Here is a 144,179-nt window from a genome sequence, read left to right as displayed (position 1 = left end):
CACACACACACACACACACACACTGTCACCATCATCAAAATAATAGGAACTGACAATCACCAATATTTCTAAATAACAATGGGCTCAATTCACCAATAGAAAAACACAGGCTAACAGAATTGATGTGAAAACAAGATCCATCCTTCTACTGCATACAACAAACACAACTCACAATCAAAGATAGACATTTCCTCAGAGTAAAGAAGCAAAATGCAAGCTAATATAGCTATTATGATATCTACTGAAATAGACTACAAACAAAATTAATCAAAAGAGATGGAGGGCATTTCATACTTATCAAAGGAAAAATCCACCAAGTTGACATATTAATTCTTACCATTTACGCATCAAATGCAAGGACACACACATTTTTAAAAATAAGCTTAAACCACAAATCACCCCTCATACTTCATAGTGTGACACTTCGGTAACCCACTCTTACCAATGGATGGGTCACCCAAACATAGATAGAAAAATAATGGCGCTAACAAGCATTATGAACCAAATGGACCTAACAGATAATTACAGAACATTTCAGGCAAACACAAAAGAATATATCACTGTTGCCCTGTAGTACAGCTTGAGATCAGGGATGGAGATACCTCCAAATGATCTGTTGTTGTACAGGATCGTTTTGGAGATTCTTGGTTTTTTGTTTCTCCATATGAAGCTGAGAATCTTTTTTTTTTTTTCAAGGTCTGTAAAGAATTCAGTTGGTATTTTGATGAGAATTGCATTGAATCTGTAGATTGCTTTTGGCAGGATGGCCATTTTCACAATGTTAATCCTACCAATCCATGAGCATGGGAGATCTTTCCATCTTCTGATATCTTCTTCGATTTCTTTCTTCAGAGACTTGAAGTTTTTCTCAAACAGGTCTTTCACTTGTTTAGTTAGAGTCACACCAAGGTACTTTACGTTATTAGTGGCTATTGTGAAGGGTGTTGTTTCCCTAATTTCTTTCTCAGCCTTTTGGTCTTTGGTATACAGGAGGGCTTCTGATTTTTTTGAGTTGATTTTGTATCCTGCCACTTTGTTGAAGGTGTTTATCAGCTGAAGGAGTTCTCTGGTTGAATTTTTGGGGTCGCTCATGTACACTATCATATCATCTGCACATAGTGACACTTTGACCTCTTAAAGACAAACATGGTATATACTCGCTTATATAGACCTACAAGATATGATAAACATAATGAAATCTACACACCTACAGAAGATAATCAAGAGAGCGGACATGGGCTAAGATGATCAATCCTCATTTAGAAAGACAAATGGGATGTGCATTGAACGTATGACAGGAGTCTAACGCAAAAGGCATCTGAAAGACTCTACCTAGCAGTGTTTCAAAGCAGACACTAAGACTCATAACCAAACCCTCAGCAGAGTTCAGGGAATCATATGAAAGAAGGGGAGTTAGTATGATATGGAAAGGATAGGAGCTCTACAAGGACCAAATATGTCTGGTCACAGGGTCTTTTCTGAGACTGACACTCAACCAAGGACCATCTATGGATATAACCTAGAACTTCTGCTCAGATGTGGCCCGTGGTAGCTCAATAACCAAGTAGTTTTCCAAAGTAAGTGGAACAAGGACTATTTCTAACAGGATCTCAAGGGCAGGCTCTTTGACCTCCCCACCGCTCCCCAGGGGAGGAGCAGTCCTGTTAGGCCACAGAGGAGGACTTTGCAGCCAGCCCTGAAGATACCTGATAAAACAGGGTCAAATGAAAGGGGAGGACCTGTGGATGTGGAAAGGGGCAGGGAAGAGACCAGGGAGGGAGTGTGGGTTTGGGGAGGGAATGAGGGAGTAGGATACAGCTGGGACACAGAGTTAACAAAATGTAACTAAAAAGAAAAATTAAATTTAAAAAAAAGAATATATCTTCTTCTCATCACATTATGGAACATTCTCCAAAACTGACCACATATTCAGTAACAAAGCAAATCTCAACAGATACAAGAAAATTGAAATAACCCCTTTAATCCAATGAGATCATCAGGGATTAAAGCTGGATTTCAACAATGACTTAAACAATAGAAAGCCTATGAATTCACAGAAACTGAACAACTCTATACTGAATGACTACTGGGTCAAGAAAAAAATAGACTTCCTAGAACTCAATGAAAATGAATGCACAATATAGCCAAATTTACAGGATATGATGAAAGCTGTGCTAAGAGAAAAGTTTATAGCACTGGGTGCCTCCATAAAAAATTGGAGAGATTTCATACTAACAAATTAACAGTATACCTGGGAACTCTAGAACAAAAGAAGCAAACATACCTAAGAGAAGTAGACATTAGTAAATATTGATTTCAACTAAACAAAGAACAAAATAAAGAATCAATCAAACAAGGAGATGTTTTTGAGAAAATTAACAAAATAATCAAACCCTTATCCAAACAAACTAAAAGAAAGAGAATGAATAACCAAATTAATGTCAAAAGAAATAAACATGAAAAGATAATAAATCACTCCAAGGATATGCAGAGAATCATCATTTAAGTCATATTCTAAAAAACATGTACTTCACAAAACTGGAACATCTAAAAGAATTGAACAATTATCTCAATAAATGTCATATACCAAAGTTATATCAAAATCAGATAACAACTTAAATAAACCTTTAATTCCCAAGGAACTAGAAACAGTCATTTCCAAAGTGGCTGGATACAAGATTAACAAACATATAGATAAATAACCTTAAATATATATATATGACAAATGGACTGATGAGGAAATTTGGGAAATAACACCCTTCACAATAGCCAAAATAATATAAATTATCTTGGGATAATTTTAACCAAGCTAGTGAAAGACCTGTATGATAAAAACTTCAAGTGTCTGAAGAAAACTGATAGAGATATCTGAAGACAGAAATATCTTGCTTATGGTTTGATATTTTTAACATAGTAAGTAAATTACCAAAATCAATCTACAGATTCAATTCAATATCTATCAAAATTCCAACACAATTCTTTACAGAGCTTGAAAGAACAGTTCTCAACTTCATATGTATAAAACAACAACAACCACCCCCCAAAACAAACAAACAAACAAACAAACAAACAAAAAACAAAATAAAACAAGAGCGCTGGTAAGCTAAAGCAATCCTATACAATAATAGAACTTTTGGCTCCCATCCTGTTTCCTGTTTTCCACTGCTTCTGGTGTCTATCCTGTTTGCCTTTGAAAGGCTCCTCCCAACAGGGGATTGAAGCAGATGCTGAGACACACAGACAAATTTTGGGAAGAGGACAGGGAGTCTTATGGAAGAAGAGGAGTGGGGATATAAAGACACGGAAGGAACAGGAGCTTCACAAGGAAACTAAGAAAGTTAAAAATCTGAGCCCATGGAGTCCTGAAGAGTTTGATATATCAACCAAGGACCATGAGTAGAGAAGACCTAGATCCCCTTAATAGATGTAGTTGATGGGCAGCTCAGTGTCTATGTAGATTTCTAAGTAAGAGGAGCAGGTGCTGTCTCTGTCATGAACTCTGATGTTTGCTCTTTGATCATTTGCTTCTGGTCGTGCAGCCTTACAAGGCCACAGAGGAAGAAGATCCAGGCAGTCCTGATGAGGCTTGACAAGCTATGGGCAGAGGGCAAAGGGGGAGAACTCCTCCTTTCAGTGAACTAGAGGAAGAGAATGGGGGATGGAGATGGAGGGAGGGAGAATTGGGACTTCAATTAGAAATATAACAAATAAATTGTGAAAAAATTAAAATAAAAAATAACTTCTGGAGGTATTATAATCCTTGTTCTAAAGGGGTACTACAGATCTGTAGTAATAAAAACTGCCTGGTATTGGCATAAAAACAGACAGGAGGATAAATGGAATACAACTGAATTCCCAGACATAAATACACATACCTAAGGACAACTGAATTTTTGATAAAGAAGCCAGAAATATACACTGGAAAACAAAACTTCAACAAATGGTTCTTGTATAACTGGATGGCAGCATGTAGAAGAATTGCAGATAGACCTATATATAGCATCCTGCACAAAACTCAAGTCCAAGTGGATCAAAGAACTCTACGTAAAACCAGATACATTGAACCTAAGAAAATGGGGTATAATCTTGAATGCTCTGTCACAGCTTACCGCCTCCTAAACAGAACACAATATCACAGACACTGAGATTAAAAATTAACAAATGAGACCTCATGAAACTGAAAAGCTTCTGTAGGGCAAAAGACACCTTCAAAAGAATAAAATGGCAGTTTACAGAATTAGAAAAGATGTTCACCAATTTTACATCAGACAGAGGAATGATATCCAAAATACATAAAGAACTCAAGAAACCAGACCTCAACAAATTAAATAGCACAATTAAAAATGGGGTGCAGATATAAGCAGAATTCTTGACAGGGGAATATCTAATGACTGAATATCACTTAAAGAACTGTTTAACATCCTGTGTCATCAGAGAAATGCAAATCAAAACAATTTTGAGATTCCATATTGCACCTGTCTTAATGGCTAAGATCAAAAGCATAAGTGACAGCTCATGTAGAGCAAAGAGAACACTCCTCCATTACTGGTGAGAGCACAAACTTCTACAGCCACATTGGAAATCAATATGATGTTTGTTTGTTTTTTTTTCCAGAAACTCATAGATGTACCAGCTATTCTACTCCTGGGCATATGCCCAAGGGATGTTCTATCAAACCACAAGGACATTTGCTCAACAATGTTCATAGCAGCTTTATTTTTAATACTTCTACGGAACATGTCCCTCAACTGAAGAAAAGATAAATTAAATGTGGTACACTTACAAAAATAGAGCATTGTTCAGCCATTAGAAACAATAGCAACATAAAATTTGGAGGCAAATGGATGGAACTAGGAAGATAAAATCATCCCAAATGTGGTAACCCAGACCTAGAAAGACTAACATGTTATATAATCACTCATAAGTGGATAGTTGCTCTAAAGTAAAAGACAATCAACATACAGTCACAGACCCAGAGAGACTAAGTAACAGGAGGGCTTAAGGTGGAATGCAAGTTATCTCCCTGGGCAGGGAAAAATCAATAGATTTCATAGGTGAACTGCATGTGTGTGGGGTTGGGAACAGGAGTGATCAGTTTGGTGGAGGTAGGAAAGGAGAATATACTTGGAAAGCATATGAAATTAGGCTGCATTTTGGAGCCAGGTGGAAACATAGTACAATGGAAACTGCATGGAATCTACAAGAGTCACACTACCAAAGACTCCTAGTAATGTTGTACACAAGGACTGAACTGGCCAAGGCCTCAAGGGGAGGGTTTGGAACACCAATCCAGCCACAAAACCTTCAACCTACACTTTTTCTTGCCTGCAAAGGTGTGCTGGGACAAGAACCCAGGAAAACTGTTATTAAAGATACCAGAGATAGTTCATGGAGCAACTGATGGGAGCAGATGCAGAGTTCCACTGACAAACATTTGGGACAGCTCATGGAGTCCTGTAGAAAAGTGAGGAAAAGAATCAAAGGAAGCAGTGGGGTAAGGGATACCATGAGAACAGGGTCCACATACTCTACTAACCAAGACTCATGGAGGCTTACAGAGATCATGGAGGCTGTAGTGGTCTTGACCTAAGTCCTCTACATATATGTTATGGCTGAGCAGGTTGGTGTTCTTGTGGGAATCCTAAGAGTGGGAACAGGGCCTGTCCCTGAATCTTTTGCCTTTTGTGGAATCTTTTTCTTTGTGGAATCAAGGCCTTTTTTCAGCCTTGATGAGATTGCATGTGCCTGACCTTATTGTAGCTTATTATGCTATATTTGATTGATATCCCTGGGAGGTCTGCTTTTTTTTTTCTGTGGGAGAGGGGAGATGGGAAGAGAGTATGGGGGAAGGAGGAAGGGGAAACTGCAGTTAGAATCAATATGAGATAAGAGTAAATAAAAGAAAAAAAACAAATAATAATTTTAAATATTTTGATCTAAGATACTTTTGTTGACAAAATAAAAATGAATGCATAAACAGTGAACTTAAAATTCAAAAAGATTTTTTATACTTAGAATCTGGAGGGTAATATTGCTGCTCAAATTGAATAAAATTGCATGAAAATTTGGGCTATACATCTAAACATGATAAATTTTACATTGTGGTTTAAAGATGTATGGTGGATACTTTTACTGAACATAATATCTTATAATAGACATGATAAAAAAAAGATATTGTTTCAATAATTTAGACTATACCTCTTTGAAAATGAAGAGAAGTTATAAAAAGTGAATTTTGATTAAAATGCCTATTACACAGATGTAGTGAAGTAGAATCTGTCAAAATTTACATGTTATAATATTTAAATTAAACCCTCTTACCACAGACAGTGATTCAAAATATTTGCTTCTGGATTTAGTTTTGTTTTATTTCCCACAACCGAGTCTGAGAAAAACATTAATCATGTTACTACAGTATGCAAAAGAGAACCTATTCAGCAATCTTGCTTTGAAAGTGTCAATATGTAGTTATACAGGCTTTGAGTCTGTAATTCTGTGTCAGCTTACCTCAGAGGAAGAGGGACCACTCTTAATGCAGAGGCTAGAAGGAGTATGAACTCTGGAGAAACTAGAAGCTCTAGGTTAAGAGGACTGTCTTCCAAATAAGGAACTCAACCTGAAATAGAAGGGGAGCAGAAGAGGGAGGACCCAAAAGGTCAGCCCAAGGGGAAGAGCAAGAAGAAGCAAATGTTCAGTCTATAACACCTCCTGACTAACAGAACTCCTTCTGCCACATACTGGTGGTTCTCTCAACAGTAGAGGCATTGGTGAGCAGAGCCAGGATCTTGGGCTTGTGGAGGGTAGTTGAAAGTTGGAACAAAACAGGTCCTTCCTGTGCACAGCACAATCAATGCAAGCTGGTATTTCTGGGACTACATTTTGTGAGTGAATAGGCCCAGATTACCATGGTACCAGGCTCTGTCCAAGTGTTTGTTTAACAGATATGTGGACAGAGCTGAACCACACACTGCTTAAATTCTGAGTAACTATAGCTCAGTGGGGTTATTGTAAACCTGCCCTCAAAGGAGAAGGTAGTCACTTAAAGCAGTGGCTAGATCCCAGACATAAGACTTCAATTGTCAGTCACTGAAATCCTGTCAGTTTCCTCCACTCAATTGCAACAACCAGTCCTCTGCCCTCCATTCAACCCCAAATTTAGTAATTAAAACTAGTAAGACAAGACACATTCTCTTTTCCTGGGTTATAAGCTGCTAGAAGTTCACATTCTGGTCAGGCTACATGAATGCTCTCCTGTTGTCACAGTGCATCTTTCCTTGCACCCTAAATCTTCCTTGTTGAAAGTTTAAAATTCAGAGGTTCTTTGTGGAAGGCTCCTGTCCTGTTACTTGTCTTCTCCTACTTCCAATGTGTATCCACCAAGCTATCAAAGGAGACAGTCAGACTCATAGCCAAATTTTGGGCAGAGTGCAGGAAAACTTATTGAAAGAGAGGGAGATAGAAAGACTTGGAGGGGACAGGGACTCCACAAGGACAACAAGAGCCAAAACTCCTGTGCCCAGGGGGGACCTGCAGAGAACAATACTCCAACAAAGGATCTTATATGGAAAGGACTTAGAGCCCCTGTTCAGAGGAAGGACATAGGCTGCTCAATTTCCAAGTGGTTTACTTAGTAAGGGGTACAGGGGCTATTTCTGACATAAACTTAGTGGCTGGCTCTTTGATCAACTCTGCCTGAAGGGTGCAGCCTTGATATGCCACAGAGGAAAGTGATGCAGCCAGCCTTGATGAGACCTGATAGGCTAGGGTCAGATAAAAGGGGAGGAGGTCCTCCCTTATCAGGGAACTAGGGAAAAGTTATAGGGGGAAAAGAGGATAGGTGGGTGGGAATGGGAGAAGACAAGGGAGTGGGCTGCAGCAGGGATGCAAATTGAATAAATTATAATAAATAAATAAATATGAAATTTTTTACTTGGTTCTCAATGTGAATAGATCTTCCTTTCAGCACTTATCCTAGGGGGCACGAAGATGTCACAATCCAAGATTCATTCTTTTCATGAAGCACTTGAAAGACAAGTTTCAGTTCTTGCTATCTTTTTTCCCCAGGAACACGAAGTAGAGAGAGACCAAAAGCAATTTATAAAGGGAGCTTTTGCTGGGAATGATATCATCAAAGAGTTTTCAAAAGAGAAGAGGGAAGATATCCAGACCAATAAGCCAAAGGACGTGATTCTGACCTTGCCTGGCTGGGGAGAGTGGGGCAGAATGGACCTGAAGCCCTGTGCCAAGAAAAGACTCAAGTAAGTTGTGGGATCTGTCAGAAGAGAACATATATTCTCCAATTCACCCTGAAGTGTATCTCACTCTCCGTGCCTTGAGTGGTGCCCCATCAACTTTTGACTAAATCCTGAATATTTATTTTACTCTTTGGCTTTCCAGGTTTCTCATTAAAGACCCTGAAGGTCCCCCAAGAAAAGATAAGAATTTGCCCCATATATTTATCAATAAGAAGCACAACATACATGCTGCAGCTCAACACGTGAGGTTTAGAGAGCTCTCTACTGTTCTGAGTTCCATGGCTTCTCTTGCTTGAGAGAACTACTTTAGTATCAGTGGTCAGCACCAAATCCTTGATGCTGGGCATGACCCACATTTCTAATCCTTGATCACAGCACCTCTTAAAAATCTGTATGCTGCTATACCAGCCTGGGAAGTGTGGTGATGACCAATGGATAGAATTTGCTTTTTTCACTGACAGGCCGTTAAGAGTATCAAAGGCAGGCAGGCTGTGTTGTTCTAACTACTGACCAGGTTTAGTCTGAAGAGAGACATTTTACAAGCAAGAGCAAAGCCTCCAAGTCAGTTTCTTTCTTTCTTTCTTTCTTTCTTTCTTTCTTTCTTTCTTTCTTTCTTTCTTTCTTTCTTTCTTTCTTTCTTTCTTTCTTTCTTTCTTTCTTTCTTTCCTTTTTAAAATTTTATTACAATTTATTAACTTTGTATCCCAGCTGTAGCCCCCTCCCTCATGCCCTTCCAATCAGGCCCTTCCTCCCTCTTCTCCTCCCATGCGCATTGCACAGTCCACCAATAGGGGAGGTGCTCCTGCCTTTTCATCTGACCATAGCCTATTAGGTCTCATCAGGACTGGCTGCATTGTCTTTCTCTGTGGCCTAGTAAGTGTGATCACAACCCCCCCCACACACACCCCGCTCAGTGGTAGGTGATCAAAGAGCCAGCCACTGAGATTATGTCAGAGACATTCTCTTTTGCCCTTACTAGCATACCCACTTGGAGAATGAGATGCTAAGGGCTACATCTGTGAAGGGGTTCAAGTTATCTCTATAAATGGTACTTGGTTGGAATATCAGTCTCAGAAAAGACCCCTGGGACCATAATTTTTGGTTCTGTTGCTCTCTTTGTGGAGCTCCAATCCCCTCTAAGTCTTTCTATCTCCCCGTTCTTTCATAAGATTCCCTGCACTCTGCCCAAAGTTTGGCTATAAGTCACAGCATCTGCTTTGATACCCTGCTGGGTGGAGTCTTTCAGAGGCCCTCTATAGTAGGCTCCTCTCTTGTTCCTTGTTTTTGCTCTCTTCCAATTTTAATCCCATTAGCCTTTTTTTTTTTTCAATGCAGTTTATTCAGGAACCTTGAACAATCATCGGACCCTGGGGAAAGCCAGCCCACAGCTTAAATAGCATCTGGGTAGCCAACCCCAGCGTGCCACGTGGGCAATGCAGATAGGTCCACATACATGGAAGCAAGCCAGATCCTCAGCCTTAGCCAAATGTGGAGTTGTTTGTGACAGAGAGCACTCACCATCGGGAAGGTGGAAGGCAGAAACCAGCTCCATCTTTCAGGCGCAGCATTACACAGCTCTCTTCAGTTCCCCCTTTTTGTTTTGGACGCATCAGGCAAGAGTAGAGGTCTGATCTCTGATATTAGAAATAAATTGGGACTTTGTACTGATGTTCATTTAGGTGTCATCCACCCAAAGAGCATCAGACCTGTCTGATACCTTTTTCTCAGAGGCGGGACCTGGGGCATCAACCCGCATGCTATCAGACATGCTCTTCTCTGGGTCGAAAGCGGCTGACCCTGAGTGCAGTGCTTAGCCTCACATCCTGAGCATAACATTTTAGCTTTTTATGGTAGCCAACCATGCTTGGGGAGACTGTCTTGCTTCAATGGCTGTAAAGGCCTGAATGGTCATAGCTGCATTACGCTGTTGTGAGACTCTAATCTTGCATATACACCACAGGCAAACCAAGGAGACCAACACCAGAAGGCCTGCTAACGCTCCCATGCCCGCCCATTCCTTCAAATGATTCATGGTTGCAGCAATCCATGGTGATAATCCTGTGGCTAGTCCTGCGTCCACTCTGGTAGAATTTACTGTGATAATGGCCACTCTCAGCTGCTCCATCGTAGTATCAAATTCTCCAGTCCAATTACCTAAAATATAGCTAGACAATTGTTTAGAATTAGTCAATTTACATGGAGCATGTCTCGCCCCTGGGGGCAATGGTCTCCTGAACCTACTCAGACCTCGGACACCACTACTGCTAGTTCTAGAACTGATGCAAGATGTTCCAACGAGGGGGTTAAGGCTTCTCATAATATTTCCTATAAGCCCACACCTGTTTGTTTATATCCCCCATTTTTATTCATTATTAGCCAGATAGAGCCAAGTAATTGTGGTGATGATACTTGCTTTTTTGCCCAATACTGCAATGCTAGTAAATTTAGGTATGCCCTGGTTACTCGCATGCCTCGCTGGGTGCCTGTGCCCGTTGATGCCCCTCACGCTATGACTCTCTTCAGACAGAAAAGGGATCTTGGAACTATAGCCGCCACTGTTACTGCCATCTCATTGGCGGCTGTTGGAGCTACCACCGTGGCATTAGCTATGAGTCATACTGTGCAGACTGCTCAGACCCTGAATAATCTTTTAGCCAATGTAGCTCATGCCTTAGATGTACAAAAAGGAATTAATGCTCAACTAAAAGGAGGCTTGATGGTGTTCAATCAGAGGATTGACCTCGTGCAGGAGCAAATTGATACCCTATGGCAATTGGCTCAACCGGGCTGTCAATGAAAGTATGCTGGACTTTGTGTCACTAGCATACAACATGAGAATTTTTCCCATCAGCCTTTCTGAATGAAGTTGGAGCATGTTACCCAGGGTCCTTCTTCTTGCTTAGCTTCTTTAGGTACACAGATTTTAGGATGATTTTTCCTATATTATATGTTTAATATCTAATTATAAATTAATATATACTATGTGTGTCCTTCTGCTTTTGGGATACCTCATTCAGCATGATCTTTTCTAGCTCTCACTATATGCATGCAAATTTCATGTTTTTAATTGCTGAGTAGTATTCCATTGTGCAAATCTACCACAATTTCTATATCCATTACTCAAATAAGTGACATATGGGTTGTTCCCAGATTCTAGCTCTTACAAATAAAACTACTACAAAATGGTTGAGCAAATGTCCTTATTATATACTTGAGCATATTTTGTATGTATGCCTAGGAGTGCTTTAGCTGGATCTTGAGGTAGCACTATTCCTAATGTTTGAGAAAGCACCAGATTGATTTCCAATGTGGTTGCACATGTTTACATTCCCACCAACCAAGGAGGAGGGTTCCTCTTTCTCCACATACTCTCCAGCATGTGCAATCACTTGAGCTTTTGATCTTAGCCCTTCTGCTGACAGTATGATGAAATCAGAGCATCATTTTTATTTGCATTTCACTGTTGGCTAAGGATGTTGAACATTTCTTTAAGTGTTTCTGTCATAAAACATTCCTCTATGGAGAATTCTCTTTATAACTCTGCACTCCATTTTTGAATTGGTTTACTTGATTTGTTGCTGTTTAACTTTGTTAGTTCTTTATATAATCTGGATATCAGCCTTCTATCTCATACAGGGTTGGTAAAGATACCTTTCCCAATCTGAGGTTGTCATTTTGTTCTGCTGACAGTGTCCTTTGCTTTACAGAAGCTATTCAGTTTCATGAGGTACCATTTATTGATTGTTACCTGTGCTGTTTGTGTTCTGTTCAGGAAGTTGTCTCCTGTGCCAATGAGTTCTTGGCTCTTCCCCACTTTTTCTTCTAATCGACTTAGTGTATCTGGTTTTATGTTGAGGTCTTTGATCCACTTGGACTTTAGTTTTGTGCAGAGTGATGAGTATGGATCTATTTGCATTTTTCTACATGTAAGCATCCAGTTAAACCAGCACCATTTGTTGAAGATGCTATCTTTTTTCCATTATATGGTTTTGGCATCTTTGTCAAAAATCAGGTTTCCATAAGTGTGTGAGTTTATTTCTGTGTCTTCTATTCAATTCCATTGATCAACCAGCCCGTTTCCATGCTAGTACCTTGGATTCTCAATTGCTACCTCAGATCATTATGGCCTAAATGACTCTTACGAATTTAAAAATTATCCATTCTGCTGTAGGCTTGTATTTTTGGACCAGAAGGTTTGAGCCATATCACAAGAAAAGTGATAACAAACCAGTATCTGTTCACAAAATATGAAGTGATTTTAGCTTTAATCATATGTTATTAAGCAAAGGATGATCTGGGGTGTGGTGGCACCCACCTTTAACCCCAGCAGAGGCAGCTGGATCTCTGATCTATAAAGTAGGTTCTAGGCCATCCATAGCTATACAGCAAGACCCTGTCTCAAAAAGCAAATATTAATAGTAAACAAATGATATTTGCTCTATAGAAAGAAATTAGAGCATTATCATGGTCCCTAGAAATTCACAGGCTATTCAGAACACTGTTGGGTAAAGTTATATAAAGTAGAGAGGTTAGAAAATAGGCAAAAAATCCAGAAAGTGGGCTGCTCTAGGGTTGAGCATGTGACACAAATGTCATTGAACTCTATAACCTATATGTTCCCTTGAGTACTGAGGTTTGCCCTTCACAAGTACAATATTGAAATGAGTTATACTTGCCATTCTGAAACAGGAATTAACTGTGTAATGGGTACAGCACAGAGATAATTGCTGGGGATGTAGGTCAGTTGCTACAGAATGCCTGTCTAGCATGCACAATGCTGCAGGCTCAGTTACCACCATTTATACACTGATCTGCACCCAGTGTCGGCTTCAGGAACACTTAGATTTCTTGGGAATACCATTCCTGTGTTGTCTCCAAGCTCCAACCCACTATAGCATATGGAAATTTTTGTCAAACTAATAGCCCTCCAAATCAGTTCCCAAGAACTTAGGTTTCAAAATAGCCAGTTCAAACATATGTATCTTTATTTTATAAGTAAAGTTTTAAACAATATTGATATAGCCACCATTCCACAATGAAGTAGGGGGACAACTTTCATTTATCCATTGTCAAATATAGAGACGTTATATTTCATTAATATTCAAAGAACCCAAATATTTTTTTACTATTATTATGTATATTTTATCAGGAAAGAAATACATAATGAAGCAAATGTGGTACTAACATCACAATATTTACATGTGATTGTGTTCATTTATGTTGTTTAAGGATGACTAAATTACTTTAAATCTCAGGATCATCATTTCTTTAGAAATAGCAGACTACCATACTTCAAGCAGCAATATATTTTAGTGAAGATGTTGCTACCTAATGTAAAATATTACTATGAAGTTAGGTTTTGGAAAGCCTGTAAGTAGAAATAACTCTTAAATTTCAATTCAAACACAATATAAACTTACATGATTATTTTTCTTTTATTAATTATGGTACTAAAATAATGCATTTTTAGAATACTTTGTGATTCTGTTTAATTAAATGTTTCTCTTCCTCTTGAATAGATGGTGTCAGACTTATTTTTAATTCATTTAAAAATAATTTATTAATTATAATTTTTTCACTTTGTATCTCTGCTATAGCCCCTCCCTCATCTCCTCCTTGTCCCATCCACCCTCTCTCTTCTACCCCATGCCCCTCCACTAGTCCACTGATTGGGGAGGTCCTCCTCTCCTTCCATCTGACCCTAGCGTATCACGTCTCATCAAGACTGGCTGCATTATCTTCCACTGAGGCCTGGCAAAGCTATATTCCCCAGAGGGAGGTGATCAAAGAGCTAGCTACTGAGTTCATGCCAGGGACAATCCCTGCTCCCCTTACTAGAAAATCCACATGGAGACTGAGCTGCCTATTGTTGCATCTGAACAGGGGATCTAAGTCTTCTCCGTGCATTTTCTTTGATTGGAGTATCAATCTCTGCAGAGCCCCCTGGGCCCAGAATTTTTGGCTTTCTTGGTCTCCTTGTGAATCTCCTCTCCCATCTATCTTTCTATCTCCCCATTCTTCCATAAGATTCTCTGCACTCTGCACAAGTTTGGCTGGGTGTCTCAGCCTCTGCTTTGATGTGCTGATTATTTAAGTCTAACAGAGGCCCCCTGTAGAAGGCTCCTTTCGTGTTCACTGTATTCTACTTAAGATGTTTATCCTGTTTGCCCTTTAGAATGAGGATTAAGCCTCTTCTTTAGGGTCCTCCTTCATGCTTAGCTTCTTTAGGTATACGGATTTTAATATACTTATCCTACGTTGTATGTCTAATATCCACTTATAAATGAGTATATCCCATGTATATCTTTCTGATTTTGGGTTACCTCGCAGGATGATATTTTCTAGTTCCATTCATTTGCATGCAAATTTCATGATTTCCTTGTATTTTAATTACTGAGTAGTATTCCATTGTGTAAATGTACCACAATTTCTGTATTCATTCTTCATTTCAGGGAAATCTAGGTTGTTTCCAGATTCTGACTATTACAAATAAATCCGCCACAAACATGGTTGAGCAAATGTCCTTGTTGTATAGTTGAGCATATTTTAGATATATGCATACACATGATTAGGTTTATGTGTTTGCACATACATAAATATGAATATATGATTTAGGATATTAGCTTATGGAAGCTGTGAAGTCACAGTCTACAGTCTGATGCCTGGGACTGGTAAGAAATATAGATAAGAAAATTTAAATGTATGTATATTGTATAAAGAAATGAGTATTTGTGTGTTTGGATATGGAAATACATACATGGAGGAAATATTTCCTTAAAGGGAGTAAATCACAAAATTATGATAGTTAAAAAGTGTTATGTTTACTGTCATATAAAAACTAAAATTTCAGGAAAACAAGTGATATATTTACAATTTGTGTCTGAAGACCTGAGAAGTAAATTATATTCAATCTTGACAACATTGAGATACAGGAGCAGCTTATATTTCAGTTTCATATCCCAGACAAGAAACTTGCTAAGATCCCAGACCAAAGACATTAAAACAGGAGGAATATGATCTTATTCAATCAAGAGGTAATGTTTTTGCTCAAGTTAGTCCCACAACAAATTGGATTAAATATATCTCACTAACAAGGAAGTCTATTTTTTACGCATATTGGCTCAAATGATAATCTCATCTGGAAATAAACTCAAAGTCACACCTAGAAAAATATGTATGCATAGAAATATAAAAATATATCTATATATTACATATTCATTATGGTTAGCCAAAAACTATTCAAAATAGCCTTCTAAGTGAAATTTTACAATGCTATCAGCTAATGGCTAAGTAAATGAAAGAAAACTGGTATTACTATACAATGAATTATAACTCAGCTTTAAGAATGAACTAACTATTCAGTGGATGCTGTACTGCATGAGTAAATTTGAAAATAGCCAATTTTGAAATCTTCATATTTGTTTAAAATATTCAGAATTTAAAGGAGGTTGATATCATTTTGAACTCAGCCTGCAAAAAGGGATTTTTCCATTTGAGCTAATAAGGATTTTACTGGATGATGGAAATATATAGAAATTGGATTGAGTCAACGGATTAAAAAATCTGAAAATTTACCAAGTTATTAATTTTAATCTTAAGTTGTTAATGTAAATAGTGTTATACATTCATATGAAATGTTTTTATATTTATGTGTTTGTACCTTTGCTACCAGTTAATGGGCATATTATAAGGAACAAATTTTAAAATGAATAAAGTGCAATTAATAAAAGTTAAATAAAAAATTAAAAAAGAAATGCCATGTTGCTGAATTAAAATTATTCTACTTATAATGAATAATTAGAGACAAAAATTTGATAATCATTTATAACTAAAAGGTATCATGATATGCAAAATAAAATAGACATGAAAAGTCAGCTATTGTATATTTTCTTTTTTGTTTTGTTTTTTTTAATTTTATTTTTCTTTTTAGTTACATTTTGTTAACTCTGTGTCCCAGCTGTATCCCATTCCCTCATTCCCTCCCAATCCCATCCTCCCTCCCTCATCTCCACCCTGCCCCTTTCCAAGTCCACTGATAGGGGAGGACCTCCTCCCCTTTCATTTGACCCTGTTTTATCAGGTATCTTCAGGGCTGGCTGCAAAGTCCTCCTCTGTGGCCTAACAGTACTGTTCCTCCCCTGGGGAGTGGGGAGGTCAAAGAGCCTGCCCTTGAGATCCTGTTAGAAATAGTCCTTGTTCTCCTTACTTTGGAAAACTACTTGGTTATTGAGCTACCACGGGCCACATCTGAGCAGAAGTTCTAGGTTATATCCATAGATGGTCCTTGGTTGAGTGTCAGTCTCAGAAAAGACCCTGTGCCCGGACATATTTGGTCCTTGTAAAGCTCCTATCCTTTCCATATCATACTAACTCCCCTTCTTTCATATGATTCCCTGAACTCTGCCGAGGGTTTGGTTATGAGTGTTAGTGTCTGCTTTGAAACACTACTTGTTAGAGTCTTTCAGATGCCTTTTGCGTTAGACTCCTGTCATACGTTAAATGCACATCCCATTTGTCTTTCTAAATGAGGATTGATCATCTTAGCCCATGTCCGCTCTCTTGATTATCTTCTTTAGGTGTGTAGATTTCATTATGTTTATCATATCTTGTAGGTCTATATAAGTGAGTATATACCATGTTTGTCTTTCTCCTTCTGGGATACTTCACTCAGAATGATCTTTTCTAGATCCCATTTGCCTGCAAATTTCATGATTTCCTCCTTTATTGATTCCTGAGTAGTATTCCATTGTGTAAAATTACCACAATTTCTGTATCCATTCCTCCGTTGATGGATATCTGGGTTGTTTCCAGGTTCTGGCTATTTTATTCCATATAAAAAAACCAGAGAAACAGATGACTAGAAAACAGACAATGGATTCTTGTGGAATAGGAATGAATTTGGATCATTTCTCGGACTTTTGGCTAAGATCAAATGTAGGAATGAATTTGGAGAAAAAAGACAGGCAGTATAAGTAATAGGAGAAAGGAGGATTGGCCTCAGTCATTAAAAACATATAGTTGTATGTGAATATCAAGGTGCCATTTACTAAGTTATACAAGTAAATGATTGAAATCACATGCTGATTTAATATGTATGATAAAATAAATTAAAATGTTAGCATAGTTTATTTGCTTTTCATCATGAATGTATAAAGTACTATATATATTTAAATATAAAATACTTATGTACTAGTGGTAGTTTCCTGATATATTAAAAAGAATAGGAATCCTACTAAAAGTCACATATTCCAGCTGGTAGTTAATCTAATTAACCTCTTGAAATGTGATATAAGTCACTTGATTTTCATGAAATTGATTTTTTCATAATTAGCTTAATGATGTTAAAACAAAAGTCGTTGTTTTATGTTATACTACCATCTACACTGTATTTGATCTCTTAGTGGTAGATTTATTCAATGCCTTTAATCTTTCTGTTTCCTGTTAAAGTTTGAACTAAGGGTTAGCTTAAGTTACAAGATGCTATCATCTATTCTTTATGTGATTCTTAATTAAAAATTTAAATTAATAATTTTTTTTCAATTTTTTTGAGTGGGAATTGTTATAAACAAGACACTGGGTATAATGAGAAATATTGTTTTTTGATAAACAACACATTTTCTCGATGACAAAATTTTGACAGGGAATTTAACATCTCTAGATTTTTGAAGCCAGTATTCTGAATTTCATTTTTCTGAATATGAATTAATCTTCTTTCCTCAAGTGAGATCCCTAGTAAGGGGGCCAGGGGCTATCTATGACAGGAACTAAGTGGCAGGATTTTTTATCATATCCCTTTGGGAGTGGTGCAGCCTTGCCAGGTTACAGAGGAAGACGATTCAGCCATCCCTGATGAGATTTGATAGGTCAGCATCAAGATAGAAGGGGAGGAGGCCTCCCCTATCTGTGGACTAGGAGAGCAGCCAAGGGGGAGAAGAGAGAGGGTGGCTGGGACTGGGAGAAGATGGAGGAGGCTACAGCCAGCATATATAGTGAATAAATTGTAATAAATAAATATAAAATAAACTATTATAGCTATAAAAGTTTATTTATATATAATAGTTTATATATATAGCTATAATAGTTTAATATATATAATATATATGTATGTATACATACATACATATAGAACAGTGGTGCTAAAATGTTGAATCAGCTGTAAAAATGTTATGAGTATTACTGCTCCTGTACCCATGTAACTCACAACCAGGTATAACTCCATTTTAAAACCCTCTAAGGATATCACATTACCTTTTAGCTGCCAAGAGCCTTACAGATTCATATAGTACATATGCATCAATAAAGCAAAACACACGCATAACACACATATATGCATATATATAACAAAATAAAGCATTTAAAATGACTTAATTTTCAAGATTTTTAAAGATTTATTTACTTTTATTTTAAATGTATTTGTTTTGTTTCATGTATAGTTCCTGTATAGTGTATACTTATTTCAACAGAGGAAGAAAAAGGCACACAAAACTTGTAGAATTAGAATTATAGCTAGCTGTGAGCTACCAGGGCATTGGTGGGAGCCAAACATGGGTCCTCTGCAAGAGCAGTACAAATGTTTCTTTTATTTGCCAGATTCAATTTTTGTTTCAGAGGCCTACTCCTGAATAATCTCTCCCATTCCCATCTCTTTCAGAACTCTAGCTGGCTTTTTCATCTCAGCTCTTCTGTCTCAAAGCCCTCTCCAAGTTGCTTAACTCAATCTAGCTTCTCTTGGCTTCTCAGTGAATTGCTCTGCTTGGTTTTATACTAATTATTGCAATCTGTTCTAATCTTCTGTATTTTCTTATTCTCTGGCTATTTTGTCTTCACCCATGCCCAACTCATTCTCCCCACAACTTGTCTCTGGCAAAACTAGTTCCTTCCTCCCTCTCTCTCTACACTTCTTTCTTAAGTTGCCTCTCTTTCTTCCCTGTAATTGTGAGAGTTGGGCATATTCTGTCTCTGAATCATTCTGTCAAATCTTTCTCTGATTTCTCACTTTTCTGCCTCTCACTTAGAAATTACTTTCAAACATGGCTGCTTCCTTCTACAAACAAATTTTATCCACATTGTTTGGGATTAAAGATGTGTATTAAGCCCGCATGCAATCAGACATGCTCTTCTCTGGGTCGAAAGCAGCTGACCCTGAGTGCAGTGCTTAGCCTCGCATCCTGAGCATAACATTTTAGCTTTTTATGGTAGCCAACCATGCTTGGGGAGATTGTCCTGCTTCAATGGCTGTAAAGGCCTGAATGTAATTAATAAAAGTTAAATAAAAAATTTAAAAAAAGATGTGTATTAAGGGCATATCTCTGTTCTAGACATCACAAAGACATAGGTCTTTGGATGTCTTCAGAGTATCCATGTTGCTGGATGAAAATTCCTCTGCATCTTCCCCCTCTCTGTTTAAGTTAAAAAGCATATACCGTTTAACTATTACAGCATAAACAATAATCAGTCCCATAAATTTAACACCCTAAATGCTTTTATGAATATCTTTTGGTGCAATGAATCTTCATAGCTACAGTCCTTATTAACTGTCCTCAGCAACAGTTCATTTCATCCTCAAGGTTTTCCAATCTTCCAGTATGATGAAATATCAGTCCTTCTTCAGCTGGTTTGTTGAGATATCTCCATGAATGGGTAGAATCAGTTTTCCCTGTAGTCTGCATTGCTGTCTTTCTGTCTCTCTACCTTCCTTGAATCATGCTTTTCATATGGAAGCTTCTATTGCTCAGATCAGATCTGTATCGATTTATATATATATATATATATATATATATATATATAATCATCTGTAGAAATATAGGCAAAACTTCTTCCCAAACACAACACATTCCATGACTTTGATTCTGATGTTAAAGTATCTTTAAAGTATACAGGTTTATTTAATTCACCAGTTTTTTCTACACTCCAGTGTTTTTTTTTTAGCTAATATCTTATTACACCTTTCTTTTTTATAAATGTTCATTTATATCTTCATGAATGCACACATGACCTAGACATTAAGGCACTTGCATTTCATCCTGAGCTCCACATCAGTGAGCTGGGCACTTAGACATTTTAACTGAGACATTATCTTGATACTCTATTTAATTAGGCACTATAGGTTCAAAGTTAAGCACCTCCTGTTCTATTTTCTCTATCTCCTGTCTCTCAGGTGTCTGTATTATCAAAGCTACTTTTTTCTTGTTGAACAGATATTCTTTCTTGTGGTGCAATATTTTTTCAACACTTTTTTTGAGAGGAAATATATAAAGATTGCATTTAGGCGATATATATGGTGTCTAGTGGAAAAAGGATAAAAGGACCTAGAGGTGATAAGAGCTTCACAAGAAGACCAACAGAGACAACTAATCAGGTCCCAGAGGGATTTGTGGAGTCAGGAGCACAAACTAATTACCATGCACGGAGTGGACATAGGTCCTCTACATATATGTAGTCAATGAGCAGCTCAGGCTTTATGTGGGTCCACTAGTAAAGTGAGTGTGGACTGTCTTTGACATGGATTCTGTTACCTGATTTTTGATCACTTTCCATTAATGGGACTTCCTTACCAGGCCACAGGGGAAGAGGACAAACTCAGACATCATGTGACTTGATGAGCTTGCATGAGTGGGTAGGAGAGGGGATTGGAGAAGGGGACTGAGAATGGGAGGGGAGAAGAGAAGGATGTAAAGTGAAGAAATTAATTAATTATTATTAAAAACTTATAAAAGAAAATAGGGAAGAAATTACTCTGGTGGTAACAATGGCAATAATTATTGCAATATTTTTTGTTTTTTACAGTAACATTTCTATCCCCTCAACTTCTATCCTTGCGCTTAAGGGATCTAAAATGAAGTTTCCCATTTTTGATGTAGGAAAAATTTTGGCTATTATCAAAATTGTTTTTCATGACAGCTTAATGTGATTCATTGTCTCAGAGGCTTCTGTGGCTAGGGAGTATTCTGAGTCTCTTGGGTGTCCAGCCAAACTCTGAGAACTCATGCTTCCTCTGTAGACAATCACAGGCAAATTTCTCTACTATGGTTTTTTGTCGGATGATTCTTGTCTTCTGCAATGTTTCTATCAGATTTTTTCTGATTCCTGAAATTGTTTCTGGGCATCCTTTTTCACTAATCAAATTGGGCATAGATGTAAAAATAACATTTTATTTGTCACATATCTCCTATCATCTTGGAAATTTACTGCTGAGTAATCTCAAACTTTCCAGGTCTCTCTGAATTCTGCCAGACTTGTTCAAATCACCTGTTCTGTCTCAATCTGCCCTTCATGATTTCCTTGTTTTTAATTGCTGAGTAGTATTCCACTGTGTAAATGTACCACAATTTTTGTATCTATTCCTTATCATACTAAAATCTATAAAACTAATCAAGAAGGAGGATCCTGAGTAAGAGGCTCAATCTTCATGCAGAAAGGCAAATGAGATGGACATCAGATAGGGAAAAAACAGAAAACAGGACAGGAGCCTACCATAGAGGGTCTCTGAAAGCCTCTACCCAGTAGGGTATTAAAGCAGATGCTGAGACTCATAGCCAAAATTTTGGCAGACTGCAGGAAATCTCATGAAAGAAGGGGGGAATAGGAAGATCTGGAAGGGATAAGAACTCCACAAAGAGATCAACAGAACCAAAAATCTGGACCCAGCACTCTTTTATGAGACTGATACTACAAATAAGGACCATGCATGGAGATAACCTAGGACCCCTACATAGATGTAGCACATGGTTCTCTAGTAATGGGAACAGCTACTGTATCAGACATGAACTCAGGAGCTGGCTCTTTGATCACCTCCTGATGAGTGAGGAGCAGCTTTACTATGCCAGTCCTGATGAGACCTGACAGACTATGGTTAGATGGAAGGGGAGGAGGATCTCCACTATCACTGGACTGGGGGAGGGTCATAGGAGAAGAAGAGGGAGGAAAGAAGGGATTGGGAGGGGATGAGGGAGGGGGCTACAGCTGGGATACAAAGTGTAATTAATAAAAATTAATTAACTTATTACTTAATTAATGTGAAAAAACACACCACCAATTGTGTTTCTGAGGTGAGAGGAAACCCCAAGGTGTGGGAAACAATCTGGTCCATTCTCAGGTCACCAAACTAAACCCAGGAAGAGTTCCTCCATTCCTGAAGGGACTAGGTAGCCAGCCCAGAGCCACAAGCCTGTGTGCTCTGATCAACATCCCAGACTGGACTGTGGGCCCCACAACAACACAGACAGGGATTTCCAGTCAAGAGAAAACCCTAAGGTGAAGGAAACAATCTGGATCGAACTCAGGTCAACCAGACAATCCCTGGAAAAGGTCCCAGGCTCTGGCAGGCACTCAGCCACCAGCACAGAGACTTGCCTCCACACCAAATCACCATCCCAGACTGAACTGTGGGACCCAGGACACCAGAGAATGGGTTTCTCTTTTGGGAGGAAACCCTATGGAAAGAGAAATAGCAGGTCTGACCTCAGAGCACTCAACCAAATACTCCACCCCCAAAATAGTTCTCTGGAAAAGTTCCTGAGTTCCTACAGGCTCCCAGTCATCAGCGCCAAGCTACATGCCTGTGCCTGCTTGCTCTACTCATCATCCCAGACTGAACTGTGGAACATAAAACATCACAGACTTGATTTCCCTGTCATGAAGAACCCCCATGGTGGGGGAAACATTAGGTCCTACCTCAGGACACCCAGCTCAGGAAAGTTTCTTGGGTCCCACAGGCTCCATGCTCTAGCCTCTGGCTGCATGAATGAGGGTTACACTCACCTCACAGTGATTACCACTTGGACACTGGGACACAGAGCTCCAACCTCAGACCTACGGAAGCCTGGGATCCACGGTATCAGCCCCAGAGGCTGTTTCAAAGTGCAACCTGTTTCAGTAGCTAAACTGAACAAACTGCTGTGCTCCACACTTCTTCAAGAGGGCTATGCCCAGCAAACACAATGTAAGAGCAGCACCAGTAGTCCACTAAATTCAGAGCAAGTAACCTACCAGGAGGGCAGCTGTCTCTAAGACTTCTCCTGAAGAGAGGAGATCCTCCCTGACTAACAATGACTAGAGTTATCATACAGGTTTATATGCCTGGTGTGAGATATGGAAATTCCTGAGAAGCCCTGGCCATTCAGTGACCATACCCAAAAAACAAAGGAGGCCTCCTTCAGGAAAAATCATATTCTCGCCAATGAATTTCCCTCCACCCCAGGATTGCAAGAGGTAATAGAAAATAATAAGCCAACACCTGAGACAGCCAGATGGGGAGAAGCCAGTGTAAAAGTACAACCAACAAATGACAAAGCAATATGGCATCTCTAGAACCTAGCTATCCAGGGGCAAGCAACCCTGGACACTGTACCAAAAGTGAAATCCAAGAAGATGACCTTATATCTAAGCTTATGGAGAGGATAATAGAGGAAACAAGTAAAATGCATAAAGAATTAGAGGATGATAAGGTCAGAGTATTGCCATCCATAAAGAAATACAGGAAGATGCAGCCAGACAGTTGTGGCCTTCATAAAGGAAATAATTAAATCACCGAAAGAAATAAAAGAAACAGAGAAAGCAAGCCTTAACAGATACAAGAATATTGAAATTATTACTTATATTCTATCTGATCACCATGGACTAAAGCTGGACCTCAACAAGAGAAATAGCAAAAAGCCTACTCTCACATAGAAACTGAATAATTCTCTACTCAATGACAGCTGAGTCAGGGAAGAAATAAAGAAAAAAATTAAAGACTTCCTAAAATTCAATGAAAATGAAGGCCCCCCATACCCAAACTTATAGGACATAATGAAAGGAATACTAAGATAAAAGTTCATAGCAGTAATTGCCTTCAAGAAGAAATTCAAAACATCTCATAAAAGTAACTTAGTGCCTCACCTGAAAGCACTAGGGCAAACAAAGGAACAAACAAACAAAAAAAAAAAAAAAAAAAAAAAAACAAGCAGACATACCCAAGAGGTGTAGAAGACTCGAAATAATCAGACTTACAGATGAAATCAATTAATTAGAAAGAAATAAAACGATTCAAAGAATCAATGAAAGAAAGAGCTAGTTATTTGAGAGAAACAAACCCTTAGCCAAAGTAACTACAAGGTAAAAACGGGCTTTCTGAATCAACAAAATCAGAAATGAAAACTGACACATAACAACAGACGCTGAAGAAATCCAAATATTCATTAGGTCTTACTTCAAAAGCCTATATGCCAAAAAATTTGAAAATGTAATAAAATGGACAATTTTCTTGATTGAGTCCACTGACCAAGGCTGAATCATGACCAGGTAAATAAAATTGTCCTCTATCCCCTAAGGAAATAGAAGCAGTTGTTAAAATAAAGCCCAGGGCCAGATGGCTTCAGTACAGAAATCTACCAGACCTTCAAAGAATAGCTAACACTAATACTCTTGAAACAATTCCACAAAATAGAAAGAGAAGGAACATTACCAAACTCATTGTATGAAACCACAGTCACCTTGATACTTAAACTTCCAAAGACCCAACAATGAAAGAGAATTTCAGGCAAATCTCCCTATGAACAATGATGTAAAAATACTCCACAAAAAAAAAATACTCTCAAAATGAATCCAAGAACACATCAAATATATCAACAATATGACTCAGGAATGCAGGAGTGGTTCAATATAAGGAAATCCATCAATGTAATCCACCATATAAACAAATTGAAAGAAACAAAAAAACACATGACACTCTCCTTAGAAGCTGAAAAAGCATTTGATAAACTCTAACATTTGTTTACATTTTTAAATTTCTGAAGAGATCAGAGATATAAGGCACTTACCTAGCCATAGTAAAGACAGTATACAACAAGCCTATAGCTAACATCAAACTAAATAGAGAGAAACTTAAATCAATCCCACTGTAATCATGGACAAGGCAAGGCTGTCCACTCTCTCCATATCTCTTCAACATAGTAGTTGAAGTCCTAGCTAGACCAATAAGACAACTAAGGAGATCAAGGGAATACACATTGGAAAGGAAGAAGTCAAAGTGTCACTATTTGCAGATGATATGAGAGTATACATGCATGAGCACAAAAAGTCTACCAGGGAACCCCTACAACTGATATACATCTTCAGCAAACTGCCTGTATAAAATATTAACTCCAAAAAAATCAATAGCCCTCCTGTATAAGGAAGATAAATGGGCTACGAAAGAAATTTCAGAAACAGCTCCCTTCACATTAGCCACAATAGACATAAAAGTACCTTGGTGTAACTCTAACCAAGCCAGTCAAAGACTTGCATTTAAATAACTTCCAGTTTCTGAAGAAAGGAATAGAAGAAGATATCAGAAGATGGATAGATAACCCATACTCATGTCCAGACAGTATTAGCATAGTTAAAATGGCCTTCTTACCAAAAGCAATCTACAAATTCAATGCAATACCCATCAAATTATCAAGAAAATTCTTTACAGATCTTGAAAGAAAAATTCTCAACCTTATATGAAATAACAAGAAGCCCAGAATATCTAAAACAATCCTCTACAATAAAAAAGCAACAATCAATAAATAAGAAATTATGAAATTGAAAAGTTCCTGTAATGAAAAGGACACTGTCATCAGAACAAAACAATACCCTAAGGATAGAGAAAGGATCTTCACTAACCCATATCTGACAGAGGGCTAATATCTAGAATATACAAAGGACTCAAAAGTTAAACAGCAACAAATCAAGTAATCCAATTAAAAATGGGGTACAGAAATAAACAAAAAATCCTCATTAGAGGAATATTGAAAGACAGACAAACACTTAAATGCTCAACAACCTTAGTCATCAGTGATACTCTGATTTCACCTTACACCAATGAGAATGGATAAGATAAAAATCTCAAGTGATAACACATCCTGGAGATGATGTGGAGAACGGGGAACCCTCCTTCATTGCTGATGAGTATGTAAACTTGTACAACCTCAGTAGAAATCAATCTGGCCCTTTCTCAGACAAGTAAGAGTATTGCTACATCAAGATCCAACTATACCCCTCTTAGACATAAATCCAAAATATGCTCAAGTATACAACAAGAATATTTGCTCAACTGTGTTAGTAGCAGTTTTTTTTTTTATAATAGCCATAATCTGGAAACAACCCAGATATTCCTCAATTGAAGAATGGATATAGAAATTGTGCTATATTTACACAATGGTATACTACTCATCAGTTAAAAACAAGGAAATCATGAAATTTGGAGTCAAATGGTGGGGACTAGAAATGATCATCCTGAGTGAGTTATACCAGAAGCAGAAAGACACACATGGTATGTAATCACTTATAAGTGTATATTAGACATATACTATATGATAATCATATAAAATCTGTACACCTAAATAAGCTATGCAAGGGAGAGGACCCTGGGTAACATGCTTTATCCGCATTCAGAAAAGCAAATAGGATAGGCATCAGAAGAAGATGAAAATGAGGAACAAGACAGGATTCTATCACAAACGGCCTCTAAAAGATTTTACCCAGGAGGGTATTAAAGCAGAATCTGAGACTCACAGCCAAACTTTGGACAGAGTGCAGGGAATCTTATGAAATAAATGGGAAATAGTAAGACCTGGAGAGGACAGGAACTCCACAAGCATAGCAACAGAATCAAAAAATTGGGGCACAAGGGTCTTTTCTGAGACGGATACTCCAACCTAGGACCATTGATGGGGATAACGTAGAAACCCTGCACAGAAGTACCCTGTGGCAGCTTAGTCTCCAAATGGTTTCCTTAGTAAATGGTATATGAATGGTCTCTTAGATGAAGTCAATGGCCGGCTCTTTGATCACCTCCCCCTGAGGTGCGGAGCCTTACCAGGCCACAGAGGAAGACTGTGAAAGACAGTCCTGATGAGACCTGATAGGCTAGGGTAAGATGGACTCTGAAAGGGGAATCAGAGAGGATTAGGGACCGAGGGAGGGAAGGATTGGGAGGGTATGAGGGTGGAGTCTACAGCTGGGCTACAAAGTGAGTAGATTATAATTAATGAAATTTATATTACAAAAGAAAAGTCTTTGCTGCATATTATTAATATATTCTAATAAAATTTAAAGCATCTTTGAACAGTTAAAATTTAAATTATTACTATATTTTTAAACAGGCATTAATAACAATATTAGGAATAAATTCAAAGCAAACACATATAGTTGATATTTGACCTGTTACTTATTAAATGTTTATGGTTGAGTCATTTATCCATTTTAGTTCTTATATTTTTCTTTCTGTAAAATTATAACAGTAATTTCTATTAGGCAATATTTTTGTTTTTAATACTGTTTTTAATTTAATACAACTACATCACCTTATTCCCTCCCTTTCCTCTCTTCATCAAACCTCCCTCAAACTTTTCCCATTGCAAGGACTCTCTTGATAGTTTTTTTTTTTACCTTATTATTGCTACACATATATGTATGTGTGCATGTGTACACACACAAATATGTATTCAACATGCTGAATCCATTTTGTTATTTTCATGTATATGATTTCAAGTTTAACTACTCTGATAGTCTGCATTTAATAACAAATAAGGAGCTCATCCCTGGGGAAGAGTAAATCTTTTTCATTAGTTGCCTATAGTTTGATGTCTAGGGAATAAGACTGCAGAGAATCTTCCCCATCCCACATTATCATGTTTATTGTTATTAACATTGTTCTATTCTTGGTTATGTAGCAATTTCTAGAAGAGACTGTTTCACATCAGGCTTCCTAGTATAGGACACAGGATTTTAATAATTCAAGCTGGATATTATTATGAAAGACTTATTTTCTGAAATCAAGCTTCCCTGGTTCCAGGAAATACTATGCAAGCTGCCATGAATGCATAACAAACTGTCTGACACAGTTTCAATCCCATCAACCAAGACAATGAACAGCATGACAAGACATGCAGAGAGGCCCATTCACAAGCTGGAGTCCAGCAACAGATGTATTATCTGCATTAAGGCCTACTCAACAAGAAGGAAATTGTGCCTGATCCTCAAAACTTAGCCAGATTCCCCCAGCTAGTGAGGTCATAGACTTTAGAAAAGAGTTTAATATTATCACATAACTAAACCAAGGTAAATCCTTATTATACTCTAACAATCATCTGAGTGTAGTTACCATATATCATCAAAGAAGTCTCTTTTTAAAGCAAATGAAGCAAAGCAAACCACACTGGACACAATTTAGAGAAAAAGAAATCATGTATACATCTGCACTACAGATCCTTCTTCTGTTGCTCGGGGAACATTACATAAGAGGGTGTGGAAAGTCTTTTAGTTTAGTTTTCAAACACTAAAACATCAAACCATGTATCCAGTATGTATTTAGGTATTGAAAATTTTCAGTTTACCTTTATATATCTGATATGTATAAATAACACTGTATGGCTAAATTGTATTTCATTTTACCTTATTGTATCATAGCATTCCATTAAAGTCATTATAACCTTCAGGAAGTAAACAATCTATTATTGAATGAACTATAAATAAAATTATGTACTTGTAAATATAAAGCCTTATTGTCACTATTATAGCCCTAACTATATTTGTATTTCTTATTGGCATTAACACACTAACATTATCTTCATGTAGTAAAATTGTATTGAGTGACAAAAAAAAAATATTTTTTTTCATTTCTTTTCCTTTTTTTTTGATTTTATTATTATTTTTTTATCAGTTACATTTTATTAACTCTGTATCCCAGCCGTGTCCCGATCCCTCATTCCCTCCCAGTCCCTCCCTCCCTCATCTCCACCGTGCCCCTTTCCAAGTCCACTGATAGGGGGGACCTCCTCCTCATTCATCTGATCCTGTTTTATCAGGTATCTTCAGGACTGGCTGCAAAGCCCTCCTCTGTGGCCTAACAGGACTGCTCCTCCCTTGGGAGGTGGGGAGGCCAAAGAGCCAGTCATTGAGTTCCTGTTAGAAATAGTCCTTGTTCCCCTCATTTTGGGAAACCAATTGGTTACTGAGCTACCACAGGCTACATCTGAGTGGAGGTTCTAGGTTATATCCATACATGGTCCTTGGTTGAATGTCAGTCTCAGAAAAGACCCTGTGCCCAGATATATTTGGTCCTTGTGGAGCTCCTATCCTTTCCCCATCAGACTAACTCCCCTTCTTTCTTATGATTCCCTGTACTCTGCCAAAGGTTTGGTCATGAGTCTTTGCTTTGAAAACACTGCTAGTTAGAGTCTTTCAGAGCGCTCAGTAGACTCCTGTCATACGTTCAATGCACATCCCATCTGTCTTTCTAAACGAGGATTGATCATCTTACCCCATGTCCACTCAATTGATTATCTTTTTTAGGTGTATAGATATTTTAATCATACTTAGTAGAGAACTTATAGGGATAAGGTACATAAATACTATAGAACAACACATAATTGTTGTATACCTTCTTTCTTCCTTAAACTATACACAGTAATAATCTCTACCCACTGGAAACAAAACATCTGTATTTTATAATCTAATAAATAGTTCCTAAAGTATTATTATTACTGTCATTTAAAATAGAATTAAAAAAACATTTAAAGTCTTTCCAAAATTTTTAAATTATTTTCAATTTTTTTTCAGTCTAAACATATAAGGAATTTTTCAAAACAAAGGGGTTTATATTACTGGAAAATTTTCATAAAAGAGAGAGAAAGTATAATCATACCAACGGAAATACATTTTAAAGTGCTCAAATCATCACTTTCATATGAAAAATAATTTTGAACATTATAAATTAATTTTAGGGTATCATTAATGTGTTATGTACAATAAAGTAGTCACTACAATATAACTACAGGCCTCTTGCTACCTGAGCTCATGTAATCATCAATTACGTTGAGAAGAAATATCATATACATTTCCTAGATTGAAGGTGTTTAAAATTTGAGGTTAGAATACAGTTCAGAGGACTTGTCAAACACGTAAAAGCTCTATGTTCATATCTCAATACTGCAAAAATATTTGAAACCTATAGGAATGCTAGCAAAATTTAAACAATATGGTATATAAATAAACATTAGGTTAGTGACTCAGAACTATGTACTTTGAATTTAAAATGTTGCACTGCTTGTGATGAAAAAGAAATAATTTTCAAAATAACCAAGCAGAATGTTAAATTTGACTTCGACTTTGTTAAAAATGTGGCATTCTCTTCTATAACAGTACCATGAAGTGCAAAAGTTTATCATACTGACTACATTCATAGGGTTTCTCTGGAGCATGACTTTTTCTCATGATTTCAAAGACAACTACATGAAAAGGATTTACCACATTGATTAACCATAGGGTCTTAATGAAGTATGTGTTCTTCTGTGTATGGGGAGATAACTGCATTAAGAAAAGGGTTTATCACATTGATTACATGTGTAAGGTTTCTCTCTACTATTTGTTCTTTTACAGAATGGAAATTGACTTTGGTATGCAAAACATGCAAAATTAATTTGAATATCAGAACATGCTAAAAAATACTCTTATGTATTGCTTCTTAGATATCAGCCTCCACTAAATTTTAGGGTGAACCTAAATTTAAGTTCATAGTCCCTAGGACAGTTGTAGACTTCCTAATAGCTTACAAACTTTCATTTTTGTTTCCCAAAACATGACTGTCCCATACCATGTCTTTTGTTCCCCTAACATAGAGACTGTACCAAACCAAAGATTTTCTTCTGTACAACATAAAACCTTTTCCTAACCACAAACAAACAAACAAACAAACAGATATGATTGTTTGTACTGTAAAACCTAAATTTTGCATCAGGTGACTTCCTCAATGACATAAACTAATCCCATATCCCTAAATCCTGACTTATTAAAAAAATTACTTGTAAAACAGCACATATGTTATGATTTTCAAGCTCAGAACCTCTGTAACTTTCTGGCTCACTTAGTGGGTATGTACCAGAGTTCAGTTCCCAACACTGATATGTGGCCCTAACCATTCAATTCTGGTGACAACAAATTTTTGTTATTTGCATTGACCTCGTGTTTGAGTTATTTTGGATTTAGCAGACTGAAGACTCTAAAGGCCTTACCATATTTCTTATATTCTCAGAATTTCTCTCCAGTATAAACTTTTATGATAATGAAGAATGTAGATATGTGCAAAGGCCTCACATTTTAACACATTTATAATGTTTCTCTTCAGTAGGAATTCTTTCATGATGATGAAGACTATACAAATGTGGAATAGCTTCACCATATTAAAAACACTCATAGCTTTGGTGTGTGAGCAACTTCTTAAAGCCTTTGCATGTCACAGTAGTCTTTGAGAACCTGAAAGAACTCATTCTCAAGGAAATCTGTTAGGATGAAAGATTTAAGGTCTTTGACCAACTAACTTCCATTCAATTACAGGAGATTCTTTGGGAGGAAAATTCTAACAAGTGTCAACAATGTATTCTTGCATTATGACATCCATCCTTATTTTGTTTCCAACTAAAAGTCAATATTGACAAAAGGCCTAGGAATTTAAACCATAAGGTAACCTTCTTAAATTTCTCAATTCTCTTCAATAGCATGAAATAAATCACCCAGTTGTAAAATTCATGTTTGTGTAGTACTGCCTTTTTTGTAACAAAACACAATGCCTGTCAACTTCTAAATGTGTTTGTTTTGCCGTACGGTTCCAGAAGGATATGGGATCTCTATGAATGGGCATAACAAGTTTCATACATTGTGGATAAAGTAGGAAGCTTGGAGCTCACATCCTCAACCTACAGCATGAAGCAAAGTGTGAATTACAGATGCTATGCAGTTGAAAACTATCAAGCCCACCCCAAGTAACATACTCCCTCCAAGAGTGCTGCATTTCATAAACATTCACAAATGATACCACCAACTGAGAAGGAGTGATTTCTTTGAATTCAAAACTACATGTTTTATTTCTGTTACATGAAGGAATTCATGATGAAGAAAAACTCTGTAGATAAGCCTGTAGATGCCTCAACACCTGAGTTACAGGAATGAATACTTACACAATTAAAACATTCATGAGTAAACATATTAGTTTAAGAAATTGTTTTAATTTCCATTATGTGATCTCAGTGTGTCTTTTCGTGTTTATGTGCCTGTCCATTCATTGTTTCCATGAAGAACAGACCTTTTGATCTTCTCGAACCAGGAATTGTAGAATGTTGTAAAAAACCTGACCTAGGTCCTGGGAATGAACTTAACTGCAAAGCCATGTCTCTAGTACTGTAAATATCTTAAATCTTTATATATCATCTTAAGATCGAGAAGTAGAAAAGAATTCATAGGAGAGAGCAACCCTATTTGTATATATGATTTGATGATTTTGGACATAGTAAATGTATTAAATTTCAAGAAAAGAAGCTTTTAAATCTGTTTTTTATCATAGCCTTGGAGGAAGTAAATGATTTAATATGTTCACTTAAATGTAATGGAGGAGATCACCAACTTTGATTGTGGTCAGTATTTTGAGACATTGGAGTAGGTATTGAAGCTTTCTGTATGTGTAGCAAATCCATTCACAGAAGTTTATTAGGTTGTTCTAATATTCTTTCTGTGGCGGTTGTTCATGTGCTAATGCATTTCCACTTCGTGATAGTGATAGTATTTTTCTGCTGGAATGTATAGAATGGGATCCCTGTCATCTATGTGGTCCATTGCTTATTTATGTCAGGTAGTATGTGATCATAGTTTTCAGGGAAGGGTCTCTGAGAAAGCGTGGTACTTTTTTTTTGTTTTCACAAATTCCTTAAGATGTTTGCTTTCAGCCTTGCTTGAATGTCAGTAATTAGTTAATGTTAAAATGTTCAATAGTATGTTTTTATGTATGTATATATTGTATGAAGTTCCATGTTTCTTCATGTTCCCATATTTAGTATGTGTCACATCATCTTGAAGAACTGCCTTCTAAGAGAATTATCTAGAGATATTAGATAATATAACAGGAATGAGATTTATTTCAAAAAAGCATGTTATGTGTCTGTAATGTAAGTAAGGGATCTTAGGTCATGGCAGATATATGAAGGGTGTGTGACACTTTCTGGGGTTTATTTTTGTCATTGTTATATGATCTTCAAGGTTACGTTGCCAGTTTTACATACCACAAACTTTACCCCCTGAGCTCATTGATATTCAAATAAACTTAGTTGAAACAGTATATCCATACAATATTGTCTTCTATTCAGATTATAAACAAATTGTCATCTGAGGATGGAAGAAAATGATGTGATTTGAATAATAAATGCTCTCAGCAAATGAAAATGAAAAAAAAAGTGGCATTCTAATAGACAAAGGGCAATGAAGCACTTATATACAAAACCCACAAGTATTGAAGAAGCAATCATTACCAGACAAATGAACATAGTGCAACAGTGTGGAAGGAAACAAAAGAAACATGTCAGTGAAAATTCAAGCTATAGAATGGATTAGAATATATTTAAACAAAGGAACATAGGCAGAACAGTTAGATTTGATATCTGTTATGTGACACTATTCTATGGAATTCATGGATAAATGTATTCTCATTTTAGATAGTGAACCAATCGCAGAACAAAGTAAGGATGTCACCAAAGAGCAATAAGTTTATTAGTACTGGGCTATGTGTTACTTACAGACAGCTCTATGAGGAAAGTCCTTCGCAATATGAAAGCTTGAAACCTGTAGCATACCATATAGCTTGCAGGCAACTCAAAAAGTATCCTCTTCAGACAGTTCTGCTGTTCTGAACTTTTTTCAGGAAGTTCTTCTGGGCTCTGCTTCTTCCACTAAGCTCTTCTGGTCTCTTCTAGTGAGTTGTGCTGATCTCTCTTTCTTTCATGCACTTTAGTTTGTCTAACTGTCTTTTAAGCAGGCAAGGTTATCTGATAGTGTCTCTAAGCAGTCCTTACTGCTTTTATAAGTTTGGGGATGGAGAAGTCTAGTGAATCTGTATGGTTCCAGGCATCCACATTTTGTGGTGTTAACTTCCTGAGTTTATGGAGCTTTTATGCAGAATGTGATATTTTACCTCCATTTAGGACATCTCTTAATTAACTTTCTACCAAGATGGACGGTTTTATCTCATAGGAAATTGCCTCACATCATGACTTACGAAACAGCATAGAATGAGGGACATAACCCAAAATTTTTGCAATAATTCACATTTCTCTTGAAAGTATAACATACTTTCATTTATTTGAGTCAACTATAGATACTATTTCAGACAAAATATTTGACATTAAAATATTTTTTGTTTTTTATATTTATTCATTTTGTGCCTGTGCATATGCAATGTGACATGTGTCACTCTGTATGTGTGGAGGCCAGAGGGTAGCTTGCTTGATATGAGTTTTTCCTTGAACTCAGAATTTCAGACACAATTTTAAATACCCTTAAATGCTGAGTCAAAATAACTTCCCCTTTGGCTTTTTTTTTTAATTTATTTTTATTTTGTGTATGTATGGACTATCTGCATTGCCCACGTGGCATGCCTGGTTTGGCTACCCAGAGGCTATTTAAGCTGTGGGCTGGCTTTCCCCAGGGTCCGAGGATTGTTCAAGGTTCCTGAATAAACTGCATTGAAAAAAAAAAAAAAAAGAGATTCAATGGGAAAAGAAGGGATAAGTTTGGGTAGCAGGTGATTTTTATATTCCCAATATACAAACTTATCCAAAATTAAAATAAAAATTATTTAAAAAAATATTTTAAAACTCACATTTTTATAAGAAATATTTAGTAAGAGTAAATTGATAGAATGAAATGATTTCATCTTATTTTCAGTTGTTCCTTTTTGTGTATCCAGTGGTCATAACACATAACAATACCATTTTTGTTTATATACATTTAATATTACTAGACCTACTGAAACAATAGGGGAAATATGAAATCAAATGATGTGATCATATATGCTTCAGAAAAAACACTCCAGTTATATTGTGATATGTAGCTAGGTGTAGATGTGAGATACTGTTTCTTTAACACTTTATCATTCATGACATTTTAATTTCCCAATGAGCATGATTCATACTACTTGGAAAGAGTTTATCATTATCACTAATTCACATGGCAGCTCATCTCTAAAAATCAGTTGGCAGTGATGTCCTACCAAATTAAAGCATTTACATCTACTGTCATTAATACCACGATTATCCTTGTTGACAGGTATCACATTTCCTAGTTTTCAAGTGTGTGTCCCTTCTAGTTCAAAGATATCTTAGTTTTTAGAAATATAAGTTATGATAGTCTGCAGAGCAGAGCCTTTCAGAGGCCCTCTCTGGCAGGTGCCTAACTTGTTTGCTGTTTTCTCCTTCTTCTGATGTCCATCTTCTTTGCCTTTCTGGATGGGGATTGAGCATTTTAGCCAGAGTCCTCCCTCTTGATTAGTTTTTTTAGGTGTACAGGTTTTAGTAGGTTTAACCTATATTGTATGTCTATATGAGTGAGTATATACCATGTGTGTCTTTCTGCTTCTGGGATAGCTCACTCAGGATCATCTTTTACAGTTCCCACCATTTACCTGCAAATTTCATGATTTCCTTGTTTTTTATTGCTGAGTAGTATTCCATTGTGTAGATGTACCACAATTTCTGTATCTATTCTTTAGTTGGGGGTTATCTGGGTTGTTTTCAAGTTCTGGCTATTACAAATAAAGCTGCCACAAAGTTGAGCAAATATCCTTAATGTGTACTTGAGCCTCTTTTGGATATAAGCCTAAAAGTGGTATAGCTGGATCTTGATGAAGAGCTATTCCTAATTGTCTGAGAAAGCACCAGATTGATTTCCAGAGTGGTCATACAAGTTTACATTCCCACCAGCAGTGGAGGAAGGTTCCCCTTTCTCCACAACCTCTCCAGCATGTGCTGTCCCTTGCGTTTTTGATCTTGGCCATTCTGATAGGTGTAAGGTGAAATCTCAGGGTCGTTTTGATTTTCATTTCCCTGACGACTAATGACAGTGAGCATTTATGTAAGAGTTTTGCGGCCATTTGATATTCTTCTAGCGAGAATTCTCTGTTTAGTTCGGTTCCCCATTTTTTAATTTGATTACTTAATTTGTTGCTTTTAACTTCTTTAGTTCTTTATATATATTGGAGACTTATGGCGAAACTTTGGGCAGAATGCAGGGAATCTTATGGAAGAAGTGGGAAATAGTAAGATCTGGAGAGGACAGGTGCCCCACAAGGAGAGCAACAGAAACAAAAAATTTGAACACAGGGGTCTTCCCTGAGACTGATACTCCAACCAAGAATCATGCATGGAGATAACCTAGAATCTCTGCACAGATGTAGTCCATGACAGTTCAGTCTCCAAGTGGGTTCCATAGTAATGGGAACAATGACTGTCTCTGACATGAACTGATTGGCCTGCTCTTTGATCACCTCACCTTGAGGAGGAAGCAGCCTTACCTGGCCACAGAGGAAGACGATGCAGCCACTCCTGATGAGACCTAACAGACAAGGACCAGAAGGAAGGAAAAGAAACCCTTCCTTACCAGTAGACTTGTGGAGGGGCATGCATGGAGAAGAGGGAGGAAGGGAGGGATTAGGAGGGGAGGAAGGAGGGAACTAGAGGGGGTATACAAAGTAAATAAAGTGTAATTAATAAAATAAATTTTAAAAAGGAAGTGGAAAGGATATAAATTATACCTCAGGTACACAAAATATATATGTAAAACGTGAAAAAAAAAAGAAATATAAACTATCTGAAAGCAACGGCCTGATGCATACAGCTTTTTCTTGTCTATGTGTTTAAAGTAATCAGTAGCTAGAGTGATGTTTGTTCTACTATGAAAGGATTAATAAGGTGAATCATGTGGTATGGCAAAAAGGAAGCCTCTTTGTTTTTATTTCCTATTAAATTTGGTTTGAATTTTCAGTGATAATAAATGTAGGTTATTTATACAAGCAGAAAAAAAATCATTAGCCAAGATATACATTATGTACATGATTTGAATATGTCATGTTGCTTTTTCATGAAAAAGAAACATTTCTACTGGCTTTTACCCACAGGTTAGTATTTTTTTTTTCTAAACCAATATATAGAATAAATTGCTTTCTTACATAAGACAAAAGGCTCTTTCTGAATGCATTTTTTTTCCAAAAAATATTTGTTTGTGCCACATGCAGTACGAACAGAAAAATATAGGCAAAAATTTTATGTTACAGAAACAAAAGGAGCAAACTGAACAAAATTCTGAGATTTTCCCAGTTTCTTCTTTATGTTGCCTTTATTTGTATTCTTTCTTTTTTGTCTACAAATGCATAAGTCATTCATAAGAGACTGATCCTAGTGATGAATCCATAAAATATGTCATGAAGAATTTGACTCTGTAATCTACAAATATTTCCATATATCAGTATTCAATATAGAGTCAGTATAAAGAATTATGAGCACTAGTTGTTTTCTACTCTCATAGTAATTCCAACAAGTTCTGGAAATGGCCATTAAATGTTTTTTTATGTTACTAACTTTTTTTTTTCCTGAAAATACAAAGGCAAGCACATGAGTCTCTGATCACTAGGAATTATCTAAATCTTTACAAGACAGCTAATCATGGTATGAGTAAACTTGTGATTAAGTTAATATCTTAGTATGGGATATAAAATTAATGATCTTTTCCCAGTCAAACATGAATGTCCTCCTAGACATATACAGTTGTCAAATGCAATTTTCTATGCTACAATAATTCATCATATGAAGGGTTCTGAGAAAGAAATCCAGTTATTGTCAGGTTGCAAGTTGTTATTGTTGCTGGTTTTTAACCTGAGATTTATTCAACACCACCTGAAGAAAATAGTAATTGGATTAGAATTTCCAGGGTGTGACTTTGAATTTGTGATGTAAGAACTGAGTTGAAACATGAAGAGATGTGATGTGATTCCAAATTAAGTATATTGAAACATTGGGAAAATTCACCATAAACAATGCTGGGTATAGCTTGTGGTTATTGGAAGGAAATATTTGATGAGGGGGACCTGATATATATTTGGTAATATTTATTTAATTTTAAGTTTGTGTTCAGACAGTCCCTAAACGCTAAAGATTATACTATTTTTGAAAGTGATTGCTGGAATTGGACAAATTTATCTTTTCTAGTAAGTGTTACTGGTTCTTTTCTCCTCGTGATCTCTAAAATAAAACATACATAAAATAATTACATATCATTCGTTTAGGACCTTTCTCTTCTCTGATAGGTATAACATATACCGATTCTAATCTCCAAATATACCCCATTGACATACAGAAAACTATAAAGCCCATACAGGTCATGCGTCCTATGTTAGTTTGTTAAGAAATAGTAGGAGTAGAATTAGAGATGAGATTAGAGTAACAAAGAATCACATATTGTTTAAATTCTTCCTTTATTTATTTATTTGTTTGTTTATTTTATTTATTTATTATTGTTTGTGAGAGGATCCCAGCCTTGGCTAGACTTGAATAGACTGGTTTCAAACTTTATAAGAACCATCTTACCTTTATCTAGCTCCAGAATATTAAATTAAAGGCATGTCCTCTCATACTAGGCTACCAAGGTATAACTAAAGTGATTGTGAGATGATAGAAAATTTTCCAGTTCCATAAATGTTGAAGAAATGTGAGAATTTTATCTTTCTGTGTATTTCTAATGTCACTATTCATCATTTTCATTTCTTGGCAAAATATAATGTGTGAAATAGTAAGAATTACTACCATAAATCATTGTGTATTGTGATTTGGGAGAAAAGATGGACATAGATCAGTGTAGGAAAAAAACAATCTCCTAGTGATGTTCATGTTTTTGTCTCTGGAACCTGTTAGCGTTACTTCCAATGAAAATGTTAATGCTGTGATTGTAGGTTATATTAAATTGACATATACATTCTATTCTTAATTACTATAAAATATAATTAAATGATTCCATAAAAATGAAAGGTTCAAAAAAGGAATAGATGGAGCTCAACAAGGAGAACAACAGAACCAAAAAATCTGGGCACAGGGGTCTTTTCTGAGACTGATATTCCAACTAATAACTGTGTATGGCGATAACTAGAACCCTACAAACATGTAGCAAATGCCAGCTCAGTCTCCAAGTTGGTTCTCTAATAAGGGGAACAGGCCTGTCTCTGACATGAAATCGGTGACTGGCTCTTTGATCACTTACCCTGAAGTGGAGAGCAGCCTTATCAGGCCACAGAGGAAGACAATGCAGCCAGTCCTGATGAGATCTGATAGACTAGGGTCAGATGAAAGGGGAGGAGGACCTCTCCTATCAGCAAACTGGGAGAGGGGCCTGAAAGGAGAAGAGGGAGGGAGGGAGAGAGGGAGAGAGGACAGGATTGTGAGGGGCCGAGGGAAGGGGCTACAGCTGGGATACAAAGTGGATAAAATATAACAAAATATAATAAACAAACAAATTTTTAAAAAACAATTAGAAGCAAAAGGTGTGAAATAATGAATACAAAAAATGAAGCTGAAGGGTGGGGAGGGTGGGAGCAGGAGGGGAGGAGGGAGGGGCTTATGGGGGATACAAAATGAATAAAATGTAATTAATAAAAGTTAAATAAAAAATTAAAAAAAATAAAAACAAAAAAAAATGAAACTGTTGTTTCTGAAGATGTGGGAAGGATGTTAAGAGTAAGGCAAAGACAGTTGTCAAATATTCTAACTACCAAAGACAGGCTTCCATTTCATGGTGCAAACAACCAAAAGGAAAATAAATGACTAGACAGATTTTAACCATAAAGTCCCCATAAGATTCATAATAAAAAAATATCCTACAGAGCTATAAGATAATGATGTATTATTATAGGTTTCTACAATGTGATAATTCTAATTTGGTTGGTAGTTTAAAACTAAATGAATGCTTATTTTTTAAAGACTTGCTGATCTACTTTAGCACACATACTCATACACAGAGTTTTTCCTATATAGTTACTGAGTTACAATGAATACTATAAAGACTTTATTCATACTGTCAATAAGACTTAAACTATATCTATTCCTATTTTCTCTCCCTTTTCTCATTTTTATTTTCTTTTCCAATATGATTTTCAGAATCCTTATTAGTTGTTTCCTAAAATTTTCACAATTTTTGTAAATGTACCAGTGTCTGTAAGTATGATCTCCCATATTAGGGACATTCTACTTGTAATAAACTTGTATCATTTTTTGAGTTATTTTGTATACATAAAAGTATTTTGAATCTACAAATATACTCAAGGTGCCATGACAAGGAAGGTCACAGGCCCTAATGGAGAGCTGACAAGTATTGCTTAGTAAAATTGACAAAGCTAGAAATTTTTTCTTAATATTTATATTTATACAAATAGACAATTACAACTCTCAGACTTAATCAGGGCATCTCTTGTCAGCAACTGTAGGTGAATGTGGAAACTCTTAGATGCAGACATTGTTGAGAATAAGTGATAGATAAGTGATCAGACTGAAGATATTTATACAATACTTATAATACTTATGACACATTGTGGAAGAAGAGGGTGGGAAGAATTAAAACCTCTAAAGAGAAGTGCAAAAGATAGGGACGAAAGCTAGCCAGATAATTCACAAAAGATTAAATACTAATTACTAAAAAACACTTGAAAACTATCTAACATTCTTAGAAGCCAGGAATGCACAAAGTAAAACCATTTTGAGATTTTTATCTTACCTCTGTCATAATGGTTATTATTTCAAAAAAGAATAAAAAATCTACAACAAATCTTGGCATGGATATGGGGAAAGATGAACACGTCTTCACTGTTAATGAGATTACAGACAGTTTCAGCCACTCTGGAAACCAGTGTGCAGTTTTTGTTGATTTCTTGATGTAGTAAGAATTAATACCTTTAATATGCACACTGCAATCAGGCAAAGTTCTGCATTATTTATTGAAACAGCTAAAATTATGGTGGAAGCAAATATTCTTTTTTTTTTTTTTTTTTCAATGCAGTTTATTCAGGAACATTGAACAATCCTCGGACCCCAGGGAAAGCCAGCCCACAGCTTAAATAGCCTCTGGGTAGCCAACCCAGGCGTGCCACAGGGGCAATGCAGATAGGTCCACATACATGGAAGCAAGCCAGATCCTCAGCCTTAGCCAAATGTGGAGTTGTTCGTGACAGAGAGCACTCACCATCGGGAAGGTGGAAGGCGGAAACCAGCTCCATCTTTAAGGCATAGCATTCCGCAGCTCTCTACAGTTCCCCCTTTTTGTTTTAGACGCCTCAGGCAAGAGTAGAGGTCTGATCTCTGATATTAGAAATAAATTGGGACTTTGTACCGATGTTCATTTAGGTGTCATCCACCCAAAGAGCATCAGACCCGTCCGATACCTTTTTCTCAGAGGCGGGACCTGGGGCATCAACCCGCATGCAATCAGACATGCTCTTCTCTGGGTCCAAAGCGGCTGACCCTGAGTGCAGGGAAGCAAATATTCTTACTACTATCATTTTCTGAAGGAAGAAATTGAGACTCTATTTGTCTAATAGTGCCAGTAAGCTGGTAAGCTGTGGTTTGTACTTGACCTCCATCATACCAAAATGATATATCTTTTAATGCCAGCTAAACTGCACTAATTGGATAGTATCATAGCAACAGATACTCTTGAAACATTTATGTCAATCATAATATTCACACAAAAAGGCAATGATTTAGGACAATATAAATGTTAAGTTGGTAATGAAAGTCATAATACATTATAAGTACTTGGTACATATTTGGTTTTACTAATAGAATATTATATAGATTAAAAATAAATAAGATGCTATTTGGGCACAAATTACATGTATTTAATGAATATTCAATACCCTTTCAACTACAAATGAGATATAAGTAATATAAGTAGTACAAGTGATTCCAATACTCAAAATATATCTTATTGTCAGCTCTGCATCAGCATCCCAGGAAAACATTCTTTTATTACCTCTCCTTGCCTCTTCACATAAATGAAATACCATGATGTCATAAATGAAAATATACTGTAAATAATATTTATAATGACTCTCTTTAACATAACACAATTATTTGGAAATCTACGTAGTTTTACCCTTTTATTGCTTTTTTGTGAGTCACATTATTATAGGGATACCACAATTTTTATCATTCATTCACTTATTCAGACCCAATTAATTCAGTTTTTGGCCATAAACATTTGCTCTATATAATTATTATGTTTATATAAAGACTTGCTAACTAAAATTTCATGATCAATAGAAAAGAATGTGTCTAGTACTTTTCAGCACTGTGTCATTCATAGTCTTCATTGAAACAATCTAATATCTGCATTCCCACCTAAAAACTTCTTTTCCCTGTTTATGATAGATCTTTTGCACATATTCACTACTTCATTCTTCAAATCCATATCATAAAATCCTTGTTTACATATCTATGACAGTTAAAGATTTTGATGCATAGACAGATTAGGTAATGCTAACTACCTAACATAATACAAATGTTGAGTGTGACAGAGCTAGGATTTGTCATGGAAAGTCTGATTCAAGTTCCCAGGCTCCAGGCTCTCAATTACTTCTATGATCTACATTCAGTAGATTTTTACTTGAGTTCTTTTATGTTCATCATTTTATTTTCTTCTTTTAGTTGTGAATTCATGTTCATCATATACTTTGTTCTCTTGAAATTATAGATTTTGTTTGGATTTGATATAAATCTTTATAAAACTAATATATTGGTTCCTTTTCTCATGTTTGTTTCACAGCTTTTTGAGCTTTTTTTTGATTTCTTTGTACTCAGTTCAAAGAAATTTTATTACAAAAACACTTTATTTAATGTCAAAACTGGTTTAATACTTGAAATTTTATTAAAATTTTATTATTTTAAGGTCATTTAAATAATCGTTCATATTTTAAACTTTGTCTATTTTAAAATATATTTGATTCATGGCTGCAGCAATCCATGAGGATAATCCTGTGGCTAGTCCTGCGTCCACTCTGGTAGAATTTACTGTGACAATGGCCACTCTCAGCTGCTCCATCGTAGTATCGAATTCTCCAGTCCAATTACCTAAAATATAGCTCGACAATTGTTTAGACAGATTTGCAGCACAGGAAAAATTCTCATGTTATATGCTAGTGACTCAAAGTCCAGCATATTTTCATTAGCAGGCCTTCTGGTGTTGGTCTCCTTGGTTTGCCTGTGGTATATGTGCAAGATTAGAGTCTCACAACAGTGTGATGCAGCCTTGATCATTCAGGCCTTTACAGCCATTGAAGCAGGACATTCTCCCCAAGCATGGTTGGATACCATAAAAAGCTAAAATGTTACGCTCAGGATGCGAGGCTAAGCACTGCACTCAGGGTCAGCCGCTTTGGACCCAGAGAAGAGCATGTCTGGTTGCATGCGGGTTGATGCCCCAAGTCCCGCCTCTGAGAAAAAGGTATCGGACCGGTCTGATGCTCTTTGGGTGGATGACACCTAAACGAACATCGGTACAAAGTCCCAATTTATTTCTAATATCAGAGATCAGACCTCTACTCTTGCCTGATGCATCTAAAACAAAAAGGGGGAACTGTAGAGAGCTGCGGAATGCTATGCCTTAAAGATGGAGCTGGTTTCTGCCTTCCACCTTCCCGATGGTGAGTGCTCTCTGTCACGAACAATTCCACATTTGGCTAAGGCTGAGGATCTGGCTTGCTTCCTTGTATGTGGACCTATCTGCATTGCCCCTGTGGCACGCCTGGGTTGGCTACCCAGAGGCTATTTAAGCTGTGGGCTGGCTTTCCCCAGGGTCCGAGGATTGTTCAAGGTTTCTGAATAAACTGCATTGAAAAAATATATATATATATTTGAATATATAATGCTTTAATACAATTATTTTATTAAAATATTTAATTCACCTTCACCATAACAAGTACATATATAAAGAGGGATTTAAATTCATTTTCCCTTTGTACTGATTATATAACAAATTGCCACAAAAATAATTGGCTTAACAGTATATAATTGTGTTCTCCAATTAATGCAAGAGTCAAAAGCCTGAAATGAGTCTCACTGGGTTAAAATCAAGGCATGGAAATAGTGCTACATTTCTTCTAAAAGTTGTAGAAGGAGATTTCTTCCCCTTTCTTGTAAATGTACTGGAAGCTGTTGAAGATTCTTTTCTTCCCTCACCAAGCATCCTCAAAGCTCCTAATAGATTATGTGTTCTTTCTTACATCCCACCCTGAGTCCTTTCTTACATTTCTACACTGAAAGACTGTTGGTATCATATATGATTCATCTTTTTAACACAGGATAATCTATTTGAAGAAAATTATTGCACAAACTTAATTACCCATTTCTGAGTAAAGTATAACCTATATGCATTATTTATTTAGAGATTAAGATGTTCATTTTCCAAGAACGTTGAACAATACTTTGTTTATTTTATAGGTCCATTTGTAATAAGAAATATTTCCATTTTAGTTGATAGTTGTTTTAGTTATTTTATATTTCTTATTTTGACAAATTTAAGTGAGAATAGATTTTTGATATAATCACAAAATTTGCTTGCACTAAATTTAAAACATATTCAAACATTATATAATGCATATATGAATGTACATGTACATATTTTGAGTGAATGGTTTTTTTGTTTGTTTTTTATTAATTTTTTTATCAGTTACATTTTATTAACTCTGTATCCCAGCCGTGTCCTGATGCCTCATTCCCTCCCAGTCCCTCCCTCCCTCCCTCATCTCCACCGTGCCCCTTTCCAAGTCCACTGATAGGGGGGGACCTCCTCCCCATTCATCTGATCCTGTTTTATCAGGTATCTTCAGGACTGGCTGCAAAGCCCTCCTCTGTGGCCTAACAGGACTGCTCCTCCCTTCGGGGGTGGGGAGACCAAAGAGCCAGTCATTGAGTTCCTGTTAGAAATAGTCCCTGTTCCCCTCACTTTGGGAAACCAATTGGTTACTGAGCTACCACAGGCTACATCTGAGCGGAGGTTCTAGGTTATATCCATACATGGTCCTTGGTTGAATGTCAGTCTCAGAAAAGACCCTGTGCCCAGATATATTTGGTCCTTGTGGAGCTCCTATCCTTTCCCCATCAGACTAACTCCCCTTCTTTCTTATGATTCCCTGTACTCTGCCAAAGGTTTGGTCATGAGTCTTTGCTTTGAAAACACTGCTAGTTAGAGTCTTTCAGATGCGCTCAGTAGACTTCTGTCATAAGTTCAATGCACATCTCATCTGTCTTTCTAAATGAGGATTGATCATCTTACCCCATGTCCGCTCAATTGATTATCTTTTTTAGGTGTATAGATTTCATTATGTTTATCATATCTTATAGGTCTATATGAGTGAGTATATCCCATGTTTGTCCTTCTCCTTCTGGGATATTTCACTCAGAATGATCTTTTCTAGATCCCACCATTTGCCTGCAAATTTCATGATTTCCTCCTTTTTGATTGCTGAGTAGTATTCCATTGTGTAAAAATACCACAATTTCTGTATTCATTCCTCCACTGATGGACATCTGGGTTGTTTCCAGGTTCTGGCTATTACAAATAAAGCTTCTATAAACATGGTTGAGCAAATATCCCTTTTGTGTACTTGAACGAACTTTGGGTATATACTTAGCAGTGGTATAGCTGGGTCTTGAGGACTATTCCTAATTGTCTTAGAAAGCGCTAGATAGCTTTCCAGAGTGGTTGTACCAGTTTACATTCCCACCAGCAGTGGAGGAGGGTTCCCCTTTCTCCACAACCTCTCCAGCATGTGTTGTCGCTTGAGTTTTTCATCTTGGCCATTCTGATGGGTGTAAGGTGATATCTCAGGGTTGTTTTTAAAGGCCTAGTTTCATTATTATTTGTAATTTTAGAGAGATTACAGATACATAAGCTTTTTAAATAAAAATGAAGAAACAACCTATTCAAGTATAAAATTATAGTCACAAATTTAGACAAAAAGTCCTAAAAATTAAATAACTTTTAAGTTAAGGTGCTTGGGTTCTAAGAATTCTTGAATCTTGTAAAATTATACCATTCAATAAAGCTGTTATTATCCAAGAAGGAATACTGACCTTTATGCATCAATGGAATAACTCAGAGGAGCAATCTCAACTCTCTTATGAAGTGTTAGTTTAGCTTTTGTTAATTAGTAAAGTTCCTGAAAGGAAAATACTGACATTTTAACCATGGATGTTTTATTTGAAGCCATTTTTTTTAAAGTATTACATAGTACAATATTAGAATATTGATCTGAGTAAATCTAAGGAACTTACCATTATTTATATAAGAACTTTAATTTTGTGTAATATCCACGTGTAAGTGAATATATAGCATGTGTGTCTTTCTGCTTATGGGATACCTTACTCAGGATGATCTTTTCTGGTTCCATACATTTGCCTGCAAATTCCTTGATTTTAATTAGTGAGCAGTATTCCACAGTAGAAATGTACTACAATATCTCTCTCTATATATATACCTCAGTTGAGGGACATCTGAGTTGTTTCTGAATTTTGGCTATTATGAATAAAACTGCTGTAAGCATAGTTAAGCAGATGTCCTCATATACTTGAGCATCTTTTGGATATATGCCTATGAGTGGGATAGCTGGATCTTGAGGTAAAACTAATGTAATATAGGATAAACTTTCTAAAATCTGTACACCTAACGAAGTTAAGCAAGAAGGAGGACCTTGGGTAAGATGCTCAATTCTCATTCATAATGGCAAATGGGATAGACATCAGAAGAGGGAGAAAACAGGGAACAGGACCGGAGCTTACCACAGACAGCCTCTGAAAGACTCTACCCAGCAGGGTATGAAAGCAGATGCTGAAACTCATAGCCAAAATTTGGGTAGAGTGCAGGGAATCTTATGAAAGAAGGAGGAAATGGAAAGGCCTGGAGGGGCCAGGAGCTCCACAAAGAGAGCAACAAAACCAAAAAATCTGGACACAGGGGTCTTTTCTGAGACTGATGGACCAACCAAGGACCATTAGTGGAGATAACTTAGAACACCTGCATAATGTAGCCTATGGCAGTTCATTCTTCAAGTGGGTTCCCTTGTAATGGGAAAAGAGACCTTCTCTGACATGAACTCAGTGGCTGGCTCTTTGATCACTTCCCCCTGAGGGGGGAGCAGTTTTACCAGAACACAGAGGAAGACAATGTAGCCAGTCCTGATGAGACTTGAGAGGCTAGGGTCAGATGGAAAGGGAGTAGGACCTCCTCTCTCAATGGACTGGGGGAGGGGTATGGATAGAAAAAAGGGAGGGAGGGTGCGATTGGGAGGGGATGCAGAAGGGGACTACAGCTGGGATGCAAAATGAATAAACCAAAATTAATGAAAATAAATAAATAAGAAAAAAGAAGAAATATATATATTTTTAAATTTGAAGAGAACTCTTATTATACTGTAATTTTACAGTGTGCAAGAAAACTTCCATGATATTTAATATTTATCAGGATATATTAGTCAAAGGTACTTGCTTTGACAGAAATCTATAATTATTGTATTCCATAAATATATGAAATTTAATAACAGAAATAGAAGTGACTGAGGAAATGGAAATGCAGTAATATACACACTTTGAAAAGCATACTCAAGAGAAATCTGCATAGATATTGAAAATATTATTTTTAAGCTCTAACTAATTCCATTTGTGGAACACGCACACACACACACATACACACAAAAACACACACAGTTCATCTACCTAATCCTTTGGGAAATTGTCAACATTTCTCCTAAGTTCCATTTTTACAAATGAATTTCAGTGATATCTCATTATTGGAAGGCAATATTTATTATCATATCTCTTATATGTAACATTGCCATTTACCCATGTTCAAATTTATCAATAAGTTTATCTTAGTATCCTCTTTAAGTTTAATGTGCCAAATTAATGAGATTTGCCTTTCTATTCTCATAGCCATGGCTTTTTAAGATATTTGACCCTTTATTAATCCAGACCATTATGTTATATAATTGTTCAGATGAAGGACTTGAAAATGTTTATTTTTGTAGGGACTTGGGTACTGTAAAGCATTTTCTGGTATGTTTGGGACAAATAATCATTTTATCAGTTTCTCCATCAGAAACCCAGACTGCAAAGCCCATAAACTTTACAATCCCTGCTCATTTCAGGGGACATTTATAGACCCCTACATAATTCATATAGACTCTAATGACTGTCATGTACTTTTAAATTAAAACAGAACTTGTGAAACTTGCTATTTTATGTCATGTATAAATAGTTCTAATATACTCCATGTAAGTCATACAACAGTTGGCTCAGACTGAGTGAAATTATTACAGATAATAATCTATGCCCACAGAGTCTAAAGACATGAATTTAAATATTAGATTACATGTAACAAAAGTAAAATTAGCATTTGTCAATTGAAAGAATTACTAATACAATCTGTAAATAGTGAAATTATTTTGTGCTTTCCTGTGTTTGTTGTTATTTTTAACAATAAGGATACATTTACTGTCATTTCTTTTATATAGGTACAATATCTTATATTTGATTTGTAAATGTGCTCTTCCTAGGAGTGTGTTGACATTGATTTTTACCTTACAGTGTGTGAACACAAGAAGTAAGCTATATTATTTTGAAATAAGCTCAGGGAGAAGTCACCATCTTCCCAGAGGTTAACTTCTACTTCTCTATTTCGGCTTACTTAAATAGGAAAACAGTATATTTAGACTCTGGTGTTATATTCAAAAGATGCAGGCATAAAACAAGCAGATTGATAGGATTATTTGATCACATTTGTATTATATTTCAGAGAATAAGAATTATCTTTATTCTAAAATCACAACAGAAAAAAGAGTGAATTACAGAAAAAAACAGGGAGAAGTAACTCACTTTTTAGTCACATATTTATGTATATTCTGTTGTGACCTATGGTGAGAAATTATTTTAATTATTTTAATGAATTAATTAACAAGTATTTAGGAATCTGTTCATTACTAAGTTTCATAAAACATTGAAATAAATACATCTTCAATAATGAAAGGAAAGGGTATAAATGTGATGTTTTCCATAGATTTTTAAACTTTTATTTACTTTTTTTTATATATTTCTTTCTCCCTCCTGTACCGCATTCCCTTCCAAAACACCAACACAAGGTAGGAAAGAGAAAGTATTAGTGTGAGAAAGAGTGTAGTTGTCTCAGCTGTTTCCTGCTGGTTGGGTCCTGGGTTCCTTGTAACAAGTCCAATACTCACTTCAAGAGATCTCTCACTTCTTTTTTATATTAATTTTTATTTTTTATATTAATCACAGGTTATTTACTTTGTATTCCAGCTGTAGCCCTATTTCCCATTTCCTCACAATCCCACCATCCTTCCATCATCTCCTCCCTGCCATTTTCCAAGTCCACTGATAGGGGAGGACGTCTTCCCCTTCCATCTGACCTTAGCTCATCAGTTTTCATCAGGGCTGTCTGCAGTGTCCTCTTCTGTGACCTAGCGAGCCTGTTCCTCCCTCAGGGGAGTAGGGTCGAAGAGCCAGCCATTGAGTTCCTGTCAGAAATAGTTTCTGTTCCCCTTACTAGGATACCCACTTGGATACTGAGCTACCATGGGCTATATCTGAGCAGGGTTTTAGGTTATTTCCATACATGGTCCTTGGTTGGAGAAATACTCTCATAAAAGATACCTGTGCCCTAATATATTTGGTCCTTGTGGAGCTCCAGTCCTCTCCAGGTCTTACTAACTCCCTCTTAATTCATATGATTCCCTGCACTCTGCCCAAGCTTTGGTTATGAGTCTTAATATCTGCTTTGATACACTGCTAGATAGAGTCTTTCAGAGGCCCTCTGTGGTAGGCTCCTGTCCTGTTGTTTTCTCCTACATCCAATGTCTATCTCATTTGTCTTTCTTGTCCCACCAACAGCGATCTCTCACTTCTTGTCTCACTATAACACCAGCAACCTGGAGCCAAATGGGGGAAGCAGAAGCAGCCTTTCCTTCTCAGAGCTCTCTAACAATCTCTAGTCTCTGGCATTTATTCTCTCTTCAGAATAATTAGATTGAAACTAAGCAGGCAAAAAGCTCTTCTCAGAGTCCACATGAGGGAAAAAGGTTGCTGCTGTGAAATATCAGAATCAGTCCCATATCCCACACCTGGGATTAAAACAAAAGCATGTCTATATCCAAAACATTTTCTCTCTTTCCATTAATAAAACAGAGTGAGGGAGTTTTTCTTTTGATATAAACTGACCTTTGCTTTCTGAAAAGCAGTCAGGAGATATTCAAGGAATCAAACTTATTTTGGATCAAAAATTTCCTGAAGATTCCCAGCTGTTCTTGTCTGGATGGGGTCGTACATTTTTGCATTGAGCCTCAAGCTAGGATCTTAACAGTCAGAAGTTTACCTAAACAATATTGAGGAGGACCCAATACTGCCAGAAACAGATCATTTGCTTCTCTGGCAGAACGTACCATATTTCTCATGGTTAACTTTATTAAACCCTACATACAGAAAGCCCCTGGATTAAAGGTGTGTGCTAGGGCTGAGTGAGTAGAGCATAATGTCCAGTTAACAATAAACAGAAAGTTCTTCAATTTTCAGGGAATCTTATGTAAGAAGTGCGAAACAGTAAGATCTGGAGAGGACAGGAAACCCACAAAGAGAGCAACAGAACCAGAAAATTTGAACACAGGGTTTTTCCTAGAGATTCGTACTCCAACCAAGTACCAGGCATGGAGATAACCTAGAACCACTGCACAGATATAACCCATGGCAGTTCAGTGTCCAAGTGGGTTCCATAGTAATGGGAAGAGGGACTGCCTCTGACAAAATCTGATTGGCTTGCTCTTTGATCACCTCCCCCTGAGGGGGGAGCAGCCTTACCAGGCCACAGAAGATGCCAATGCAGCCACTTCTGATGAGAACTGATAGACTAAGATCAGAAAGAAGGAGAGGAGGACCTCCCCTATCAGTGGACTTGGGGAGAGGCATGCATGCAGGAAAGGGAGGGAAGGTGGGGTCGGGAGAGGGGAGGAGGGAGGGGCTTATGGGGGGATACAAAATGAATAAAGTGTAATTAATAAAAGTTAAATAAAAATTAAAAAAAGAATAAGGAAATCTTGAAATTTGCAAGCAAATGGTGGGATCTAGAAAAGATCATCCTGAGTGAGGAATCCCAGAAGTAGAAAGACACACATGGTATATACCCACATATAAGTATATAATACACATATAAAATAGGATAAACATGCTAAAATCTGTACACCTAAAGAAGCTAAGCAAGAAGGAGGACCCTGAGTAAGATGATCAAACCTCAGAAAGACAAAGGTGATGGGCACTGAAAGATGCTCAATCTTCATTCAGAAAGGCAAATGGTATGGACATCGGATACGGAAAAAATACAGGAAACAGGACAGGAGCCTACCACACAGGGCATCTGAAAGTCTCTACCCAGCAGTGTATAAAAACAGATGCTGGGCAGAATGCAGGGAATCTTATGAAAGTAGCAGGAGATAGAAAGACCTGGATGTTACAGGAGTTCCCACAATATGAGCAACAGAACCAAGAAATTTAGGCTGATACTCCAACCAAGGACCACAATGTACCACAATTTTATTATCTGTTTTTTGGCTGAGGGACATCCGAGTTATTCCCAGTTTCTGGCAATTATGAATAAAGCTGCTGTGAACATAGTTGAGCAAATGTCCTTGTTGTAAAGTGGAACATCATTTTGGTTTTATGGCCAGAAGAGGAATAGCTGGGTCTTGAGGTAGGGCTATTCCCAATTATTGAGACACTGATAGCTTTATTTCCAAAGTGGTTGTATACCTTTTTACTCCTACCAGCAATGGAGGAGTGTTCCTCTATCTCCACATCCTCCCCTGCATGTGTGTCACTTGAGATTTGGATCTTGCTGGAAACAAAAAACAGGGTATGCTTATGGGAGGATATATGTGTGACTATAACTGAGAATCCTAGTAGCAGGGATCATGTAGATTGAAAAGAACACCTTCAAACTAGACAGGATTCCTCTTTCGAGGTATGGGAAAACCAACTCACCCACAAACCTCAATCCCAAATTAACCCTGCATACAAGATATATAGGGATAAAAATAGAGCAGAGATTGAGGAAATGCCCAACCAATGCCTAGCACAACCTGAGATGACCCCATGGGAGAGAGCTAACTCCTGATACTATTAACAAAATTCTGCTGTGCTTACAGACAGGTGGTTAGTATAGTTTTCCACTGAGAGGCTCCAAAACACAGCAAATTGAAACAGATGTTGTGTGAGACTCACAGCCATGCTTTGGGCAAAGTGAAGGGAGTCTTGAGTAAAAATGGGAAAAAGATAAAGGGGCCTGGAGGTGACAGAAGTTCTACAAGAAGACCAACAAAACCAAATAACCATGGTCCAAAGAGGATTATGGAGACTGAAACACCAACCAAGGACCATGCATTGATACTGGACCTAGGTCTCCTAAAAGATGCAGCACATGTGCAGCTCAGGGTTTATGTGGATTCTCTAGTAAGGGGAGCCTGGGATGACTCTGGCATAAACACTCTTTCTTGCTTTTTGATCCATGGAGAGACTGCCTCAACATGCCTTAGGGGAAGAGGACATGCTCAATCCTAATGCGGCTTGATGAGCTGGGGTAGTTGAGTACAGGGGCTCCCTTTTTGTAAAGAATAGGATAGGAGGGGTGGAGAATGAGGGAGAGAGTGTTGGACTGGGAGGAGAGGAGGGAGGAGGCTAAGATTGGGATGTAGAGTGAATTAATTAATTAATTAATTGAAAAGAAACAAAGAAACTCTTGTTTTTCTCTTACAAATGCCACTAAGCATGTGAAAAAGCAATCCACAGAATTATTAAAAATGTATTTGTTTATGAGCAAAGATTATGCTGTGCATTCCTGGCTAAAGTGTTCATGATCCTCCTACTGTTGTCTATGGGTGCATGTATTATAGGTAAATGCCAGTATGCTAACTTGGCAAGAATATTCTCTTCCCCTTCCATCTGACCCTATCTTATCACATCTCTTCAGTAGTGGCTGCAATGTCCTCCTCTGTGCCCACCCCCATCAGTAGACTTAGAGAAGGGCAGGGAGGAGTTGAGGGAGGATGGGGTTGGGAGGGAATGTGGGAGGGGGCTACACCTGGGATAAATAAACTGTAATTAATATTTAAAAAGGAAGAGAAAGAAAGAGAGAGAGAGAGAGAGAGAGAGAAAGAAAGAAAGAAAGAAAGAAAGAAAGAAAGAAAGAAAGAAAGAAAGAAAGAAAATTATCAAATCACATATATGAGAGGTTCTATAATCCATTGTATGATAGATTAAGGTAAGTGTAACTATTTTGGAAAATATTTTGTCAACTGTTCAAAAGTTAATGTTACCATAAGATACAGCAAATCAACTTCTAATCGTATACTCAGTGAAACGATAATTTGTTAACATAAAATTATGCACATGAATGCTCATAGAAACATTCTTACGAATAGCCAAAAAAAGTATAAAGGCTCATTAAATGGTGAACATCATAAAATGAAATAAATTTATCTAGAAAACTCATACTTATTCACAGAAATCAATGAAATGTTGAGGCATATTATGAGGATGAGCATTGAAAATATCACATTAAAAGGAAGACAGATATAAAAAGCCTTTTAAAATATTGTTCTATGAATATAAGTTGTTCAGAATGGGCAATTTTATCAAAAGACAAAATATGTTAGTTTTTGTAGGCAGCTAAGGAGAAAAATGCTTAGATATGAAGTTTTCAGTGGAATAATAAAAATATTCTTTTGTTATATAATGATGATTACAGAGGAATATGTGAATATATCTTTAAAACTACAGTTATACAATTTAAATAGTAGATATAATAATATTTGGAAGAATTCAGTAAAACATTGAAATAATTTTGAATTACATTGATGTGTGCACAGTTTATAAGCAGAAAATAGATGCACAACACATTTGTGAGAAATTAAAGCAACACACATGGAATACTGAGGTAATATGAAAATTACTATTAATTGTAATAATCATACTATATTTAAGTGTTTCTGCACAAAGCAATATGTTTAGAAATACAATATGTATACTAAGAAGTTTACTGAGGTTTGGTTGTTATATACTGAGCAGAATTAAGTTACATTTATTAAGCAAAATAAATCAAGAGAAATTGCTGTACATTAAATATATATTTCTTATTTAAGATTATAAAAATGAATAATCCATTTGATAAGTTGGCCAATAAAATTAACAGATACTTCTCAAAGAAAGAAGTACGGATGGCCAATAGATGTATGAATATGTTCAATGAATTTATTCACAGGCAAATTCAAATCAAAACTGCACTGAGATTCCATTTTGACCATGAGATAATGGCTAATACTAAAATAGAAACAGCAAAAATGGTGTTGAGAATGGGGGTTACTTAGGAATTTTTATATATTTTATAATGGGTATATAAAGTAGTGCAGCTGCTATGGAAGTTAGAATGGAAGTTCATAAAATAATATAACCTACCATATATTCTAGTTATACCTCTCCTGGGAATATGCCCAAATGAATCAATGCCAATGTACTAAAATGATATCTGTTCATCCATGATTATTTTGGCACTCTTAACAGGAACCAAGCTATAGAATTATCCTCTATGTCTATTAACAGAAGAATGAAAAAAGGTTCTATATAGTCACACAGGAGTTTTATAGACTATTAATGACGAACAAAATCACATTCGCAAGAAAATGAATTGGAGATCATCATACTAAGCACAATAAAACAGACTCAGAAATTAAATGTGTTTTTTTCTCCTATTTAGAACGTAAAAATCACTTACTTATGCACACACATAAGGTAAAGACAGAAACAGAAGTTAGTACACTTGGGAATAGCAAAGAAACTATTAGGAACATGAAGGGAGTAGAACAGGACCATGGTGAGTGGATATGGTCAACAAACATGATATATTTGAAAAAAAAAACAAACAAACTCATTTTAAAATTCATACTGAGACAGATATAGAAAAATGCTTCCATCTCATGATTTTATTGAAAACTATTTGTTAGCAACACAATCATTAAACAGAATATTCAAAATATTTAGAATTTATATCCCCAAGTGTATGTTTTTATTACTATTTTACAGACTCTCCTTGCAATAATAAAGACAAAAAAGTATGTAAACATTAAATTAGCTGTAAATCATAAAATCGTTAGTCTGGATGAAATGAGGAAGACAAACTCAAGAATCATATCTATGCTGTATTTTGAAATACGCTTTTAAAATAATTATAACTAAAATGGTGCTAATCTCTGTTTCATCAGTAATGGTATTGCAACTTCATATTGCTCCTCAAGGAAACCTAGATATTCTCTATTTGAGATGATGCTAGTTATGTAAATATGTTTATTATATTTATATGTTCATCAAGGTGTATGGCTTTCCCTCTTTGTTTGTTTGTTTGTTTCTTTTTTCTTCTGTTTTTTAAATGTCTTCTCCTGGTTTGGGTTATTGCAGTAATAGAAGACATTTGGAAGCTCTTTTCTTTTCTCTTTTTTTTTTTTCTGATTTAAGAACTATACTTTGAAAATAGCTTCTTGGTTAGGCCTTGTGTCCGTTTACCCTTCTCAATGGTGGGAGTTTTTTCTGGATTAAACTTTTGCAGGTCTTATTGTGTTGTCACAGACTCTGTGAGTTCATCTGTGTATTAATCCTGTCATGGCAGTTTCCATGTATTTCTTTACCACTTCAGATTCTAATTTCTTGCTTAGATCCTCAGGATTTCAGGGTAGGACTTTGATAGAGAAACCCAGATTGGGAGATTTTCATTTATTTATTTATGAATATACATATATATATATATGCACTTTAAAAAATTAATGATAAAAGCCATGAAGTATAAAGGAAGCAATGAAAGGTATATAGCAGAATTTGGATGGAGGAATTGAAAGGAGAAATGATACCATTTTCACCTAAAGAAATAGAATAAATTTCAGTGGGGTTGATTTAAGTTTCTCTCCATTTAGTTTGAGGATGGCTATAGGGTTGTTGTATATTGCCTTTACTATATTTAGGTATGTGCCTTGTATCCCTGATCTCTCCAAAACTTTAAACATGAATGAGTGTTAGATTCGTCAAATGCTTTTTTGGCATCTAAGGAGATGATCATTTGTTATTTGTTTTGTTGTTGTTGTTGGTTTTTGTTTTACTTTGTTTTTCCTTCTGTTTGTTTATGTTTTGGATTACATTTATGGATTTCCATATAATGAACCACCCCTGCATGCTTGGGAAGAAGCCTAATTGGTCAAGGTAGATGTTACCTTTTATGTGCTCTTGGATTTGGTTTGCAAGTATTTTATTGGGTATAATTGTATCAGTGTTCATAAGAGAGATAGGTCTGAAGTCCTCTTTTTTTGTTGGGTCTTTGTGAGGATTAGGTGTTAAGGTGACCGTGGCATCATAGAATGGGTTTGGAAATGTTCCTTCTGTTTCTATTTTGTGGATAGTTTGAAGAATATTGGTGTCAGCTCTTCTTTGAAGGTCTGGTAGAATTATGTGCTGAAACCATCAGAACCTGGGCTTTTTATGGAAGTGAAACTTTTGAGGACTGCTTCTATTTTCTTGCGGGATACAGGACTGTTTAATCTATTTACCTGATATAGGTTTAGCTTTGGTAAATGGAATTGATCATGAAAATTGTCCATTTCATTTAGATTTTCAATTTTTGGGTCATATAGGCTTTTGAAGTAAGAGCTAATAAGTCTTCAAATTTCCTCAGTGTCTGTCATTGTGTCCCCCTTTTGTTTCTGATTTTGCTGATTTCGATAGTTTCTCTTTGCCTTTTATTTAGGTTGGCTAAAGGTTTGTCAAACTTGTTGATTTTCACAATCAGCTCATAGTTTCATTGATTCTTTGAATTGTTTTATTTAATTCTAATTTATTTCATCCCTGAGTTTGATTATTTCCAACTGTCTACTCCTCTTGGGTGTGTTTGCTTCTTTGCATGCTGGAAAGGATGTGGAGAAAGGGGAACACTTCTCCATTAGTGTTGGAAGTGTAAACTTGTACAACTTTGGAAATCAATCTTGTGCTTTCACAGAAAATTAGGAATAGTGTTATCTAAAGAACCAGCTATAACACTCCTAGTCATATATCCAAAATATGATTAACTATACAACAAGGACATTTGATCAGCCATGTACATAGCAGCTCTATTCATAATAGCCACGATCTGGGAACAACCTAGATAGCCGTCTATGGAGTAATGGATACAGAAATTGTGGTATATTTACACAATGGAATACTACTCAGGTATTAAAAACAAGGAAATAATGAAATTGGCAGGCAAATGGTGGAAACTAGAAAGATAGTCTGGAGTGAGGTAATATAGCAACAGAAAGACACACATGGTATATCTCACTCATAAGTAGATATTAGCTATTTAATATAGGAGAAACATACCTAAGTCTATATTCCTAAGGAAGCTAAACAACATGGAAGAGCCTAGGGAAGATGCTCAATTTTCGTTCAGAAGGACAAACACGATAGACATTGGAAGCAGAAGAAGACAGGGAACAGGACAACAGCCTATCACAGAGGGCTTCTGAAAGACTCTACTGAGAGGGGTATCAAAGTAGAGGCTAAGATTCTTAGCCAAACTTTGGGCAGAGGTCATAGAATTTTATGAAAGAAGGGAGAGATAGAAAAACCTGGAGGAGGCAGGAACTCCACAAGGAGACCAACAGAGCCAAAAAACAAAAAGCATAAACAAAACAACAACAACAAGAACAAAAACTCAGGCCAGGGAGCCCTGCAGAGACTGATACCCCAACCAAGGACAAAGCAAGGAGAGGACCTAAAACCCAGGCTCAGATGTAACACATAGACTCAGTATCCAAGTGGGTCTGTAGTAAGGGGACTAGAGGTATTTTCTGGCATGAACTCAGTGACAGGCTCTCTGATTACCTCCCCTGGAGAGTGTGGCCTTGCTAAGCCACAGAGGAAGACAATGCATCCAGTCTTGATGACACCTGATAATCTAGGGTCAAATAGAAGGGGAGAAGGGCCTCCCCAAACATTGGACCAAGGGAGGGGCATAGAGGAACAAAAGGGAGGAGACAAAGGAGAGGGCCACAGCCGGGATACATATTGAATAAATTGTAATAATAATAATGAGATAATGATGAAAAGAAAAGAAGATATAGAATAAAAAATTAAAAGTGTCCCATACATGGCTGAAATCTCTAAAGTTTCTCATTTCTGCATATTGTCCAGTTGTGTATCTTTTTGTTAAGTAGCATCTACTACTAGAAGAACGTTCTCTGGCATGGGAAAAATCAGTAAAGTCCATACTTCTCAACTTGCATAAAAATTAACTTCAGAAGGATCAAAGTTATATTTGTGAAACTTGTAATAATAAACTAGTTCAGATAAAATTTAATAGGAATATTCTTTCAATAAGGTAAATGTCACAGTATGATTTAAGACATTTAAATGGTGATAATGATGAGTTGGTGAATGATGAAAAAAGAATAGAAAACATTTATCTGAAATTGGTTTGTAACTCAAAAGTCTTTATTTTCTTTGTATAAGGCCTAAAGAAAATTACTTAATTTTCAAGATATTGGACTTTTTAATTTAGAGATGATATAATGATAAGTCATATTTTGAAAACATCATTTAACTGAAATAGTATTAATGCAAATATTTTAATACCACTGATGATTTTATACTCAATGTATATTTTATTATACAAATAAAATTGATTATTAATATCCATAATACTGTTAGGATTGACATAAATATCAATGGTGGTATTAGTTTTAATACCATTATTAATGTTAATACATTACAATTATTTCTTATCCAGTAGCCTCATAAAGTAAGAATTCTGGTTTTAATGTCACTACTTGGAACTTTAAAAAATAGACTTGAATTTTTAACTATTTTACTCAAAAATAAGTTTTCCTTCAATTTTGTCTTCATAGAATAAGAAAATAAAAATAAATATTACAATGGAAATATTAAAATAAAAAATAAAATTTTATTTGCTCATTTTTTAAATCATGTTAAGTGATTTAACTGTAAAATTTAAGTTTATGATATGATATCTAAAAATGATGTATTGATTTTTTTATTTTGTTTCTTCTGGGGTATTTTCTCTGCACCATTACTTTTCTGTACCAGATGTCATTATTTGGAATGTTTATGACATGTTCACTTTCCTCATTTTACTCATTCTTCAACAAGTGTTATAAAGACTACAATGCATATCATTATTTACACAATTTTTCTGATATCTTACATCTTAGTACAACTGGCTAATTGCTGGTTTATATTTTTCAATACTGACATACAAGAATTCTTTAAATTTTTGGATAATGTAGCTGTTTAGTTCATCATCATCATCATCATTTATTATAATTTATTCTGTTTGTATGCAGGCAGTAGCCCCCTTCCTCACCTCCTCCAGGTACCACCCTCTCTCTTTCTTCCTCCTCTAAGTCCCTCCCTTATTCCACTGATAGGGGAGGTCCTCCTCCCAAACTATCTGACCCTAGTCTATCAGATCTCATCAGAACTGTCTGGATTCTTTATCTCTGTGATCTAGTAAGTCCACCCCAACAGCAGGAGGAGATCAAAGAGCAAGCATACGAGTTCATGCCAGAGACTGCTTTTGCTTCCATTACTAGGGTACTCCCATGGAGACTGAGCTGCCCATGGGGTACATCTGAGCAGGAGTTGTAGGTCCTCTACATGCATGGTCCTTGGTTGATTCACGAGTCTCTACTGGAACCGTTGGGCACATATTTTGGCTCTGTTGTTCTCCTTGTGAAGCTCCTGTCCCTTTCAGGTCTTTCTATCTTCCCATTCTACCATAATATTTCCTGCACTCTGCCCAAAGTTTGGTTATGAGTCTCAGCATCTGTTTGGATATCATGCTTGTTAGAGTCCTTCAGAACCTGTGTTAGGTTCCTCTCCTGTTTTCTTTCTTCTGCTTATTCCAATGTCTATCCTGTTTGTCTTTCTGAATGATGATTAAGCCTCTTCCCTAGGTTCTTCCTTATTATTTAACTTCTGTAGGACTATAGGTTTTAGGATGTTTACCCTACATTATATGGCTAATATCCACTTATAAGTGAGTAATATACCATGTGTGTCCTTCTGTTTCTCTGTTACCTCACTCAGGATGATATTTTCTAGATCCCACCATTTGCCTGCAGATTTCATAATTTCCTTGTTTTTAATTGCAGAGTAGTATTTCATTGTGCAAATGTACTACAGTTTCTGTGTCCAATCTTTAGTTGAGGGACATCTAAGCTGTTTCCAGATTCTAGCTATTCTGAGCAAAGAGGCTATGAACATAATTGAGCAAATGTCCTTGTTGTATGGTAGAACATCTTTTTGATCTATGCCCAGGAGTAACACAGTTTGATACTGTTATTAAATGAAGAAAGGTGTTACAAAACTCCTCATGACTATCTTAATATTTTGACCTTGTGAGCATCTACTGGATTTTTACTTAAGACTTAAATGTTACCAGTGATGAGTCTAGGATATAACTGTATTTACATAAAAGAAGTACACACTTCTGAAAACAAAACAAAACAAAACAAAACAAAACAAAATAAAACAAAACACATATATGCTTAAGAATAAAGATTGCTGAGCCCAATGAAGACAAAATTCAAACCAGGACTCTAACAAGTGATACACCTGAATAAAAAAAATAGTTTTTGACATATATAAATATTTGACTATTAAGGATTATTTACATATATCTGTGTTTTTCTGTTTCTTATATTGTAGGATGGATTGAAACAAACTTCTCATATACATTATTATTGCAAAAGTAGCTCAAATGCCTCTTTTTAAATTTTTGTTATTTATTTGTATTAATTATAGTTTATTCACTTTATATCCCAGCTGTAGCCCCCTCCCCCATTCTCTCCAAATTCCACCCTACCTCCCTCTTCTCCTCCCATGCACCTCTCCAAGTCTGCTGATAGCAGAAGTCCTCCTCCCATTCCATCTGACCATAGCTTATCAGATTTCATCAGGCCTGGAAGAATGTCTTCCTCTGTGGCCTAGTAAGGCTGCTCCCCCCTCAGTGGGAGGTGATCAAAGAGCCAGCCGCTGATTTCATGTCAAAGACAGCCTCTGTTTTCATTACTAGATAACCTACATGGAGACTGAGCTGCCATGGGCTACAATCTGTACAAGGGTTCTAGGTTATCTCCATGAATGGTCTTTGGTTGGAGTATCAGTCTCAGAAAAGACACCTGTGCCAGATTTCTTGGTTCTGTTGCTTATGTTGTAGAGCTCCTCTCTCCTCCAGGTCTTTCTATCTTCCCCTACTTTCATAAGGTTCCCTGTACCCTGCCCAAAATTTGACTATGAGTCTAAGCATCTGCTTCAACACCCTGTTCGGTAGAGTCTTTCAGAGAACCTCTGTGGTAGGCTGTTGTCCTGTTCCCTGTTTTCTTCCTCTTCCTATGTCCATCCTGTTTACCTTTATGAGAGAGGATTGATCATCTTACCTAGGGTCTTCCTCCTTGCTTTACATTTTTAAGTGTACAGATTTTACTATGTTTATCCTATAATATATGTTTAATACACACTTATAAGTGAGTATTAACTATGTGTTTCTTTCTGCTTCTGGGATTCCTCACCCAGGATGATCTTTTCTAGTTCCCACGATTTGCCTGCAAATTTCATTATTTCCTTGTTTTTAATTAAAAGTAGTATTCCTCGGGGGGGGGGGGGTAAGACGGCATCCCCGGGAGTGCACTGTGTCTGAGAAGTGGGACAGCACTCTCTATGCAGTGACCAGGAGACTGAACTCTGGGTCCTAAAACTACAGAGATCATGTTTCCCAAATGAGGGGAGGATCCCATGGCGTGGGAATCAGTCAGGTCCACTCTCGGGCCACCAAGCCATAACTCAGAAGAGATCCCAGGTAATACAGACATTGGTTCTTGGGGCCAGAGCCACATGCCTGCTTGTCCTGATCACTTTCCCAGGCTGATCGGTGGGCACAAGGGTGCCAGAGACTGTGAGTCTCATTCGCAAGAAAACCCCACGGGGAAGGAATGTTGCAAGACTGATCACAGGTCACCCAGTCTTTCCCTGGAAGGAGTCTTGCAGACCCCGGGTACCCGCCGCCAGCACAACAGAGCTCCTGCCACCATCACGGAGAGGGGCTGTGCGCCCAGCTCACCAGTACAGAAGAGCTGCGTGCCCCAGTGCAACAAAATCTGAGAAACCCTGTCCAAAGAGGGCTACACAAGGAAGGAAGGAAACCATGCTGCTTAGGTCATCTAGGCTTTGCCTGGGGAAAGTCTCACAGACTGCAGAACGCAGACCACCAACCGCAGACCAGCAAGTATGCGCCATCATCTAGGATCTGGGCCCAAGCAGGGAACCCAGAGTTATTGGGAACCCAATCCCTCAGACTAGCAGGCGGGCGTGCACAACGCCAGCCCAGATCCTGCTTTGTACCAACTACTCCTTACAGACAGAACTGTGTGCCCCAGGACACCAGAGTCTTGGAGTCACTGTCTGGAGAAACCCTCACAAGGAACAAGGAACGAAGCAAAGGGGATGGACTTAGGCAACCCAGTATGTCCCCAGAAAAGGTCCCACAGACTGGCCCAACCCAGGGACCTGCTGTTATCAGGAGAGCAGTACTCACCGACCACAGATTACCCTTTGGGTTCTGGGGCACAGAGCCCCAACCTCAAACCTACAAAAGACCGGGAACCTGAGATCAACCACCGGATACTGCTCCAAGGGACAACCAGTTATCCCTAACAAAACCAACCAAACCACAGGACACACAGGTTACAGTAGCTGATCACTAAATTTACAGCAAGAAACCCCAGAAGCAAGGCAGCTGTCTCCAGGATTTCTCCCTGTGAGAGGGGAGCCCTCTCCACTAATAAGGACCACAGTAACCACCCAGGTCTCTATGCCTGAGGTGAGCTGTAGCAACTCCTGAAAAACATCAGCCATCCAGTGACTATACACAAAAAGCTAAGAAGGCTTCCTTCAGGAAAAACCATCTTCCTGCCAAAGGGATTCTCTCAACCACAGGATTCCAGGAACCACCAGAAACTAATTTCAAACACCTAAGATAGCCCAATGGGTAGAGGACAGCGTAAAAGTTCAACCAACAAAAGCCAGAGCAATATGGCATCTCCAGAACCCAGTTATCCAGGGGCAAATAACCCTAGACATCCCAGCATAACTGAAATTCAAGAAGATGACCTAACATCTATGCTCATGAAGAAGATAACAGAGGAAACAAGTAAAATACAAAAAGAAATAGAGGAAGCTGCAGCCAAACAGTTTGTGGCCTTTAGAGAGGAAATGCTTAAATGACTGCATGAAATAAAAGAAACAGAGGATTGTTCAAACAAACAGCTGAAGGAATTGATGGCAAAACAGGAAAATACAGTCAGGTGAAGGAAACCAACAAAATAGCTCAAGACCTGAAGATAGAATTAGAAAAATTAAAAAAAAAAAAAAAAAAAAAAAAAAAAAAACACACACACAAATGGAAGAAATTGTGGAAAGAAAGAACTTAGGGAAGAAATCAGGAACTACAGAGGTTAGGAAAACCAGTAGGCTGCAAGAAATAGAAGAAAGAATCTCAGGTGTGGAAGATACAATGGAAGAAATAGATGTATCTGTCAAAGAAAATGTTAAATCTAAAAAAAAAAAATTCCTGACATAGAACATCCAAGAAATTCAAGACAACATAAAAAGACAAAACCTAAGAATAATAGGAATAGTGGTAAAAGACAATTCCCTGCACCAAGGCCCAGAAAATATTTTCAACAAAATCATTGAAGAAAATTTCCCCAACTTAAAGGAGAGGCCAATAAGAAGACAAGAGGCTTTCAGAAAACCCAATAAATTAGACCAGAAAATAAAATCCTCCTGCCACATAATGATCAAAGCAGTAAGTATACAGAACAAAGAAAAAATACTAAAAGCTGCAAGGGAGAAAGGCCAAGTAACATATAATGGCAAACCCATTAAAATTACACCTGACTTTTCAACAGAGACTATGAAAGCCAAAAGGGCCTGGACAGATATCATGCAGACCCTAAGAGAACACAGATGTCAGTCTAGACTACTATAGCAAGAATAAATCTAAGTCCTCATAGATGGAGAAAACAAGATATTCAATGCCCAAAACAAATTTCAACAATACATACAAACAAATCCAGCATTATAGAAGACACTAGAAAGGAAAATACAACTCAAGAAAACTAGCTACATTCAAGAAAACACAGGAAATAAATAACCTCACTAGAGTAAAACAAAAGACAAAAGGGCTGAGAAAGAAATTAGGGAAACAAGACCCTTCACAATAGCCACAAATGACATAAAGTACCTTGGAGTAACCCTAACCAAGGAAATCAAAGACTTGTATGAAAAAAATTTAAAATATCTGAAGAAGGAATTAGAAGAAGATATCAGAAGATGGAAAGATCTCCCATGTTCATGGCTTGGCAGGATTAACATAGTAAAAATGGCCATCTTACCAAAAGAAATCTACAGATTCAATGCAATTCCCATCAAATTACTGACACAATTCTTTACAGACCTGGAAAGAAAAGTTCTCAACTTCATATGGAATAACAAGAAACAGAATTGCTAAAACAATCCTCTACAATAAAAGATCTTCTGGAGGTATCTCCATCCCTGATCTTAAGTTGTTTCAGAAACTGCATGGTACTGGCACAGAAACAGAATGGTCAATCAATGGAAATGAACAGAGGACCCAGAAATAAACCCACACACTTATTGACAACTGATCTTTGACAAAGATGCCAAAACCATACAATGGAAAAAAGATAGCATCTTCAACAAATGGTGCTGGTCCAACTGGATGTGTACATGTAGAAAAATGAAAATAGATAAATACTTATCACCCTGCACAAAACTGAAGTCCAAGTGGATCAAAGACCTCAGCATATAACCAGACACATTAAATCGGCTAGTAGAAAAAGTGGGGAATGCCCTATAACTCATTGTTACAGGAGAAAACTTCCTGAACAGAACACCTACAGCACAGGCTCTAAGAGCAACAATCAATAAATCGGAGCTCATGAAACTGAAAAGCTTCTGTAAAGCAAAGTACACTGTCATCAAAACAAAGCAACTGCCTACAGATTGGGAAAGAATCTTCATCAACCCTTTATCTGACAGATGGCTAATATCCAGTATATATAAAGAACTAAAGAAGCTGAAAAGCAGCAAACCAAGTAATCCACTTAAAAAAATGGGAAACAGAGCTAAACAGAGAACTCTCTGTAGAGGAATATCAAATGGCAGAGAAGCACTTAAAGAAATGTTCAACCTCATTAGCCATTAGAAAAATGCAAATCAAAACAACCCTGAGATTTCACCTTACTCCCATCAGAATGGCCAAGATCAAAAACTCAAGTGACAACACATACTGGAGAGGTTGTGGAGAAAGGGGAACTCTTCTCCACTGCTGGTGGGAATGTAAACTTGTACAAACACTTTGGAAATCAATCTGGTGCTTTCTCAGACAACTAGGAATAGCGCTTCCTCAAGATCCAGCCATACCACTCTTAGGCATATATCCAAATGAGGCTCAAGTACACAAAAAGGACATTTGCTCAACCATGTTTGTAGCAGCTTTATTTGTAATAGCCAGAAGCTGGAAACAGCCCAGATGCTCCTCAACTGAAGAATGGATGCAGAAATTGTGGTACATCTATACAATGGAGAATTAGTCAGCAATGAAAAATAAGGAAATCATGAAATTTTCAGCTAAATGGTGGTGCCTGGAAAGGATCATCCTGAGTGAGTTGTCCCAGAAGTAAAAAGACACACACTGTACATACTCACTCATATACATACAACATAGGATAAACCCACTAAATTCTGTAAGTCTAAGAAACTAAGCAAGAGAGAGGACCTTAACTAAAAGGTTCAATCCACTTACTGAAAGGCAAAGAGCATGGACATCAGAAGAAGAAGAAAACAGGAAACAACCAAGGCACCTGCCACAGAGGACCTCTGAAAGCCTCTGCCCTGCAGACTATCAAAGCAGATGCTGACCCTGATGGCCAACTCTAGGGCAGAGTGAATGGAATTTTATGTAAGAAGTGGGAAATAGTAAGAGCTGGAGAGGACAGGAACTCCACAAGGAGGGCAACAGAACAAGAAAATTTGAACACAGGGAATTTCCCAGAGACTCATACTCCAACCAAGGACCCTTCATGGAGATAACCTAGAACCCCTGCACAGATGTAGCCCATGGCAGTTCGGTGTCCGATTGGGTTCCATAGTAATGGGAAGAGGGACTGCCTCTGACATAATCTGATTGGCCTGCTCTTTGATCACCTCCTCCTGAGGGGGGAGCAGCCTTATGAGGCCACAGAAGATGCCAATGCAGCCACTTCTAAGAATGACATTTACTTAGGCACTCCTGGCTTTCATAGTTTCTGTTGAGAAGTCTGGTATGATTCTGTTAGGTATTACTTTATATGTTACTTGGTCTTTTTCCCTTGATCCTTTTAATACTTTTTCTTTGTTCTGAAGATTTAGTGTTTTGACAATTATATGAGGTGGGGAGTTTATTTATTTTTTTTTTTGGTCTAGTATATTTGATGCTTTGTCATCCTCTTGTATATTAATGGGCATCTCTTGCTTTAAGTTGGGAAATTTTTCTTCTGAGATATTTTTTTAATTTTTTATATTAATTACACTTTATTTACTTTGTATCCCAGCTGTAGCAACCTCCCTCATTTTCTCCCAGTCCAATCCTCCCTCTCTCAGCTCCTTCCTGCCCCTCTCTAAGTCCAATGATGGGAGGGGTCCTCCTCCCCTTCCATCTAACTCTAGCTTACAGGTCTCATCAGTACTGGCTGCAATGTCCTCCTCTGTGGCCTGGTAAAGCTACTCCTCCTTTGGGAGTGGGAGGTTAGTCAAAGAGTCAGCCACTGAGTTTATGTCAGAGACACTCCCTATTCCCCATACTAGGGAAACCACATGGATACTGTCCTGCCATGGGCTAAGTCTGAGCAGGGGTTCTAGATTATATCCAAACATGGTACTTGGTTGGAGAATCAGTCTCAGAAAAGACCCCTGTGCCCAGATATATTTGGTCCTTGTGGAGCTCCTGTCCTCTCCAGATCTTAATAACTCCCCCTTCTTTAATATGATTCCCTGCACTCTACCCAAGATTTGGTTATGAGTCTCAGCATCTCCTTTGATACACTGCTAGGTAGAGTCTTTCAGAGGCCCTCTGTGGTATACTCTTACCGTGTTTCTTGTTTTCTCCTATTTCCAATGCCCATCCCATTTGTCTTTCTAAGTGTTAATTGATCATCTTACCCCAGGTCCTCTTTCTTGCTTAACTTCTTTAGGTGTACAGATTTTAGTATCTTTATCCTATCTTTTAGGTCTAGTATCCACTTATAAGTGAGTATATACCCTGTGTGTCTTTCTGCTTCTTGGATACCTCACTCAGGATGATATTTTCTATATCCCACCATTTGCCTGCAAATTTTCTAATTTCCTTGTTTTTAATTGCTGAGTAGTATTCCATTGTGTAAATTTACCACAATTTCTGTATCCATTCCTCTGTTGAGGGACATCTAGGTTGTTTCCAGGTTGTGGTTATTACGAATAAAGTTGCTATTATCATGGGTGAACAAATAAATGTTCTTGTTGTGTACTTGAGCATAGTTTGGATATATGCCTAGGAGTGGTATAGATGAATCTTGAGGAAACACTATTCCTAGTTGTCTGAGAAAGCAGCAGATTGATTTCCAAAGTGGATATACAAATTTATATTGCCACCAGCAATGGAGGAGGATTCCCTTTTCTCCACATTCTCTCCAGCATGTGTTGTCTCTTGAATTTTTGATATTAGCATTCTGAGTTGGCTAAGGAGTTTGAGCATTTCTTTATAGGTTTCTTTGCCATTTTATATTCCTCTACAGAAAATTCTCTGTTTAGCTCCATACTCCATTTTTATATTAGATTACTTGATTTGTTGCTTTTTAACTTCTTTAGTTCTTTACATATTCTGGATTTTAGCCCTCTGTCAGATATAGAGTTGGTTTAGATCTTTTCCTAGTCTGTAGGCTATCATTTTGATCTGATGACAGTGTCTTTTGCTTTGATTTTTTTTTTAATATTTTTTGGACCTAGGAGCTTGTAAGTCTTATTTTCGGTCTATTCTTATTATTCTTAGATTTTGTCCTTTCATGGCATCCTTGATTTCTTGGATGTTTTATGTTTCGAACTTTTCTGATTTTGTTTTTTCTTTGAGAGATGAATCCATATCTCCAAGTGTATCTTCAACTCCTGAGATCGTCTCTTCCATCTCTTGTATTCTGTTGCTGATGCTTACCTTTGTGATTCCTTATCTTTTCTCTAAATTTTCCAGCTGCAGGGTTTTTTCTCTTTGTGTTTTCTTTATTGATTCTAATTATGTTTTCATATCTTATACCATTTCCTTCATCCATTTGAATGTAGATTCCTGTCTTTCCTTGATGGCCTTTTTGTTGTTGTTGTTTGTTTCTTCTCTGTAGTTGACTTTTTGTTTCTCTACTTGTGCTTCTACCTGTGCCTCTAATTGTTGGGCTGTATTTTCCAGTATTTCTTTGAGAGTTTTGTTCCTTTCTTCTTTATGTGCCTCCCATGTCTTGGGGTTGCTCTGTTGGTCTCCCGTGTCTCCAGACAGCTTTAGCTACTTCTCAGATCCTCCCGGGGGGGGGGGGGCTGTACTTGTCTCCCAAGTCTATCAAGGCTGAAGGGTGGTGTCTATCCCTTGCAAGTACCTCAATGCTGGGTGATTGAGACTCCACAGGTGTCTAAGCCAAGTATGGGTCTCCCTGCCCAGTGGACAAACAGTGTACCTAAATAAGCTAATGGATTTCCTACACTCTCAATTGCCCCTTTGGGCTCAAATCTGAGAATAGAGCACAGGGGCCACCCCTGTGCATTCCAATTAGCCTGCTAGTGAGGGAGTGAGCCCTCAAGTGAGTGAATGCAGTGTCTCAGATCCAGAGTCCTTCTACACTAGCAGCCAGACATATGATCTCTCCCACCCACTACTCAACTGTGGGCAACACAGGGATCCTTGAGACAGCGTTCTTAACATTGAAGAATAATTCCTGGAGCCTGTACAGGAATCATACAGATCTGAATACCAGGAGGACATTACAACAATCCTGTAGGTCACTGAAGAATTAATGGAACCTGTGCATGTGCATTGTACCTATGAATAGCGCCAGCACCTGCACCCCCTGAGTAAGCACCACCCTTCCAGGCATCTATAGTCTCAAACCCCCTGTCCCTCAAGGCATATTGCCAAGCACATACCAGTGCTTGAGCATATTCACCTGCCACCTTCCTTCCTCAGCTATAGCTGAAACACCAACATCCCACCTCAGACCAGTGGACCTCGCTCAGATTTCTCTTAATTCATGATATACCTGGAGTTTTATGGAACACAATACCAGCAGTCAAACTAATTAAACTTATTTACTTGTCCAGATGCACCAATTAAAGAGGCAAATGATCTTAAAAGCTGAAGAGAGAATATTTTAAAAATATGACCATATTGGGGATCTGAAAAGATAAAGTAACCTCAAATCCTCCCAAAAAAAAACTTTCCTAGTAAATTTTAGATAAATGTGTTCATGTTACACTACATACTAACTCACAAAATGATGAACATCGTGGTTAAAACTGAAATAAAATATGCATTTAAATCATTTTTTATATTCACACTTAAACATATATTTTTTTCATAAAATATTTTTCTCATTTATTTATTTTATTCACTTTACATCCTTATAGCCCCTTCCCTCTTCCCATCCAGTCCCACTTTCTCTTCCTCCTCCTTCACTCTTTCTTAATCCTCAGCAAATAGGAGCTCCCTTTCCTATCACCTCAGATTATCAAACTGCATCAGGACTGAACCTGTCCTCTTCCTCTGTGGTCTGTCAAGGCAGTCCTGCCAGTGAAAAGTGATCTAAGAGATGGCAAGTGAATCCATGTCCTATGTAGTCCCTAATATACTTACTGTAGTACCCACTTGAAATGTAAGCTGCTTAATCTGCTACATCTTTGTAGGGGGCCTAGGTCCAATTCATGCATGCTCTTTGGTTGTAGCTTCAGTTCCAGCAAACCCTTCTTGGCTCTGATTAGTTGTTTTTGTTTTTCTTGTCACTTCCTGGTCCTTTTCACTTCCTTCCTACTATTCCCCAAGATTCCTTTGGCCATGCTACTATATTAATTTGGATTCAGAATAACTTGGGAAGTACAGCCAGGTCTAAAACTTCCATGTTAGCTTGGAGAGAGCAAAATACACAGTGAGTGTCTTCACAGTTTCTCAAGTATGTTTCTGAGCAAGCTGGTCAACTTCACGTCAGAATTCTTATACACATAGTATTAAAGTACAAAGCCTTTTAAGTCATTGTTTTCTGATTACCAATACTGTAAACAAAAACAACAAAATAATAAAACACACTCTTCGTGCTGTATATATACCTACTTAAGTAATATAGAATTAAAATGGTAACAATGTAAAAACCACAATAACAAAATCCAATAGCATCTATTAATAATTTTGGAGGAGATTTGTCACTATAGCCGTGTTTAAACCAACATGAATTCTGGATTGCTCAGCAAATTTAGCTAAATACTACAGAATTCCAAAGTTTGTTACCTATGTTTTATTTATTTATTTTTTATTGTTTGTTATTATTAGTTACATTTTATTAACTCTGTATCCCAGCTGTATCCAGCTCCCTTATTCCCTCCCAATCCCACCCTCCCTTTCTCAGCTTCTTCCTGCCCCTTTCCAAGACCATGGAATGGGGAGGACCTCCTCCCCTTTCGTCTGGCCCTGTTTTATCAGGAATCTGTTTTATCAGTCCTCCTCTGTGGCCTAGCAGAACTGCTCCTCCCTTGGGAGGTGGGGAGTTATATTCTTATAAAAACACATTTGACAAGTAAGATGATTTGATATAGCTTAAAAACCTAGCCTAATACTACAAATATGTTTGAATTCTGGAGTAATGTATTTTGGAGAAAAAAATTTATTGTTATATCAAGTTTTATAAAAGTAATATGGAATATATGCAGTTAATTTATCAAACTGTGAGATTAATTTTACCTCATCACAATCACAAGAAAACATTAGAAAGTTGAGGATGAGAAATTTGAGGTGAATATCTAAAAGAAATTTAGATGTATTTGAAAGTAAATGAAAAGAACTGCCAAAGCATACACCACACACACACACACACACACACACACACACACACTCACACACACCTTTTCCTCCACTGTTTAGAAAAGAAATCTAATTTGGCATTATGTTTTGTAAAGCAAATCAGAGGAGAATAAGGCTTCATACATACCACTTTCAAAAATGACTTGAAAATTATATATAGGAGGTACACATTGATGCAGAATAAAAAAAATCTTCAGAAATGATAGGTTACAAGTACATGAAATTCATTACTAATGAGTTCAACTTAAAAATTAATTGCATATCTACACATTCAATTCATTTCCCATTAAAATAACAACATAACTTTTTACAAAACTTGAAAGACTAATTCTCAAATTCATATGGAAAAAAAAAAAACTCAGTAAAGCTAAAACAATCCTATACATTTAAAAGATCTTTTGGAGGTGTCTCCATCCCTGATCTCAATCTGTACCACAGAACAACAGTAATAAACACTACATGGTAATGGCAGAAAAACAGACTGGTGGATCAATGGAATTGATTCAAAGATCCAGAAATAAACCCACAAAATTATGGATACTTGATTTTTGAAAAAGAAGCCAAAAGCACACAAAGGGAAAAAAGATGGTATCTTCAACAAATGGTGCTGGTCTACCCAGATGTCTATATGCAGAAAAATTTAAATAGATCCATATTTATCAACCTGCACAAAACTAAAGTCCAAGTGGATCAAAGATCTCAATATAAAACCAGACACACTATACCTGTTAGAAGTAAAAGTGGGGAAGAGCCTAGAACTCATTTACATAGAAGGCAACTTCTTGAACAGAACACAAGCAGCACAGGCTTGAAGATCAACTATCAATAAATGGGACCTCATAGAATTGAAATCCTACTAAAAAGCAAAATGATACTGTCAACAAAACCAAATGACAGACTACAGAATGGGAAAAGGTCTTTACCAACCCTACATTTGATAAAGAACTAATATCCAGAATACATAAAGGACTCAAAACATTAAACACCAACAAATCAAGTAATCCAATTTAAAAATGGAATGCAGAGCTAAGCAGAGCACTTTCAACAGAGGAGTACTGAATGGCAGAGAAACATGTAAAGAAATGCTCAATGCCCTTACTCATCTGGAAAATGCAAATCAAAACAACCCTGAGATTCCACCTTATGCCAATCAGAATGTCCAAGATTAAAAACTTAAGGTATGACACATGCTGGAGAGGTTGTGGAGAAGTGGGGTCCCTCCTCCATTGCTGGTGAGAATGTAAACTTTCACAACCACTTTGGAAACCAATCTAACAAATGGATAGCAGTAGAAAAGATCATCCTGAGTGTGGTAACTCAGAAACATAAAGACACACATGGCATATACTTAATTATAAGTGGATGTTAGCTATATCATATAGAATAAACTTCCTATAACCTATAGCCCTAAAGAATCTAAACAACAAAGAGGAACTAATGGAAAAGGGTTAATCCTCATTCAGAAGTGCAAAGAAGATAGGCATTGGAAGGAGAAGACAGGGAACAGGACAGGAGTCTTTCACAAGGGGTTTCTGAAAGACTCTACCCATCAGGGTATCAAAGCAGATGCTGAGACTCATAGCCAAAATTTATGCAGAGTGCAGGGTATCTTATGGAATAAGGGTGAGATAGCAAGACCTAGTGGGATAGGAGCTCCACCAGGAGACCAACAGTGCTAAAATATCTGTGCTCAGGTGTTCCTGCAAAGACTGATGAATCAACCAAATCCATGCATGGAGAGGACCTTGACTGCCTGCTCAAATGTAGACCATTGGACAGCTCAGTCTCCAAGTGGGTTCCCTAGCAAGGGGAGGAGTGTCTGTCTCTGACATGAACTCAGTGGCTGAATCTTTGATCACCTTCTCCTTGGGTGTTGGCTTAACTAGGCCATTGAGAAAGAGGATCCAACCAGTCCTGGTGAGACCTGATAGGATAGGGTCAGACAATGAGGGAGGAGGACCTCGCTTATCAGTGTACTAGAGGAGGGACATAGGGCAGGATGAGTGGGGGAGACTGGGAATGACAGAAGGTGAAGAAGGTGGCTACAGCCAGTATACAAAGTGTATAAATAATAATAATAATAATAATAATAATGAAAAATTCAAAAAAGTTATTGCATTATGAATACAGAATAGTAAAAATAAGTCAGTTTTATTTATTTTTTATTTTTTACAATTTTTATTTTAATTTTTATCAATTACACTTTATTCACTTTGTATCCCCCCTAAGTCCCTCCCTCCTCCCCTCCCAATCCCACCTTCCCTCCCCCTTCTCTACACATGTCCTTCCCCAAGTCCACTGATAGGGGAGATCTTCCTCTCCTTCCTTCTGAACTTAGTCTATCAAATCTCATCAGGAATGGTTGCATTGTCTTCCTCTGTGGCCTGATAAGTCTGCTTCCTTCTCAGGGGAAGGTGATCAAAGAGCAGGCCAATCAGTTCATGTCAGAGGCAGTCCCTGTTCCCATTAATATGGAACCCACTTGGACACTGAACTGCCATGGGCTACATCTGTGCAGGGGTTCTAGGTTATCTCCATGCATACTACTTGGTTGGAGTATGAATTTCAGGAGTCTCAGCTTCTGCTTTGATAGTCTGCAAGGAAGACCTTTTCAGAGGCCCTCTATGGCAGGCTCCTAACTTGTTTCCTGTTTTCTTCTTCTTCTGATGTCCGTCCTCTTTGCCTTCTGGAATGGGGATTGAGCATTATAACCAGAATCCTCCCTCTTGATTAGTTTCTTTAGGTGTACAGATTTTAGTAGGTTTATCCTATATTATATGTCTGTATGAGTGAATATATATGATGTGTGTCTTTCTGCTTCTCAGATAGCTCACTCTGGATGATCTTTTCCAGTCCCCAATATTTACCTGCAAATTTCATGATTTCTTCCATTGTGTAAATGTACCACAATTTCTGTATCCATTCTTCAGTTGAGGGGCATCTAGGTTATTTCCAGCTTCTGGCTATTACAAATAAAGCTGCTACAAACATGGTTGAGCAAATATCCTTACTGTGCACTTGAGCCTCTTTTGGATATATGCCTAAAAGTGGTATGGCTGGATCTTGAGGACGCACTTTTTCTAGTTGTTTGAGAAAGTGCCAAAAGGATTTCCAGCGTGGTTATACAAGTTTACATTCCCACCAGCAGTGGAGGGGGGTTCCCCTTTCGCCACCACCTCTCCAGTATGTTGTCAAGTGTTGTCTCTTGAGTTTTTGATCTTAGCCATTCTGATGGGTGTAAGGTGAAATCTCAGGGTTTTTTTTTTATTTGCATTTCCCTGATGGCTAATGAGGTTGAGCATTTCTTTAAGTGTTTCTCTGCCATTCGATATTCCTCTATTGAGAATTCTCTATTTACTCTGTTCCCCATTTTTTAGTTGGATTACTTGGTTTGTTGCTTTTCAGTTTCATTAGTTCTTTATATATACTGGATGTTAGCCCTCTGTTTGATAGAGGGTTGGTGAAGATTCTTTCCCAGTCTTTAGGCATTCATTTTGTTTTGATGACAATGTCCTTTGCTTTACAGAAGCTCTTCAGTTTCATGGGGTCCCATTTATTAATTGTTGCTCTTATAGCCTGTGCTGTTGATCATTTAGAATTTTAAAGAAATTCTAAGAGCCACTATAAAGCATTCTTTCAAAAGAAAAAAATAATCTACTTATTTTAATTTTAAGAATATAGACAAATTTGCTTTTCAGTATTCAGTTTAAAGAAAACAAAATATGTGCCTAGAACATGAAGACAGTGGTAAAATTTCAAAAGCAAAATCATCATGGTAGTAAAATTAAAAAACAACACTTTCTCCTTTAATGTTTATTAAATAGAGATTCTTCTCTCATACAATACGTTCCAACTACAGTTACCCTCCTTCCTCTCCTTCCAGCTTCTCTTAACCATCTTCCCTCTCCCCCACATTCTCTCCCCTCTTTTTCCTCTTCAGTAAAAAACAGACCTCCAAGTGACAAGAGTCAAAAAATATATAACAGTGGACCATATGATAAGGCAAAAGCTTTCATATCAAGGGTTGACAAGGCAACCCAATAGTAGGAAAGTGTCCCAAGAGCAGACAAAACCATGACATAAAACTAGATACTCTAAATCAATTAGAAGACAAAGAGTGGAAAAGTCTGTAACTCATTGGCATAAGAGACAACTTCATGAACAGAACACCAATAGCACAGGCTCTGAGACCAACAATTAATAAATGGGATCTCATGAAACTGAAAATCATCTGTAAAGTAAAAGACAATGTCAATATAACAAAACATCAGCTTACAAATTGGGAAAGTATCTTCACTAATCCTACAACAGAGGGCTAATATCTAAAATATACAAAGAAATTAAATTAAATGTCAAGGATATCTAAGATGTCAGCTCCAAACATACAGCATATCTGAACAGCAGGTCAGCAGTGAGAAAAGGGTTACCAGCAGGCTATACTGTGGACCCAAAAACATGACATCTGTATTTTCAGGTGAGAGGAGAATCCATGGGGATACTCAAAGGTACATCTTCATGCCACCTGCTAATACCAGGAAAAATTCTTAGGCATAGCCACAAGATACCCTCCCAAACCCACCATCTGTGGATATCTTCCTGGGACCAGCATCTGGTGGTTCAGACCTTGGGTGCTCAGTCTCACTGCCTGTGGAGTGAACAACTTCCTATATTGAGGGTGAGGTTCTAAACCCAGGCACCTATTCACACAGTCCTGTGGACACTTTCTGGATACTAGTGACTCCTAGTTCAAAATCCTGGAGATGACACCCAACATCCTGTGGACACCTTTCTGGTCTCAGTGGCTAGTGGCACTCACTCTCACTGACCTGTGGAGGGTATACATTCTGGAATCTTGAAATATTCCATTTACCAAAGCCAAATCAAGAACAGGTAATTAAATTGAATTGTCCTATATCCCCTAAGGAAGCAGAAGCTGTCATCCAAAGTCTCCCATCCAAAAAAAAAAAAAAAAAAAAAAAAAAAAAATCCCATGGCCTGATAGTTTCAGTGCAGAATTCTACCAGACAATCAAAGAAGAGCTAACACCAATACCTTTCAAATTATTCCACAAAATAGAAACAGAAGGAACATTACCAACCTAATACTATGAGACTACAGTCACCTTAACTAAACCTCACAAAGATCCAACAGAAAAGGCCTATTCTGTTTATTAACACTGACAGAAAAATACTCAATAAAATACTCACAAATTTGTTTTAGCAATTCTACGTTCCTTGTTATTCTATATGAAGTTGAGAATTTTTCTTTCAAGGTCTGTAAAGAATTGTGTTGGTTATTTGATGGGATTTACATTGAATCTGTAGATTCCTTTTGGTAAGATAGACATTTTTACTATATTAATCCTGCCAAACCATGAGCATGGGAGATCTTTCTATCTTCTGATATCTTCATCTAATTATTTTTTCAAAGACAGGATTATTTTTTTTCATACAAGTCTTTGACTTTCTTGGTTAGGGTCACACCAAGGTACTTACTTTATGTCTTTTGTGGCTATTTTTGAAGGGTGTTGTTTCCTTAATTTCTTTCTCAGCCTTTTTGTCTTTTGTATACAGGAAGGCTACTGATTTTTTTTAGTTAGTTTTGTATCCAGCCACTTTGTTGAAGGTGTTTTTCAGCTGTAGTAGATCCCTGGTAGAATTTTTGGGGTCACTCAGGTATAATATACCATCTGTAAGTAGTGATACTTTGACTTCTTCTTTTCTGATTTTTATCCCCTTGATCTCCTTCAATTGTCTAATTGCTCTAGCAAGGACTTCCAGAACATTGTTGAAGAGATATGGAGCGAGTGGGGAGCCTTACCTTTTCCCTGATTTCAGTGGGATTGCTTTAAGTTTATCTCCCTTTAGTTTGATATTGGCTATAGGCTTGCTGTATATTGCCTTTACTATGTTTAGGTATGTGCCTTTTATCCCTGATATCTACAAGTCTTTAAACATGAATGGATGTTGGGTTTTGTCAAATGCTTTTTCAGCATCTAAGGAGATGGGAGATGATCATGTGGTTTTTCTCCTTCATTTGTTTATATGATGGATCACATTGATGAATTTCTATATACTGAACCACCCCTACATGCCTGGTATGAAACCTACTTGGTCATAGTGAATGATATCTTTGATGTGTTCTTGTATTCGGTTTGCAAGTATTCAACAAACATATTTTTATTTGCTTTTATGTTGTGATGTGGTTTCATATATTTCAATATTTTCATAGTTTGCTTTAAGAAAGCAGTGCCCATTATGGTCCCAAGTTCAAATAACATACTAATGACACTCTATGGAAAACGGACAGTTGTTGACAACAGAAGTTGTCATTCAATATTAACATTAACAATGTAACATTTATAGGTTATTTGGGATTTTTGTTCCTCCTAATCAAGAAAGTATCCTTTCATTTAATACAACTTAAGCTTCAGGAGTTTAGTGAAGACTAATTGTGGACACAAGAAGTGATGTTATCAGAGACATTGATCTAGTTCCCTTATACCTTTTTTTTTTTCTAATGCTCTAGTGCTTCTTGTTTGCAGAAAATGTTTGTTGAGGATATTTTGTTCTTTTTAACTTCTGCTTCTTGGAAGAAAAATATTTGAGGATCAAATGTAATCTCATGGGACTTTCAAGCTTTTCTTTTGAATGAAAGGCTCTTCACAGCAGAACTCAGGTCAACAAGATGACATTTCCAACATTGGATTTCTGGTGGCTTGTTTTATACAGATGTAAATTTAACATTATCTGCCCTTTAGAGGAAGAGTACTTGAGGGCAAAGTGAAAATCAGTCACAAAATGCTGAGAAAAACAAACCTCTATAAATGTTCAAAATTAGTACCATGCTTTTTTTTTCATCACCATTTCTACTCTCAGTGTTGCCATGTTCTCACTCTATATCTCTCCCTCTCTCTCTCTCTCTCTTTTTTCCTCATAAATTGAAAAAAAATAACAGTTCAATCAGTGGATAAATATACCTCCACCAATTCCAAAGACATGAGTTGAATATCCAGTACCCATATAACAGAAGGTCAGAAGTTCAAAATCTCCACCCACAAGCTATCTGACTTTTCTACATGCACACTGTGGCAGGGATTTTGTGTGTGTGTGTGTGTGTGTGTGTGTGTGTGTGTGTGTGGTGTGTGTGTGTGTGTATGTGATTTTTTCTCATTTATTTTTGTTTATTTTAGTTCCTTGTAGCCCCTTCTCTACTCCCCTCCCAGTCCCACCATTTCTCCCTTCTTCCTCACCCTCCTCTTTTCCTTAGTAAAGGGGAGAGCCCTTCCCCATCAGTCCCAGCTCATCAAGTTGCATCTGGACTGAGAATATCATTTTCCTCTGTGTCCTTTCAAGGCAGTTTCACCAGGGAAGATGATCTAAAAGTTAGGAAGTGAGTCTGTGTACAATGCAATCCCCACTTCCCTTACTAGAGGATCCACTTGATGCCTAAGCTGCCAATCTGCTAGAGCTTTGTAATGGGTCTAAGTTCCATTCATACATGGTCCTTGGTTGATTCTTCAGTCTCAGCAAACCCCTCTGGACCCTGGTTCTTTGGCTCTGTTATTTTGTGTGTGTATGTGGAGACCCTGTTACTTTTGGTTCCTTTTCTATTTTCTCCTTCTTTTCCCCAAGATTCCCTATGCATGTCCCAATGTTTGCCTGTGAGTCTCAGCATTTGTTGTGAGGCCTCTCAGACGACAATTCTGACAGGCTCCTGCTGCAAGCTTAGCATAGTATCCTTCAGAGTTTCAGGGCCTGGCACTCTCCTATACTGTGGGTCTTTGGTTGGACCTGGCATTGATTGGGCATTACCTCAATTTCTGTTCTATATGTTCTATCTTTATCCCTGCACATCTCGTAGGCAGGGTAAATTTTGATGTGATTTTTTTGTGTGTGTGGGTAGGTTGTGATATCCACCCTTTACAAGAAGAGCATCATCAACATATGATGCTGGATAACTGGATGTCTACATGTAGAAAAATGCAAGTAGATATATATTTATCTCCTGCGCAGAAATCAATTCCAAGTAGATCAAAGATCTCAATATAACACCAGATACACTAAATTTAATAGAAGTGGGGAAGAGCCTCTAACTCCTTGGAACAAGAGACAACTTCCTGAACAGAACACCAACAGCTCAGTTTCTAAGATCAACAATTAATAAATGGAACTTCTTGAAACTGAAAAACTTCTGTAAGGCAAAGGCCAATGTCAGTAGAACGAAAAGACAATTTACAGATTGGGAAATGATCTTCACCAATCTTATATCCAACAAAGAGCTAACATCCAAATTATATAATGAACTCAAGAAATGAAATACCAATAAACAAAATAAGACAATTAAAAAATGTGGCACAGAGTTAAACAGAGAATTTTCAACAGAGGAATCTCAACTGCCAGAGAAATGCTCATAGGAGAATTCCCCGTTTCAGTGGACTAGGGAAAGGAGATAGGAAGGATGAGAGAGAGGGTGTGTGGGAATGGAAGGAGATAAGGGAAAGGGCTACAACTGGGATATAAAATGAATAAATTATGAAAAATTTAAAAAATTAAAAATGAGAAATGCTCAACTTCCTTAGTCATTTGAAAAATGCAAATAAACTCTGAGATTCCATCTGTGATTCCATTCCACAATGGCAGTTTTAAGTGCATGCACATGAATGTACAAACATGCATGTGTGCAAAAGCATGGACATGCACAAACTCATAAGTAAATATAAGTAAAAAGAAACAAAAGAGAACGTAGGTTGAAAAATATGTGTGCCTACACATATCAAGATTCTAATCCCAATTACATTCTCATTCCATTCTGTACATTTTGTCAGGAATCATTGTTTTCCTAAGACTTTTTAGTCAATTCAATCATATATTTGTATGAATGAAACAAAAAAAAATCATGTAAACATTAACAAGTAGATAGGTATACTATTTAGAGTTCTAAATGTAGAGTGGAGTAGAGTCATATGTACATATTTTCATACCTTCTAGGTAAGTTGAAAATGCATGTAAGAGTTGGAAAATGGACTGAAAGCCAAACCAAATGACTTTGATTTTTTTATTCAAAGCCTAATTTCATGTCAAACTGAAATTAGTACATATTCCTTAAAAGCAATAAACTTCATTCATTTTAATGTATCTTAAATAACCTCAGTGTGTCCTAAATTTGCTGTCACCTATCTGAAACAAGTGCATTTTAAATGAAGATATGTTTCACACTGGGATATTATCTATTAAAATAGATATTATCTATTAAAATAGATAATAGCTAAATTATCTATTTTTTCCTTTTCAAATACCTGACTTCATGAGATATTCCTTTTTTTTCTTTATTTCATTTAACACTAGAAGCCCTTTGATTATAGCCTATTATAGAACAAAAATTAAATAATGCAATGAATTATATTGTCACAATTAAAATAATCATTTTTGCTGCTTAAAGCACTATGTGTGTGAAAATTTCATTACCCATTGTCCTAAGCATATGTGATTATTATTCAAAATGTTTGTATGGAAAATGAGGATCATTGTGAAAGTGCTATTGAGTTAAACACAAATGTGTGCAACTCATTTCATTACCAGAATATTTTAAAGAAAAATATGACACATTAGTTGAAACATCTTATTACAATATGAGATTATTTAGTTCCAGGTACAATGATACATAACTCTAATCACAGCATTCTTGAAGTAAAAGGAGAGTATCAATTAATACAAGTCTGAGGGCAACCTGCTCTGTATAACAAGTTTCAAGTCATCCAGGAATACATAGAGAGATTCTTTCTGAAATGAAAGAAAAAAAGAGATGAGATTATTTATATCAAATTATCTTACCTCTTTAACACTCTACTGAGTGAGCACTTTTCAGAATAGTAAAGGTTAGAAGCATCAGATGGTATAGCCATTGCTAAAAGTTGAATTAATTACAATTCATATTTTAAATGTCATGTTATTTTCACATGCATAATTTATTGTTAATTGTGCTCATGCATTGTACCAAACACAGCATATTTTCAAACCAAATAAGGGGCCAAATAGTTCTATATGAAAGAGTTTCTCTGAAAATAAATATCTTCCTGTAATTCCCAACTGTAAAAGGTTGTTTTGGTAATTGTCTGCTACTGTATAACATTACATCAAAGTGAGCATAGGCTAGGGTCATATGGAAGGGGAGGAGGGCCTCCCCTATCAGTGGACTAGGGGAAGGGCTTGGGAAGAGAAGAATGAGGGAGGGCAGAATTGGGAGGGAGCTATAGCTGAAATACAAAGTGAATAAATTGTAATAAAAAAGTAACCTCTACTCTTGCCTGATGCATCCAAAACAAAAAGGGGGAACTGTAGAGAGCTGCGTAATGCCATGCCTGAAAGATGGAGCTGGTTTCCGCCTTCCACCTTCCCGATGGTGAGTGCTCTCTGTCACAAACAACAACTCCACATTTGGCTAAGGCTGAGGATCTGGCTTGCTTCCATGTATGTGGACCTATCTGCATTGCCCACGTGGCATGCTGGGGTTGGCTACCCAGAGGCTATTTAAGCTGTGGGCTGGCTTTACCCAGGGTCAGATGATTGTTCAAGGTTCCTGAATAAACTGCATTGAAAAAAAAAAAGAACATTATAAAAAAAAAAGTAATTGCAAAATGGTTACCTTACAAAGGACTTAACACTATCTCCCTGGGATTGTCACAATAGAATTAATTTCATAAATAATAAAGGCAAAGTTTCTAGGGCCTTTTATGTCATTATTAGAGGATATATAACAACAACAAAGAACTAGAGAGATGGTATTTGCAGCCAAGCCTTAGCTCCTGAATTGGATTTCCAGAACCCACATGATGAAAGGAGTGAATCAGTTGCAAAGGTTGTCTTCTGACCACCAGGTATACAATTGTATGTAAACACACATGCACACCGAGACACAGTAAATACAATGTAACAAAAACAGAGTACTGCAATACAAATGACTTTTTTTTTTTGAGATAGGAGCTTTGTGTAGCTCCTGCTGTCCTGGAGCTCACTCTGTATACCAGGCTGGCCTTGAACTCAGAGATCCCTTTGCCTCTGCCTCCTGAGTGCTGTGATTAAAGGTGTAGACCAACATTGCCCATCAAGATTTTTTTAATATAACATATTTTAGGCTTATGAATTTTGGAACATCAACATAATTTTGTTTCAGGGGTCTTCACTAGGTTCTAACTGAAAACCTCAACTTGGGGGGGTGTTAATGAAGTCATTTTTACTGTGTGAGGGATTTAGTCTTGAAAAATTATGACAAGTTAGTTGTCAGGAGAAACGATGCTAAATCCCAATAAAATCCTACCAAATTTGAGGCAAACAATTTACCACAGTCATAAAATTACAATCAATATGTATCCTGGGCTATATGTTCAAGGTATACTAAACATAAAAAATAAAAAAAAACTATTTACAAACATAATCATGTACTTATAATTTGACTTCTGTATTAGTTACTTTTCTGGTGCTGTGATGAAACACTGACCAAAGATAATTTAAAGCAGTGTCGGGGGGGGTTATTTTCTTTTTTTGGCTTATGATTCTAGAGAGATAAGAGTCCATCACAGAGGGATCAAGGCATGATAGTAAGTGGTAGGCATGACAATAGGGGAAGGAAGCTGAGATCATATAAACAAAAATAAGCATAAATTAGTGAGAATAAATAGGAAGTAGGGAAATACCATATACCCTTAAAAGCCTTCCCACAGTGATATACTACCTCTAACAACATCACAACTCCTAAGTCTTCCCAAACAGTGCCATCAACTGGGATCCAGTGCTCAGATGTCTGAGAATGTGGGACCTTTCTCATTCAAATCACCACACTTCATTTCTGCTCTCTGTAGTAATAAAAATGTATTAAGTACAATTTTGAGAGTCTCCATAGTCTTTCTCAGCATCAAAGCTGTTTAAAAGTCCGAAGTATTTTCCGAGACAAAACAAAACCTCTTTACTGATGCCTCCAGTATGAAATGAAAAGACAAAGAATGCACTTCCAGCATGTAATGGTTCTAAATATCCATCCTCAAACCAACAGGGAGGAATGAGAGCATGGTGGAGAAAATACTAGAAAAAAGGTAGGCCAAGAATAACACATGCTGTGTTCAAATTCACATCCAGTAGCTTCTTGTACATTATCTCAAACTTTAATTTTAAGGGGCTTAACTGGTTCTGTTTCATCAGTTTGCTGACTGCAATAAACATCTCTCATATGGGATAGAGCCACTCACTGTATATACCTTTCCCTTGTAGATGTTTCAAGCCTCTAGCATAACCAACATCTTAAAGCCTCCAGTACAGTAGCCCAGACTTCATATACATAGCTTCATATATTTGCCTCATAAGGTCTCCTGTCATTTTAGGGACTTCATAAAAGCATCCCTCTGCTACAAAATGCTGGGACACAGTAATTCTCTAAATCTGTAGAGGAAGAATATATGATGGCTTTACTCTTTCATTCTTCATGCCTCTGAAACCAGTACCAAGTGTTGACAGCGCTTAAGCTGTTGGCACAAGAGACTCTACTTCCCTTGAATCATAATCTCAGTAGCCTTTTCATTCAGTTGCTTTCCAAGAGCAGGAATCTCCTTAGTCTTTCTTTTCCATGTTGGAATCTATAGCCTTTATTATAACAATTGTTTTAGCTGGAAAATGAAGAATCTTTATACCATTTTACATTCTAATATATACATATTTCATTACTTTGTTTCCATTTGATCTTTTTCATTGTTGGCTTGAATAGGAATTATTAATGAAAAGCCATACCATTGATTCGATGTTACTTTGTCTTCAAATTTCTTCTGCCAAAGATATTAATACATTACTTTTAAATTTAGCCTCATTTTTTTCCTCAAATGTTTTTTAGCCTCAAATGTTTTTTGGCCTCAAATATACTTTTAAGACTTGCTCATAAGGAAGCTAGATCTTTACCAAAGTAACACATAAATGACTTCCTGCCCTTTTTATAATATTGTTCAACTTTGAAACTTGTTGTTTTGGGCCAACACAATTTACATGGTTTTTAGAACTACTTCATCCCAGGTTCTTGCCAGAATAGATTTTATACTTTTTGGTTTAGCATTCAACCCTTTTTTTCAGTCCAAACTTCAAAATGTCAAAATGTTTGACATTCTTCCCACAACAACTTTGTCAAGATGTTCCCAGCAAGATATCACTTTCTGAAACCAAATTTTGCACTATTTTGCACCTCTATTGATGTTATGAAACATTAACCAAATGCAACATGGAGAAGAGATAATTGGAATACATGCCCCAAGTCCATCAGTGAAAGAATTTAGGGAAGGAACTCAAGGAGTAGAGGAAGGACCCATGAAAGAAAAAATGCTTATGAGATTGCTTTTTCATGGCTTGCATGGATTATTTTTTTTTTTTTAGATAACTCAGGACCACTGTTTCCAGAGAAGAATATTTCACAGGGGACTTGTCCTTCCTAAGCACATAAAATATTAATCAACAAAATATCCCACAGGCATGCTCACAGGCCAATTTAATGAATTATATTTTTCAACTAAAATCTCTTTTCAGTTGAGTCCAAACACAACATAATTTATACATTATCAAAAAGTCCTATGGGAGTTTGTTATTCTCCTGGTATGACAACTGAAATAGCCCCAAACAAATGTTCTGTGACAGAACAATGAAGATGTTATAATACCTTTTATTTCTAATTGGAAGATTTTAGCTTAGGTTTTTTTACTATTACCAAGACATTAAGTCTAGATTGTTCAAATGAATAGAGGAAGTATACTTCAAATATGACAGAGTAAACTAAGAATATTTTAAGTTATTACAACCAAACCAGAGATGATTAAATTAGTATTATATGTAGTATATATATTATATTATATATAAAAATGTATATGTTCTTTGTCCAAGAAATGATACCCACATTGATTTGATTTTTTTATTAGTTTCTTAGAAGTCTACCATTATAAAATTATTAGATGGTATTAATATTTGATATCATTAGTAATACCAACCCAACGTATATTAATAGTCACTAAGATCAGTTCTTGTAAGAAAAATTGATAGCAAATATATATATTTCACAATAGATAACATTCTATCTCATGGTATTGTGTAATAATGATCATTTCAAGAATTTTACGAACTTTATTTACAACTTAGCATTAGCTCTTTGTTTGATAATTTATAATATTGATCAAATAATTATCTGCTTTTGATCTTAGCCATTCTAATGGGTGTAAGGTGAAATCTCATGGTCATTTTCATTTGCATTTCCCTGATGACTAAGGATGTTGGACATTTCTTTAAGTGTTTCTCTGCCATTCTATATTCCTTTACAGAGAATTCTCTGTTTAGCTCTGTACCCCATGTTTTAAATTGGATTACTTAATTTGTTGCTTCCTAACTTCTTGAGTTATTTATATACTCTATATATTAGAACTCTGTCAGACATATGGTTGGTGAAGATCCTTTCCCAGTCTGTAGGCTGTTGTTTTGTTCTGATGACAGTGCTCCTTTCTTTACAGAAAATTTTCAGTTTTATGAGGTCTCATTTACAGATTGTTGATATTAGAGCCAGTGGTGCTGGTTTTCTGTTCAGGAAGTTGTCTCTTGTGCCTATGAGTTCAAGGCTCTTCCCCACATTTTCTTCTAAAGGGTTTAGTGCGTCTAGTTTTATGTTGAGGTCTTTGATCCACTTGGACTTTGGGTTTGTGCAGGGTGATAAATATGGATCTATTTGCATTTTCTACATGTAGACATCCAGTTAGACCAGCACTATTTGTTGAAGATGTTGTCTTTTTTCCATTTTTGGGTTTGGCCCCTTTGTCAAACATCAAGTATCCATAGACGTGTGGGTTTATTTCTGGATCTTCTATTTGATTCCATTGATCCACTACTCTTTTCTATGCCAATACCATGCAGTTTTTATTACTATTGCTCTGTAGTACAGCTTGAGTTCAGGGATGGATATAGCTCCAGATGATCTGTTGTCTTTCAGAATTTTTTTTTGTTTTAGAAATTCTGGGTTGTTTGTTTGTTTGTTTGTTTTTCCATATGGAATTGAGAATTGTTTTTTCAAGGTGTTTAAAGAATTGTTTTGGTACTTTGATGGGAACTGCACTGAATTAGTAGACTGCTTTTGGCAGGATGATCATTTTCACTATGTTAAACCTACAGTCCATGAGCATGGAATATCTTTCCATTTTGATATCTTCTTCAATTTCTTTTTTCAGAGACTGGAAGTCTTTTTCAAAAAGGTCTTTAGCTTGTTTGATTAGAGTCACACCAACGTACTTTATGTTATTAGTGGCTATTGTGAAGGGTGTTGTTTCCCTAATTTCTTTTCTCAGCCCTATTGTCTTTCATATACAGGAGGGCTACTAATTTTTTTTTAGTTAATTTTGTATCCAACCACTTTGCTGAAGGTATGCATCAGCTGAAGGAATACTCTTGATGAATTTTTGGTGTCAGTCATGCATACTTTCATATCATCTGCAAACAGTGATACTTTGACTTCTCCCTTTCTGATTTCTATCCCCTTGATATCCTTTAGTAGTCTTATTGCTGTAGCTAGAACTTCAAGTACTATGTTGAAGAGATACAGAGAGAGTGGGCAGCTTTGCCTTGTCCCTGTTTTCAGTGGGGTTGATTTAAGTTTCTTTCCTTTTTGTTTGATGTTGGCTATAGGCTTGCTGTATATTGGCTTTACTATGTTTAGGTATGTGCTTTGTATCAGTTGGACTGATACTCCGACCAAGGAATATGCATAAAGATAACCTAGAACCCCTGCACAAATGTAGCCCATGACAACTCAGTCTCCAAGTGGGTTTCCTAATAAGTGGAACAGGCATTGCCTCTGACATGAACTAGTGGCTGGCTCTTTGATCACTTGCCCCTGAAGGGGGAGTAGCCATACCAGGTCACAGAGGAAGACAGTGCAGCCAGTTCTGATGAGAACTAATAGGCTAGGGTCCAGAGGGAATGGGAGGAAGACCTTCCTTATCAGTGGGCTTGGGAAGGTACTTGGGAGGAGATAAGGAAATGTAGTGTTGGGAGAGGATCCTGGAGGGGGCCACAGCTAGGTTACAATGTGAATTAACTGTAATAAATAAAAAACGAAGAAATTTTTTAAAGTAACCAAAATGTTATCTCTTTTAGAGTAATTTTAAAGATGAATCAAATAATCCAATAATGCTTCAATTTTCTTTGATTGTACTATAATATTATACAACTTCTACCCTCTACCAATCTTCAGATAATAAGACTTCACTTCAATAAACACTCTACATGCCATGTGTCCTTCAAAAGTAAGTTACATCCTATTTGTTGATTAAACAGGCTTTTTCCTCATTTGTTGTTGTCAAAATATAAATAGCATATATTATCCTTAGATTCTCCACAAAATAATGAATACTAAATGACTTTTTGAATAAAACAAAAATGACAAAGTTCATACAAGGTAATTTAGATAGATTACACTCTGCTATTGTTTATGCTCTTGTGTCTATGCTTATCCACATTTTTGCAGTTCAGTTTCATAAAATTATATGCATTCATGGATCCTTTGGGCCTCATGTTGGAAAACTGGTCTAAAAATAGTTGTTATTGATTAGAACAGGGTTTTAGCGGATGGACCATGTACTCTATTTAGGAGAGAGGCTATGCATTTCAAATGCATCCAACTCACTGACTTCATCCTCTACTTTCCACACAGTGCCAGCCAGAAGTATGTATGAAATGATTGGGGAAAGCAGAGATCAATATGAGATGGGCATCCACAAGATGGGTCAAGAAGTTTGATGCCAGAAAGGAAAGCCAAGATGACAGATTTTGATCATTTCAAAGTCATAAAAGCAAAGAAAATGAGACCCACAATATCAAGACTGAATCAAGAAACTTGAAAGAACAACTATTCTGAAAGCTTCTTCCCCAAAACCACCTGTCGCTAAGGCTGCCATTGTGAGGGCGACTGTAGCATTAGCTGTTACCAAAGCTAAAGTTCTAGCCAAGAAAGCAACAGGACCAGGAAAGAAGGCTGCAGTCCAGGAGGCCCCTGCCAATAAGGGTGCAGTCAGAAAGCAGGGCCTTCAGCCAAAGGTCAAAAGTATCAGAAGATCACAACCTAGAAAGCATCTGCTCCAAAGGTAGGTGACCAGAAGAGGCTGTATAGGGAAGAATACTTCCTTTTGATCATGGTAAATTTCATGTGTGGGCTCTTAGCTTGTTGCTGAGTGAGCAGTAGAAGGCTGTTGATGTTGTAAACAGACAGGGTTAGTTATGTAAACTGACTCTCACCAGGCTGTAGTACTTAATAGTCAAACTGACCCTATCCCTGTACAAAAAAATTGTATTTCTCACAAAAAAAGCAAAAAACCTTGAAAACTGGCAAATTAGTTCTCCAGTCTTTGGATTTTCTAACATTGTACCTTAATATGTTAATTTATATATTAAGGTGTGTTTTTATGAAAGGAAAGAGTCATTATTCAAAAGATATGTATTTTTTTGAAATTTATAGTATATATTTAAAAGTTATGAATTCAATAGTAAAGAGATATTTTGAAATTGTTTGTTATAATAAGCAAGTATTAATGAAATGCATTTTTTTTCTTCACAAATCTGATAAAAACTGAATTTCTGGATTGATAATCTGGAAACCATCTGCAAATGAATATAAGCATCATACTTCTGTAACCAACATTTAATATTATTTATAAACAATATCATTTGATTAATAAATAATTATATTTTAGTGTAATTTCTCTTTTGTTGTCTAAATGACTTGCAATAAACACTTGCTCAAAAACAAGTTTAACAAATGATCACTGTTGACTTAACGTAGGAGTTTACCATGTTCTGATACTTGGGTTGAAGATGGCATTATATGGCATTATATGAAGGAGATTAGCTACTCACTATTATCACTTCTTTGATATTATCAGTTCAATTATCCCAGTAAACCTTTGCAGTTTGGCAGTTGTGTCTTAGAAGACAGGTAATCTTTTAAAAAAAAATTTGCTGACAGAAAATAAAAAACTGAATAAATCCTTTTTAAAGTTATTTTGGTCATGTTTTTATTTACTTTACAAAGAAAGAGGATTTTTTTTGCAATTTCTTATATACATAATTTTTGTGTTTTTCTTCTTTTCTTTTTTTAATTAAATTTTTTTAATATTAGTTACAGTTAACTAAGTTTGTATCCAAGCTGTAGCCTGCTCCTTCATTCCCTCCCAATCTCACCCTCCCTTCCTCTTCTCCTCCCTGCCCCTTTCCAAGTCCTTTGATAGGGGAGGTCCTCCTGCCCTTCCATCTGACCCTAGTTTGTCAGGCATCTTCATGACTGGCTGCAATGTCCTCCTCTGTGGCCTAGCAAGGCTGTTCCTCCCTCAGAGGGAGGGGGGAGGTCAAAAAGCCAGCCATTGAGTTCATATACATAGTTTTTGTTTCTGCCTCTTCTACTTCCTCATTCCCATTCCTTCTTCTACTTTCAAATTACATGTCTTTTATTACCTTCTTATCCTAATCACTTAAAAGCACTTTTCAGTCTTTTCTCCACCATGTTTTTAATTTTCTGGCCTCTAGGTACTTACACTCACCTAATTATAAATATATACAAATCAGAAATTCCAGGCTAAATTTTTAACATATTATACTGCATATATGCAGTGTAGATATTTTCTATGAATAGCACTCCATCTGGAGAGAGAAGGGAAGCTCATAAACTTCAGGAAGCTATTGAAATACCAGGTTCACAAAACTCATAAAAGCTACAAGAAGGTTACCTATAATAAGTGAGAGATCTGTTACTTAAGTAGATGGCAATAACCATTTCAAATGGAGTATATATGTCAAAAATTCATATAGTGAAACATAAATACAGATTTTATTGCTAGGCTACACTTGGTGTAAATCATAAGGGTAAATGTCCAAAAAATAATATAGATATATAATGTTTGTGTCTGGTGGCTATTGTGAATGCAATTCCCACAGGCTGCCTGACACAAAGAGCAAGTACATAACACCTTTCCTCTACGACTCTTGGAAGCTGCTTCAAGTAGTGTCACCATTTACACCGACAGTCTGGAGGATAGTATAGGGAAAAACAAAACAGGAAGAAAATGAAGAAGGTACTAGAAGAAAAGGAAGAAGAATATTTGGTGGAAAATGTTCTTAAATGGCAACTTGTCCAGGACAAAGTGGAATATCTTCAAAAGTGGAAGCATTTCTCAGATGAAGACAGCACATGGGAACCAGAAGAGAACCTGGACTGTCCTGACCTCATTGCTGATTTTCTATAGTCACAGAAAACAGCTCATGGAATGATAAATCACAGGGAGGAAAAACAAAATCTGATTTTGATTCTGAAGATAAGGGAGAATAAAGCAAACCAAAGAAGAAAGAAGAGTCAGAAAAAATCCCCGAGACTTTGTCTGGGGTTTGGAGCCAGGGCAGATTATTGGAGCTACCGACTAAAAAGGAGAACTATCTTTCCTCATGCAATGGAAAGACTCTAATGTGCCTGACCTGGTCCCTGCTAAGAAAACCAATGTTAAGTGCCTACAGGTTGTCATATCCTTTTATGAGGAGAGGCTAACCTGGCATTCCTAACACTCAGAGAAGATGAGAAAAATATGACAAGAAGTAGCCCTCTTGAGTGTCCACGCATTTCACCTTTGACTGTGAGTTTCACATTTGGAGGGAAGGAGTTGTACCTGGCTTGAGAAGATGTCCTTTGAAGAGCCAGCATTATTTCTTTGCCCTGTAGCATCACAAGAGCTTTACATTCTTCAAGTGGTATAGTTTGCATATCTATCCCAGTGGAAGGGAAAAGAAAGGAAAAAGGCTTTCCATGAGGAACAAACCTGCAGAAATGGGGTGTAAGAAAGCAAAGATACAAGGGGGCCAAGATGGCGGCCCTGGGAGAACACTGTGTCTGAGAAGCTGGATAACACACTCCGTGAAGTGACCAAGAGACTGAACTCTGAGCCCTAAAACAACAGCTATCGTGTTCTCCAGGTGAGGGGAGGCTCCAGCAATGTGGGAATCAGTCGGGTCCACTCTCGGGCCACACAGCCAGATCCCAGAAGAGAACACAGGTAACGCAGACTTTGGGTCTCCGGGCTGGTGCCGCAAGCGTGCATGTCCCGATTACTTTCTCAGGCTGATTGGTGGGCACAAGGGTGCCAGAGACTGGGAGTCCCAGTCACAAAAAAACCCCACGGGGAAGGAAAGTTGCAAGACTGATCACAGGTCACCCAGTCTTTCCCTGGAAGTTCTCACTGAACACCGGTACCCGCCGCAAACACAACTGAGCTCCTGCCACCCCTGTGGAGAGCAGCTGCGTGCCCAGCTCAAAATCTCTACTCCCTCTTGGGAGGAGGCAGGAGGCATCCAGCAGAATCTGCCACAGACCACATTGTCTGTACCCCAACCCGAGATGGGGGCTGAGAAAACCCAATCCTTTAGGACACTCCCCCAAACACTGCCATAACCCTGCCACAGCAGAGCAGAAGGATAAAGAGGCTCACAGCGGCTTCACAGTGCCAGATCTCCAGTGCTGCCAGCTGCTCCTAGCAAACAAACTTCAGCTCCGGATCTTGGACTGTGGTCATTCTACACATCCTGAGATTCTCCTGGGTCCAGCGCAATAAGGTCTAGCAGCAAGTTCTATCACCGGCGCCCCCTCCCCGACCCCTGGCAGAGAAACCCCGGCTCAGGATCTGACTGAGAAGCCCCAAACCCTTCTGCCACTCCCCTGAGAGCACCTCCATAAGCTTGCCCTAGCGGAGGGGAAGGTCAGAGGGGAAGGACAGAGAGAAAGCCTGCCAAGGACATAGCACCATCTCTCCAGCTCACCCAGTGGCCCCTAGAAGAGAAACCCAAGCTCTGGATCTGAGGACAATCAAGTCTACGTGGTACTCTCTCGGGATCAGCAAACATAGGTTCTACTGCCAGGCTGCTTCTGGCAGAGATATCTGGGCCCAGGATCTGGGATTGAGAACACTCAACCTAACTCTTTCCCGTGCCACCCCGGGACCAGTCAACATAACCCCTCCTGGCAGAGGGAAAGGACAGAGAGGCAGCACACAGGAAAGGTGGACACCGAGTCCTGCTGCCATAGTGTCACAGAGCTGACTGTTAGCCTACCCTCACACTTTCTGCAGCAGGACCAAATCAGAGAGTAGAGAGCAAAGGGAACCCTTGTGCATTCCAACTGGTCCTGCAAGAGAGTGAGTGAGCCTTCTAGGGAGAGTTTGCACCAGACCCAGTGCCTCTCCACAGAAGCAAACAGACAAGATCCCTGCCAACCACACCCCTAGAGTGGACATCATAGGGAATCTTGGGATAGCACCTCCAACATTGAAGCCTCTGCATTAAGGGTCCACCAGTGTAATCCAGGCAAACAATCCCTGGATCTTAGACAGAACTGAGTAATAGTGGCCTGCAGGACACAGCAATAGTCAGAGAATCTGCAGATGCACACTGTGCCTGCTAAAAGCACATGCAAATAGCGCCATCATCACATTCCTTACTTAAACAAAACTGAAACCACAGTGCACACTCCCAAACCAGTGAACCTCACTCATCTTCCTGATAAAACAGTCCAGAAAACAGAAAGAGACAATCATAGCCCGAACTACAATTTCAAAGAACAAACAGTGAGGATTATAAATAACCAGATGGCTAGAGGCAGACATAAGAACACTCCCAACAAAAATCAGGACATAATGACCTCACCAGCAACCCCACAAAACAATGGACACTTCAATTTACTAGATATACAAGAAAATGTCCTCAAAACTATGTTTCTCCAGCTATTAGAGGCCTATAAAGATGAAATGAACAAAGCCCTCAGAGAAATAGCCAAAGAAATCGAGACGAACCAAGAGGAAACAAATCGTGCTCTCAGAGAAATGACCACGAAAATTGACGCAAACAAAGAAGAAATGCACAAAGCTCTCAAAGAAATGTCCACACAAATCAAGGCAAATAAAGAAGAAATAAACAAAGCTCTCAGAGAAATACAGGCAATTATACCCAAAGAAGTAGAGGCACAATTAGTGATACATAGAGAGGAAACGGACAAAAAAATAGAAGCTGTCATTGAAAAGCAGGACTCCACATTCAAACAGATGAAGGAAATGGTGCAAGACATGAAAACAGAATTAGAATCAATAAAGAAAACACAAAGAGAGAAAAACCAGGAGCTTGAGAACATAGAGAAAAGATCAGGAACTACAAAGATAAGCATCACCAACAGAATACAAGAGATGGAAGAAAGAATCTCAGGAGCCAAAGATACACTTGTGGAAATTGACACTTCTCTCAAAGAAAAAATAAAATCAGAAAAGTTCCAAACACAAAACGTCCAAGAAATCAAGGACACCATGAAAAGACAAAACCTAAGAATAATAGGAGTAGAAGAAAAAGAAGACATCAGGCTCAAAGGTCTGGAAAATATTTTCAAGAAAATTATAGAAGAAAACTTTCCCAACTTAAAGAAGGAGATGGCCATAAACATACAAGAGGCCTACAGAACACCAAGTAGACTAGACCAGAAAAGAAATTCTTCAAGTCACATCATAGTCAAAACACTGAAACTACAGAACAAAGAAAAAATTCTAAAAGCAGCAAGGGAAAAAGGCCAAGTAACATATGAAGGTAGACCTATCAGAATCACACCAGATTTCTCAACAGAAACTATGAAAGCCAGAAGGGCCTGGAGAGAAATCATACAGTCCTTAAGGGACCACAGTTTCCAACCCAGATTAATATACCCAGCAAAACTTTCAATCAACATAGACGGAGAATTTAAAATATTCCAAGACAAAACCAAATTTAAACAATATCTACATAGTAAGCCAGCTCTACAGAAATTAATAGAAGGGAAACTCCAAACCAAAGAAAACAACTACATCTAAGGAAACAGAGGAAATAGATAACTACACAACAAAAAAACCAAAAGAATATAAGCAATGAAACTCAGTGACACCACCAACCCCACCTCTAAAATAAGTAACAATTGTTGGTCACTAATCTCTATCAATATCAACAGACTCAACTCCCCAATAAAAAGACACAGACTAACAGAATGGTTGCGGAAACAGGATCCAACATTCTGTTGCATCCAAGAAACACACCTATGCAACAAAGATAAACACTACCTCAGAGTAAAGGGCTGGAAAAATGTTTTTCAAGCAAATGGTAACAGAAAACAAGCTGGAGGAGCCATCCTAATATCTAATAAAATAGACTTTCAACCCAAGTTCATCAAAAAAGATAAGGAGGGCCACTATATTCTCATCAAAGGAAAAATCCACCAAGAGGACATCACAATTTTGAATATCTATGCCCCAAATACAAGAGCACCTACATTCGTAAATGAAACAGTATAAAAGCTTAAATCACACATTGATCTTAATACCCTAATAGTGGGAGATTTCAACACTCCACTCTCACCAAGGGACAGATCAACTAGACAGAAAACAAATAGGGAAATAAAAACACTTACAGAAACCCTAAATCAAATGGACCTAATAGACGTCTACAGATCTTTTAATCCAAACTCAAAAGAGTATACCTTCTTTTCAGCACCACATGGAACCTTCTCCAAAATAGACCATATAGTTGGTCATAAAGTAAGCCTCAACAGATAGAAAAAGACTGAAATAATTCCTTGTATTCTATCTGGCCACCATGGACTAAAGCTGGACCTCAACAACAACAGAAATAACAAAAAGTCGACACGCACATTGAAACTGAACAACTTGTTACTCAATGACAGCTGGGTTAAGGAAGAAATAAAGAAAGAAATTAAAGACTTCCTAGAATTCAATGAAAATGAAGGAACAACATACCCAAATTTATGGGACACATTGAAAGCAGTGCTCAGGGGAAAATTTATAGCACTAAGTGCCTGCAAGAAGAAATTCGTAACACCACATACAAACAACTTAATGGCCCAACTGAAAACTCTAGAAAAAAAAGAAGCAAAGATACCCAAGAGGAGCAGATGGCTGGAAATACTCAAAATCAGGGCTGAAATCAATCAATTAGAAACAAATAAAACTATTCAAAGAATCAATGAAACAAAAAGCTGGTTCTTTGAAAAAAATCAACAAGATAGACAAACCCTTAGCCAAACTAATTAAAAGCAGAGAGAATCTATCCAAATCAACAAAATCAGAGATGAAAAGGGTGACATAAGTACAGACACTGAGAAAATTCAATCATTAGGTCATACTACAAAAGCCTATATGCCACAAAATTTGAAAACCTAAATGAAATGGACAATTTTCTTGATAGATTCCATCTTCCAACATTAAGTCAAGATCAGGTAGAAAGACTGAATAGCGCTATATCCCCCAAGGAAATTGAAGCAGTCATTCACAGTCTCCCCTCCAAACCCTCCAAAAAAAAAAAAAACCCTGGGCCAGATGGCTTCAGCACAGAATTCTACCAGACCTTCAAACCTTCAAAGAAGTGCTAACACCAATTCTCAGACAACCTTGGTGGTAGGCACCTTCCTTGTCCTCTGTTTTCACATTCTTGCAATATCTATAGCATTTGCCTTTCAAATGAGGATTAAACATCTTATCCATAGTCCACTTTCTTGCTTAGCTTCTCTCTGTGTATACATTTTAGTAGGATTATCCTAAATTATATATCTAATATCCAGTTATAAGTGAGTATTACATGTGTGTCCTTCTGCTCCTGGGATACCTCATTCAGGATGATCTTTTCTAGTTCCTACCATTTGCCTGCAAATTTCATGATTGCCTTGTTTTTAACTGATGAGTAGTATTCCATTTTGTACATGTACCACAGTTTCTGTATCCATTCCTGAACTGAGAGACACCTGGGTTGTGTCCAGGTTCTTGTTATTATGAATAAAGCTGCTACAAACATGGTTGACAAATGTCCTTGTTGTGTACTTGAGCATATTTTGGATATATGCTTAGGAGTGGGATAGCTGGATCTTGAGATAGCACTATTTCTACTTGTCTGAAAAAAATGCCAGATTGATATCCAAATTGGGTGTACAAAGTTTATATTCCCACCAGCAATAGAGGAGGGCTTCCATTCCTATACATCCTATCTAGCTTATGTTGTAACTTGAGTTTTTGATATTAGCCATTCTGATGGGTTATGGTGCAATCTCAGGGTCATTTTGATTTCCATTTCCCTGATTACTAAGGATGTTGAACATTTCTATAAATGTTTCTCTTCCATTAGTTATTCCTCCATGAGAATTCTCTGCTTAGATCTGTACCCCATTTTTAATTGAATTACTTGATTTGTTGCTCTCTAACTTCTTGAATTCTTTATATATTCTGGATATTAGCCCCCTGTCACATATAGTAAAAAGTTGGTTAACATCCTTTCCCAATCTGCAGGATGTCATTTTGTTCTGAAGACAGTGTCTTTTGCTTTATCATGAGGTCCCATTTATTGATTGTTGATCTTGGAGGCAGTGCTGTTGGTGTTCGGTTGAGGAAATTGTCTCCTGTGCTAACAAATTCAAGGCTCTTCCACACATTTTCTTCTAAGCGGTTTAGTGTGTCTGAGTTTAATGTTGATGTCTTTGATCCATTTGGGTTTAGTTCTGTGCAGAGCAATAAGTATGAATCCCTTTGTATTTTTCTACATGTAGGTATGCAGTTAGACCAGTACCATTTGTTGAAAATGCTATTTTTTGTTGTATGGTTTTGGCATATTCATCAAAAATCAGATGTCTCTAAGTGTGTGGATTTATTTCTGGGTTTTCTCTTTGATTACATTGATCCACCAACAGTTTCTATGCCGGTACCATGCAATTTTTATTACTGTTGCTCTATAGTGCAGTTTGAGAACAGGGATAGAGATACCTCCAGAATATCTTTTATTTTAGAGGATTGTCTAACAGATTCTAGCTTTCTTGTTATTCCATGTTAAGTTGAGAATTTATCTTTCATGGTCTGTAATTATTGGGTTGGTAATTTTTTGGGAACTGCATTGAATCTGTAGATTGTTTTTGGTAAAATGACCATTTTTACTATGTTAACCTTACCAAGCCATGAGCATGGGAGTTCTTTCAATCCTCTGATATATTCTTCAATTTCTTTCTTCAGAGACTATAATTTTTTCATACAAGTCTTTCACATGCTTGGTTAAACTTACAACAATGTAATTTATATCCTTGGTGTCTATTGTGAATGGTGTTGTATCCCTAATTTCTTTCTCAGCACATTTGTCTTCTGAATAGAGTAGGATTACTAATTTTTTTTAAGTTAATTTTGTATCCATCCACGTTACTGAAGCTGTTTATCAGCTGTAGGATTTCCCTGGTAGAATTTTGGGGGTAAATCATGTATACTGTCATATCATATGGAAACAGTGATACTATGACTTCTTCCTTTACAAACTAAATTCCCTTGATTTCCTTTATTTTTCTTATTCATCTAGCAAGAACTTAAAGACCTATGTTGAAGAGATATGGAGAGAGTTCACAGCCTTGCCTTGTCCCTGAGTTCAGTTGGATTGATTTAAGTTTCTCTCTGTTTAACTTGATGTTGGCTATAGACTTGTATATTGCCTTTACTATGTTTATGTAAGTACCTCTTATTGATGATCTCTCCAGGACTCTAAACATAAACAAATATTGGATTTTATCAAATTCTTTTTCAGTGTCAGATAAGATTATTATGTGTTTTTATTTTTTGTTTATTTATATGGTGGAATACATTGATGGATTATCATATATTAAACCACACCTGCATACTTGGGATGAAGCCTACTTGTTCATAGTGCATGATAATATATTTGATGTGTTCTTGGATTTGCTTTGTGAGTATATAATTCAGTATTTTTTTGCATCAAAGTTCATAAGGGAGATTGACCTGAAGTTTTCTTTCTTTGTTGGGTTTAATTACCAAGATGACTGTGGCTTAATAGAATAAGTTTGGCTATCTAAACATAGTAAAGGCAATATACAGCAAGCCTATAGCCAACATCAAACTCAATGGAGAGAAACTTAAATCAATCCCACTGAAATCAGGGACAAGACAAGGCTGCCCACTCTCTCCATACCTCTTCAACATAGAACTTGAAGTCCTAGTCACAGCAATAAGAAAACTAAAGGAGATCAAGAGGATACAAATTAGAAAGAAGGAGGTCAAAGTGTCACTATTCGCAGATGATATGATAGTATATATGAGCGACCCCCAAAATTCAAACAGAGAACTCCTCCAGCTGATAAACACCATCAGCAAAGTGGCAGGATACAAAATTAACTCAAAAAAATCAGAAGCCCTCCTGTATACCAAAGACAAAAGGGCCGAGAAAGAAATTAGGGAAACAACACCCTTCACAATAGCCACTAATAACATAAAGTACCTTGGGGTGGCACTAACCAAGCAAATGAAAGACCTGTTTGAGAAAAACTTCAAGTCTCTGAAAAAAGAAATTGAAGAAGGTATCAGAAGATGGAAAGATCTCCCATGCTCATGGGTTGGTAGGATTAACATTGTGAAAATGGCCATACTGCCAAAAGCAATCTACAGATTCAATGCAATTCCCATCAAAATACGAACTCAATTCTTTACAGACCTTGAAAAAAAGATTCTCAGCTTCATATGGAGAAACAAAAAACCCAGAATCTCCAAAACTACACTGTACAATAACAGATCATCTGGAGGTATCTCCATCCCTGATCTCAAGCGGTACTACAGAGCAATACTAATAAAAACTACATGGTATTGTCATAGAAACAGAAAGGAGGATCAATGGAACCGAATTGAAGATCCAGAAATAAACCCACACACCCATGAATACTTGATTTTTGACAAAGCAGCCAAAACCATTAAATGGAAAAAAAATGAAACCATCTTCAACAAATGGTGCTGGTCCAACTGGATGTCTACATGCAGAAAAATGAAAATAGATCCATATTTATCACCCTGCACAAAACTAAAGTCCAAGTGGATCAAAGACCTCAGCATAAAACCAGATACTCTAATCTGTTAGAAGAAAAAGTGGGGAACAGCCTAGAACTCATTGGCACAGGAGACAACTTCCTGAACAGAACACCAACAGCACAGGCTCGAAGAGCAACAATCAATACATGGGACCTCATGAAACTGAAAAGCTTCTGTAAAGCAAAGGACACTGTCATCAAAACAAAATGACTGCCTACAGATTGAGAAAGAATCTTCACTAACCCTTTATCTGACAGAGGAATAATATCCAGTATATACAAAGAACTAAAGAAACTGAAAAGCAGCAAGCCAAGCAATCCAATTAAACAATGGGGAACAGAGCTAAACAGAGAATTCTTGATAGAGAAATATGGAATGGCAGAGAAACACTTAAAGAAATGCTAAAAGTCATTAGCCATCAGGGAAATGCAAATCAAAACGACCCTGAGATTTCACCTCACACCCATCAGAATGGCCAAAATGAAAAACTCAAGTGACAACACATGCTGGAGAGGTTGTGGAGAGAAGGGAACCCTTCTCCACTGCTGGTGGGAATGTAAACTGGTACAACCATTTTGGAAATCTATCTGGCACTTTCTCAGACAATTAGGAATAGTGCTTCCTCAAGACCCAGCTATACCACTGTTTTTATACCCAAACTTTGCTCAAGTACACAAAAGGGATATTTGCTCAACTATGTTTATAGCAGCTTTATTTGTAATAGCCAGAACCTGGAAACAACCCAGATGTCCATCAACAGATGAATGGATACGGAAATTGTGGAATTTTTACACAATGGAATACTACTCAGCAATCAAAAAGGAGGAAATCATGAAATTTGCAGGCAAATGGTGGGATCTAGAAAAGATCATCCTGAGTGAAATATCCCAGAACGAAAAAGATAAACATGGTATATACTCACTTATATAGACCTATAAGATATGATAAACATAATGATATCTATACACCTAAAATGATAATCAAGAGAGCAGACATGGGGTAAGATGATCAATCCTCCTTTAGAAAGACAGATGGGATGTGCATTGAACGTATGTCAGGAGTCTACTGAAGGCATCTGAAAGACTCTAAGTAGCAGTGTTTTCAAAGCAGATACAAAGACTCAAAACAAAACCTTCAGCAGAGTACAGGGAATCATATGAAAGAAGGGGAGTTAGTCTGATGGGGAAAGGATAGGAGCTCCACAAGGACCAAATATTTCTGGGTACAGGGTCTTTTCTGAGACTGACATTCAACCAAGGACCATGTATGGATAAAACCTAGAACTTCTGCTCAGATGTAGCCCGTGGTAGCTCAGTAACCAATTGGTGTCCCATAGTAAGGGGAACAAAGACTATTTCTAACAGGAACTCAATGGCTGGCTCTTTGACCTCCCCACCCCCCAAGGGAGGAGCAGTCCTGGTAGGCCACAGAGGAGGACTTTGCAGCCAGTCCTGAAGATACCTGATAAAACAGAATCAGATGAATGGGGAGGAGCCCCCCACCCCATCAGTGAACTTGGAAAGGTGCAGGGTGGAGATGAGGGAGGGAGGGTAGGATTGAGAGGGGATGAGGGAGTGGGATACAGCTGGGATACAGAGTTAATAAATTGTAACTGATAAGAAAAAAATAAAATAAAAAAATACACAGTAGGAAGAGACAAACAAAATAAAACAAAACAAAAAGCATTATTATATGAGTTGGATAGATACAATATATTATACAAGAGTTGAAACATAATTCATAGTGTATTGTAGAAAAATACAATGTCAAATCCATCTGTATACCTATGTATAATATTTATCTATTAATAAAGGAGGAAAACTTTCAAAAAAAAAAAGAATGAGTTTTGCTGTGTTGCTTCTGTTTCTATTTTGTGCTATAGTTTGAAGAGCATTGGTGTTAGTTCTTCTTTGAAGGTCTAGTATAATTTTGCACCGAAACAGTGGCCCTGTGCTTTTTATGGATGGAAGACATTTGATGACAGCTTATATTTCTTTAATTGATACAGGTCTCATTAATTATTTAACTTGGTCATAATTCTGCTTTGGTAACTGGAACTAATTAAGAAAAATATTCATTTCATTTAGAAAAATTTGTGGCATATAGCCTTTTTTTTAACGTCACACAGTTTTGACTTTATTTTTTTATTACAGTTTTTTTATTAGTTTTTATTATTATTTTTTATTAGTTACAGTTAATTAACTTTGTATTCCAGCTGTGTTCCGTTCATTCATTCTCTGCCCTTTCATATAACCCTAGCTTATCACATATCTTCAGGCACAGCTGAAAAGTACTCCTATGTGGCCGGGCAGGGCTGCTTCTCCCTCAGGTAAATGATTGACATTAGATGGTAGAGAAACAAGTAACAGGACAGAAGCCTACCTCTGAAGGCCTCTGAAAGTCTCTACTTAGTAGTGTATCAAGGCAGATACTAAGACTCATAACTAAACCTTCAGCAGAATACAGGGAATCATACGAAAGAAGGGGGACTTATAATGACCTGGAGAGGACAGGAGCTCCACAAAGACCAAACATATCTGGGTATATAGGCTTTTGAAGTATGATCTAATGATTGTTTGTATTTCCATGGTGTTTGTTGTTATGTCCCCCTTTCAATTGTGATCTTCTTGATTTGTATAGTGTCTCTATGCCTTTTATGTTGTTTCACTAAGGGTTTTCTATCTTGTTGATTTTCTTGAAGAAACATTGCTTATTTCACTGATTCTTGTATTTTTTAATTTTTTTTTAATTTGTATTATTAGTTATATTTTACTAACTCAGTATCCCAGCTGTATCCCCCTGCCCTCATTCCCTCCCAACTCCGCCCTTCCTCCCTCATCTTCTTCCTGCCCCTTTCCAAGTTCACTGATTTGGGAGGACCTCATCCCCTTTCATCTGACCCTGTTTTATCAAGTATCTGCAGGACTGGCTGCAAAGTCCTCCTCTGTGGCCTAGCAGGACTGCTCCTCCTTTGGGGGGTGGGAAGGTCAAAGAGCCAGCCATTGAGTTCCTGTCAGAAATAGTCCCTGTTCCAATCACTATGGGAAACCAATTGGTCACTGAGCTACCACAGGCTACATCCAAGCAGAGGCTCTAGGTTGCATCCATACATGTTTGAAGAAACAGTCTCATAAAAGACTCCTGTGCCCAGATATATTTGGTCCTTGTGGAACTCCTATCCTTTTAACATCATACTAACTCCCCCTTCTTTCATATGATTCTCTGCACTCTGCCAAAGGTTTGGTTATGAGTCTTAGTATCAGCTTTAATACACTGCTAGGTAGAGTCTTTCAGAGGTCCTCTGCGGTAGGCTCCTGTCCTGTTACTTGCTTTCTCTTATGTCCAATGCACATCCCATTTCTCTTTCTGAGTGAGGATTGATCATCCTACCCCAGGTTCTCTATCTTGTTTATATGTATAGATTTTGTTATGTTTATCATTTCTTATAGGTTTATATAAGGGAGTATATACCATGTGTGTCTTTCTCCTTCTGGGATACCTTACTCAGAATGATCTTTTTAGATCCCACCATTTGCCTACGATTTCCTCGTTTTTGATTGCTGAGTAGTATTCCATTGTGTAAAAATACCACTATTTTTGTATACATTGCTCTATTGTTGGACATCTGGGTTGTTTTCAGGTTCTGCCTATTACTAACAAAGTTGCTACAAACATGGTTGATCTAATGTCCTTGTTTTTTACTTGAGCATATTTTGTGTATATGCCTAGGAATGGTATAGCTGGATCTTGAGAAAGCACTATTCCTAAGTGTCTAAGAAAGTGCCAGATTAACTTCCATAGTGGTTGTACCAGCTACATTCCCACCAGCCATGTAGGAGGGTTCCATTTTCTCCACAACCTCTCCAGCATGTATTGTCATTTGAGTTTTTTTTTTTTTTTATTTTAGCAATTTTGATGGGTGTAAGGTGAATTCTCAGGGTTGTTTTAATTTGCATCTCCCTGATGGATAAAAATGTTGAGCATCTCAGTAAATGTTTTTCTACCATTTTATATTCCTCTACAGAGAATTCTCTCTTTAGCTCCATACTCCATTTATTAATTGGATTACTTGATTTATTGCTTTTTAAATTCTTTAGTTCTTTATATATTCTGGATATTAGCCCTCTATCAGATATAGGGTTGGTGAAGATTCTTTCCCAGTCTGTAGGTTGTCGTTTTGTTCTGAAGACAGCATTTTTTGCTTTACAGAAGATTTTCAGTTTCATGAGGTCCCATTTATTGAGTTGCTCTTAGAGCCTGTACTAATGGTGTTCTGTTCAGGAAGTTTTCTCCTGTGCCAATGAGTACTTTTTTTCCCCACTTTTTATTCTAACCAATTTAGAGTATCTGGTTTTATGTTTGATCCACTTGGACTTTGGTTTTGTTCAGGGTGATAAATATGGATCTATTTTCATTTTTCTGCATGTAGATATCCAGTTGGACCAGCACCATTTGTTGAAGATGCTGTCTTTTTTCCATTGAATAGTTTTGGCTGCTTTGTCAAAAAATCAAGTATTCACAGGTGTTTGGGTTTATTTCTGTTTCTTCTTTTCGATTCCATTGATCCTCTTTTCTGTTTCTATGCCAATACCATGCAGTTTTTATAACTATTGCTCTGTAGTACAGCTCAATATTGGGGATGGAGTTACTGCCAGATGATCTGTTGTTGTACAGGATCTTTTTGGTGATCCTGGGTTTTTTCTTTCTCCATATGAAGCTGAGAATCTTTCTTTCAAGTTCTGCAAAGAACCGATTTAGTATTTTGATGGGAATTAGGTTGAATCTGTATATTACTTTTGGCAAGAAGGCCATTTTCACAATGTTTGTCCTGCCAATCAATGAGCACGGGAGATCATTCCATCTTCTGATATATTCTTCAATTTCTTTCTTAAAGTTTTTTTTTTTTTTTTCAAACAGGTGTTTCACTTGCTTGGTTAGAATCACCCCAAGTATGTTATGTTATCAGTTCCTATTGTGAAGGGTGTTGTTTCCCTGATTTCTTTCTCGTCCCTTTTGTCTTTGGTATACAGGAGTGCTTCTGTTTTTTTTTTTTTTTTTTTTACTTGATTTTGTATCCTGCCACTTTGCTGAAGGTGTTTTTTAGCTGTAGGAGTTCTCTGAATTTTGGGGGTCGCTCATGTATGCTATAATATCATATGCAAAGAGTAAAACTTTAACTTCTTCCTTCCCAATTTGTATCCCCTTGATCTCCTTTAGTTGTCTTATTGCTTTAGCTAGGATTTCAAGTATTACTTTGAGGTGATATGGAGGGAGCAGGCAGCCTTGCCTTATCCCTGATTTCAGTGGGATTGATTCTCTCCATTGACTTTCATGTTGGCTATATGCTTGCTGTATATTGCCTTTACTATGTTTAGGTATGTTCATTGTATCCCTGATCTCTCCAAGACTTTAAACATGAATGGGTGTTGGACTTTGTCAAATGCTTTTTGGCATCTAAGGAGATGATCATGTGGTTTTTCTCCTTCAGTTTCTTTATGAGGTAGATTACATTGATGGGTTTCCATATGTTGAACCACCCTTGCATTCCTGGGATGAAGCCTACTTGGTTATGGTGGATGATACCTTTGATGTGTTCTTGGATTCAGTTTGCAATGATTTTATTGAGTATATTTGTATCAATGTTCATAAGAGATAGATCTGAAGTTCTCTTTTTTGTTGGGTCTTTGTGTGGTTTAGGTATCAAGGTGACTGTGACTTCATAGAATGAGTTTGGTAATATTCCTTCTGTTTCTATTGTGTGGAATACTTTGGAGAGAATTGGAGTTAGTACTTCTTTAAAGGTCTGGTAGAATTTCACACTGAATCCATCTGGCCCACATGGATTTTTTTGGAAGGGAGACTGTTGATGACTGCCTTTATTTCATTAGAGGATATAGGATTATTATATTTTTCTGTCTTATCTTGAGTTAATTTTGGTAGATGGACTCTATCTAGAAAATTGTCCATTTGTTTTAGATTTTCAAATTTTGTGGCATATAGTCTTTTATAGTATGACCAAATGATTGTTTCTATTTCCTCGGTGTCTGTAGTTACGTTCCCCTTTTCGTTTCTGATTTTGCTGATTTGGATAGTTTCTCTTTGCCTTTTAGTTAGTTTGGCTAAGGGTTTGTCTATGTTGTTGATTTTCTCAATGAACCAGCTCTTCATTTCATTGATACTTTCAATAGTTTTATTCGTTTCTAATTGATTGATTTCAGCTCTGAATTTGATTAGTTTGAGCTGTCTGCCCCTTTTGGGTGTATTTACTTCTTTTTTTTTCTAGGGCTTTCATTTGGGCATTAATTTGTTTGTATTAGATGTTACAAATGTCTTCTTTAAGGCACTTAGTGCTATGAATTTTCCTCTCAGCACTGCTTTCTTTGTGTCCTATAAATTAGGGTATGTTGTACCTTCATTTTCATTGAATTTTATGAAGACTTTAATTTCTTTCTTTTGTTCTTCCTTAACCCAGCTGTCATTGAGCAGCAAGTTGTTCAATTTCCATGTTCTTGTAGGCTTTTTTTCTAATTCCATTGTTGTTGAGGTGCAGCTTTAGTCCATGGTGGTCAGATAGAATACAGGGGGTTATTTCAATCTTCTTGTATCTGTTTAGGCTTGCTTTGTGACCCAAAGATATGGTCTATTTTAGAGAAAGTTCTATGAGGTGCTGAAAAGAACATATACACTTTTGAGTTGGGGTAGAAAGTTATGAAGACATCTATTAGGTCTATTTGATTTAGGACCTCTATAAGTGCCTTTATTTCCCTATTAGGCTTCTGTTTAGATGATCTGTCTCTTCATGAATGTGGGGTGTTGAAGTCTTCCACTATTAAGGTTTTCTGATTGATGTGTGATTTAAGTTTTAAAAATGTTTCATTTATGAATGTAGGCACTGTTGTATTTGGGACATAGATGTTCAGAATTGTGATGTCTTCTTAGTGGATTTTTCTTTTGACGAGAATGTAGTGTCCCTCCACATCTTTTTTTATTAATTTTGGTTGAAAGTCTATTTTATTAGATATTAAGATAGCTCCAGGAGCTTGTTTTCTGGGTCCTTTTGCTTGAAAGACATTTTCCCAGCCCTTTACTTTGATGTAGTATTTATTTTTTTTGCAGAGGTTTATTTCTTAGATGCAGCAGAAGTTGGATCCTGTTTCTACACCCATTCTGTTAGTCTGTTTATTTTTATTGGAGAGTTGAGTCCATTGAAGTTGATAGATAATAGTGACCAATGAATGTTAGTTCCTTTTATATTGGAGTTGGTGGTCTTACTGTGTTTCATTGCTTGTTTTCTTTTAATTTTTATTGGGATATTACCTGTATGCTATGTTTTCTTGGGTCAAGTTGTTTTCATTGGATTTGAGGTTTCCTTCTACTATTCTCTTTAGGCTGGTTTGCTGTGTAGATATTGCATAAATTTAGTTTTGCCATTGAATATTTTGTTTTCTCCATATATATTTTTTGAAAGCTTTGCAGGGTATAGTAGTCTGGGTTGGCATCTGTGGTCTCTTAGAGTCTGCATGACACTTGCCCAAGCCCTTCTGTCTTGAATAGTTTCTGATGAGAAGTCTGGTGTGATTCTGATACCTCTAGCTTCATATGTTACTTGGCCTTTTTCCCTTGTTGCTTTTAATTTCTTTTCTTTGTTCTGTAAATTTAGTGTTTTGACTATGATGTGACATGTTGTGTTTCTTTTCTCGTCTAGTCTATTTGGTGTTCTGTAGGCCTCTTGTATATTTATGGACATATCTTTCTTTAAGTTGTGAAAATTTTCTTCTATGATTTTCTTCAAGATATTTTCTGGACCTTGGAGCCTGGAGTCTTCTTTTTCTTCAATTCCATTTATTCTTAGATTTTGCCTTTTCATGGACTCCTTTATTTCTTGGATACTTTGTGTTTGGGACTTCTCTGACTTTACTTTTTCTTTGAGAGAAGTATCAATTTCTGCGAGTGTATCTTCAGCTGCAGAGATTCTCTCTTCCATCGCTTGTATTCTGTTAGTGATGTTTACCTTTGTGGTTCCTGATCTTTTCTCCAAGTTCTCCAGCTCCAGGGTTTTCTCAGTTTGTGTTTTCTTTATTGATTCTAATTCTGTTTTAATGCCTTGCACCATTTCCTTCATCTGTTTGAATGTGGATTTCTGTCTTATTTTTTTTTTTTTTTTTTTTTGCTCATTTCCTCTCTATATGCCACTAATTGTTTGTCTACTTGTTTGCCTCCATTTGTTTGGCTATGTTTGCCTGTGTTTCTTTAAGAATTTTGTTCATTTCCTCTTTCTTTACCTCCAATTGACTGGCCAAATCTTTGATAGATTTGTTCATTTCCTCTTTAACTGTCTGAATTTGCATGGCTATTGCTCTGAGAGAATTGTTTGTTTCCTCTTTATGGACCTCAAATAATTGGGTAAGCATATCTTTAAAGTTATTTTCCTGTGCTTCTGATAAATTGGAGTATCCATCAGTTTTGGGGGTTGCTGGTGAATTCATGATGTCCTGATACATATTGGATGTGTTCTTTTGTCTACTCCTGGCCATTGGCTTATTTGAAACCTTCTCTGTTTGTTTCTGGATTCTGCAGTTCAGACTGGTACTGTCTCTCTCAGGCATCTGGAGAGTTCTTCAGGAAGGTGTGAGAGCTACTGTGGCCTCAGCGCGTATGTTGGTGCAATAGCTGTACATGTGGGAGGAAAGTATGAGGGCGCCAAAGGGCAAATGTAGGCATGTGTGTGTGTGTGTGTGTGTGTGTATGTATGTGTGTTTGTGTGGAAGTGTGTGTGGAAGTGTGTCTGGAGGGACAGAGTGATAGAGAATGTTAACCCTTGACTGTGTGGGAGGGGCTCTGCCTTTCAGGCTTCTAGGGGGTTGTTTGTGCATGCAGTGTATACAAAGCAGGTGCTGGTGATGGTCTCCGCCCAATTTCTGTTGTTATCTGCCTTAACTCCTCAGTTGCATCTGCATAGCAGGGGCTTCAATGTCCCAAGTGACCCTCTGTTCCCCACAGTGGGTATGTGAGTTTGGGGAGTCCGATGCCTGGCTTCTATTTTAGAAGGACCATGGATCTCGGACTCTGCAGACACTCAAGGACACACTCACTCTCAGAAAGGTTATATCAGCAGGGATAGGCATATCCGGGCTCTCTGGTTTGGCCCTGCTTGGTCTTATGCAGGAGGACTGGGGTGCTCCACCAGCTCAGTGTTGCTACAGCCACCAGGTTAGGAAGTCCAGCTGCAGCGGGAGACTGGGATGTAGATCCAGATGCCTTCTGGGAAGGCCTGGGGGCCCTCCAAGGTGCTCTCCAAGCCTGGGAGGCCCAGTGCCTGGTGTGCTTAGCTTGTATGGCGGGTCTGCTGGACTTTGGTGGGTATATAGAGTATTAACTGTCACTGAGGGTTTGGGCGGGCTGTAAGTCAGTGGCTAAAAGAAACTGCCGAGCCAGTATGGCGGCTAGCAGACCTGGGACCTTAGGAAAATGGTGTTGTAGGTCTGGGACTCCAAGACCAGTGCATCTGGAAGTTGCCTTTAAGGGGCTAGGAGCTCTTTCTCAGCTGCTACAGACCCCAGGCAGTGAGCGCTGAGCTGAGAACCTCTGTGAGTCAGCTGCACCAAGGAGGAGGGTTGTCAGAGAAAGGGGAGTGCCAGGAGATCAAAGGATCATTTTTTTTCCTTCCCCAAACAAGTCCACTGTTGACCCGAGACCAAAGTTCTCACCTCATGCGATGTTCCCTGTCATTTATAAAGCCTCTCCGTCGTTTCCTTGGCTTCAGAAGTCCTTCCACTCACCCACTCAAGAGTTCAGCTCTTCCACACCTCAGAAACTGTGCATACTAGTAGCCATCTTGGCTCCGTACCTCTCAATTATTCTTTTAATTGTTCTCTTTGTTTATAATATATTCTATCCACAAGTTTGGTTATTTCCAGGTATAAGGTATGCTGATTCTTTTGTTTTCCTAAGGCTTTCACTTAAACCATTGAGTTGCTTGCATGGGATATCTCAAATTTCTTTTTTTTTTTTTTAAGCTATGCACATGTTTTATTGGTTTAACACAATATAAATTAAAATTCTCTTTTTTTTTTCAATGCAGTTTATTCAGGAACATTGAACAATCCTCGGACCCCGGGGAAAGCCAGCCCACAGCTTAAATAGCCTCTGGGTAGCCAACCCAGGCGTGCCACTGGGGCAATGCAGATAGGTCCACATACATGGAAGCAAGCCAGATCCTCGGCCTTAGCCAAATGTGGAGTTGTTCGTGACAGAGAGCACTCACCATCGGGAAGGTGGAAGGCAGAAACCAGCTCCATCTTTAAGGCATAGCATTCCGCAGCTCTCTACAGTTCCCGCTTTTTGTTTTAGATGCATCAGGCAAGAGTAGAGGTCTGATCTCTGATATTAGAAATAAATTGGGACTTTGTACTGATGTTCATTTAGGTGTCATCCACCCAAAGAGCATCAGACCCGTCTGATACCTTTTTCTCAGAGGCGGGACCTGGGGCATCAACCCGCATTCAATCAGACATGCTCTTCTCTGGGTCCAAAGCGGCTGACCCTGAGTGCAGTGCTTAGCCTCGCATCCTGAGCGTATCATTTTAGCTTTTTATGGTATCCAACCATGCTTGGGGAGAATGTCCTGCTTCAATGGCTGTAAAGGCCTGAATGATCATGGCTGCATCACACTGTTGTGAGATTCTAATCTTGCATATATACCACAGGCAAACCAAGGAGACCAACACCAGAAGGCCTGCTAACACTCCCATGCCCTCCCATTCCTTCAGATGATTCATGGCTGCAGCAATCCATGTTGATAATCCTGTGGCTAGTCCTGCGTCCACTCCGGTAGAATTTACTGTGACAATGGCCACTCTCAGCTGCTCCATCGTAGTATCGAATTCTCCAGTCCAATTACCTAAAATATAGCTCGACAATTGTTTAGACAGATTTGCAGCGCAGGAAAAATTCTCATGTTGTATGCTAGTGACACAAAGTCCAGCATACTTTCATTGACAGCCAAGTTGAGCGATTTGCCATAGGGTATCAATTTGCTCCTGCAAGAGGTCAATCCTCTGATTGAACACCATCAAGCTTCCTTTTAGTTGAGCATTAATTCCTTTATGTACAACTAAGGCATGAGCTACATTGGCTAAATGATTATTCAGGGTCTGAGCAGTCTGCCCAGTATGACTCATGGCTAATGCCACGGTGGTAGCTCCAACAGCCGTCAATGAGATGGTAGTAACAATGGTGGCTGTAGTTCCAAGATCCCTTTTCTGTCTGAAGAGAGTCATGACTCTCTTCAAATTTCTTATTGAAGTTTTTAGTGCTTTGAACTTTCCTCTTAGCACTGCTTTCATTGTATCCCATATATTTGGGAATGTTGTGCCTTTTTTTTTTTTTCATTGAATTTTAGGAAATCTTTAATTTCTTCCTTTATTTCTTCCCTAACCCAGCTGTCATTGAGTAGCAAGTAGTTCAGTTTCCATGTGAGTGTCAGCTTTTAGCTCTTACTTTTGTTGTTGTGTTTCAGCTTTAGTCCATGGTGTTCAAATGGGATATGTAGGATTATTTCAATCTTCTTGTATCTTTTGAGGCTTGCTTTGTGACCAACTATATGATCTGTTTTGGAGAATGTTCCATGAGGTGCTGAGAAGAAGGTAAATTCTTTTGTGTTTGGGTGTAAGGTTCTGTAGATATCTGTGAGGTCCATTTGATTCATGACCTCTGTTAGGGTCATTGTTTCTTTGTTCAATAATTCTTTTGTTGAGCTGTCCTTTGTTGAGAGTAGGGTGTGGAAGTCTCGCACTCTTAATGTGTTGGGATCTATGTGTGGTTTAAGTTTTATTAATGTTTTTTTTAAATATGGTTTCCCTTTTATTTGAGGCGAGGATGTTCAGAATTATGAGGTCTTCTTGGTGAAATTTTTCTTTGATGAGTATAAAGTTACTTTCTCCATCACTTTTGATTAATTTTGGATGAAAATCTATTTTATTAGGTATTAGAATGTCTGTTAGTGCTTGCCTCTTGGGTCCATTTGCTTGGAATACAGTCTTCCATTCCTTTACTCTCAGGTAATATCTATGTTTGTGAATTAGGTGTGTTTCTTGTATGCAAAAGATTTTTGGGTCTTGTTTATGTATCCATTCTGTTAGTTTTTGTATTTTTATTGGAGAATTGAATCCACAGATTTTGAGAGAGATTAATGACCACTGGCCATTAGATCCTAAGATTTTGCTCTTGGTTTTGGTAATGTATTTGTGTGCTTGGCTACTTTTAGTGTTCAGGTTATTTATTTCCTGTGATTTCCTGACTATAGTTAACTTTCCTGGGTTATACTTTTTCCTTTTAATATCTTCTGTAAGGCTGGATTTGTGGGTAGGTATTGGTTAAATTTGTTTGATATTGAATATCTTGTTTTCTCCATCTTGGATGACTAAGAGTTTTTCTGGGTATAGTAGCATCTGCTGACATCTGGGTTCTCATAGGGTCTGCATGATATCCATCCAGGCCCTTCTGGCTTTCATAGTCTCTGTTGAGAAGTCAGTTATGATTCTGATGGAATTGCAATTATATGGCACTTGGGTTTTTCCCTTGCAGCTTTTAGTATTTTTCTTTGTTCTGTATACTTACAGTTTTGATTAGTATATGGCTGGATGCTTTTCTTTTCTGGCCTAATTTTTTTAGGTGTTCTGTAGGCTTCGTGTATGCTTATAGGCCTCTCCTTTAAGTTGGGGGAAATTTTCTTCTATGATTTTGTTGAAAATAGTTTCTGGGCCTTGGAGATTGGAATCTTTTTTTTCCTTAGTTTCTTTTATTCTTATGTTTTGTCTTTTCAAGTTGTCTTAATTTTCTTGGATGGTTTGTGTCAGGAATTTTTTTTAACATTTTCTTTGATAGATACATCAATTTCTGCCATTGTATTTTCCACACCTGAGATTCTTTTATTATTATTTTTTAGGGTAACTCTCATCCCAGTGCTCCTACTGTGAGCTGAGCAGCACAGTCAGGAAACCCTGAAAGTTCAGGGACTGCTAGTCTGGCATTTGTAGCAGTGAACAACAGAGGACTCTGTCTCCAACAATGTAAAAAGAATACTCTGACCTCCACATTTGTGCTGTTGTATAGATGTGCTTACCCAAACACATACACAAACACACACACACAGACACACAAACACAAAAACACTAGGGACAGAGAGAGGAAAAGTGAAAGAAAGACAGAGATTAAAAGTAGAATTTCAAAATTCTTAAAAATTGTAATATTTAAGAGATTTCAAATATAAAATAAGTAATTATCTATTTATATAATTAGATGACATATAATGTACATAGATACAATCTGATTTGAATGTATTTTTAATTTTATTTTATTAAGTACATTTTATTCACTTTGTATACCCCCATAAGCCGCTCCCTCCTCCCCTCCCAGTCCCACCCTCCCTCCCTCTTCTTCATGAAGACCCCTCCCCAAGTCCACTGAGAAGGGAGGAAATCCTCTCCTTCACTCTGATCTTAGTCTATCAGATCACATCAGGAGTGGCTGCATTGTCATCTTGTGTGGCCTGATAAGGCTGCTCCCACGTCAAGGGGAGGTGATGAAAGAGCAGGCCAATCAGTTCATGTCAGAGGCAGTCCCTGTACCCATTACTATGTAACCCACTTGGACATATCTTTGCAAAGTTCTAGGTTATCTTCATGCCTGGTACTTGGTTGGAGCATGAGTATCTGGGAAGTTCCATGTGTTCAAATTTTCTGGTTCTATTGCTCTCATTGTGGAGTTACTGTACTTTCCAAATCTTAACTATTTCCCACTTCTTGCATAAGAATCCATGCACTCTCCCCACAGTTGGCCGTAAGTCTCAGCGTCTGCTTTGATTGTCTGCAGGGCAGAGCCTTTCAGAGGCCCTCTGTGTCAGGTTCCTAGGTTGTTTCCTGTTTCTTCTTCTTCTGATGTCCATCCTCTTTGCCTTTAAAGATGACAATTGAGCATTTTATTCAGGGTCTTCTCTCTTGATTAGTTTCTTTAGATATACAGCTTTTAGTAAGTTTATCCTATGTTGTATGTCTATATGAGTGAGGATATTCTGTGTATATCTTTCTGCTTCTGGGACAGCTCACTCAGGATGATTTTACTCAGGCCCCACCATTTACCTGCAAATTTCATAATGTCCTTATTTTTCATTGCAGAGTAATATTCCATTGTGTAGATGTACCACAATTTCTGCATCCATTCTTCAGGTGAGGGGCATCTGGGCAGTTTCCAGCTTCTGACTATTACAAATAAAGCTGCTACAAACATGGTTGAGCAATTGTCCTTATTGTGTAATTGAGCCTCTTTTGGATATATGTCTAGGAGTGGTATTGCTGGATCTTGAGGAAGCGCTATTCCTAGTTGTCTGAGAAAGCGACAGATTGTTTTCCAGAGTGGTTGTATGAGTTTGCATTCCAACCAGCAGTGTAGGAGGGATCCCCTTTCTCCAAAACCTCTCCAACATGTGTTGTCACTTGAGTTCTTGATCTTGGCCATTCTGATGGGTATAAGGTGAAATCTCAGGGTTGTTTGGACTTGGATTTCCCTAATGGCTAATGACGTTGAGCACTTCTTTAAGTGTTTCTCTGCCATTTGATACTCCTCTACAGAGAGTTCTCTGTTTAGCTCTGTTCCCCAGTTTTTAATTGGATTACTTAAATTGCTGCTTTCCGGCTTCTTTAGTTCTTTACATATGCTGGATATGAGCCCTCTGTCAGATAAAGGTTTGGTGGAGACTGTTTCCTAATCTGAAGGCATTTGTTTTGTTTTGATGACAGTTTCCTTTGTTTCACATAAGTTTTCAGTTTCATGAGGTCCCATTTATTGATTGTTGCTCTTAGAGCCTGTGCTGTTGGTGTTCTGTTCAGGAAGCTGTCTCCTATACCAATAAGTTCTAGGGATTTCCACACTTTTTCATTTAACCAATTTAATGTGTCTGGATTTATGTTGAGGTCTTTGATCCACTTTGACTTTAGTTTTGTACAGGATGATAAATATGGATCTTTTTTCATTTTTCTGCATGTAGACATCCAGTTAGACCAGAACGATTTGTTGAAGATGCTATCTTTTTTCCATTGTATGGTTTTGGCATCTTTGTCAAAGATTAGGTGTCCATAAGTGTGTGGGTTTATTTCTGGGTCTTCTGTTCGGTTCCATTGATCCACCATTCTGTTTATATGTCAGTACCATGCAGTTTTTATTACTGTTGCTCTATAGATCAGGGATGGTGATACCTCCAGATGATCTTTTATTGTGGAAGATTGTTTTAGCAATTCTGGGTTTCTTATTATTCTGTATGAAGGTGAGGATTTTACTTTCCAGGTCTGTAAAGAATTGTGTTGGTAATTTGATAGGAATTGCATTGAATCTGTAGATTGCTTTTTGTAAGATGGCCATTTTTACTATGATGATCCTGCCAAGCCATGAGCATGGGAGATCTTTTCATCTTCTGATATCTTCTAATTCTTTCTTTAGAGACTTGAAATTATTTTCATACAAGTCTTTGACTTGCTTGATTAGGGTTACACCAAGGTATTTTATGTCATTTGTGGCTATTGTGAAGGGTGTTGTTTCCCTAGTTTCTTTCTCAGCCCATTTGTCTGTTGTATACAATAGGGTTACTGATTTTTCTTTTCTTTTTTTTTTTTTTTGAGTTAATTTTGTATCTGGCCTTTTTGCTGAAGGTGTTTATCAGCTTTAGGAGTTCCTTGGTAGAGTTTTTGTGGGCAGTCATGTATACTATCATATCATCTGCAAATAGTGATAATTTGACTTCTTCCTTTCCAATTACTATCCCCTTGATCTCTTACTGCTCTAACAAGGAATTCCAGAACTGTTTTGAAAAGATATGGAGAGAGTGGGAAGCCTTGTCTTGTCCCTAATTTCAATGGGATTGCTTTAAGTTTCCGTTCAGTTTGATGTTGGCTATAGGCTTGTAGTATATCACCTTTACTATGTTTAGATATGTGCCAAGTATCCCTGATCTCTCCAAGACTTTAAAAATGAATGGATGTTGGATTTTGTCAAATGCTTTTTCAGCACCTAAGGATATTATCATGTGGTTTTTTTTCTTTCAGTTTTTTAATATTGTGGATCACATTGATGGATTTCCGTATATTGAACCACCCCTGCATACCTGGGATGAAGCCTACTTGGTCATAATGGATAATATCTTTGATGTGTTCTTGTATTCAGTTTGCAAGTATTTTGTTGAATATTTTTGCAGCAGTGTTCATAAGGGAGATTGAACTGAAATTCTCTTTCTTTGTTGGGTCTTTGTGAGGTTTAGGTACCAAGGTGACTGTGGCTTCATAGAATGAGTTTGGTAATGTTCAATCTTTTTCTATTTTGTAGAATAGTTTGAAGAGAATTAGAGTTAGCTCTTCTTTGAAAGTCTGGTAGAAATCTGCGCTTAAACCATCTGGTGCTGGGCTTTTTTTTTGTTTTGGATGGGAGACTTATGATGATTGCTTCTATTTCCTTGGGGGATATAGGACTATTTAATTGATTTACCTGGTCCTGATTCAGCATTTTTCATTGAATCGATCAAGAAAATTGTCCATTTTATTTAGATTTTCAAATTTTTACGGCATATAGACTTTCTTTTTTTTTTCTTTTTACTTTTTTTTTTATTTTTTTTTATCAGTTATATTTTATTAACTCTGTATCCCAGCCGTGTCCTGATCCCTCATTCCCTCCCAGTCCCTCCCTCCCTCCCTCATCTCCACCCTGCCCCTTTCCAAGTCCACTGATAGGGGGAACCTCCTCCCCATTCATCTGATCCTGTTTAATCAGGTATCTTCAAGACTGGCTGCAAAGCCCTCCTCTGTGGCCTAACAGGACTGCTCCTCCCTTCGGGGGTGGGGAGACCAAAGAGCCAGTCATTGAGTTCCTGTTAGAAATAGTCCCTGTTCCCCTCACTTTGGGAAACCAATTGATTACTGAGCTACCACAGGCTACATCTGAGTGGAGGTTCTAGGGAATCATAAGAAAGAAGGGGAGTTAGTCTGATGGGGAAAGGATAGGAGCTCCACAAGGACCAAATATATCTGGGCACAGGGTCTTTTCTGAGACTGACATTCAACCAAGGACCATGTATGCATATAGACTTTCGAAGTAAGTCCTAATGTTTGTTTGTATTTCCTCAGTGTCTGTCACTATGTCCCCCTTTTCATTTCTGATTTTGTTGATTTAGATATCGTCTCCCTGCCTTTTAGTTAGCTTGGCTAAGGGTTTGTCGATCTTATTGATTTTCTCACATAACCAGCTCTTGGTTTCTTTGAATTGATTCTTTGAATTGTTTTATTTGTTTCTAATTGATTGACTTCATCCCTGAGTTTGATTATATCCAGCTGTCTACTCCTTTTTGGTGTGTCTGCTTCTTCTTTTTCTAGGGTTTTTAAGTGAGCCATTAAGTTGCTTGAATAAGCTGTCTCAATTTCTTCTTGAAGGCACTTGGTGCTATGAACTTTCCTCTTAGCACTGCTTTCATTGTGTCCCACAAGTTTGGGTATGTTGTGTCTTCATTTTCATTGAGTTCTAGAAAGACTTTAATTTCTTTCTTTCTTTATTCCTTGACTCAGCTGTCATTTAGTAGCAAGTTGTTCAGTTTGCATGTGTGTGTAGGATTTTGCTATTTCTGTTTTTGTTGAGGTTCAGCTTTATTCCATGGTGATCAGACAGGATTCAAGGGATTATTTCAATGTTCTTGTGTCTGTTGAGGCTCGCTTTGTGACCAAATATATGGTCTATTTTGGAGAAGGTTCCATGAGGTGCTGAGAAGAAGGTTAATTCTTTTGTGTTTGGGTGTAAAGTTTTGTAAATGTCTGTTAGGTCCTTTTGATTCATGACCTTTGTTAGAGACATTGTAACTTTGTTTAATTTCTGTTTTGTTGACCTGTCCTTTGTTGAGAGTGGGGTGTTGAAGTCTCCCACTATTAACGTTTGGAGATCTATGTGTGGTTTAAATTTTATCAATGTTTCTTTTACAAATGTGGGTGCCCTTTTATTTTGGACATAGATATTCAGTATTGTGATGTCTTCTTGGTGGAATTTTCCCTTGATGAGTATGAAGTATCCTTCCCCATCTCTTTTGATTAATTTTGGTTGAAAGTCTTTTTTTATCAGTTATTAGAATGGCTACTCCTGCTTTCTTCTTTGGTCCATTTTCTTGGAAAGCCGTCTTCCAGCCCTTTCTCTCAGGTAATGTCTATCTTTCTGACTTATATGTGTTTCTTGTATGCAACAGATTGCCTGGTCTTGTTTAAGCATCCATTCTGTTAGTCTGTTTCTTTTTATTGGAGAATTAAGTCCATTGATGTTGAGAGAGATTAGTGACCAGTGGCTGTTAGATCCTTTAATTTTGATGTTGGCTATGTCCATAAGGTTGTGTGCTTGGTTGCTCTTTGTTTTACTGTAGTGAGTTTAATTATTTCCCATGTTTTTCTTGAAAGCAGCTAGTCTTCTTGGGTTGTATTTTCCCTCCTAGTGTCTTCTGTAACACTGGATTTGTGTGTAGGTATTGTTGAAATTTGTTTTTGTCGTTGAATATCTTGTTTTATCTGTCTATGAGGACTGAGAGTTTTGTTGGGTATAGTAGTCTGGGCTGACATCTATGTTCTCTTAGGGTCTGCATTATATCTGTCCAGGCCCTTCTGGCTTTCATAGTCTCTGTTGAAAAGTCAGGTGTGATTCTAATGGGTTTGCCATTATATGTTACTTGGCCTTTTTCCCTTGCAGCTTTTGCTTTTAGTATTTTTTCTTTGTTCTGTATACTTACTGCTTTGATCATTATGTGGCGGGAGGATTTTCTTTTCTGGTCTAATTTATTGGGTGTTCTGTAGGTCTCTTGTATTCTTATTGGCCTCTCTTTAAAGTTGGGTAAATTTTCTTCAATGATTTTGTTGAAAATATTTTCTGGGCATTGGAACAGGGAATCTTTTTTCCTCTATTCCTATCATTCTTAGGTTTTGTCTTTTTTATGAAGTCTTGAATTTCTTGGACGGTCTGTGTCAGGAATTTTTTTTTATATTTAACATTTTCTTTGACAGATACATCAATTTCTTCCATTGTATCTTCCACACCTGAGATTCTTTCTTCCATCTTTTGTAGTCTATTGGTTATGCTAATCTCTGTAGTTCCTGTTTTCTTCCCTAAGTTCTTTCCCTCCACAATTTCCTACATTTGTGTTTTCTTTAATTTTTCCAATTCTATCTTCAGATCTTTAGCCGTTTTATCGATTTCCTTCACATGTCTAACTGTATTTTCTTGTATTACCTTCAATTCCTTCAGCTGTTTGTTTGAACAATCCTGTTTCTTTTGTTTCTTTCAGTGATTTAAGCATTCCTCTCTAAAGGCTACAAACTATTTGGCTGCAGCTTCCTGTATTTCTTTACTGATGGCCATAATCTGTTTGATTTTATCTTCCTCTAGGTCTTTACACATTTTATTTGTTTCCTCTGTTTTCCTCGTCATGAGCATAGATGTTAGGTCATCTTCTTCAATTTCAATTATTCTGGGGTGTCCAGGGCTACTTGCCCCTGGATAACTGGCTTCTGGAGATGTCATATTGCTCTGTCTTTTGTTGGTTGAGCTTTTACACTGGCCTCTACCCATTGGGCCATCTCAGGTGTTTGGAGTTAGTTTCTGGTGGTTCCTGGAATCCTGTGGTGGAGAGAATCCCCTTGGCAGGAAGATGGTTTTTCCTGAAGAAAGCCTTCTCAGGTTTTTGGGTATAGTCACTGGATGGCCAGTGTTTTTCAGAAGTTGCCACTGCTCACCTCATGCATAGAGACCAGAGTGATAACTGTGGTACTTGTTAGTTGAGAGGGCTCTCCTCTCACCTGCAGAAGTCCTGAAGACAGTTGCCCTATTTCTGGGTTTCTTGCTGCAAAATTAATAATCTGCTGCTGTAACCTGTGTGTCCTGTGATTTGGTCAGTTTTCTTTTGGATAACTGGTTGCTCCTTGGAGCAGTATATGGGGGTAGATCTCGACGCTTCTGGGCTTCTGTAGGTCTGAGGTTGGGGCTCTGTTCCCCAGTACCCAAGCGATAATCTGTGGTATTTAGGTACTGCTCTCCTGGTAACAGCAGGCTATCTGGTGCACAGCAGATCCATGGGCCTGTCTGCAAGACTTTTTGCAGGGAAAGACTGGGTGACCCAAGTCAGTAATGTTTCCTTCCTTCCTTCCCTGTGTGCTTTTCTTGCCACTGGGACTCCAAGTCTCTGGTGTTTTTTGTGCCCACCCATCATCCTGGGGAGGTGATCAGGACACCAGTCATGTGGCTCTGGTCTGGTGACCTAGTGCCTGCGGGACCAAGATTTCTCCCGGGTTCTGGCTGGGTGACCTGAGCATGGACCAACTGATTCCCATGCCATGGGGGTTTCCTCTCACCTGGGAAACAAGATCACTGTTGTTTTAGGGCCCAGAGTTCAGTCTCTTGGTCTCTGTATGGAAAATGTTGTCCTGCTCCTCTAAATTTTTAATTATTCTTTATTTACTTTGTATCCTCCCTCTAGTTCCCTCCTTTCTCCCCTCCCAATCCCTCCCTTCCTCCCCCTCACACCTGAGATTCTTCCTTCCATTTCTTGCAGTCTTTTGGTTATGCTTACTTCTATAGTTCCTGTTTTCTTTCTTCAGTTCTTCCTCTCTATAATTTCTTGCATTTGTGTTTATATACTAGTTGTAGCCCTACCCTACCTTGCCTTTGACTCTTGCCCTCCTTACTCTATGCCCCTCCCCATTCCTCAGAAAAGGGGATCCCCCTTCTTTTCCATCCTAACTCCTCAAATCATATTAGGCCTGATTATGTCCTCTTCCCCTTTGACCTAGTAAGGCAGCTCAACCAGGGTTAAGTGATCAAAAATTTGGGAAGTGAGTCTCTGTTCTGTGTAGTTCTTGCTTTCCTTACTTCTTGAGGACCCACAAGAAACCTAAGCTATACATACAGTACATTTTGTTAGGACGGTCTAGGTTCAGTCCAGGCATTGTCCTTGGTTGATGCTTCAGCCTCAGCAAGCCCCTATGGGATTTGGGTAATTAGCTTTGTTGGGCTTCTTGTGAAGTTCCTCTCATCTACAAGTCTTTTCCTTTTCCCTCCACTTTTCTACTCGACTCCCTATACATAGCCTATGTTTGGATATGAGTCTCAGCATCTGTTTTGAGGCTTTGCTGTGGACAGCCTCTCAAAGGACAATACTGACTCAAGTCTTCATGATTAGAATAGTGTAGTTCATATAGCCAGTATATGGTACTGTCTTTGATTGGACCAGGCATTGTTTGGATATTCCCTCAGTCTCTGCTCTACCTGCTCTGTCTTTATCCCTGCACATCCTGTAGGTAGGGTTAAATTTGGATCAAAGATATTTTGGGGTCGTTTAGTGTTCCCCTCCCTCTAATTGGAGACTTGTCTAATTAGAGGGTATCCTTTTTCATCCCTAAGGCTTCTGCTTCTAGGAGTCTGTTTTGAGTCCTCCTCATAAGCTCTCTGGAGCCTACCATGAACTAGGCCTCCAGCTTGTCACACAGATGACCCACCTTCAGTTTCTCTTTTCTCTCCAGGTCTTCTGTTCTCTACTCCTCACCTTTCCCAGGTCTGATCTCCACTCTTCTATTTCTCTGTGCTACCTCTCCTACCTTGTTCCCTTTCTTTGACTACTACTTCTATTTATTCTGTTTCTCTTTGCCAGGAATATTTATGCATTTTCCCTGGATCTTTCTTGTTACTTGTCTTCTTTGAGTCTGTAACTTGTAGTATGTTTATCCTGTATTACATGACTAAAATTTATTCATAAGTGAGTACATATCATGTGTGTCTTTCTGAGTCTTTGTTACCTCGCTCGTGATGGTCGCATTTATTTCCATCCATTTGTCTGCAATTTTTATGATTTTCTTGTTTTTAATAGCTGAGTACTATTCTATTGTGAATGCTTGTCACAGCGTCTTTATCCATTTTTCAGTTGAGGGACATCTAGGTAGCTTCCAGATTCCATGTATTACAAATAAAGCTGCTATGAACATACCTGAGCAATCATTTTTTTTTGTATGGTAGAACATCTACTGAGTATATACCCAGGAATTGTATAGCTGCGTGTTGAGGAAGAGCTTTTCTCAATTTTCTGAGAGAGTGACATAATGCTTGTACAAGTACATAGTGCTTATTTCCAAAGTGCTTGTACAAGCTTGCACTCCCACCAAAAAGGGAGGAAAGTTTCCCTTTTTCCATTCCTTGCCAACATGTTTTGTCACTTGAGATTTTGATGTTAACCATTTTTATGGGTGAAAGATGGAATCTCAGAGTTGTTTTGATTTGTATTTCTTCAATGAGTAAGGAAGGTGTAGAATTCTTTAGGGGTTTCACAGCCATTTGTGATTCCTCTGTTGAGAATTCTGTTTAGTTCTTTGCACCATTGTTGATAGAATGTATACAATTTACCCTTGTTCATTCAAACACTGATTTCTCCAGCCAACTACCTGGTTTCAATCCCAACATTGCAATTGTGATGTTTATTCTAGCATCACTTGTCTCAAGGTTGTGTAAACATCCCACCATTTGTTCTCTGTATTTTCTTTTTTTTTTTTCAATGCAGTTTATTCAGGAACCTTGAACAATCCTCGGACCCTGGGGAAACAAGCAGCTAATGCTGTGCAATGTAGAGAATAGGGTGGGACATCCTGTTCTGGAGAGGAGGAGAGAGAACTAAGTGGGAGGAGTTGGACAGGAGAGATCAGCAGAAGAAGATCTGGAACCATGAGGAGAGACAAATCAGACCTAAGATATGACTAAAAGAAAGTATAATGTGGAAAATCTGAATGGAAGGAAACTATGTGGCCTTGGAGGTTTAAGATGGAGTAACTATTGTCCAACATTGTGCTCTAGGTTAATTAAGTAAATTGTAGTCTCTTTGTGGTGATTTGGGTATACAGCTGGGTTAAGAACCACCACAGTTTCACTAAAAGATAACTCAATAATAAACATTTATGTTCAACAACACCCCATTTTAATTGGGTTATTTTGTTTATTGGTATTTGACTTTTTTAGTTCATTATATAGTTTGAATTTAAGCCCTTTGTTAGAGGTAGGATTGGTGAAGATCTTTTCTAAGTCTGAAGGCTGTCATTTTGTTCTATTGGCAATGTCCTTTGCCTTACATAAGTTTTTGCATTTCAAGAGGTCCCATTTATTAATTGTTGATCTTAGAGGCTGAGCTGTTAGTGTTCTGTTCAGGAAATTGTGTTTTGTGCCAATGAATTTGAGGCCTTTCCTCACTTTCTCTTTTAATAGATTTAGTATGCCTGGTGTTATATGGAAGTCTTTGATCTATCCACTTGTACATGAGTTTTGTGAAGGGTGATAAATCTGGATATACATGCATTTTTCTACATGTAGACATCCAGTTAGACCAGCAGCTTTTGGTGAAGATGGTATATTTTATCTATTGTATGGTTTTGGCTCCTTGGTCAAAAATGACAAATGATTTTTGTTGATTTATTTATTTTCTGTTGTTATGTATACTTTTTTATTTTGGATTTTGTTAATTTAGATAATATTCTCCTGCATTTAATTAGTTTGGCTAAGAACTGGTCTATCTTTTTTGATTTTCTGAAATAACCAGTTCTTGGTTTCATTGATTCTTTGTATTATTCTCTTTGTTTCAACTTTATTGATTTCAGCCTTGAGTTTGATTGTTTCCTCTTGTCTACTCCTCTTTAGTGTGTTTGCTGCTTTCTGTTCTAGAACTTTCAGGTGTGTGGCTGAGTTACTAACATGGGATCTCTCTAATTTCGTTATGAAGTCACTTAATGTAATAAACTTTCCTCTTAGCACTGGTTTCATTGTATCCCATAAACTTGGGAATGCTGAACCTTCATTTTCATTAAATACTAGACTATCTTTAATTTTTTTCTTTATTTCATCCCTGACCCAATGATCACTGAGTAAGGAGTTTTCAGTTTCCATTCGTTTGTAGGTTTTTTTTTTTTTGAGTTCCAGCTTTAATCAATGGTGGTTTGATAAGATAGAAGGGGTTATTTCAATCCTCTGTGTCTATTGAGGCTTGCTTTGTGACTGAGTATATTGTCAGTTTCGGACAAGGTTCCCTGACATGCTGAGAAGATAGATTCTCTAGTGTTTGGGTGAAATGTTCTGTGTATTATCAATCAGGTCCATTTGATCATGGCATCTGTTATTTTCTTTATTTCATGATTCAGTTTCTGTCTTGATGATCTGTCTAGTAGACAGAGTAGGGTGTTGAAGTCTCCCAGTATTGATATGGGGGTTTGACTTGTGATTTAAAATAATGTTCTTTTTCTGAATGTGTGTGACATGCATTTGGAACAAAAATATTCAAAATTCAAATGTTATACTGGGGGTGGGGCATCCAAGATGGTGGCAACCAGCACACACCTGTATCTGAGAGGCAGAGGATCTGAAACTCCAAAATTGGTGAGTGGAGGGACAACTGAAGACCTAAAATCGACATTGAGGCTTCCTGAATGAGCAGGAACATCACAGGGTCTGAGAACATTTAGATTCAGGTCACCTGTGGACTTCTCTGGGAACAGAGAGGGGCAAATGTTCAAACATCTTGCACTTCCCTTTTTCGGGCCTCCCTTCTCAGAAGAGTCAGTCCACAATGCCAGAAACTCTCACCACAGAAATCACTAGCTGAGGAGTGAGACAGCAGAGGCGAAGCTCTTAGCTCCTTAGCCCCAGCTGCTAGCTGTACCAATCTTCCAAGTCCCAGATTCACAGTACTATCCTTCCAGATGCTGGTTCTGCTAGTGGCTGTACCCACACCACAGGGCCTCTCAGGAAGTATGGGCCTCCCAATCCCTCAGTGGCAGACAGCCAGCTGTACAGCCACGAAAGTCCAGCACACCCAGGAAACCACCCAGGTACAACAGGCGCTGGGCTACCTAGGTCTGTGGAGCAAGTTATGGTTCCCCAGGAATTCCCAATAGACACCTGTACTGTCCTCCCAGTTCTATGGCTGCAGCTGGACTCCCTAGTTCAGCTGCTGCAGCACCACTGAGGTGACTGAGCTCATCTTCTGCATTTGACTTGGCAGGTCCAAAACTGCGAGTAGAGAACAGGGGAAACCACTGTGCTTCATTATTTAACCTGCTAGAGAGAAAGCGTGCACCCTTAAGTTCCTAAAGAGCTCCAGATCCAGGGTGCTTCTAAGTTAAAAGCTAGACATCAGATACCTCCCACCCACACACCCACTGTGGATAACAGAGGGTTTCTTGGGACACTGAAGTCCCGGATCTGAGGCTCTACCAGTGGAATTCAGGCAGATAACTCCTGGAGCTAAGTCAGAGATGAATACCTGTAGCCTGCAGGCCACTGAGGTATTCAGGGAATTTGTAGCCCTGAACATCACCAGCACCTGCAACCTCTTTAGCTCCTGCAACCCCTTTGGTGCCTGCAAGGTACCTCTTCATCACACTCTCACACTGAAGGCCTCTACATTCTCTAGTACCCTGTCCCTCAAGACACATTTACACACACACACACACACACACACACACACACACACACACACACATACTGGCCCACATTTGTCCTTCTGTGCCCACAAATTTTCCTACCACAGGTACAGCTGAAATGCAAATGCATACGCTGAAACCACTGGACCTCTCTCATCTTCGTGAAGAATTTTCCAAGAACCAGAGAAAGAGCATACAAGTCTGAACTGCAGAATCCAGGAACAAACAGTGAAGTGAAAATTGCAGATAAGCAATGGCAAAAGAACAAATCCAACAAAAATCAGGATATTATGGCTTCACCAGCAACACCCAAAATCAATGCATACTCCAATTCATTGGAAAAACAGGAAAATGACATTAAAGCTAAGCTTGTCCAGTTATTAGAATGTACATAAAGAGGAAACAAACAAATCTATCAAAGAAATTGCCACACAAATGGCAGCAAGTACAGACGAAATTAACAAAGCTCTCAAAGAAACACAGGCAAAGAAAGCCAAAATAACAGAGGCACAAGTAGGGGGGGAGCCAAGATGGCGGCACCGGGAAAACAGCGCTTCTGAGCAGCAGGACAGCACTTTCCCTGCAGAGACCAGGAGACTGACCTTGGGGCCCTGAAACTATATCGATCATGTTTCCCAGGTGAGGGGAGTCTCCTACGGCATGGGAATTGGTCGGGTCCACTCACGGCTAACCAGCCAGAACCCGGAAGAAATCCCGGGTAACGCGGGCTTTGGGTCTCCGGGCTGGAGCCGCAAGTGGGCAGGTCCCAGCCACTTTCCCAGGCTGATCCGTGGGCACAAGGGTACCTGAGACTGGGAGTCCCAGTCACGGGGGGACCCCACGGGAAAGCAGGGTTGCGGGTCTGATCGCAGGACTCCCAGTCTCTCCCCGGAAGGTCTCTGCCACCATCACAGCCGAGCTCCTGCTGTGCGCAGAGAGCTTTGCGCTCAGCTCAGCGGTACAGACAAGCTGTGCACCCCAGTACAACAGGGACTGGGAACTCCTGTCCTGAGAGGACCCCACAGAGAAGGAAGAAACCGTGATGCTGGGGTCACCTAGGGAAAGTCTAGCAGACTGCAGATTGCAAACAGACAGAACTGAGTGCCCCAACACACCAGAGCAGTACTCACCCGCCACAGATTACTGCAGCTGATCACTAAATTTACAGCAAGAAACCCAGAAGGAGGGCAGCTGCCCCCAGGACTTCTCCCGGTGAGAGAAGAGCCCTCTTGACTAATCAGGACCACAGTTACCACCCAGGTCCCTAGGCCTGAGGTGAGCTGTAGCAACTCCTGAAAAACACCTGACATCCAGGGACTATACCCAAAAAGCTGGGAAGGCTTCCTTCAGGAAAAAAAATCTTCCTGCCAAAGGGATTCTCTCCACTACAAGAGTCCAGGAACAACCAGAAACTAAATTCAAACAACTAAGATAGCCCAATGGGTAGAGGACAGCGTAAAAGTTCAACCAACAAAAGCCAGAGCATTAAGTCATCTCCAGAACCCAGTTATCCAGGGGCAAATAGCCCTAGACACCCCACCATAAATGACATTCAAGGAGACGACCTATAATTTATGCTCAAGAAGATGATAACAGAGGAAACAAATAAAATACGAAAACAAATAGAAGAAGCTAAGGCCAAAAAGTAAGTGGCCTTTAGAGAGAAAATGCTTAAATCACTGAATGAAATAAAAGAAACAGTGGATTGTTCAAACAAACAGCTGAAGGAATTGATGGAAAAACATGAAAATACAGTCAGACAGGGGAAGGAAACCAACAAAATAGCTCAAGACCTGAAGATAGAATTGGAAAAATTAAAAAAAAAAAAAAAAAAACACAAATGGAAGAAATTGTGGAGAGAAAGAACTTAGGGAAGAAAGCAGGAACTACAGAGGTTAGCATAACCAATAGGCTACAAGAAATGGAAGAATCTCAGGTATGGAAGATACAATGTAAGAAATAGATGTATCTGTCAAAGAAAATGATAAATCTAAAAAATTCCTGACACAGACCATCCAAGAAATTTAAGACAACATAAAAAGACAAAACCAAAGAATAATAGGAATAGAGGAAAAAGAAGATTCCCTGCACCAAGGCCCAGAAAATATTTTCAACAAAATCATTGAGGAAAATTTCCCCAACTTAAAGGAGAGGCCAATAAGAATACAAGAGGCCTGTAGAACACCCAATAAATTAGACCAGAAAAGAAAATCCTCCCGCCACATAATAATCAAAACTGTAAGTATACAGAACAAAGAAAAAATACTAAAAGCTGCAACAGAAAAAGGCCAAGTAACATAAAATGGCAAACCCATTAGAATCACACCTGATTTTTAAAAGAGACTATGAAAGCCAGAAGGGCCTGGACAGATATCACGCAGACCCTAAGAGAACACAGATGTCAGCCCAGGCTACTATACCCTGCAAAACTCTCAATCCTCATAGATGGAGAAAACAAGATAGTCAATGACAAAAACAAATTTCAACAATACCTACAAACAAATCCAGCATTACAGAAGACACTGGGAGGGAAAATACAACCCAAGAAAGCTAGCTACATTCAAGAAAACAAAGGAAATAAATAACCTCAATAAAGTAAAACAAAAAACAACCAAGCACACAACCGTATGACCACAGCCAACATCAAAGTCAAAGGATTTAACAGCCACTGGTCATTACTCTCTCTCAATATCAATGGACTTAATTCTCCAATAAAAAGACACAGACTAACAGAATGGATGTGTAAACAAAACCCAGCAATCTGTTGTATACAAGAAACACACCTAAGACACAAAGATAGACATTACCTTAGGGTAAAGGGATGGAAAATGGCTTTTCAAGCAAATGGACCCAAGAAGCAAGCAGGAGTAGCCATTCTAATATCTGATAATATAGTCTTTCAACCAAAATTAATCAAAAGAGATGGGGAAGGACACTTCATACTCATCAAGGGAAAATTCCACCAAGAAGACATCACAATCCTGAACATCTATGCCCCAAATACAAGGGCACCCACATTTGTGAAAGAAACATTGATAAAACTTAAACCACATATAGATCCCCACACACTAATAGTGGGAGACTTCAACACCCCACTCTCAACAAAGGACAGGTCAACAAAAAAGAAATTAAACAAAGAAACAATATCTCTAACAGAGGTCATGAACCAAATGGACCTAACAGACATTTACAGAACCTTACACCCAAACACAAAAGAATTTACCTTCTTCTCAGCACCTCATGGAACCTTCTCCAAAATAGACCACATAGTTGGTCACAAAGCAAGCCTCAACAAATACAGGAAGATTGAAATAATCCCTTGTATCCTGTTGGATCACCATGGAATAAAGCTGGACCTCAGTAACAACAGAAATAGCAAAAAGTCTACAAATACATGGAAACTGAACAACTTGCTACTAAAAGACAGCTGGGTCAGGGAAGAAATAAAGAAAGAAATTAAAATCTTCCTAGTACTCAATGAAAATGAAGACACAACATACCCAAACTTGTGGGACACAATGAAAGCAGTGCTAAGAGGAAAGTTCATAGCACTAAGTGCCTTCAAGAAGAAATTTGAGACAGCGCATTCAAGCAACTTAATGGCTCACTTAAAAACCCTAGAAAAAGAAGAAGCAGACACACCAAGAAGGAGCAGACGGCTGGAAATAATCAAACTCCGGGCTGAAATCAATCAATTAGAAACAAATAAAACAATTCAAAGAATCAATGAAACAGAGGCACAAGTAGAGGCACAATTAGTGGTATATAGAAAGGAAACAAACAAATAAAATAGAGACCATCATAGAGAGAGAGGAATCCACGTTGAAAGAGATGAAGGAAATGGTGTAAGGCATGGAAACAGAATTAGAATCAGTAAAGAAAACACAAACTGAGAAAACCATGTTGCTGGAGAATTTAGAGAAAAGATCATGAACCACAAAGATAAGCATCACCAACAGAATACAAGAGATTGAAGAGAGAATCTCTGGTCCTAAAGATACAATTACAGAAATTGATATTTCTCTCAAAGAAAAAGTAAAATCAAAAAAGTAGTAAACACAAAATATCTGAGAAATCAAAGATGCTATGAAAAGGCAAAATCTAAGAATAATAGGAATTGATGAAAAAGAAGATTCCAGGTTCCAAGGTCCAGAAAATATCTTCAAGAAATTCATAGAAGAAAAATTTCCCAACTTAAATAAAGAGATGTCCATAAACATACAAGAGGCCTACAGAACACTAAATAGATTAGACCAGAAAAGAAACTCCTCTTATCACATTTACAGAATAAAGAAAAGCTATTAAAAGCAGCAAGGGAAAAAGACCAAGTAACATATCAAGGTTTACCTATCAGAATCTCACCAGATTTCTCATCAGCAACTATGAAAGCCAGAAGGGCCTGGACAAATTTCATGCAGACTTTACAGGACCACAGATGCCAACCCAGACAACTAAACTGAACAAAGCTTTCAATCAACATATATGGAGAAAACAAAATATTCCATGACAAAACTAAATTTAAGCAATATCTACACAGCAAACCAGCCTTACAGAATATACTAGAAGGAAAACTCCAATCCAATGCAAACAACTACATCCAAGAAAATATATGATACAGATAAAAAAAACAACAAAATTTAAAAGAAAACAAGTAATGAATCAGATGTAAGACCATCAACTCCATGATAATAGGAACTAAAATTCATTGGTCATCTATCAACATCAATGGACTCAACTCTCCAATAAAAAGACACAGACTAACAGAATGGTTGTGAAAATAGAATCTAACATTCTGCTGCACCCAAGAAACACAACTCTGTAACACAGATAAACACTACCTCAGGATAAAGGACAGGAAAAATGTTTTTCAAGCAAATGGACCCAGAAAACAAGCTGGGGTAGCTACCTTAATATATAATAAAATAGACTATCAATGAAAATTAATCAAAAAAAGATGAAGAGAGGCACTTCATTCTCATCAAAGGAAAATTCCATCAACAGGACATCACAATTTTGAACATCTATGCCCCAAGTGATAAACACCTACATTTGTAAATGAAACATTAATAAAACGTAAATCACATACTGATCCCAATACCTTAATAGTGGCAGACTTCAACACTTCACTCTCACCAAGGGACAGATCATGCAGACAGAAGCTAAACAGGGAAATAAGGACACTTACAGAGGCCTTAAATCAAATGGACCTAATAGATGTCTACAGAATTTTTCACCCAAATTCAAAAGAGTGTACCTTTTTTTCAGGACCTCGTGGAACCTTCTCCAAAATAGACCACAGAGTTGGTCACAAAGGAAGCCTCAGCAGATAGGTACAAGAAGAATGAAATAATCCCTTGTATCCTATCTGACCACCATGGTTTAAAGATGGACCTCAACAAATCAGAAATAGCAAAAAGCCTACACATGTATGCAAACTAAACAACATGCTACTCAATGACAGCTGGATTAGGGAAGAAATAAAGAAAGAAATTAAAGACTTCCTAGAATTCAATGAAAGTGAAGACACAACATACCCAAACTTATGGGACACAATAAAAACAGTGCTAAGAGGAAAGTACATAGCACTAAGTGCCATCAAGAAGAAATTTGCAACATTGCAGACAAGGAAATTAACAACTCACCTGAAAGCCCTAGGGGGAAAATAAAAAGAAGAAGAAACAGACACACCCAAGAGGAGTAGATGGCTGGAAATATTCAAGCTCATGGCAGAAATCAATAAATAAGAAACAAATAAAACAATTCAAAGAATCAATGAAGCCAAGAGCATATCAACAAGATAGACAAGCCCTTAGCCAAACTAACTGAAAGGCAGAGAGAAACTGTCCAAAACAGCAAAATCAGAAATGAAAAGGGAGACATAACTATAGACACTGTGGAAATACAAACAATCATTAAATCTTATCTACAAAAGCGTATATGCCACAAAATTTGAAAATCTAAATGAAATAGACAATTTCTTGGTAGATTCAACTTACCAAAATTAAATCAAGATCAGGTACAAAGGTTGAATAGTCCTATATCCCCCAAGGAAAGAGAAGCAGTCATCAAAAGTCTCCCTAGCCAGATGGTTCCAGAGCAGAATTCTACTAGACCTTCAGAGAAGAGCTAACTCCAAATATCTTGAAACTATTCCACAAAATAGAAACCGAAGAAACATTGCCAAAATCATTTTATGAATCCACCATCACTTGATACCTAAACCACACAAAGAACCAACAAAAAAGAGAACTTCAGACCTATCTCTCTTAGGAATATTGATGCAAAATTCCTCAACAAAATATTCACCAACCAAATCCAAGAATGCATAAAGATATCATCCACCATGACCAAGTAGGCTTCATCCAAGGCACACAAGGGTGGATCAATAAATAAAAGATGACAATGTGACCCAACACACACACACACACACACAAACATACACACAAAACTGAAGGAGAAAAAACACATGATCATCTACTTAGATGCCTTAAAAGCATTTGTCAATATCTAATACCCATTCATGTTTAAGTCTTGGAGAGATCAGGGATACAAGGCACATACCTAAACATAGTAAAGGCAATATACAGCAAGCCTATAGCCAACATCAAACTCAATGGAGAGAAACTTAAATCAATCCCACTGAAATCAGGGACAAGGCACAGCTGCCCACTCTCTCCATATTTCTTCAACATAGAACTTGAAATCCTACCTAGAGCAATAAGTAAACTAAAGTAGATCAAGGGGATACAAATCAGAAAGGAACAAGTCAAAGTATCACTATTCACAGATCATATGATAGTATATATGAATGACCCCAAAAATTCAATCAGAGAACAACTGCAGCTGATAAACAACTTCATCAAAGTAACTGGATACAAAATTAAATAAAAAAAAAAAAAATCAGAAGCCGCCCTATATACTAAAGAAAAAAAGGCCGAGAAAGAAATTGACTAAACAATACCCTTCACAATAGCCACTAATAACATAAAGTACCTTGGTTTGACTCTGACCAAGCAAGTGAAAGATCTGTTTAAGAAAATCTTCAATTCTAGAACTAGCAGTGGTGGTGTCTGAGGTCTGAGTAGGTTCAGCTTTATTCGTAATAGCTAGAACACTTGGAAACAACCCAGATGTCCATCAATGGAGGAATGGATACAGAAATTGTGGTACTCTTACACAATGGAATACTACTCAGCAATTAAAAACAAGGAAATCACAAAATTTGCAGGCAAATGGTGTGATCTATAAAAGATCTTCCTGAGTGAGGTATCCCAGATGCAGAAAAACACACAGAGTATATACTACCCTCTTATAAATGTATACTAGACCTCTAAGATAGGATGAACATACTAAAATCTTTATACCTAAAGAATCTAAGAAGAGGTCTCGGGGTAAGGTGATCAATCCTTACTTAGAAAGACAAATGGGATGGACATTGGAAGTAACATAAAACAAGAAAAAGGACAGGAACCTAACATATAGGGCCTCTGAAAGACTCTACCTAGCAGTGTATCAAAGCAGATGCTGAAACTCATAACCAAACCTTGGGCAGAGCATAGGGAATCATATGAAAGAAGAGGGAGTTAGTAAGACCTGGAGAGTATGGGAGCACCACAAGAACCAAATATATCTGGGCACAGATTTCTTTTCTGAGATGGATTCTCCGACCAAGGACTATGCATAGATATAACCTTGAACCCCTGATCAGATGTAGCCCATGGTAGCTCAGCATCAAAGGGTTTGTCCCTAGTAAGGTGAACATTGCCGGTCTCTGACATGAACTCAGTGGTGGGCTCTTTGACTCCCCTCCCCCCCCCTTGCAAGGTGTAGCCTTGCAAGGCCACAGAGGAGGACATTGCAGCCAGTTCTGAAGAGACCTTATAATCAAGGGTCAGATGGAAGGAGAGTAGGACCTCCCCTATCTGTTGACTTAGAGAGGGGTAGGGAGGTGAAGAGGGAGGGAGGGTGGGATTGGGAGGGAATGAGGGAGGGGACTATAGCTGGGATACAAAGTAAATAACCTGTAATTAATAAAAAAATTAAAAGTTATAAAATAATAGAAAATAAATGTCTTATTGGTGGATTATTTCTTGATGTGTATGAAGTTTTCTTCCCCATAAGTTTTGCTTAATTTTGGTTGAAAATGTGTTTTATTTGATATCAAAATGGCTATTTCAGAGTACTTCTTGGGTCTGTTTGCTTGGAAGCCGTTTTTCCCACCCTTTACTCTGAAAGGCACTATCTAGCTTTGATGTTAAGCATTATTTCTTTTATGCAGCAAAATTCTAGGGCTTGTTTTCACATCTATTTGTTACCCTGTGTCTTTTCATTTGGGTAGATGAGACCATTGATGCTGAGAGATATTAATGACCAGTTTTTACATCCCGTTGTTTTGATGTTTCTTGTGTTAAAGAATTTGTGTATGTGTGTGTGTTTTCCCTTCCTTTGGTTTGCTAATGTGTGGTTGTTTATTTCCTGTGTTTTCCTGGGTGTAGTTCTCTGTCTTGGGTTGGATTTTCCTTCTAATATCTTCTAAAGGGCTGCATTTGTGCATAGATACCATTTAAATTTGTTTGTTTTTTTTTTTTTTTTTTTTTTTTGGAAAATCTTGTTTTCTCTCTCTGTGGTGATTAAAAGTTTTCCTGGGTAAAGGAGTCTGGGCTGACATCTGTGGTCTCTCAGTGTCTGTAAGGTCTACCCAGGTCCTTTTGTCATTTAGAGTTTCTTATGAGATGTCAGGTGTAATTCTGGTAGGTTTGTTTTTATATGTGACTTGGCCTTTTTTCCTTGTAGCTTTTAATATTCTCTCTTTGTTCTGTAAATTTAGTATTTTGATTATTCATTATGTGGTAGGATGATTTTCTTTTCTGCTCAAATCTATTTGATGTTTTGTAATCTTTTGTATGTTTTTTTTTAATTTTATTTTTTTCTTATCAGTTACATTTTATTAACTCTGTATCCCAGCTGTATCCCCCTCCCTCATTCCCTCCCAATCCCACCCTACCTCCCTCACCTCCACCCTGCCCCTTTCCAAGTCCACTAATGGGGGGGACCTCCTCCCAATTCATCTGATCCTGTTTTCTCAGGTATCTTCAGGACTGGCTGCAAAGTCCTCCTCTGTGGCCTAACAGGACTGCTCCTACCTTGGAGGGTGGGGAGGTCAAAGAGCCAGCCATTGAGTTCTTGTTAGAAATAGTCCTTGTTCCTCTTATTATGGGAAACCAATTGGTTACTGAGCTACCACGGGCTACATCCGAGCAGAGTTCTAGGTTATATCCATACATAGTCCTTGGTTGAATGTCAGTCTCAGAAAAGATGCTTTGCCCAGATATATTTGGTCCTTGTGGAGCTCCTATCCTTTCCCCATCATACTAACTCCCCTTCTTTCATATGATTCCCTGTACTCTACCGAAGGTTTGCTTATGAGTCTTTGTATCTGCTTTGAAAACACTGCTACTTAGAGTCTTTCAGATGCCTTCAGTAGACTCCTGTCATACATTCAATGTACATCCCATCTGTCTTTCTAAATGAGGATTGATCATCTTACCCCATGTCCTCTTTCTTGATTATCTTTTTTAGGTGTAAAGATTTCATTATGTTTATCATATCTTATAGGTCTATATAAGCAAGTATATACCGTGTTTGTCTTTCTCTTTCTGGGATATTTCACTCAGAATGATCTTTTCTAGATCCCACCATTTGCCTGCAGATTTCATGATTTCCTCCTTTTTGATTGCTGAGTAGTATTCCATTGTGTAAAAATACCACAATTTCTGTATCCATTCCTCCGTTGATGGATATCTGGGTTGTTTCCAGGTTCTGGCTATTACAGATAAAGCTGCTATAAACATGGTTGAGCAAGTATCCCTTTTGTGTACTTGAGCAAACTTTGGGTATATACCTAGCAGTGGTATAGCTGTTTATAGGTATCTCGTTCTTTAGGTTGGGAAGGTTTTCTTCTATGATTTTGTTGAAAATATTTTGTGAGCCTTGGATCTAGGAGCCTACTTCTATTCTTACTATTCTTATATTTGCTCTTTTCATAATTTTCCAGATTTCTTGGAAGATTTGTGTCTGCAACATTTTTTTTTTTTAGTTTTAATGTTTTCTTTGACTGCTGTATCAATTTCTTCAATTGTATCTTCTATACCCAAGATTCTTTCTTCCATCTCTTGTATCATATTGGTGATTCTTTTGTCTTTAGTTCCTGTTTTCTTTTCTAAGTTTTCCATTTCCAAGATTGCCTCAGATTGTTTTTCCTTTATTGCTACTATTTCCATTTTTAGATCTTGAAATGTTTTACTTATTTTCCTCTCCTGTTTGAGTGTATTTTATTTTCCTATATTTCCTTAAGGGGTTTATTCATTTATTTTACCTGTTTTATTTTCCTGTTTTTCATTGAGAGCTTTATTTTCCTGCTTTAAGGCCTCTATCACTTTACTTTTAAATTATTTTAAAAATTATTTTACAATATATTTACTTTATATCCTGATTGTAACCCCTTTCCTCATCTTCTCCTGGTCCCACCTTCCCTTTCTCTTCTCCCTTCCCCCAGTCCACTGAAAGGGTGAGTCATCCTACCCTACTATCTGATTCTAGCATATCAGTTCTCATCAGGACTGCCTGGATCCTTTTCCTCTGTGGGATGGCAAGGTTAGGCCGCCATGGGTCCTGATCTCTGACATGATCAGACAACCTGCACTGAGTTCATGTCAAAAGGACCCCAGCTCCCTTTTCTAGGGAACCCACTTGGAGACTGAGTCTATGTAAAATTTTAATTCTCTAAGGATTCTTGTTGTACTTTGTTGTTTTGCTATTGCTACTGCAGCTTGATCTTTTAGAGATTTTCCTATAAAAACTCCTTAAAGGCTCCAGGCACCCTGCTAGGTAGGACATCATGGCCTTGATCAATTTAGTGTAGTTAGTAATTAGTCAATTATAGGATAGACATTTCATTAAGAATCTTTAGCAAATAAGTCTTCCTCTATTTGCCAAGAAATATTATGTTCTACATGCTTGGTTGTGATTTTAATGCCTGATTGGCAGTTTAGAAATCTATCTTAGCTTTTAATTGTGTTCATCTAGCTCCTCAGAATTATCTAGAAGTAAGAGATTTTTGGCATTGTTTAGACTGCATTTCTCACAACATGAAACTTTCATTTTAGAAAAGCAGAAATATTTTAGAGTCTCCAATTCCCTCTATGGTCACCTCATTCCACATAACTTCTTATAATTTTTGACCTGATTCCTAGATTTTCCTCAATCAAAATAGTAGGACTAGAATTATAGACCTATACAGGAGTTAATAATCTCTGCAGTTTCCTTGTTTCATGGAATTCTTTTTTTATCTTTTTTTAACTATTATCATTTATTATAAAAGATCAACTTGAGTGAGGTAACCCAGAAGCAGAAAGACACACATGGTATATATTCACTCATAAGTGGATATTATCCATGTAATATAGGATAAAAATACTAAATTCTATACTCCTAAAGAAGCTAAACAACAAGAAAAACCTTCAGTCCTTATTCAGAAGAACAAACGTGATAGACATCTGAAGCAGGAGAATACAGGGAACAAGACAGGAGCCTAGCACAAACAACCTCTGAGAAATTTTTGGAATTCATAAACTTTCAGCTCATTATCTATTTTCATCCCCTGTCATCTAATATTTTAAGACAAGACTTCCCTATTTTAGTTGTTAAGTCACTTTCAGTGGGTAATTATTACAATTTTGGAAAGGAAGAAAGTAAAAATTTTATGCAGTATTTCTCATTTTTTCACTAAAACGTTCTATTTTATCACTGTAAGTTCTTTCTAATACTAGTTTCATTAATGTAATTCTATACACTAATGGAATATATTGGCATTCTTGGAAGTACACATATATATATTATATTGTTTATATTCATTCATCCTACTACTGCTCATCAGATCGCTCTAGTATTTTTTCAGTGCCTAGTAACTGATTTTGCACTTTCAGGTAAAATTATTTTTATTTTGTTTTGTTTTGTTTTTTCCCCACAAATGGAAAACTACATGTGACACTTAAATTTCTGTGAATATGTTATTTTGTTAAACATTATTGCTTCTAGTTCCATCCATTATTGTGCAAATAAACAATAAATTAATTTTCAAATTATTTTTAATTTTCTCTATTTATCACAGTGTTTAAGTAAACAATGGAAAACACACTTATGCTTATGCTTATTTGGATTCCTTCAGTTGGTTTAGCCAGAAGATATGGTAATTCTACTTTTAGATTTAAATTAATATTGATAATTTATGCCAAAGTGGCTTCTTTAATTTGAATCCATATTGCTAGTATATAGATTCCTTTTTCTTTGCATGCTTTCCAACATATATTTTTCCTTGTGGGTCTGCTTTCTTATCTCAATAATAACTGATTTAAGTGGGGTAAGATGATATATACTTGCATGATTTTCTTTTAGAAAAAGTTTGATGGTTGTTTGAATTTTATGAGCCATTATGTAGTTTAAAAAATGGGGGTCAAGTTTGAGCGAGGGTTTTGTGTCTTTATTTGTCTTGTGTTTCTTCCTTATAATGATTCTAACTTTAACTGTCCGGATGTTTTTCAAGTTCTATGATTTATTTGAGCTCCAACAAGTAAGACTATAATTTTGTGTCTATCATGGATAACTCAGAAACTTTGTATAAAGACTCTAATTTGTCACTTGAGGATACAGTTTTTCTGAAGAAAACCTGCTTTTGACAGTGATCTACCTTTTTAAATTTGCTTTTTCAGGTTTCCTTTTTATTTGAACACTGTATCTCCACATTGATGAAAGTTTTTTTCTACTGATGAAATTTTTTCATTAAGTGGCAATATTCATTGTGATACAGTTTTAATTGTAAAGTGATTTTAATAAAGAATTTTGTCCAATAGTATCAAATTATAGTGTATCAGTGTAGAACTATATGATATTTAAAAAATATTCAATAATTAAAAAATACAATAAACACTAGTAAATATCACTTCAATAATAGTTCTAATAGGAAAAAGTCATGATGTTCAAATTCTGTAATATCTATCAGATATTAATCTCTGTTTGTAAACAAAAGTTTTCGTAATAAAATACAAAAAAAAACCCATAAACTGCTCAATTAGTAAAAGGAATACAGAACCATAGGTTTTTAAGTTTGATTCAATGTGAAACAATTGCATTCCTCATTTTAAAACTAACACCAGCTCATTTTGTTTTAAAAACTCTATGTAATATTTATTCATTTATTTTGTTTGTGTGAGTGCTTGTGTGTGTGTATACATGCGTGTGTGTGTGTGTGTGTTTAAATGAAAATGCTATGTCTTATGTGTAGGTGTCAGATGACACCTCAGGGGAGAATATTTTCTTTCTACACCATGAGCCGAAGGATTTTTTTTTTTTTAATTTTTTTAATATTAGTTACAGTTTTGCATCCAGCCACTTTGCTGAAGGTGTTTATCAGTTGTAGGAGTTCCCTGGTAGAATTTTTGGGGTCACTCAGGCATCCTATCATATTATCTGTGAATAGTGATAATTTGACTTCTTCCTTTCCAATTTGTATCCCCTTGATCTCCTTCAACTGTCTTATTGCTCTATCAAGGACTTCCAGAACTATGCTGAAGAGATATGGAGAGAGTGAACAGCCTTGTCTTGTCCCTGATTTCAGTGGGATTGCTTTAAGTTTCTCTCCATTTAGTTTGACATTGGTTATAGGCTTGTTGTATATTGCCTTTACTATGTTTAGATATGTGCCTTGTATCCCTGATCTCTCCAAGACTTTAAACATGAATAGATGTTGAATTTTATCAAATGCATTTTCAGCATCTAAGGAGATTATCATGTTTTTTTTTTCCTTTCAATTTGTTAACATGGTGGATCACATTGATGGATTTCCGTATATTGAACCACCCCTGCATACCTGGGATGAAGCCTATTTGATCATAGTGGATGATATCTTTGATGTGATCTTGTATTAGGTTTGCAAGTATTTTGTTGAGTATTTTTGCATCAATGTTCATGAGGGAGATTGGCCTGAAATTCTCTTTATTTGTTGGGCTTTTGTGAGGTTTAGGTACCAAGGCGACTGTGGCTTCATAGAATGAGCTTGGTATTGTTCCTTCTGTTTCTATTTTGTGGAATACTTTGAAGAGAACTGGACTTAGCTCTTCTTTGAAGGTCTGGTAGAATTCTGTGCTGAAACCATCTGGTGCTGGGCTTTTTTTGGATGGGAGACTTTCGATGACTGCTTCTCTTTTCTTGGGGGATATAGGACTATTTAATTGATTTACCTGGTCTTGATTAAGTTTTGGTAAGTGTAATAGATCAAGAAAATTGTCCATTTCATTTAGATTTTCAAATTTAGTGGCATATACACTTTTTTCCATTTTTTTTATTTTTAATTATACTTTATTTACTTTGTAGCCCCCCTCTAGTTCCCTTCCTCCTCTGCTCCTTATCACTCCCTTCCTCCCCCTTCTCCACATACTCTCCCCACCCCAAGTCCACTGGTAGGGGAGGGTTTCTTTTTCTTTCTTCTGATCCTAGTCTGTTAGGTCTCATCAGGAGTGGCTGCACTGTCTTCCTCTGTGGCCTGGTAAGGCTGCTCCCCCCTCAGGGGAAGGTGATCAAAGAGCAGGTCAATCAGGTCATGTCAGAAACAGTCCCTGTTCCCATTACTATGGAACCCACTTGGACACTGAACCACCATGAACTACATCTGTGCAGGGATTCTAGGTTACCTCCATGCATGGTAAGTACATTTGGTGTATGAGTCTCAGGAAACACCCTTGTGCTCTAATTTTTTGGTTCTGTTGCTCTCCTTGTGTACCTCCTGTCCTCTCCAGATCTTACTATTATTTCCCACTTCTTCCATAAGATTCCCTGCATTCTGCCCAAAGTTTGGCCATAAGTCTCAACATCTGCTATGATAGTCTGTAGGGCATATAGACTTTTGAAGTAAGTCTTAATGATTGTTTGGATTTCCTCAGTGTCTGTAGTTATGCCCACTTTTTTATTTCTGATTTTGTTGATTTGGATGGTGTCTCTGTGCCTTTTAGTTAGCTTGGCTAAGGGTTTGTCTATCTTGTTGATTTTCTCAAAGAACCAGCTCTTGGTTTCATTGATTCTTTGAATTGTTTTATTTGTTTCTAATTGATTGATTGCAACCCTGAGTTTGCTTATTTCCAGCTGTCTACTTCTTTTTGGTGTGTCTGATTCTTCTGCTTCCATTCTGTTAGTCTGTGTCTTTTTATTTGAGAATTGAGTCCATTGATGTTGAGAGAGATTAAGGACCAGTGGCTGTTAGATCCTTTGATTTTGATGTTGGCTGTAGTCATAAGTTTGCATGCTTGGTTGATTATTTTTCTTGTTTATTTTCTTTTGGTGTATAGATTTCAGTATGTTTATCCCTTTCTCAGTTAGGAATAGTGCTTCCTCAAGATCCAACTATACCACAACTAGGCATATATCCAAAATATGCTCAAGTACACAACAAGAAAATTTGCTCAACCATGTTTGTAGCAGTTATTTGTAATAGCCAGAACCTGGAAACAACTCAGATATCCCTCAGTTGAGGAATGGATACAGAAATTGTTTTACTTTTATACAATGGAATACTACTCAGCAATTAAAAACAAGGAAATCATGAAATTTGCAGGCAAATGTTGGGACCTTGAATATATTATCCTGAGTGAGGTTTTCCAAAAGCAGAAAGACACACAGGGTATATACTCACTTATATAGACCTATAAGATAGGATAAACATACTGAAATCTATAGATCTAAAGAAGAGCTGAAGGATGTTATATAGTAGTTTTCCTTGGAGATGGACACATTCTTCCTTGCAGGGAATTTCCTTAAAATAGAAACCAACATTTCAAAATGGCTTCAGGAATTTCCTGAATTTGACTGCATTCTCAAGTGTATATAAACAGCAAGAACTGTTCAGTGTCATTCTCAGACAAACTAAGCTGCAAAGAATACTCTCAAGTAAGACTAGCCATATGAGAATATTAGGAATACTCCTACCTCAAGATCTAGCTATACCACTCCTGGGCACTTACCCAAATGATGCTCAACCATAAAACAAGGACATTTGCTCAACAATGTTCAAAGCAGCTTTATTCCTAAAAGCCCGAATCTGAAAATAAACTAGACATCCCTGAACTAAAGAATGGATACAGAAATCATGGTACACTGATACAATGGGATACTACACAGCAATTAAGAGCAAGGATATCATGAAATTTGAAGGTAAATGGATGTAACTATAAAAGATCATCCCGAGTGAAGTAACCCAGAAGCAGAATGATACACATTGTATATACTCACTTATAAGTGGATATTAGCCATATAAGATAAAAATAACAACATCTGTAGTGCTAAAGACGATAAACAAGAAAGACTTTAGGGAAGAGTTTTAATACTCATTCAGAAAGGCAAACATGATAGACATCAAAGGTAGGAGAAAACAAGGAATAGGAAAGGAGCTTTCCACAGGGGCCCTCTTTTCATCAGGATATCAAAGCAGATGCTGAGAGTCATAGCCAAAGTTTGGCAACATGCAGGAAATCTTATGGAAGAAGGGGGAAATAGAAAGACCTGGACTGGACAGGAGCTCCACAAAGAGAAAAACAGAGTCAATAGACATAGGCCCAGTGAGACCTGAAGAGACTGATACTCCAAATAAGGACCATGCATGAAGAGGATTTATACCTCCAGCTCAGATATAGTCCATGGGCTGCTTAGTTTTTCCAGTGGGTTTCTTCCCTAAGGGAGCAGTCTCTGATATTGACTCAAGGACTGGCTCTATGATTACCATCCTCTGGGGAGGTGCAGACATGACAGGCCACAGAAGAAGATGATACAGCTAGTCCTGATAAGACCTGATAGACTAAGGGTCAGATAGAAGGAGAGGAGACCCTCCTTTATCAGTAGACCAGTGGACGGGCATAGGGAGAGTACAAAGAGGGTGGGTGGGACTGAGAGGAGACAGGGTAGGAGGCTACAACTGGGATACAAAGTTAATAAATTGTAATAAATAAATATGTAAAATAAAATGTAAGAGAATAAATGTTATATACAAAAAACAGGAGATTGATTTCCAGAGTGGTTGTACAAATTGACATTCTTACCAGCAATGGACAAGGGTTCCCATGTCGTCACTTGATTTTTTTATTTTAGCCATTCTGATGGATGTGAGATGGAATCTCAAGGTTGTTTTGATTTACATTTTCCTGATGACTAAGGACATTGAGCATTTCCTTAAGTGATTCCCTGCCATTCAATATTCCTTTATTGAGAATTCTCTGTTTAGCTCTATACTGAATTGTTGCTGTTTAAATTCTTGGTTCTTTATAAGATCTTAAGATAGAATGAAAAAAAAATTAAAGGAAAATCATGCAGATGCAAACATACAGAGGAAGAACTTAAAGAAAAAAAACAGGAACTACAGAGGTAAGCATAACCAACTGAGTATAAGAGATGGAAAAATGAAACTCAGATGTAAAAGGCACACTGGAAGAAATTGAAATATCTGTCAAAGAAAATGTTAAATATAAAAAATTCTTGATACAAACCATCCACTAAATTGAAGACAACATGAAAAGACAAAATCTAAGAATAATAAGAATAGAGAAAAAAGAAGATTCCAACTCTAAGGCCCAGAAAATATTTTCTATAAAACCATAGAAGAAAATTTCCCCAACATGAAGGAGAGGCCCTTTAAGCATACAAGAGGCCTACAGAACATCTAATAAATTAGGCCAGAAAAGAAAATCCTCCTGCCACATAATAATCAAAACAGTAATTACACAGAACAAAGAAAAATGAGAAAAGCTGCAAAGAAAAGGGCCAAGTAACTTATAATGGCAAACCCATCAGAATCACATCTGACTTCTCAACAGAGATAATGAAAGCCAGAAGGGCCTGGATGGATATCATGCAGAACAGAGATGTCATCCCAGGTTACTATACCCAGAAAAATCTCAATTATCATAGATGGAGAAAACAAGATATTTAACAACAAAAACAAATTTAACAAATATCTTCCCACAAATCCAGGCTTACAGAAGGTACTAGAAGGAAAAATACAACCCAAGAAAGCTAACTACATTCAAGAAAACACAGGAAATATATAACATCATTACAGCAAAACTAAAAGTACCTAAGCATACAAACACACTACCACAACAAACATCAAAATAAAAGGATCTAAGAGCCACTGGTAATTAATCTTTCTCCACATCAACAAACTCAACTCTCTAATGAAAAGACACAGAATGACAGAATGGATGCATAAATAAGACCAAACAACCTGTTGAATACAGGAAACACACCTAAGACACAAAGATAGACATTACCTGAGATTAAAGTGCTAGAAGATGGTTTTCCAAGCAAGTAAACAGAAGAAACAAGAAGGAGTATCCATTCTAATATACAATAAACTAGACATTTAACCAAAATTAATCAAAAGCAATGGAGAGGGACAGTTCATTCCCATCAAAGCAAACATCCACCAAGCAGACATTACAATTCTGAACATCTGTGCCACAAATACAAGGGAAACCACATTTGTAAAAGAAACATTAAGAAAACTAAAACCACACATAGATTCCCACACATTTATAGTGGGAGACTTCAACACCCCACTCTCAACAAAGCACAGGTCAACAAAACAGAATTTAAACAAAGAAACAATGCCTCTAAAAGATGTCATGAATTAAATGGACCTAACAGATACCTACAGAAATTTTCACCCAAACACAAAAGAATTTACCTTCTTCTCAATACCTCATTGAACATTATCCAAACTAGACAATATAGTTGGTCACAAAGAAATCCTCAAGAGATTCAAGAATATTGTAATAATCCCTTGTAGCTTATCAGGCAACAATGGACTAAAGTTGGACCTCAACAGCAACAAAAATAGCAAAATGGCTACAAACACGTGGAAACTGAACAACTCACTACTCAATGACAGCTGGGTCAGGGAAGAAATAAAGAAAGAAACTAAAGACTTACTAATGAAAATGAAGGCACATGGAACACAATGAACGCAGTGCTAAAAGGAAAGTTCAAAGCACTAACAGCCTTCCAGAAGAAATTTGAAACATCTCATGCAAGCAACTTAACTGGCTCAAGTGAAAGACCTAGGGGGAAAAAAAAGAAACAGACAAACCCAAGAGCTTTAAATAATCAAACTCAGAGCTAGAATAAACTAGAAGCAAAGAGAACAAAAAATCAATGAAACCAAGAGGTAGAGGTAGTTCTTGGAGAAAATCAACAAGATGTACAAACCTTTAGTCAAATACACTA

At 37.5% G+C, this 144,179-nt stretch overlaps 2 pseudogenes; both read left to right on the top strand.

Annotated features, from left to right (window-relative positions):
- The first annotated feature begins 87,838 nt into the window (after nucleotides 1–87,838).
- On the top strand, nucleotides 87,839–88,524 carry LOC110543973 (large ribosomal subunit protein eL14-like; annotated as a pseudogene).
- A 689-nt stretch (nucleotides 88,525–89,213) lies between these two features.
- LOC110543972 (chromobox protein homolog 1-like) lies at nucleotides 89,214–91,003 on the top strand (annotated as a pseudogene).
- Nucleotides 91,004–144,179: the final 53,176 nt, after the last annotated feature.

This window comes from Meriones unguiculatus, chromosome X (assembly GCF_030254825.1).
Source record: "Meriones unguiculatus strain TT.TT164.6M chromosome X, Bangor_MerUng_6.1, whole genome shotgun sequence".
NCBI lineage: Eukaryota > Metazoa > Chordata > Mammalia > Rodentia > Muridae > Meriones > Meriones unguiculatus.
The sequence above is the reverse complement of the archived record's forward strand: the minus strand, read 5'-3'. Positions and strand labels throughout refer to the sequence as shown.